Below are 126,982 nucleotides of genomic sequence, written 5' to 3'. Positions count from 1 at the left end.
CAGATGAGACTTAACTTTTCTACTAAATATTCGACATTATTCTGTTATGCCAAAACTCACTCTTCTGATTTAATTTTACTATCTTACCATTATTAGTATCCCTGAGCTGTGTTAGGTTCAGTTAGATTGTTAAGGTTTAGCTTAGTGATAGGATATTGTATTTTCAGATTGCTCATTAGGTTAGGCTTTTCACACTAACACAGCTGTAGATTGCTAGGAATTAGTTCTTAGGCCATGGTGATCTCTGTAGTCTATACTACAGAAAGGGAAAGTCGCCATCTCGGTTTATTACTGTCTATTTATGTTGATTATGTATGTAGGTTGTTAAGAATTTTGTTTAGAGTTTATGATGTTGTACTACTGATGTATGTTGCTTTATAATGTTATGTTTACTGTTGCTTATACCGTGTTTCTCCAAAAATAAGACAGTGTCTTATATTAATCTTTGCTCCCAAAGATGTACCATGTCTTATTTTCAGGGGATGTCTTATTTTCGGAGAAACAGGGTAATGTTATGTTTGCAATGCTATGCTTATTGTTGTTATAATGTTATGTTTATGACATTATATTTATGATATTATGATTATATTTATGTCATGCTTATTGATTCTGTTATTGTTGCCATGTTGATTGATAGCAATTGTACAATGTTACGATTACTGTTGTGGTTTATATCGTTGTGCCCTGGCCTGAGCCTTTCGGGGGAGGGCGGCATATAAATTAAATGTAATAATAATATTTTATTTTTATTTATCTTTTTATTTTTGGACCTGATTTTGTATTGAAACAAATGTTGCCTGACAGATACTTCTGAATATCAGTGGCAAAGAGACAAACGAGCCCCCCCCCCCCCCGCAGATTTCCCTCTTGGGGAGCACCTGACTGCTTTGAAAAAGATTGCTGAGCCAGAGAGTCCCACTTTGGCGTGATGAAACCAAACAATTTCTTCTTGTCAGGGTTATCAGTGAGCCCCACCACTGCTGGACTTCTGAAGGCAGAGCAGACCTGTTGGGGCCTTGGCCAAGTCTGGGTCTTTTGGAAACAAGTGAAGCAGCTCCTCGGTCCAGCAGAGACAGCCCCAAAGGGGGGGGGCATTGTGGTGTTAAGGAAGGGCAAGTCAGCTTCCACAGCCAAATTAGGGTTCACCCCTGCTTAGGAGTTTTTCAAGGCAAGAGACATTCAGAGGTGCTTTTGCCATTGCCTGCCTCTGCGTAGCAATCCAGGAATTCTTTGGGGCTGCTCGGCTTCTGATGTTTTATTTGATTATTTGACTGCTCCGCTGGGTTTGCATGGGCTTGGAGTGGTTTACATCATGATTCCTTTATCCAGTAAATTAATCAATCATACAATAGCATAGAAAGAGTAATTTCTCATGGCACCCAATCATGGCATATCTAGGGGCCAAGAGGAGACAGACAACCCAGGTACCACTTGCCTGGTCACTTGAGGGGCACATTTGTGCCCCCTGCCTCTCTCCCCCACACCCAACCCCCAGCTGAACTCACCCACTGCTGTTTGCCCCTCCCCTCCCCGCTCCACTTTGGGGGGGGGGGTGGCACAGTGATGCGGGGCAATTGGGGGAGTTCAGCTGGGGGAGGGGCCAGCCATGGCACCAGGGGCTTGCCCCAGGAGTTGTTTTGTGGCAGTATGCCACTGATGCCACGTAAAAAATTCAGCAAGGACAGGAGGAATCCCTTTCACTCATAAACAGTTCCTTAAACATTAAAGGAAAAGGAGAGGTGGGGGGAATGGAAGGGGCGCCAGCTAGCAGTGGATAGGTGCCCTCCCTGTCCTTAACCATAGGCCTGGCAGAACCACTCCCATCCTGTAGGGCAGTGGTGGCAAACCTTTGGCACTCCAGATGTTATGGACTACAATTCCCATCCATGGCCCCTTGGCCAGCGCCAGCGCTTTATGGGAACAATTATCATGGCCCATGCTGGAAGTGCTGCGTTGTTCTGCCACCACGGAGCTGATAGGATTGTAGTCCATAACATCTGGAGTGCCAAAGTTCTCCACCACGGCCAGGGCCTGAGGATGTAAGCCCAGCATGGCTGGCTTTGCTGGAGCCAGAGAAGGCTCCTACGGCTAGGTGAGGGTCGAGGACCACTTGGCGGGATAGCCTTCAGGCCAGGGCTCACCCGCTGTGCCCACCTGGACCACCCCTCCTACCCTTCCCTAGATTGGGCTGGCCTGGGCTAGTCAGGTTAGGATACCAAGAGCCTAACAGGAACATGCTCCACGTGACATTTCCAACAGTGGCAAAAGCGGCATCTGGATTTTTCAGGTTTAGAAAATCTTGGGCTCAACCTCTCTCCCCCCTCCCCCAGCAACCCACCATAAAGGGGGAAAAGGACACACATGTGATAAATAAAGAAATATTGCTTTTTCAATATATATCATTTAAGCATGAAATATGGATTTATATGTATTCCTATAACCTAGTATGTTAGAGGTAAATTGTATTTTCCTTTCTTGGCTAAATAGACAAATGTTAGGTCAAATGGGCAAAGAGTGGGGTGTGCAGAAAACATTAACCTCAGAAGCTAGCTTATCTAGAATATATATCTAAAACAGAAAACTAAGATGCACCTGTGAACTGGATAGCTCGCAAGACATGTTAACCACAACTTGTACTTATATGTGATAACATGTTCCTTTTTACTAGAAGTAGGGTAAAAAGCTTATGCAGCTGGGGAAAGGGTGGGGGTAAAAAGCGCTTCTAAGTGGGTGAAGGAAAAAGAACAAAGAAAACCTACAGACAGGTGACAGAGATGATAAGTGGGAGGTGTAAGACAATACTTGGAAGATAGCCAAGCATGGTATAGGAAATAGGTAAAAACGATGCTAAGAAATGTAATGGACCGTGTCTTAGCCTGTAAACCCTTGGCCCCCCTTAAGGGGAAGCTAAGGGGAGGGAAAACACCTATGCTTTAGAAGAGAATATATACCAGCAATGTGTGTCAGTTCGAGAAGTCCGGCTGCTCGCTGGTTCTGAACCTTTCCAAGATACTGGCTTCATCGGTGTGATCAACCTCTGTGTTGCTAAGCAACTAGCCATTCATGCCATCAAAGTCATCTCCACGCATACATGGTGGACCATGAGGCCCACTGTTCAAAAGGGAGACCTGTTGGTTCCAAAAAAGGCAGATTTGCACGAATGTCCTGCTCCCATCCACCTCCCTGCCCTCTTTAGAGCCCTCCCAGTCCAACACCCAACAGGGCCAGCCTAGTCTGTCTGAGCCATAGATTTATTTATTTTGCCACTGGAGTAGATGATGTCGTGGTGGCTAATTCATGTCGTGGTGGCTAATTCTGCATGGCTCATCACCACCATGGTGATGAGCCATGCAGCATTAGCCACCACGACATGAAAGCAACATCCTTGGAGTCAGAGCTTCCCATATTTTGCACAAAGTTTGCAGATGGTGGTGGTGAGTCCCCTTCAACATGTTGCAACCCTGCATGCAACCCTGCATTGCTACACTGCTAAGTTGGATCTCTGAGAAAGATGGGATATAAATTAGTAAAATAAAATAATAAATAAATCTCTTGGTTTCTATTCTTTTCCAGCATGCTAAAATCACAGATTTTTATTAAAAAATTGCAATGCTAAAAATAAAGCAGCTTGATGCTGAGCACAAGAGACCTTTAATTTTTCAGAGATGGAAAATGAGTTTTGTTTGCTGTTCCTCACTGTGGCTGAATTCAAGACTAACACTGATTACTGGCATGTTCAAAGGGTCAAAATTAGTCACATATATCGTCTAATGAGTCTTAAAGACTCTGTAAGATAGACCCATAGATGCGGGAAAGAATTTAGGAAGACTGGTTTGCCTGAGAGACCACCTGTGTGTTCATGATGGGGGGAAGCAAAATCTGAACCCTGGGAACCCAGTTTCTTTGCTGCTGTGTTAGTCCTGATCTGGTTCAGTAAAAATTAACCATTTTTGTTCCCTACTAAAGTAACAAGGACACTACCAGGCAAACAATAGCTCAACTGGTCCATCAAAAAGCGGGCCTCAGCTTCGAACCTCACACCAAGAACCACCACCTGGATTGTTCAACACTTAAGGGTCTTGATTAATAAAGATGGCGCACTTGCAGAGTCTAACAACACAGTTGGCAATTCCATTTTGCATGGGGGAAGGGGAGGGATGCTCTCCGATCAGAAGTTGTACCAGTGAAAGAGGGGCTTGGGTCTGCGGGCACACTGGGAATTCTGACAAGGCATGGTGGGTGCAGCATCAAAATGGCTGACACAGGAAGCAGAGCCAGCCACAAAAGGATGACTGCAGCTTAACTTCAGTAACAGAGGCCCCTTCCGCACACGCAAGGCCACCGCATTTTCAAACCTACTTTCACCAACCTTCGGTTTCTTCGCAAGCGGATTCCTTGCTTCTATTCCCATCACTCGGTAGCTTCTCTGAAGAGCACTGAAAGCAGTTTGAAAGTGCATTATTCTGCATGTGCGGAATGAGCCACAGTGTGGATCCTGGTGTGGTGGCGGCCGCTGCAGCCAAAGCAACGTTTTTTTAAAAATCTGTTCAGCCAATCAAATCTCCAGTAGAAGGTTTACTGGTTCCACCCACTTCCAAAAACTCTTGGCAGGAGCCAGAAAAGGTGTCAGCGGGCACCATGGGATCTCATGACCACCACATTGGGGATGCCCTGTGTAGAAGGTAACTTTCATTAGGTTGTTAAAGGTTTAGGCTGTGATTGAGGCCGCACCGGATCTTGTTCCAGCAGTTACCTGCAGGCCTGGCTGGCAATCTTCAGCAGGCTTATCACGTATGAAAGTTAATCAAGAACACCTGAAGATGCCAGCCAGAGATGCAGGCGAAACCTTTGGAACAAGATCCACCAGGCCACGGCCACACAGCCCGGAAAACCCACCAGAACCAGTTGAATCCAGCCGTGAAAGCCTTCAACAACACAGTAACTTTCATTGTTGCTGAAGAGGAAATAACCTCACATTTCTAAATTCTCTACAGTTGTACTCATTGTGGAATGCACTGCTAGCACTGGATTGATCTGTACTTAAAAGCTGAAAAAGAATATTCACAAATATTCAGCATGGGCTGAAGGTGTGAATATCAGTGGAAATGCGGATTTGCCCAATATTCTGTTTCTCACAGTGGCCCACCCAGCCAGGTTCTCCTGCACTTTGTCCTGCCCCAAGCAACTAGTAGTTAAATAAAGTTAGGCTACTTCTGTACAGGATGGTTCCATTTCCCCGTCCAGGGAAGTGCCACCCAGCCACATCAAATTAAAGATCCATCTAATTTGGCCTCCAATGGAGGCCAACCAGATGATTTGAGAGAGTGAGTGAGGGCATGACTGCTATTTAATGATAGACTGCACTGAAAATGGAGGCTCAGGTATTCTGAGAATGCAGGGGAGAATTTCAAGCAGCAAATGCATTTCTGATCTACCTGGTACACCAAAGGCATGAGGCTGCCAGATGCCTGGCAGAGCCCCGTCAGTCATGAGTGCCAAGCATGCACCTCCATGCATCAATGTGAGCCAATTGTCAGTTGTCATAAGAGCCAGACACTCTGTGCAAGCTCAAGAGCTCTTGTCCTTAGGTTATAAAAAGCTGGCTGAATGGGCTAAGAAGCCCTCCTCTCCAAAGGAACAGCAATAAGGTGGGGACAGCCCTGGACCTTTGGGGGTGAGTAGAGTTTGGGGAGGGGAGGGGTGCATTGCCCTGGGGGTCAATCCACCAAAGCAGTTATTTTCTCCAGGGGGACTGACCCCCAGAGTCAGATGTAATTCCGGGGGTCTCCAGGTGCTGCCTGGAGGTTGGCAGTCCTGGCGGGCGAGAAGGCCTGGCTCCCGAAGGCTGCAGCGGGACTGACGAAGGCACCCTCTGCACATGCCCCGAGGGCAGCTGTGGTGTAAAAGCCAGGCGGGGGGGGGGGTCTCTGTGCCCGCTGCGGCTGGAAGCGGGCGGGGGGCTTGCTCCAGCCCCTTCGCCGTGGTCGCCCTGCTCCGGTATTGCTCTCTATGGAAACCAGGGCGAGCCTCAGCCAACCCACCCACCCACCCACCCACGCAGGGCCCTCCCCTCTCTCCCCCCTCCCCTTCGCCTCTTTGTGTCGGAGGCGGCAAGCAGCGAAGGCGGGCAGGCACGCAGAGGCAGGCGCGCTGCCCCCGGCCCAGCGGCCCACCCAGCCCTTCGGACCTCGGGGGGCGCGCACGACGGACGGGCGGGCGGGCGGACGGGCAGCGCTGCCAGGCGCCTTTGTTGGGCAGGGCCCCCCTCTCTCCCCCTCCCCTCCCCTCCCCTCCCGCGCCGAGCCCAGCCCCAGCAGACCCCCGCCCCGCCCCTCGCGACAGGCGTGGCCGCTGCTGGCTCTGCAGATGCCGGGCAGGTGAGTGGGGGCCCCGCCGCCCTCCGGGCCCACCGAGCGGGACTTGGGGGGAGGGGGCTGCAAGGGAGGGGCGGGGGAATGGAGGACCCCCAAAGGCAGGCGGGCGGGCGGGCGGCCTCGGAGCCGCAGGGACACAGTGGTTGCTCCCTCCCTGGCGCCCAGTTGGGTCCCCGGCAGAGGCGAGAGGCTGCTCGGTCACGAGGAAGAGCACCCAGGCGCCTGCGGAACTCCCCGCGACAAGGCCGCGCCTTTTGGAAAGGAAGGGTGGCGCTGTAGTGATGGCTGTGTGCCAGGATAGCTAAGTAGGACCTGCAGGTCCAGAAGCAGTTTATCTCTGACCAGCGGTTGCTGGGACGTAACCAGAGGGCAAGGCCACTCTTGGGGTGCTCTGCTTCCAGAGATGGAATACCAACCGTAGGTGCCCACAGTCGTGGTCATAGATGAATGGAGCCTCCACACACAAGACAAGTCTACCTCTGATTATCTCCGGTACCAATGTGCAGCCTTGCTTGTGGGCTTTGGGGGATTTCTGAACCACACAGGGGTAGAGGCTGCCAGGTGGGGTCGTGGCGTGGGCCCTCCTTGTGTCGTCTAATCTGTGAGCTCACTGCATTATGCATTTTAAAACATCTAAGAGAATGAACATTGGTCACAGTGTGTAACAGACTCCCCTCTGTGATGTGCCTCTGAAGATGCTGGCCACACATGCAGGTGAAACGTTAGGAACAAGATCCACCAGACCACGGCCACGCAGCCCCCCGGAAAACCCACCATGACCAACTGGTCGTCTTTGTTTGCCTTTATAGCAAGGTCCCCACTGTTCCCATTTCACAGAGCAGAGACTCCATGGCTGAGCATCACATTTGGTGATCCAGGGTTCAGCCCTGGGAGAGCCCAGCAACACAGGGCTCTGTGGCACGCGCAGAGTGCAGTTGCCCTGCCACTGGTATCTGGAAACAAGCCATTCTTTGTGGAGTCTGTCTGGGGAGCTCAGCTACAGATCGGGGGTGCATCTTCAGACAGGTTTCAGCCCCAGTGCCTCCAGAGGTCCAGCGGGGGGTGTTGTGACTTCTCCCTCCTTGGAGATGTTTAAGCAGTGACTGGACAATTGTTGTTTCTCGGAAGCGGTGGGTCGTTCTGCCAGGTGCAGCGGGTTGGACTGCACAGTCTCTGCGCTGCCTGCAGCCTTTTGAGTCTACAATTCTCTCTTACCTAGTCCCTGTTTCTTGAAAACGGCCACTTGAATACAGGAGGTTAAAACCAGTTCATCACTTCCACCGGATGAACTGGTGTTTTGGTGTGTTTTTAAACCTCTGTTTGCCTCGAGACCCAGGGTCTTCATTTCTCTCTGTAAAGCCATCCTGGCCCTCAAAAGGTAGAAATGTAGAAATAAATGGAAATCCATAATGATCGGAATTGTGAAATTACACCGCATGGGGAAAGAATGCCGCTTCCCTCGAGCTCCCTTCTCCCCTGTGATGCTGGGACAGAGGGGGAAATCTCCGGATGAATCGGATGTCTTCGCACAATCCAGACCTCGTGGGGCTCACTGACTGCCACAAGGTGTAGTGAAGGGGTGAGGCCCTCTGGGAGGTCCCTGAAGAAAGGGCAGGATAAAATGGGGTAGCTGGTATATAAACAGTGATTGAGAGATTCTACTAATGGCCCATGCAGCTAAATGTAACCTCCGTGTTCAGGAGCAATCTACCTCTGCATCTTAGGTGTAAGACAGTGTGATGTAGTGGTTAAGAGTAGGTGCACTCTAATCTGGAGAACTGGGTTTGATTCCCCCTTCTGCCACTTGAGCTGTGGAGGCTTATCTGGTGAACCAGATTAGCCTGTGCACTCCAACACATGCCAGCTAGGTGGATCCTTGGGTTACTTCACAGTTCTTCGAGCTGCTGAAGCACCGCACCCACCTCACAGGGTGTTTGTTGGGGGGGGAAAGGGAAAGGAGATTGTAAGCCCCTTTGGATCTCCTTACAAGAGAGAAAGGGGGAATATAAATCCAAACTCCTCCTCCTCCTCCTCCTCTTCTTCAGTGGCATCTGGTTTGGGTGGCAGATTTTATGCACTATTGAAAAAAGGGGTGAAACCTTTCCAATGTCATGATAAGTATTGGTGACTGAAGTGGGAACAGGCTGTTTTCCTGCATTCTGTTTTCTCCCACAGGTAATTGGATTTAGGATGGAGAAAATCATTGGGGGGGGGGGACGGGGGAGTGAAGAAGGGGAAATGTTGATGGGGAAGGAATGACTGTGGGGAGAGGGAACAAAGGGGGCCCCATCCAGAGCTCCTGCTTCGGACGCCAGAGGTGTGAGGTCCCTCCCCCACCCCCAAATCCCTCTCTTCTGCCAGAGCTGACAAGGCATAGTGGATACTAATCAACCTTGGATGTTCCCCCTTGCGATAAAAAACTAAGTAGCACTTTGGTGTGATGTTCTTGTGAGTTTTAATTGAAACAGCCAGAGAGAAGTACGCCTGTGCGCAAAAGGGCGTGTTTATGGGTATGCACTTGGACTGTAATAGTAAAACTGATTTTGTCACTTGGGCTAAGGGGCCAATGATTATCTGGCCCCCTACTCATACCTGGGAGGCCCCTCTCTCTATCTGGATGTTTGGGAATAGTTCCTGTCACTCTCCTGGGATCCCCAAACCTTTGGTTGTTTTATAACTGCATGCATGGAGCAGGCCCCGGACCTGCTGCACCTGGATGCTCTTGATGCTACAAAATAAATTGTGACCAGTGGAAAGTTATTGTACTTTGGTAGGGTGTGGCAGTATTTGGAGGAAGGACCATGGAGGACAGTGGACAAGTCCCAGCTTTGTGAGCCAGAGGTCCTGCTTTCACACCCTGGTACCAGACGTGGTCTGAGCGGCCAGACATGTACTGTAGGTTTTTTGTTTGTTTTTTAACTGGATGATCACACTTTGAACTGAAATGGGGTTAGCTCAAAAAAGCCACATTGCTTCTCTTCAGATGTGAGCCCAGCAACTCCCAGCCACTCGTTTATGGGCCGAGCCTGGTTTGTTCCAGACGCTGCACATTGAACTGAGTTGCTGTTTTGGAAATGCACAGCTGCAGCTGGGAGCTAGTGTCTATTTCAAGGCGGTTCAGTGTGTGGGTGTGGGGGTTGTCAGGGGGCTAATTTCACTGGAAGGACTCAACACCTGGCTGAAAGAGAAGCAAAGCTTGACTCAGGTTCACTGCAGCAGATTTGGTTCCAGCAGAAGACAAACCCCTCGGGAGCTCGAGCTCTGGGAGCAAGGCGGGCTGGGGCCACCTGTCACACCATGAAAGCCCCGCTAGGTGAGCACCAGAGGAACTGACCTGAAGGAGCAGGCCGTGAAGAGCGGAGAGCTGGCCCACAGGCAGCCATTCCCGGTCAAGACCTGGGAGAGCTCCAGGACCAGCAGAAGTTGCACCAAGAAAACTCAAAGCCCCAAAGAGCCGCAAATATGGTCTCAGGTCTCCCAGGGTTCTTGCAGGAAACTCAATGGGGCGGTGCTCTACCTCTGAGCAGAGCGTTGTGGGGGCCACGAGGTGGGCTTGGTTCCTGCCGCCTGCCTTCTCCAGCTGAGAAGGGGCTGAACCTTGGGAGGCTGGTGGGGAGATTCTGGGTCTTCATCCCAAAGGCCTCCTGGGTGTGAGTTGGCTCACTCGCCTTTTTTGTCTTCCAAAGCTAAGCCATCCCCCCCCACACACCTCCCTCCCTCAAGACTCAATGGCTCATGAGATCAGAGTCGATGACAGCTCTGAGCAAACCGCCCCTCTTGACATCATCTGTTACTGCAGTGAATAATTGAGACTCAGGAAAGGTTCAAGAGCTTTATTGAACTGTGTCAGGACCTTAGCTGCAGAAAGCCAGAGCTGGTGCTTGAGCTTTTGTTGCAGGTATATACTACAAACATTGCCCATTCGGGTGACCCCCCCTCCCACCAAACAATAGCCTGCATAAGAAAAGGATAGTGTGAAGAAGAAGAAGAAGAAGAAGAAGAAGAAGAAGAAGAAGAAGAAGAAGAAGAAGAAGAAGAAGAAGAAGAAGAAGAAGAAGAAGAAGAAGAAGAAGAAGAAGAAGAAGAAGAAGAAGAAGAAGAAGAAGAAGAGTTTGGATTTATATCCCCCTTTTCTCTCCTGCAGGAGACTCAAAGGGGCTGACAATCTCCTTGCCCTTCCTCCCTCACAACAAACACCCTGTGAGGTGGGTGGGGCTGAGAGAGCTCCGAGAAGCTGTGACTCACCCAAGGTCACCCAGCTGGCGTGTGTGGGAGTGCACAGGCTAATCTGAATTCCCAGACAGCATTGTTATGTGTTCAGCCCAAGGACAATGATAGAGCTCACTCCCTTCTCCAAGAAATGGGGGAAGGAGTGAGGTGTGCATATTTCACTGGTTCCAAGCCCAGCCATAGAAAACAGAAAGGGACCTCAGGCCGCAGGTAACAGCAAGTGCAGGTGTGACCGTGGCTCCAGGCCTGACATCAGTGGGCTGACCACTGGGGAGTACGGAAGAGAGGGTTGCAATAGGACTACTCATTTTAGCCAAACAAGTCGCGGGAGGGAGGTGCCACCAGCCGTTTCTTCTGCGGCAAATGCCTCCGCCCTCTCTGGTTTTGGTCCTATTCCCCCACAGAACCTGAAGCAGGACCCTCCACCTCCACCCCTGACACCATGATTTCCACAAAGGAGAAGTCCAAAGCCCCCAAGGACAGCATGACACTCCTCCCCTGCTTCTACTTCGTGGAGGTGAGTCAAACAGGATTCCCCAACGCTGGCGCCCGAGGGTGCCTGCCGGTGCTTCCCTTGGCTCCCGCCAAGCGGTTGGGGAAGTGGGCGTGGCCCCTTTAAGGCAGGACTTGACATTGGTTGCCCTCATTGGAAAGCAAGGGTCGAAGAGGGCTGGCCAGCCTCTGGGCTTTCCTCAGCCAATGGGTGGTTCCATCCCTCTCCCTTCCCTGGAGGCATGAGGAGGGAGGCGTTCCATTTGGGTGCGCCTCCTGTGGCAGCCATCTTGAGGCAGCATTCACCACCCCCTCTCAAAGATGTCCACAGGGTCCAAAAGCTTGGGGTCATCTGAAGCGGAGAATCCGCAGAGTACAAAAGCTTGGGACAGGGTTAGCTGCTAAGTCACCCTTCATAACTCGACTCAGCCTTAGCTTCCAGCCTGGAGGCCCTGAGTTCAAATCCCAGGTGCCCAACACTTGTCTCCTCCTTGCACCTGTTTCTCTTTCAGTTGCCCATTGTGGCTTCCTCCATTGTAACCCTCTATTTCCTGGAGTTAACGGACCTCTTCAAGCCTGCCCAGGTGGGTTTCCAGTGCTATGACCGTGCTCTGTCCATGCCCTATGTGGAAACCAACGAGGAGATGATCCCATTGCTCATGCTCCTCAGCCTGGCGTTTGCGGCACCCGCAGCATCTGTGAGTAGTTGTGGGCTCCCCACGGGTGGAGGAAGATGCCCCAATCTGTCTCTTTCTGCTTTCTTAATGTTGTCGTTGCAAACAAATTCTGTCCTTCTGTTTTCTTCATGCATTTGTTGTTTTGATGGACAACGGTACAGTTTGGCCAGATCTCGTCAGGGTCGGTACTTGGATGGGAGACCACCAAGAAAGACCACCACCACCACCCCCTCTGCTCAGTTGCTTCCCTTGAAAACCCTGTGGGGCTGCCCTGAGTTTGCTGTGACTTGATATCCCTTTCCGTAGACACAGCGGGCTTTTTGGCCCAGGCAAGCCTAATCTTGCCAGATCTCAGAAGCTAAGCAGAGACAGCTGTGGTTAGTACTTGGGCAGCAGACTCCCAAGGAAGCCCACGGGCGTAGGGCAGAGGCAGATGGTGGCAAACTGCCTCTGTTCTCTCTTGCCTGTTAATCTCTTGACCCCTTTGGGCAACAATAAGTCAGCTGCAACTTGACAGGCATTTTCTACCAGCAGTGGTCTTCTTCTAAGCTCCCTGACATCTGAGAGTTTAATTTCCACATCCTTCAGGATGTATGGAAGAGCATTAGCTGCACCCCAGCTATTTAGCTGCTTGAAACCAGTGTGTGTGGTCGTCCACCTTTTCTCTCTGCCTGCTCCCTGTTTCTGTCTCCTCTCAAACCCTTCCCTCAGGACTTCTTGTCTCTCCTCCCTCCCTCTGGACTGCTTCTGACTTCCCTTTTCCCAGACGACCACCATCTCTTCTCAGTCCTATTCAGCTTCCCTTCTTAGTCCCCTATTTTTCTTCCTTCCTTCCCTTTGCCCGTCTGCCCACCTTATCCTGCTCTGACATCACAGCAGTTCCACTCCCCTTCTCCATGACATCACAGCAACTCATCCAATCTGTTATCAGAAAGGCTTCACTACAAATTTGCTCTGAAACAGCCTCTTGTTCATAAGACACGTGGCCCAAGAGAAGCAGGAGGAATGCGGGAGGTTTCACATTCAGGTCTTTTCAATCCCTCTCACACACAGATCATGGTGGGAGAAGGCCTCGTGTATTGCCTGCAGTCCCAGCTGAAAGGGCGCGCTGGGTCTGAAGGGAGCATCAATGCCGGTGGGTGCAATTTCAACTCCTTCTTGCGCAGGACGGTCAGGTTTGTGGGTAAGTTTGGTGGCCTCCCCCCCACCCCCGTCCAAGAGGTTGGGGGCCAGTGTGTGGGTGTGTGTGTTGAGTTTGCCATTGCCCCTCTGAGTCCTGGTGATCAGTGGTGTTTGTGGCGTCACACAAGGGACGCTGACGGCCTGCCCAATAATTTAGGAAACCAGGATTTGCTTCTTGCCCAAGTCCTCGTATAGACACGGAGGCAAGTCCTGTTTGGGGCTTGCCGGCAGCCGGGCAGGGGAGTCCCCTAGCAAGGCCAGGAGTGAGAACGGCGGCGAGGAGTGGAGCTGCCAGCCAGGTGGGGAAAAGCCATGTATGCTCAGAGGCTAGTCCTTCAACCAACCCCCTCCCCAGGGGCATTCTGTGCGAGCTCAACCAAAAAGAAAAATATCAGAACAAAACACTAGCAAAAAACCCCCAACAACAATCTATCTGATCAGAATCTGCATGATTGGCACAAAGAGAAAAACAGGAAATATTCAGGAAATTTTCAAGGAACGTGTTTGAAACGTTGAAACAAATATCCCCAACAACATGGGTGTGTGAACCAACTCAGCTTAATGAAGTGAATATCAGCTAATCAATTAACCAAATAAACACATAGAAACATACTTCAAACTTATAAAACATATTTTAATGTTAAACTTATAAATTTATAAAAATATAGATTACACTTACCTGTTGGATTTCTGACTGTATTTTGTAAGTTTAAAATATGTTTCTATGGATTTATTTATTTGGTTAGTTGATTAGCTGATATTGACTTCATTAAGCTGAATTGGTTCACACACCTCTGTTGTTGGGGATTGGCGTTATATTCGTTTCAATGTTTAATACATGTTCATTTAAAATTTCCTAAAAATCTCATGTTTTTCTCTTTGTGTCAATCATGCAGATTTTGATCAGATAGATTGTTCTTTTTTTGCTAACATTCTGCGCAAGCCTTGGCTGAAAGTAACTCCGCTCAACTCTTGTTGTAGGTGTCCACGTTTTTGGCCTCTGTGCCACAGCCCTGGTGACCGATGTGATCCAGCTGGCCACGGGCTACCATGCCCCCTTTTTCTTGACTGTCTGTAAGCCCAATTACACTCTTCTGGGAATCTCCTGTGAGGCCAACCCATACATCACTCAGGATATTTGCTCGGGCCAAGATCACCATGCCATCCTTTCTGCTAGGTAAGCTGAGATCTGCTACCGTACCACCCTTTCCCTCCAGACAGGAGTCCTGTGCCGTCTTCCTTTGAGGGACACCTCTCAAGTTTTGGTCCATTTCACTATGAGGAGGTTCTGTTTGAAACTGCCATGCTAGCAGGCCTCGGAAGACTTGCCATAGCCAAGGTGGCTGTAGTCTGTTGAGAGTTTAATTGTTGTGGCTAGAAACAGCCCCTTGATCTTCAGATGTTCCGGTTTTGGGCACATGTCTTAGGTACAGAGGCCAAGGGCTTGCAGACTATCTGGCAGGTGGAGAACTGGGATTGGTTGCAGCATTTCACAAACCCAGGTTTGCCCTGGGCCCCGAGGGACTTGGGAAGAATCAGCCTGGAAAAGGGGAGGTTGAGGGCATGAAGACCCTCTTGAAGTATTGGAAGGGTTGTCACTTAGAGGGGGTCTGGGAGCTGTTCCTGTTGCTGGCAGAGGATAAGACTCACAATAATTGGCATAAATTGTGGAGAGAAAGGTTCCGACTGGACATAAGGAAGAGTAAGAGTTGTTCAGCATCGGAATGGGCTGCCTGGTGTGTGTGCGTGTGCGTGTGCGTGTGCGTTGCTCCCCTTCACTGGCAGTCTTCAACGATTCTGCATGAAAACATGGGCCCCAAGTGGGTTTATATCTCTAGAGAGCCAGTGTGGCGTAATGGTTAAGAGCAGGTGCACTCTAATCTGGAGAACCAAGTTTGATTCCCTGCTCTGCCACTTGAGCTGTGGTGGCTTATCTGGTGAACCAGATTAGCCTGTGCACTCCAACACATGCCAGCTGAGTGACCCTGGGCTAGTCACAGTTCTCTCAGCGCTCTCTCAGCCCCACCCTCCTCACAGGGCACTTGTTATGGGGGCAGGGAAAGGGAAAGGAGACTGTAAACCCCTTTGAGTCTCCTGCAGGCAAGAAAGGGGGAATATAAATCCAATTCTTCTTCTATTGTTAGAATGTAGACAATTTAGGAAATGTCAGTTGAACAGAACAAGTAACAGGTGTGAGGAAGTGGATGGTGTTTGTTGGTTTTTGGCCATCAAGTTGCAGATGAGCCTAAAGGGCTTTGAAAGCCAGAGGCATTTTGCCATTGCCTGCCTCTGTGTAGTGACCCTGCTGGGCTCCTGTGGGGGTCTCCCATCCGAGTGCTAACCAGGACTGACCCTGTTTAACTTCCAATATCTGATGAGATCATGCTGGCCTGAGCTGTTCAGTCCAGGTGGGTGTTTAGACAGAGTGATTTTCAAGTCAGATGGTCGTAATAGGAAGGGCAGGAGGAGAGGAGAGGAAAGGAACAGGAAAGAAACAGGAAAAGGAGAAAAACTGAGATAAATGGATTTATCTTCAAAAGAAGAACGGTTTTGTAATTTTTAACTGAGATAAACAATTTAGATCAGGGGTGTCCAACTCTGGCACTTCAGATGTTTATGGACTACAATTCCCATCAAGCCCCTGCTGGCATGGCCAATTGGGGCTGATGGAAATTGTAGTCCGATTTAGATGAAACCAATCAAACTGTTCACAAAACTGTGCACATTTAAATCCAGCCTTATTAATTGATTGATCCCTCCCTGGTGCGCCTTGGCAATGGGAAATATCACAGAGCTGACAGAGTGAGGAAACTGGTCTTGTTGGAGCCAATTCTGGAGTTGAAATCCCCTGCAGTAAACCAGTTAGACCATGAATGAAGGGTTTAAAGATCTAAACGATCGTCTGTACATTTATGCCATATAGCTTCTATTCCAGTATTGTGGGGGGCTGGGGGAAAGTGGCATTAGCCACATATAGCCACCCCATGAGAATGTCATTTGCCAGGGAATGTTGCTCACAAGAAAAGCTGGGTATAATATTAACTGGCAATGAGGAATTTCTGCTCCCCTCTATTTGTACAAAGACAAATGAAGCTGCTAAATAATTATTTGCTATTTATTGCAAACGTCAGCATGTCTCTCTCCTGTGGTTTCCAAAGAAGGAGCGCTGAGGCCCTGTGCTGGCCTTCGGGCGAAGCAGGCCGGCTGCCACCAGGGGGACCACAGCCGATCTGCAGACTTCAAAAATGGAAGAAGTAGCCCCTCGGGAGGGGGCGCTCTGTGGCCTTGTGCCCCACTGAGGTCCCGCCCTTCCCCAAAACCCGCCCTCCCCAGGATCTACCCTTGAATCTCCAGGAATTCCCCAAGTTGCAGTTGGCAACCCTAGGTAGATCTCGAACACAGGAGAACAAATCTAATATCTCTTGTGCCATCTTTCTGCCCATGGCACAGGAGAGTCTCCTCCTCTTCAAACCCAGGTCACAGCTCTCCCCCACCCACCCCAGTTCACGGTTTCTCCGTGCACGCTATGGGTGATACTTGCGGTTTCCAGCTCTGGGTTGGGAAATAACAGGAGATTTTGGAGGGGTGGGGGTGAGATTTGGGGGTGGGAGGCACCTCAGCAGGACATAATGCCATAAAGTCCAGCCCCCAAAGCAGCTATTCCCCTCCCCCCAGGGGAAGTGATCTTTGTGGTCTGGAGGTCAATTGTAATCGTGGGAAATCTCCGGAGGAACTTAGAGGTTGGCACCCAGATTGGTCCTCCTTCACCCGAGAGTCACAAACTCTGCTGCAACAGACAAGAGGGCTTCTCCTTTTCTTTTTGGTACAGCCATTCCTTTGTTGTCATTTCAGGAAAACGTTCCCCTCCCAGCATGCCACGCTCTCTGCTTTCGCTGCTGTCTACGTTTCGGTGAGTTTTAACCACTCGGTTTGTTAAGACTTGTGGCTGGTTGCAGAGTTGGCCCAGCCAGAATTATAGAGCTAGGGGAGGTTGACTGTGGGCCTCCAACTGGGAGCCCTGGACGCTTCCAGTCCCATTTTTGGTCTCCATTTTGTTTTCTTTCTGCCCATGTGCCAAATGAAAACATGCAAGGGCCTACCTCACAGGGTTGTTCAGAGAACTGGCAGGATGTTGGCTTGTGAACAATTCTTACAACACAGAACGGGCCAGTGGCCAATATTTTGGCTAATCTATTTCCATGCACATAAACAGGCCACCCACCATTGACAAACGGGGAGAATTCTTCCTTCTGCCTCTCTTGCACCTTGTTTCTCCTGTCCCGTTTTCTCGCCCACCCTGTTCTCGCCTCCCACTTTCACTCCATCTGTCTCTCTCCTCTTCCCCACCCCACGCACTGTTTGCAGCGAGGTTTCCTTGCTGCAAGCACAGTCCAGCCCAAGATGTCCATGATGGTGAGCCACAGGGCCAGCAAGACCAGTAATAGGAGAGGCTGTAGCTCAGTGGCAGTGCAGAAAGTCCCAGGTTCAACCCCAACGCTTCTTCTTCCTAGCGTTGTCCCACTAATGCAGGGTCTGCTGTTCGGATTTTTAAATGCCACTTCTCTCAGTCGAGCGCGATGTCTGGTTGCAGGCCTGTAATTTTCAGATCCGCATTGACGGTATCTTGCCAACGTTGCTTTGGCCGCCCGTGTGGCCACATGGCCAATGACCTCAATGAGATAGGCGATGCTGGCGACCTGGTCCGGGGCTGCTCGTCGGACGTGGCCAAACCAGCACAGGAGCCTCTCTCTCATTTTTGCCTCGATGGGTGTGATGTCGAATTGTTTTCGGACCATGTCGTGGGTGATGTGGTCAAGGAGGGATACATCCAGTGTCCCACGAGTCATGCGTGTTTCCATTACATGCAGTTGTCTTTCAGCCACTTTCGTTACAGGCCAGCATTCTGACCCATAGAGCACTACTTGGTCTTGTAGATTTTCACTTCAGCTGTATAGGCACTTCCTTATCACAAAGAACACCAGTTCAATCCCCAACACCTCCAGTTGAAAAGATCAGGCAATGGATGATGCAAAAGACCTGAGAAGACCCTGAGCAGCTGCTGCCAGTCTGACCCTGAACCCTTCACAAAAATACCTCCTTCTTTCTAGATGTATTTCAACTCCATCATCTCGGACAGCACCAAGCTCCTCAAACCGATCCTGGTGTTCACCTTTGCTATTGCGGCCGGTGTCTGTGGCCTGACGCAGATTACCCAATACCGCAGCCACCCTATTGATGTTTATGTGGGTTTCCTGATAGGGTCCGGCATTGCGGCCTACCTGGTAAGTCCACGCATCTCCAAAACCTGTCGGCTGGAGGATGTGAGTGTTTTGTTGTTGCTACAAAGTCATTTTCTAACAAATCACGTTACTGGTCTCTCTTGCTCACTCCTGTCTGCTTTGAGTCCCAGGCAGCCGGGCGTCTTTCTCAGCACCGTGAGAGCCAGCATGGTGTAGTGGTTAAAAGCAGGTGCGCTCTAATCTGGAGAACCAGGTTTGATTCCCCTCTCTGTCACTTGAGCTGTGGTGAATCAGATTAGCTTGCGCACTCCAACACACACCACTTGAGTGACCTTGAGCTAGTCACAGCTCTTCGGAGCTCTCTCAGCCCCACCCACCTCACAAGGTGTTTGTTGGGGGTGGGGAAGGGAAAGGAGATTGTCAGCCCCTTGGAGTCTCCATACAGGAGAGAAGGGAGGGGGGGAGTATAAATCCAACTCTTCTTCTTCACCTGGTAGCTTTGAACTGAAGACCTTCATGTGCCCTGTCACTGGGCACATTTCTTCCCATCATGCTGTTACTGTTCTTTGCAATCGTGCTTTGCATCTAAATAGCTCTTGGTGCAACGTGAAGTCAGCCCAGGTAGCCCCGGCTAGGCCACTCTCATCATCTCGGAAGCTGAGCAGGGTGGGCCGTGGCCAATATCTGCATGGGAAGCCGCCAGAAATTCCAGGGTTACTGCGTAAAGGCAGGCAGTGGCAAACCACCTCTGCTGATCTGAGCCATGAAGTGGTTGGAGTTGGTTGTGACCCAAGGATGCACCAGTCTTTTGATCTTGCTGCAGTTCTTCGGGCACACCTACACAGTTGGCCAGTTTTGTATTGTAGACCAGTGACGGAAGCAGAGGTATTCCTTCGGTTTCCAGGTAAGTTCTGGGGCAGAGGCATGATTTGTACCAGAGACTTTCCAGATGGTTCTCTTTGCTGCTTCCAGTGCCTCTAAAAATGCTTATTTATTTAGTTAAAATATTTATATACTCGCTTTTCTCCTGGGGTTTTCATTGAGTTGTTAAAGGCCTTCGTAGTAGCGGGGAGCGGTTTTGGTAACTCAGATGTCATGGACTGTTTCCATCAGCCCCTGCCAGCATGGCCAATTGGCAGGGGCTGATGGGAATTGTAGTCCATAACATCTGGAGTGCCAAAGGTTCGCCACCACGGCTCTAGGGGGTGGCTGGGGATCTCCTGGGGTCGCAACTGATCTCCAGGCAACAAAGGTGATTTCACCTGGGGAGGATGGATTCTTTGCAGGGTGGGCTCTGTGGCCCCTGCTTGTGCTGAGGTCCCTGCAAACCCACCCCCTCTTCAGACTTGACTTCTCATGTCAAAGTATTTCTCAACCCAGAGCTGGCAGTCCTAAGTGAGGCTCAGGATTGGCATTTATTCATGGCACAAACATTCCCTGTTCATAGAAAACCAGTGTATCAGGGAAATGCTAGTTTAGAGCCCCTTCCCTTCCCTTGTTCATAAAGATTTGCCATCAGTGAGTCTTTGATGTGGAGAAGCATTCCGTCCTGCCATCTCCACTTGTGTCAGTAGAACCGTTGAGCCCTGGGCTGAATGTTAGAAGAAGAAGAGTTGGATTTATATCCCCCCTTTCTCTCCTGTAAGGAGATTCAAAAGGGCTTACAGACTCCTTTCCCTTCCCACCCCCCACAATAAACACCATGTGAGGTGGGTGGGGCTGCCAGAGCTCCGTAGAGCTGTGACTAGTCCAGGGGTCTGCAACATGCAGCTCTCCAGACGTTCATGGACTACAATTCCCATCAGCCTCTGTCAGCATGGCCAATTGACCCCTGGACTAGTCCAAGTTCACCCAGCTGGCATGTGTTGGGAGTGCACAAGCTAATCTGGTTCATCAGATAAGCCTCCACAGCTCAAATGGCAGAGCGGGGAATCAAACCCGGTTCTCCAGATTAGACTGCACCTGCTCTTAACCACTATGCCATTGCTGCTTACCCTCCTTCAGAAGAAGAAGTGAGTGAGAGGAGAGGGGAGGGGAGGGCGGTCGCTTCCCTTCTTGCCTGCAGGATTCTCAGATCCTTTTAGCCGCCAACGTCCACCTTTTCTTGCAGGCGTTCCATGCCGTTGGTAACTTCCAGGGACCGACAGAGAAGGCTCCTTCCAACCCCCCGGCCAAAGATGCCCTGAGAGCTCTCACGCAGCGTGGCCATGATTCCGTTTACCACCAGAACAAGTCCGCTAGCACAGATGAGCTCAACCCCCAGGGCCAGCTGGAGGGGATGAACCGGCAGGTGCAGAGGGAGAAGAACTCGCTGGGCAGCTTGAAACGGGCGAGCGTCGATGTGGATCTCTTGGCCCCGCGGAGCCCCATGGGGAAGGAGAACATGGTCACCTTCAGCAACACCCTGCCACGGGTCAACACGCCCTCCATGGATGACCCTGCTCGTCGCCACATGACCATTCATGTGCCCGTCGATGCCTCTCGCTCCAAACAGTTGATCACCGAATGGAAGCAGAAATCAGTGGAAGGACGTGGCATGACGCTGGCAGAGGAAGTGGCCAGGAGAGCCGGCTCTGACTGCATAGTTGGTGAAGAGGAGGACCACATCCCGCCCTCCTTGTACCCCACAGTCCAAGCCCGGACTGCCGAACGGGCCTCCATGGGCCCACGAGTTCTCATCCAGCCGAGGCCCGGGGCTTCCCAACTGGTGCACATCCCCGAGGAGAGTCAAGCCAATGCCGGGGCCAACATTTCTCCCAAAAGCAGCTCCGCCGTGAGGGCCAAATGGATGATGATGGCAGAAAAGGGGTCGGGGCAGCGGGTGGCCAACCCGCCACGCCTCATGCAGGTGATTGCCATGTCGAAGCAGCAGGGGATGGCGTCCGTGACCCCAAAACATTCAGAGACCTCCTCCTCTTCCACCAGTTCGGATTCTTCCCAGTACCGATCTCCGTCAGAAAGAGACAGCTCCAGTGTCGTCACCATCGATGCCCACGCCCCGCATCACCCCGTGGTTCACTTGTCGTCTGGGAACGGGCCTTGGGAATGGAAGGCTACCCAGAAAGCTCCTGATATCCAAGATGCTTACGAGCTCAATGAGATGAACAAGGATTATCGCAGCTTCCGGCCTGCCAAGAGTGCTGGGGTTTCTCCTGGCTCCTCTGTCAGTGACATAGAACAGGACGAGTCACGCTACGGGAGCGTGGCCACGATCAGCATCGCCTCAGGAGTGGGGGGGAGTGGCCCAGTCATGTCAGCAGAGGCCAGCCCTGCAGAGAACGTGATGAGCGCTGCCAGCCGGGAGTCAACCCTGCGGAGAAAGCCGACCACTTTGACAGTGGGAGAGAAGGAGGGCCAATCTGAGGAGACTGAAAATTACTACAAGAAGATTCAAGCCAACCGAAGGTTTAAGGAGTAATTCTTTCTGCTGAGCCTTCACTTATTCAGTTTGGGACTTTAAAAAAAAACATGTATTTAAGAGAGTGGGAATCTTTGAGACAAGATGTCAGTTTTCTGGGAAATGTAATCTGTGTGGTTCAACTGGATGCCGGTGCTGGTGAAAAAGTGGCGCTTCCAAGACCAGCCAGCTTTCTGGGATGACAACCTGGGAGCTGCTTCAGTAAAGTGTTTCAAGCCACAAGCTGGTTCTTCTTGTCTAGATTATCTTTCCTTAACTTCTTCTGGTCTGGAAATGAATAACAATTTCTCAAAGCAAATCAACTGGATTTTCCAGTAGATTTTTAAAAAGGTGCTCAAGGCAATTCAGGACAGCAGTAATTTATTCCAAATCAGGAACGGCTAGAACCAGCAATGGAGGGAGGGCAGGGTGGGAATTAAACAACACAGAAATAATCGAGGGTTCCTCCAGATTGTACTCCTGACTTTCATTTGCAGGAGCACAGAAAATGTCATTGCCATTTGAGGATAAGGATTTGGGTCATATGGGGGAAAAGGTGTAATGCGTCCCTGAGGGCTCCCTCCTCCACGGTGTTAAGAGGTGTCTTATTTTCTTGTAGATTAAATTGCAGGTGGGGAGGGAATCTGTAAATATCTGTGTTGTGGACAGAAGAGAGCAGAAGCCCTCCAACAGAGAGGGGAAAAGGCCCTTTTACGGAGGATTGAGGTTGAGTGGAGGGTTGACCTCTTTCTCCCTTAAAAGTGCAGGTTGCTGACACGTAAATCCTTATGTTGCCGAAACAGGCCAGAGGGAGTCCATCTTGTCCCACCTCCCTGTCTGTAAAAGTGAACCGGCCAGATGAGTCTGGGAAACCTCTCAAAGGCTGCAAAAAACAGACCTTTTCGTTTTGCAGAATGGGATCATCTTCCAGCAGCTGCAGGAAGGCCACACCTGGGACACTGAAGTCTTTGCCCTCCCAGATTCCCTGCTCAGGATTCCAGCTTCAGACGTTTCATCTGAATTTAATTCCTTGCTCTGAAATCCACCAGTGCTGTCGGAAGGACTGGGAACGTCCTTGGGATTTGGGGCTGGGGGTGTGTGGATTTGCAGGATGCTGCTGAGAACAGGGAATACATTCAGTGCTGGCTGAGTGTTCCTCCTCTGGCTGGACAGCTGCAGAACTTCAGCTTCCTCATGATGGGCTGGAGCGAAAAGCATCTCTAATGTTGCACCACCTAGAAGCCTGGGAATGCTGTGAGGGGAATGCTTTGTGAATGGCGTACGCTGGCCAACTCTTGTTTGGGGGAGGAGCCCGGGGGGCAGGGTTTGGTGAGGGGAGGGATACCCCTCCTCAAGGGGTCATTTCCTCCAGGGGAACGGAGCTCTGTAGTCTGTAGTTGCAATTCTTGGAGAACTCACCTGGAGGTTGGCTATCCTGGAGTGGGGTAAGTGTTGAGGCATGAGTATAGTTTGGGGGCAAAGGGAAGGAATGTATAGCCTTGCGGGATGATATAGGGTCTAACTGGGGCATCCACTGTTAGCATGAGAAGGGTTCGAATAATGAGGGGTGGGGGAGAGAATGGACCTAGAATGGACCCTTCGTCAAGGGTTTCTTCAAGCCTAATGTTGTCTAAATGTTAGCATGACCTTGAAGGTCAGAGAGCAGTTCCTGCTCTTTCTGGAAACCCCTCCCCCTCCCAAGTGCATGAGGAATAAGGTCCAGTTATTTTGCTTTATTTAGAAGAATGGATCCATTTAATTAACCGTGGGTGTGCTTAGATGGGATAGGACGAAAGTTGATGGGAGATTATTTTGCCCTTCATTCAGACATGAGAGTGACCAGATGTTTTTACTGTCTTGGGATGAGAGGAAGATGACTCTGTATACATTTGGAGGAGTGTAATCTCATTTTAAAAATGGCTGCCATGCCTCACAGTTGCTAGAAACATAGACTATGCAGACCAGGATGACCTGGTACCCTGGTTTTCTCTTGCATTCAGGTTGTGCCCAAGGATTCTGCCTGCCTTTCATGATAGGGATAAGAGGCCTGAATTAGGGTGGAGAATACGCAAAAAGAAGGGAGGTGCCTTCCAAAATGGTGGGTTACTGAGATAAAATGAAGACCCCGGTGGCTTTCTGGGTCTTCCTAGTAGCAGTGGCTGGGGGACCAGTTGTTATGTGGGATTGTTGGCATGAATTAAAGAGGCTTGGGGTGTTTGTCTAAATAGAAGGAATCTATAACTTTGTGGGGGTTCTGGGGAGTTTTCTTCCTGCTGAAAGCATGAAGGAGGTGGGCATGTAGAGGGGGAAGGGGGACACATGGTGAAGGGGGACACATGGTGGGTGGGGGAAAGGGCTTAAATGTCAGACATGGCTGGTGTTGATGAGGGGCTACCAACTCCAGGTTGTAAAATTCCTGGAGATTTGGGGGTGGAGTCTGTGGAGGGCAGAGTCTGAAGGAAAGGCCTCAATTTGCCCTCCAACCCATCATTTTCCTCCGTGGGAGCTGGGGTTCCTGGGGCCTCACCTGCGAGTCCACCCACATGACCCATTTTGCAATTGGCACTTGTAAGCAAACCACTGAATGGCTTCTCCATCTTCTGGGAATTTTTGGAATCCTTTAATTAAAGAAAATAAACCTGATTTCTCTGCTAACGTGTATGAGGTTTAAGGCAAGTGTCATTGATGAATCCAGGGGCACAGACATCATGGGGCCCAGGGGTGTGTGCTTTATTGCAGAATTTCAGTGGGCACAATGGAAGAGCGGTTATTTTTGCTGGGTCTTCAGCTCAGGTGTGGTTGGAGTATTCAACCAGGGTGTTTTTTTTAAGGGGAGTGGGGTGTAAAAGCAGGTAATTCTTCTGTGCTTTGGGACTGAACGGGTTAATCAGTCACTTACCTGAAGCAGAGACATGCCAACAAGGTATATGCCCAGTAGAAGCTGACTGGAGTGGTAAAGCCAGAATGCAAAAGCACACAGAGATGCAGCAGGCAGCCTCCCCTCCATGCATAAGATCTCCTGAGCCTTGTAGGAGCCTGACCTTCCTTCTCATGCCCTTCTGCTAGCACAGAGCTGGTAGGTCTCCTGCCCCAAGTCTGCAGGGATAACCATTTGGGAATTACCCCAACAGGAGTGCTTTGCAGACGCTCACCTGTGGTAACTACAGTCACAAATGTATTTAGCTGAATACCTTCATTATGTGAATTAAGACCCACAGGGGCACCCACGGATTGCCACCTCTGGTCCCATGCACTGAGTCTGGCCTAGCAGGCAGGCAATCCCACCCTGACTGAGCGAGCCACTTTTGCACACGCAGGGCCAGCCCAAGCTTGTGTGCGTGCCCCCCCCCCCCACACCCAACAGCAGTTGCATCTGTTTGTGATAATGTTGTCAGATGAGCCTCCAGCTGGGTTACATCAGCCTGGTGGATAATAAGGTGTCCTCATTGGTCGCTCCTCTCCCTTTCCTTCTGTTTCCATGGAGGCCAGAGACCTGCAGTGCTTTCTCCCTCTGATTTACTAATTCAAAGCTGCTAAGCTCTTAATATCGGCTGCTGTGCTCCCTTTTGCAGCCCAGGCCCAGCCGTCGATCTGCAAAGCCAATTAAATGGCCACTCCAAAAGGGGAGAATCTCTTTTGAAACCACTACTGGCAGGAGTGACTGACGCTCACACCTGGCCTGCATCCCTCTGTCCCGCCCCCGCCCCACCATTCTGCTGCAGGTCTCAGTTCTGCACCAAAGAACTGCTCCACAGGCTGACATTTCTGAAAACCAACCACAAGCCCCCAACACAAATCACAGGTTGTTCCTGGCAGGGGCAGATATAAAAACACAAAACCAGACAAAGGTAGATTCCACATGGGGCAAATATAACGGGTGTACAGTGCAACACAACCCATTTTGCAGCCATCCCGTCCCCACAATGAGTTCACCCCATTTTATTTCCCTCAACCTGGGATTTTCAAAAATCGCAAAACCAGCGAACCTTTGGCAAAGAAAGAGTGGATTCTGCTGTGTTCATTTCAAGCTCAACAATACCCTTCTAAGGAGAGAGCTCTCTTTTTTTTTCCAGTTCATTTTTTCATTTTCAGTTGCGTCTCCGTTACTCCTGAAAGGATTGGCATTTCTGGCCAGCTCTGATTCTGATTAGTTGTGTGCTCCAGAAAGGGTGGGGAGAGTTGACCCCCCCCCCCCACAAGCCCCATCAGGTTGGCGACTCACTTGGTCCTGTAGAGCAGGTTTTTTGTCCAATAGATGGAATCTGGGGACAGAAGGGAGAAGCAGGGACAGCGGATGGGCAGAATGTACTGGCTGCTCAGACTGCCCGCTGGGTGTTACAGCTGAGAAGGATCAAGCCATATATTTAGCCAAGGAACATCTGGGCTTGGGGATTAGCAGCAGGCAAGAGGAGCTTTTGCAGCACCAGTTGGCATTCTCCACCTGCCTGCTCCCCCGCCCCCCGCCTTTCAAACTTGGTATTGCAGCCTCCTCTCTTTCTGGCACAAGTCTGGCAATGTTGCTCCAAACATTCTGGAAAATTCTTCTGCCTTGGCATTTTCACTGGGGTTCCCAAAAGGATTGCAACAGGCGTGAAACTGCACACTTTCAAAACCTTGTTTCATTCTGGATAATAAGACATTACTGGATCTCAGCAAAGGCCCATCTGAGTTGAAACGGGCTGATGAGTGTGGAAGCACAAAAGCAGGTGATATAGCGGTGTGTGGGTTACAGTAACAGTACTGCATTGCGTGTGTGAAAAATAAAGTAACATGACGTGTTATTGTCTAATAAGATATATGGCTAGTGTGCTGCTGCAACTACCTCACAAGTATTTCGAGATGTTCACAAAGCAGGAAGCTTGAGGATCAACACACTGCATTTTGCAATTGTCAAGCATGGCAAATCCGACTGGTGACCTTGCTCCCGGTAAAATTCATGGCCTCAGAACAGATGGCATTTATTTTCTGTTTTAAATATTTCTATCTGATATTTCAGTAGAACTCTGATGTGTGCGCGCGTACGTACACACACACACACACACACACACACACACACACACACACACACACACACAAATGCAATAGAAATCAATGAAGTTTGAGAGGGGGTCAGTCCCCCCTGACCCCTGCCAATTTAGAACAGGACATGCTTCAACCAAAAGAGAACACCAAAAACTCTTTGATGGGTTTGGAAAATAAAGTTGCAGTTATACAAATTACAAAAATAGGTTACACAATCACACACATACCCACACAACAGCTGGAGAAGTTGTGTTGATGCTGACCAGTCAAAAGAGAAGCTCTTTGAGAAATGTTCTGTGTCTATTGTCGAATCACTAGTGTTGTGGTTTTTCTGGGTTGCATGGCCGTGTTCCAGTAGCATTTTCTCCTGACGTTTCGCCTGCATATGCGGCTGGCATTAGATGGCAGCCACAGATGCAGGCAAAACGTCAAGAGAAAATGCTACTGGAACACGGCCATACGATCCGGAAAACCCACAACACTCTGCTTGTTCTCTGTCTCATCCCAGGTATCTTGGGATTTTATACTCCCTTCCCTCCACCTTTCCCTTCCTGTCAGGGAGTTGTGCCTTGTAGGGCCATCTAGGTAGCCATTGTTTCAAGTCATGTGGTCTCACCGTGGTGGCCTTGACTCATGGTCTGGAGCTTTGTTGACACGTGTCTTCGCTCAGGATTGGGGATTGTCAGACACCCTCTGGCTTTTGCACTTCGAAGTGCTGGGGAGTGGGGATTGCTCTGGCCCAAGGGAAGGCCACGCGCTGCCTCCTTCCTGACAGATAGGAGGAGTACTGTTTCCGCTCTTGGGAACCAGTGTGTTGAGGGTGTCTTGTTGTGTGATGTGGAGGGCATGAAGAAGGGGACAGGGAGATGGGGTATAATGTATGATGCTTTGGCTCCTAATCTTTAGTTCTGACCACAGAAGTCTAAAGGCCTTTCCCTGATGCTGTTTCAAATGAAGAACACGAAGTCCAGGAGCACGGCACGGTTTCAGGTAGTGGGTTCAAGGCTGATTCTGTCCTCCAGCCTTCCAAGGTGTGTAAAATAAGTACTCAGCCTGCTGGGGGTAAGGTGTGGATGACCGGGGAGACAACGGCAAACCACACCCCACAACACACAGCCTGCCTGGTTGACGACATGCTGTGACATCATCCCAATCCCATGGGTCAGTAATGACTCGGTGCGCATTTACCTTTACCTTTCCCCCCTCCCCAGCAGGAGATCAAAACCATTCACATAACTCTCCTGACACATCTCACAAGCCTGTGAGGTAGATCAGGCTGAGCGTATAGCAGGCCTGAAGTAACCCAGCCAGCTTCCAAGGCAGAGGGGGGATTCAAACCAGGGTCTCTCCCAGATCCTAGTCCAGCACTGTAACCACTGCATGGCCCAGACCGCCCTGCCCGCCTCAGTTCTGTATCTACACGGCACCTTTTCCTTCTTAATGCAAAGAAGCACTCAGAATCCACCACCTGCTCCTCAGTGCAAAGCAGACCCACCACGCTCCTCCCACACACTCCAACAAGGTCTAACACTGTTCTGGTAGAAGCTGCTAAGGACATTTTAAACTCATCCGCTCCCCTCCAGAGATCACCAACAGAATGTAGAGCCCACCCACCCCACGTGGCAACTGCACGGCTGCTCACACCAGGCAAACCAAGTGCTGGGGCAGGAGTGACCAACCCCACTAAGAGCCCCTTTCAGACAGAAACAGGTAGGATCACACATCAGCAGCTTGTTAAGGGATCTGGGGAGGGGGCAGGATTGTGGGGTTGGGGTGGGTGGAACACTTGCAGTGTGGAAGGAGCCACATTAGGTGGCCCTGCGTGGGTCCCCTCTCAAGTTGCATTCCACGCAGGCCACACCACTGGCCAGTGTGTGCTAATTCGGAGGCATTCCTGCAAGGAACACAGGGCACAGGTCCCTACGCCCCCTCGGCCCCCAGTCCCATTTTCACAGCTCATTAAAGTGATGAATGGGCACATCTCTAGCTGCTGACCTCACTGTTGCCATAGTGACAGCCATCACTGCCTTAGGCAGCACCCCCTCCTCCCCATAGCTTCTCTTCAGAAGTGGGGCAGCCACCACTTGGGTGGGGAATGGCTGCCTCTGACCACGTGCAGGGCACATTTCCTTTCATTTGTAGGCTTACAGGCAAACTACCCACCTATAGCCCAAAGCAAGGATTGCTGTCAGATTGCTAACAGTCTTCCCCACATCCCTGAATGCTTCTCCCCCCCCACCCACCCACCCAAGTTCCTATGGCAACACAGCTCGTAAAGCTAAATGCATGGTCAAAACAGGAGGTTGGGGAGAAACAGAATCCTGCTTTTCCCACCGTTGCTAGAGTGATGCGGTGTCTACCCCCACCCCCAATTCTATAGCTGAATAGCTTAATTATTCCGGACAGACCATAATTAACAATTTACCACCATGCAAGGAAAGCAGGAAACCAGAGAGTGGGACATAGGATATTATCGAGTGTATTTTTTTAAAGGTGCCTCTTGTGGACTTTAAATCAGGGATGTCTACACACAAAAGCAAGAACACAATTGAACCCAAGTAGGCTGGCCGAGTGATTTAGACAACATGCCCACAAAACCGGCAATCTTTAGCAGAAGAGTCAGCTGGTATGGAGGCTAATATATGTCTTTCAGCTGGCGGGCAATAGCCAGGGGCCTCAGGCATTCCAAGTTCTTCCATTTATTGATGGCACAGTGAGGGCAGCAGGGTCATGTTTCTGCTGGACAACGGCCACAGCACAAGACACCACTAAATGGGGGTGGGGGGAGGGTTCACCCTGCCTGGATGCTGAATAGAATTAAATATGCATCAACAGAAGCCATTGCTACAAGAGAATTCCTAGGCAGATTGGATGGTGAGAAACTTGGGTGTGAGATTGCTTCTTCCAACAGGCAAGTCTGCTGCGTACCTTCCAAGTAACACAACACACCAATGGCAAATGGCCTTCCAGCCTCTATCTGCAATGTACATATGTCACACACCCAGGCCAACCAGATAATGTGTCTGAAACTGGACCAGGGCCTATGAAGGACACAGGAAGCTCGGGAGTCTGAGATGGCAGGCAAAGGATTTGTAATAACTTATGTATTTATTATTTGTTTGGATTTGATGGACAGCCCACCCCCCAAGGGCTTCATTTCCTCTCCCCACCCCCATTTTTCCAACTCCACAATCCTGCCCTTTCCCCCTCCCCAGATCCCTTAACAAGCCTGTTGCTGTCAGAAAGAGGTCCTTAGCAGGGCTGGCCACTTGGCTTGCCTGGAGGGGGCAGCCCTGCCTTGGCCACAGGGGGAGGGGGAAGAAAGCCTTGGGGAAAAGCTAAGCTATCCTTTATGTTTTAGCACCGGATTGACACCATGCCTGATTTTCCTCTCAGAAGGGGAAAGCTGAAGTTCCATGGTTTGCCAACTGTGTGTTGTATGGATACTCTTGTATGGATTGGTTTATTTTTTAGGGTTATTTATTTATTATTTATTATGGTTTCAGATGTTTTATCTTTGGTGGTCCAGAGCCCTTCGGGGGTGGGCAGCATAGCAAAACTAATAAATAAATAAATACTGGTTTTTCCCTCTGCACACTACTGGTGATCTGTGGAGGGGAAAGGGTGAGTTTAAAATGTCCTTAGCAGCTTCCATCTAGGATTCTGATAATTAAAATGAGAAAGGATCACCCACCATCTCACAAGCCCTACCCCCATCCCTCATGTTTAAGGACAGCAGCAGAACACACCTTATAAGGGAAATCCAATCCGCCGTTTTCCACCCTTTCCCTGAGGCAGCCATATGGGCAAGGTAGAATAAGGCCACTGTTATTGCAAGGGCTCACCTCACCCACTCAGGTTTCATTGCACACATTTTAAACCAATGTAGTTAGACCAGCATCTTCTGTATTTGAGATGCAAAGTTAAAAATACAACAACAACAGGGCCCCAGAAGAGGTCAAACCTCAGGGGAAGGGGCAGCTAGATCTTCTTCCTATTATTCTGTCATGAGATTCAAGGGGGGGGGGGGCAGGACACTGCTAGATGTTAGCACCAGAGCATATAGAACAATATTAGAACCATGTATTCTGATGGCATAGAATCAAGGCCTCAACCAGGGCATTCCCTGCCACTTTGGTTCCCAAAGTTCCCTCAAAGTCACAACACCCTCTCTCCTCCTCCCCCTGGGGCCCGGCTCCGCTGTACCGCTGCTGCCTCCTTTGGCCCAGGTCTCTGCTCACCCTTCCTACCCACAAGATCTTAAGAAGAGCACCATTCCTCTCCTGCCTGGCCACAGTATTGGCAGGAACCAGCTGTTACAAAGACCAAGACAGGCAATCAATCCACGGGCAGCAGGTCTACCTTTAGAGGAGAAGAGTCACAGAGTGTTACATAGCTAATGGGAAGATGTGTTATTCCATGGATTAGGGTAGAGTTTAGGAAAAGTCAGGGAATGCAGCAGAAAAGGGCTGGACAAAACATAGGGGTGACAGCCATTTGTGGGTCAAACCCTCTGGCACACAGTGGCTGAGGGAGGTTGCTTTGAAAATATTCTTGTGACACCCTCAAAATACGCTAGTGAGAAATGCGAAGAATCTGAAATGCAGCCCCACTCTCTCCAGGAAGATAAACGAAAAGTCAAAAAAGTTACACAAAATGGGAGGCAACTGGATTACATGGGGATGGAAAAGGAAGTCAAGCATAAATAAAAAGCACAATAAAAAAGATAGGAAAAACAGAAGCAAAGAATATAGAAGACATTTATTGAAAGCAAAAAGGAAGTTACAGACAGGCCCACCAACGGCTTTCTACAATCTGAACAAATCAAGAACTAAATGCTACAGAAAAAAGTACTAAGATTCATTATAAAATAGTTTTAATTTTCCATTCTTTCTTTCTTTTTTTTTTGCATTACATTCTTTTCATCCAGGCAATGAATTCTGGTGTTTTGCAATCAGCCCCCCCTCCTCCCCCAATACTGAACCTGTAATAGCTGGTTATCAAAATATACAATACATCCGTTTGCTGTAAAAACCTGGGTTCTGCTGCCCCCTCATGTCTTACAACAGGTATAAAAAATCATAAATATTTACACCTTTTTCTCATTACATTTACATGCAACACACAGGATCAAAGAAAGAAAAACCAATGAACACCCCCCTTCCCTTAATTTGCTGTGTGTGGGGGTCGACAGCAATACACTGTAATGTGCCTCTTGCAAACCCCTCATCTGCCTCCTGATGGAACGCAGGGATAAAATGTGTCAGCGAAGAGAGGCAACGTTCCAATAAGCCTGAGAACGGCCTCTACTGAGCAGACCCTGGGATCAAGCCTGACCAAAGTTCCGCTGACTTCTAAAAACACTGGGTAGCCATTTGTCTTCTGTTACACCTTTTTTTGGGGGGGGGGGGGGGGGAGGGAGGGGAACGAGTTACACAACCAATCCTCAGATGCTGACCTGGAAATGCAAATGGTTGATCGGGGTCCAACAAGCCAAGAAAAAAATCAGATGGTGGAAGTCTCGGCCATTTCAAGCAGACAAGCAGCCTTTCCACTGCTCTGGGCAGACTGCACACAAAGAGCAAGGAAAAGCGCCACGGGCACGCGTGTCCTTATGTGTCAGCTGCTGGTTACAGCCATGAAAATAAGAGGTCCACTATTGAAAGGCCAGTTTGAGATAAAGGTCTGCCATTCTCTTGGCTACCCGGGAGCAGGCAAGTGGTGCTGAACCAGTGATATGGAGCAGTCTTTCAAGAGCTCCAACAGGGTCAAATTAAGGCAAGGTGACGACTAGGAGATCTTCTGATGGTCCAAGCAGAAGCGTCTCCTTGAGGCTTCCCAGACCTGACCAAGGCAGCTAGGCAAGGCTGGCAACCCCTGCAGGACCCGTCTCCTGCTACATCACCAGCACGAGACTGGCCCTCTTTGGGCCAAGGAGGGACGGTTTCAGTTAGTGTTAAGACTCTTCAACCTCCCCTCAAAGCCCATGCATAAGTCAATGTCTCTTGTGAATTGTTGGTGCTGGTGGTGGTGAGGGTAACAACAGCAACTCAACACCAAAAGACTTAAAAAAAAACTTTGGTCCACATTTTGAAGAAACAGCCCTGATAAGAGTACAAAATTCTGGCTCTTCTAAAATCTCACACAAGTCAAGAGGGCAGAAATAAGGCAACTCTGGAATACATTGCAGAAGGCAGATCGGCACAAAAAGAGTTCAAGACAGGAGGTATTGTGAGATATGAACAGGAAGGGTAAGTTGCATTTCTCTTTAAATAGAGTAAATGAACTCAGGTTAATTAGAAGCCACCCTTAACATCTGGGTCATTTCCTTCTTTTGAAGTAACTGGTGTTTGCTACTTTTAAGTAATTATTTCTTCACCGTACAAGATTACTCCTCAGCCACGACTTTTATCTGGCTGAACTACTGCACTATTTTCAGATTAACATAACAAAAATATAAGACAGCATACAAGTTAAAAGAACAAGAGTAAGCAGATACATTTATACCATCTTAGCTATAAAAAAGTTAAGCTATTTCCTTTTTGCATATATATATGCATATATATGAACCCATTACAATATTTGGTCAACTGGAGATATTGCTAGGCAGAGAAAGACTGCTTTGTAAAAAAATTGTAATTAAAAAGATTTAAAAGAAAAAGCTGAGGTCACTAGCAGGAGAGCAGACAGGCTGGGCCTTTAAGGGTGAGCTCAGAAAGGAAGCAGCAGGCACCTGGAACCAACCTTTCGCAAGTCTGAGCCCAGAACTGATTATCTTAAATGCAGATCAATAATTCAGGCTCTTTAGGACAAGAAACGTTGGATACTCTTTGCTCTGTTTCTACAGTCAGGGAAAATTCTGCATTTCTAAACCAGCAAGTGGAACCCGATCAGGCTTACTGTGGCCAGAGGAATGGTGAACGGACAAGGAATCTTCCCTTTCCTATCCTGCCCTGCCTGAGCAAAGCAGCACTGCTGGCCACACATTTTTTTAATGCTGACTCCCGCTGGCCTCACAAAGGACTAAGGAAGTTAGTTCAAATGCTGCGCAGGTTAAGAATTTTTCTGGAGAGATGCTCAGCCGCTTAAGGAGGCGGAAGGCTGCCTGCCCGCCCCGCCCCTGTGCCAGGCAGTCTCTCAAGGATGATTCTGCCGTACTTTCAACTTTTACTAATGAACCTCCCAAAAGGAGCAAAAGGCTTCTAAGGCACAAGATCTTTGATCCAAGGCTTAGGGAGGCAGCAGTCAGCCCTAAGGAGGTCTCTGTGCTTGGGAGGGCTACAAAAGGAATCACAACTACACAGCTTGGGGTCTTCCAAGGCTTGGAGAAGAGAAGAGAAGAGAAGAGAAGAGAAGAGAAGAGAAGAGAAGAGAAGAGAAGAGAAGAGAAGAGAAGAGAAGAGAAAGGCAATGCTATGAAGCGGCTGTGGTTTCTGGGACTGGGCTCCATGAATGGTATTTCTCACTCTGGAGGGAGGGGAAGGAAGAGGGGATCGATCCCAGAGCAGTTGAAGAATGTAAACTCATATGCTTGTGGCCCTGCCCCCTCCGCCAAGACCCACATGCAGGAAAAGTCAGAGCAATGGGAATTCAGATTTATTTTTTTTAAAAAACCCAGTAAACTGCTTTCCTCTTTAAAAAAATAAAAATCTGTTGTCTCTTAAGGTCACTTCAGCTGCTTTTTTTTTCCTTTTTAAAGTGGCTTCTCGTTTTTCTGGAATGATGGAAGTTGTCTCGCTCCAAGCGGGCGCTGGGCCTTCAGGATGCCTGGCCGGAGCCCAAGGGAGGGGCTGTGGGGGGCTTCTGCCTGCAGTCCCACCCATCCTTTCTGCCCAACGCGCTTAAATGGTGGACTTGGAAAAGGAGACACGCAAGTGGTGGTTCTCACCCAGGTCATGGTTATGGAGGTCGATGAGAGACTGAATGGCTTCTTCCACAGACCCCATCTGGATCAGAGCCATCTTCCGGTCTTTCCTGCCAAGGGAACCACCATCAATGTTGGAAATCAGCATGGAAACTGAGCAGTAGTTGGTGATGGCCAGAGACCAAGCGGCTGTGGGGGGAAACTCTCACTCCGCAAAGAAAAGGTTGCAGGCTCTGGGAAAGGCCTTGCTCTGTCTGGGGAGCTGCCCCAGGAACCACAGGAAACACTGGGCAAAGAGACCAATGAGGTGCCCTCTATCGGCTTTCTGCATCTGATCTCTGGCCATGAAAGGCAAGGCACAAGTCATCATGACTGCACTGCCAGCCAAACCCACCTTGAACTGGCAACTGTAGCTGTTCTAATGCTTGAGACACCTTTACCTCCAGCTCTTGAAGACAGCAGCAAAAAGCATGGGCCATGCTTCTGTACGCACAGGAAAGCCTCCTGGAAGGGAGTCACTGCCAGCCAGCCAGCCAGCCATCTCCTTTAACAGCTAGGGAAGGTCTTTAATACTACCCCCCTCCCCAGTAGCTAAAAGGAATCCAACCCCAGACTTACAGGAAGAACTTGAAGGCTTTCACCATTCCTCCATTACTTGAGAATAGCATCTTGAGGTCATCTTCAGTAATTGAGGGTCTAGGAGAGAAAACACCTGTCAAGGTGAGGCTTGGCCCATCGCATACACAGGGGTGGGGCAGAAGAACAAACCTCCTCATGCATCCCTGACCATTCAGGAAGGACCAACAGAATGCAGAACTGGCCAGCTGGCAACTGCTAACTCAGCTTCTAGTATTTATTGGCCATGATTTGCCTGCCTTTTAAAAACATTTCTACTGCTTTTGTGGAATGACTAATACTCCAGGTTGGCCTGATCTCATCTGGTCTCAGAAGCTAAGCAGGGTTGGCCCCGGCCAGTAATTGGAAGGGACACCTCCAAGGAACACCCGGGGGTGGGGGTGGGGGGTGTGACGGCACAGCCAGGCAATAGCGAGCCACCTCTGAACGTTGTTTGCTTTGAAACCCTCCAGGCTTGCTGCAAGTCAGCTGCGACTTGCAGCATCAACCCGCCTCCAACCTATAGCATTCCTTGCTAGGAGCTGTTCCTTGGAGTGCTGATGTCCTGAAGGGGAAGGTGTCCATGCCGCAAAGGCAGACAATCATTATGCACGTGTGTCTGCCTGTTGCAGCTGGCACTTGTCTGCTCCATGCCTCACCCGTGTGTGGAGAAAGCAGCCCAACCCACGCCCCCGGGTTTAATCCCATCGAAGGCTGCCCTGAGCAACCAGGCCGGTCCTGCCTGCCCCCGCATGGCCCACACCAGGCACTTACGGGATATTGGAGAGGTGAAGGGTGGCGGAAGGAGGGAAGATATTCTGGAAGTTTTTGGAGCCCGGCTTCTTGAAGCGGTGAAGGGGAGAATTCCCGTAGTCCTTAGTTAACCCTTGGTCCTCCTGCCCTTCCCGGGGCAGCTGCACCGTCTGATGTTTTGACAGGGTGATGCGGATCGGCTTGCCGTGCAGCTTCTGACCATTGAGGTGACTCATGGCTGCCAAAAGTCGAGGAGGACACGTACAGAGCTGGTTGCAAAAACAGCACCCTCTGGCCCTTCTGCCCAACCCCAAGGCCGCTGCCCCAAACAGCACGCGCTCTTCCCACACCAAGGTTTACATCCGGGGGGGGGGGGGGGGCTTTCACTGAAGCTGCTAATACCAGCTCTAGCTGGGTCCCCTGACTGGGGGATTCTCAGAACCTGAAGGAAGACCCCGGGATCACAGGTGGCTATCGTGACCATCAGTCATGGCAGCAGTTTCTTACATTTACTTGGTATGGACCCCGCCAAGACCAAGCCAACTTTTTTTTTCCGGGTCATTTCCCAACCTGTGGCTCACACCTCTTTCTCTCCCCCTCTTGCTTTCCCATGCCCTGAACTCTCCAGCCTCCCTCCTCCTTCCAGCTATCACTGTAAAGATACTACTAGGTTGCCAGATTCCTGCCCCCATTATCGTTGTAAAGGCACAAACATGAACACTTGAAAAGGAGGGGGCAGAGAGAAAGAGTGATGAACAGGACGTGAGTGGCCCTAACACACGTTCAGAGGCTCTGCAGCCCACTTTTGAGTCCTGACCCGCAGGTTGGAAAACACAAATGACACCTCCTCCTTAAAGCACAAGGGAAAGGGAGGGTTCTAGGAACAAGAGGAGGAAGGCACAAACCTGATAACAATCCCTGTCAGTTAGCTAAGTGGAACCAAAGCAAAGCAACCCAACCTTAGGGGTGGGAACTGATCAAAGGATTGAGGGGGGGACTGGCCCCAGTACCTCTGCCCTGCCCTTCTGAACCTGAACCACAGGTAGAAGGATGGAAAGTTATGTGGCCCATTTTCTACAGGAAAGGTTTTTCTTGTGCTAAAAGCCCTGGCTATCAGAGACATGGAATCCTCAGTCTGTTGGCGCCCTGTGTCCAGTTTTAGCTGTGGGCTGCTTTTGATTCTACTCAGTACTATTTGTTATAAAATCCTGTATAACTTAAGCAATTTTACATTCTGAATTCTGTGTTTGGCCGATTCTTTTCAGCCTACTCAGATGTTCAATTTTATAGAAAGGCAGTACTTCCAAGCAAGTTCATATCAGGCTACTGTCAGTCCTGTAAAGAGAGATGGACAAAGCTACAAAGGGGGTGGGGGACCTTTCTCCCTTAACCACAGATGGCCAACCAAACCTATTCTTCACCAGTGTCATGAAATGCTTCGGTATTTGGGCTCAAAGGCTCACAGAGTTGGAGGAGACCACGAGGGCCATCAAGTCCAACCGCCTGCCATGTAGGAAGACACAAAGTACTCTTGTATTTTGCAATCAAAGCACTTCCAGTATTTTGGTAACCAATAACTTAGAATGGTTTGGTATAGCCAGTATCCTGGAACTCATATCTCAAATCAACTGTGGAGATCTATTTATTTATTTCAATTTATATCCCACCCTATCCCCACAGGGTAAAAGCCTGGGGCCCGTTTTCACAGACTTTGCCATCCATTTTTGGGTCAGGATTTGCCACAGGTTGGGGAAAGCTGGCCTAAACCAACCACCACTGGACACTGAAATGGGGAGACAAGCATTAGAAATGTTTATATTGCTTTCCAAGGGTGATGATTCTATGATACACACGAGACATTTACGCCCCCGTCACGTCCCCCACTGATTTCATCAGTACCATCTTTGGCCTTCTGCCAGGTCCCCTCCTGAATGTGGGATCGAGCGCAGAAAACTAATTCTGTGTTTTGCTGCTACTATGTATTAAATAATGTTAATGTTTATATGTTTATATTTTATTATTGTATATTGTATGTTGCCTTTTGGGCCTTATTTTTCACCGCTCAGAGCCCTTTGGGGGTTGGGCAGTATAGGAAAATTAACTAACTAACTAGCTAGCTAGCTAGCTACAACAACAACAGGTACTGTGGAAATACGGGTAACCAGCCACAACAAACAAAGTGCTCTAGGAGAGCTCTAGGAGAGCGATTCCACCCCAGTGTTCTGGCTGCTACAGAAAAGCTGTTGGCGGCAGCAGCGGGACTTGAAGCCCAGATCTTAATGGACCTACAGTGTAGGTCTACTCCTTAGAGGTGTACAAGGGTTGAGCCTTAAATTAAACAATGGTAGTTTCTCACAAAAGCTTACCCAGCTGGGACTGATTGCCATCTGCCATTTGGACCAAGGCATTCTCCTTCTTGTTAAACAAGATCTTCACTCTTTGCACATCACCATATACCCCTTGAGGAAGCGAAGGAAGGAAACAAAAGGGAGTCCTTTCAGGAAGAAATCCTGTATCTGCACACCAACTAATATGAAGACAATCACACCCTGATTTGCTCCCATATTCTATAGAGAGTTTGTTCCAGAGTCTAAGCTACTCAGGGTAAAATCCGAGAAGCAACAGAACAATTGAATAATCAGGGAATAGTTAAAAGCTGAGTAACTGTCCCCATGAGTCAAACCAAACCCTTTCACATGCTCTCTGTTCCTGACCCAACAGGCATGCAAAGCAATCAAAACCATGCACAATACATAAAAAAGGAAAATAATAAAGTAAACACTAAATGGCATATGGTATATAAACTTCTTTTAAAGCATTCAACAAAATCTGCCAAACTGCAAAAAACACAACCGCATCTTTTTTTTTGAAGTAAAATCTCAAAATGAAAAAAAGGTAATAAAAGTGTGAATGATAACGTACCGAAAAGAATAAAGAGGCATTGGGGTGTAACTCTCTTTAGAGAACAGCAGAGCAAGGCAGCGGAGGGACAGGGGAGAGGGAAGGAATCGAGGGAAGAGCGGAGGTCGCGCAAAATCGTCCACAACGGAGGAAGGGCAGAGTCCCCGCAGGAAATGGCGAAATTGGTTGATGGATGATGAAGTTTTCAAGATGGTTAATATTGAAGGGCAGGTTGGTTTCCGAAGAGCAGGAAGGTTTGGTTTTGTTTTTGTTTTGTTTTTTGGAGGGGGGTATTTTTTATTTTTTATTTTGTTTGTTTCAAGCAACAACAGGAAGCAGAAGTACCGTGCAGGTCAGTTGGCAAAGAAATTCCGGATCAGGGAGAAGGGAGAGAAAAAAAATAAAATATTCAGGGATGGGGAGGAGAGAAAAGAAAAAAGTAGCAAAAAAACATAGGTCAGTAAATACATAAAGAAAATATGTCGTGTTCCATCAGTAAAAGATTTATAGATTTTTTCTAAAAACGTACAACACTTTTTGTTTTACAGAAAAAACTAGTTAATAGGTTTTTAAACCTAGTGGAACACAACGATAAAAGGAGAGTACCTTATTTAAGATATAACTAAGAGGGAAGAGACAGCATTGCAACAGAGCAACTTGCCAGGGGTAACGAAAGACGGACATTCACAGAGCCTGGAGCACCTGAGAGAAGCAGCTTTGAGGACAGGCCCCCTAGATCAGTGGTCCCCAACCTTTGATATGGTGACCCAGAGGCCCAACTTTATTTGGTATGAGGGCCCACGTGGGAAAAAAACCAAGGATTTAAAACGTCACTGAAACTGCAAAAGTGTGGGGCCCGTTTTCAGACTTTGCAATCCATTTTTGGTTCAGGATTTGCCACAGGTTGGGAAAAGCTGGCCTAACCCAACCACCACTGGACACTCAAATGGGGAGACAAGCATCATATGTGCTGTATAAACACACAGAGAGGCTCAAGGCATTTCTCACAACTGTTCAAAGTGAATAACTGCAACCAGCTACTGGGTGAAGACTATCTGGTCAAGGCCACGGTTCTCAAACTGCACATGAAGAGCTCAGTTTGCAGCCTTTCCAGGCGCAACTTGGTCTCTATAGGGAAAGTATTTTCTGGTGCCATTAAGTCACATCCGACCCCTGGTGGGGTTTTCAAGGCAAGAGACTTCTGCCGCCACACACTTTTTGGCTTGAGTGGCCCATACAAAAAACTAAACGAAGCGAAGCTTCAGGCCAGCCCTGGACGATCCACGTCAGGGTCAGGGGTGTGTGTATATACCAGTCCAAAAATGGTTCAAAGTACAACTGAAGCAAAGTGCTACAAAAACCTCCACATAAACATCAAACCAGAGAGGTAGACATGTGTGGCAGAAAGCCACAATCACTGGTAGAAATGTTTAGAAGAGCTTGCAGTGCATAAGGCCAAACTGAATCTGGGCGATGACATGGGGGTGATTCCCAGCAGCACAGACCCGGCTTCCCATGCAGAAGATCAAAATCCATTTCTAACTGAAGCACCTCATATGCTGGGCAGGGAAAGGCTGTTCCCGAGACCCTGAAAAGCAGCTAACATTTCAGGTAGCCAGTTCTGTTCAGGTGTGCACTTCAGACGGGCCTCAGGCCAGGATGTTTCTGAAGCGTGAGTTGTAAGATGTTTGCACACAGACCTCATAAAACCAGGTGCTGTGGCCAAATCCACAGGCTACCCTGAATGTTTCTACAAGCAGTGGAGGTTTCCGGGAAGTCTTTCCTTGCTTCAGTCACCTGCCCACCTCCAACGTGGTGTGAATGGCCAGCACTGAGCAAGCTGCTGCGTCCCACCCACCCACTGAAAACTGAAATGGATTTGGGCAGGCACTACTCTGCAGGCTGGGAGAAGGTATGTGGAAGCCATCAATCAGCAGGGGAAGAGAGAGCCTCCTCCCCACCCAGTGGTCGCCTGACAAAAGTGTCAACATGCCTATCTCAGCCAGAAGAGAAACTGTGATAAGATATGGTGGGGGTGGGATGTGGGCAGCAGCAAAAACAGCTGTGTAAAGATCCTATATTAAGTGGTATTTTTAGGTTCCCGGGAAGCACAAAAAATGAAAAGCTGCCCACTGGGGCCCTCTGATTACTGCTAACTAGAGAGGGGATGCCCTGGGTTAAGGAGGTAGCTTTCACCTTCTCTACAGACAACTGAAGTTCACCTTGCACTCTGAGAACCAGGCCTTCGGAAAGTGCTTTAAATAGAAGTAGTATGTCTTATCAGAGTCAATGGGATTCCCCATAACCAATCCATCTGGTTCTTTTGTCAACACCCAAACTGGATCAAGGAGAACTCAAGACAAGAGGAATTTTGTTTTTAATCCAATGGCAACTCCTCAAATTTCTGGCCTCCAGGCATTTGGGACAGCAAGATGTTCTCAGTCCAACTACCAACTGGCCAAGCAAAGGACCTCAACAACTGATCTTTTTTTCATTCTGGCCAGCATTCAGCTGAATCCCCCTTTTGCAGCCCCACACCTTTCAAAACTGGCATCTCCAATATGGAGAAGGGGAGGAGTCCCTCTGGAGGAATGCTGTCTCTTCCATCGTTTGCATAGACAAGTTTCTACAACACTGATTACACAAGCAATGGAAATAATAATTTAAAAAAGAGTTGAGGAGTCTTGTTAGTTTGCAGCTTTACTAGAGGGATCAAAGTGTCCGGCCCACAAGAGAAGCCTGAAGGATGAAGTCAGGAGCTCATAAAAAACAAAGGCATGAAGTCAGCTGCTCAGCAATTCTCACTACTCTCCGCCACAGATCCCAGGCTTTGGCAGGGCACTCTCTCCAGAGCAGGTGGCCACACTGACTTGAAGGACAGCAGATCTTGGTTGGGCATAACTGGAGAAAAGGGTACTGAACTTAAGAGGCCCTGGAGCCCACCATTTTTGAAAGCACAGCTTTCCTGACTAGTGAATCTAGCACTAGGCATACTTTAATGTTGACGTCAGCAGTGGCGTAGTGGTTAAGAGCAGATGCATTCTAATCTGGAGGAACCGGGTTTGATTCCCCACTCTGCTGCCTGAGCTGTGGAGGCTTATTTGGTGAATTCAGATTAGCCTGTGCACTCCCACACATGCCAGCTGGGTGACCTTGGGCTAGTCACAGCTTTTCAGAGCTCTCTCAGCCCCACCCACCTCACAGGGTGTTTGTTGTGGGGGGAAGGGCAAGGAGATTGTAAGCCCCTTTGCGTCTCCTACAGGAGAGAAAGGGGGGATATAAATCCAAACTCTTCTTCTTTCCTTTTTATTTCTTTTTTAATGCAGCATCCTTTGGGGGGAAAACCTGGCCACGATCCCACCAAGAAACAGTTCAGCTTCCCAGAACTGCTTATTTTATTTCTTGGTGCCACAGGGAGCAAGCAAACAGACCTCTTCAGAAAGGAGGATGCTCTGCCCCCACCCCCACCCCCACCAGTACTAACAGGATACCTCCTTCTTACACCACCTAGATTTTCTCCCAAAGAGAAGGGATCAGACCCCTCCCACAGGTCACCATGTAGGAAAACTGATTGGAGAGTCTGACCTTTATGTACATTATAATGTATGAATACTTAGGCCAGGGGTTTCCAACTCCGGTGCCCCATGTGTTCATGGACTACAATTCCCATCAGCATGGCCAATTGGCCATGCTGGCAGGGACTGATGGGAATCGTAGTCCATGAACATCTGGGGCACCAGAGTTGGAAACCCCTGGCTTAGGACCATAAGACCTAATGCCACCCCCTCCCCCATACTGCTTTGGGACGCAGAGCTGCTCTTTAATGAGCATGAACATGCAAACCCTGGAGGCAATCTTTCTTTTCAAAGAGGTTTAAATGTGGAGCTGGGGGGCAGGGAGCCAGGAGCACTTCACATTAGCACAGCCTCCTTGGCCCAAAGAGGGAGCTGTTAAAACTGGTCGCCCCCATTTGTCTGTCTTCTTAGCAAAAAGGGGAGTCCTGGTTGCAAGGGACCTGACAACCCATTGGGCTCAATAATGCGCTGGGCGAATTATTGCATTGCTGGCAAAAAACTCATGTCCTGAAGAGAACAGTTATGATGGACAGAAAAAAGAACAGCAAGAGATTTTTAAAATGGTTAATTTCCTGTAATTGATAGCGGTTCTCTCATCCATGCTTCCTCTTTGAAGCCTCGGACTTAAACGAGGTCAGTAGAAATTCAGTTTCAAGTACAGGATATCATTTATTTTAAGGATCAGGGTTCCAAGCAATAGAAGAGGATCCACTGCAGGGTGAAACCTAGATGAGACGTAGGCTTTGTCCACCAGTCCAAATGCAGGACAAAACATATTCTGCAGACTCCGAAATTTGACATCCCTCGAACATGTAAAGGCAACCAAATATTTCAACTCAAAGGAAAAAAGTTAAAATGAAACTGAAAACAATTTAGAAATTAAGGAGCAGAAACAAGCCACACACAATTTTAAGGAATCTCATAAAGGATGGGAATGTGTCAATGCATGGCGGCAAAGGAAATGTACTCGCAAAAAAGTCACACAAAGCTAAGCTGGCATGGGGAGGGGGAACAAGGAGACCCAACGAAGAGGACAGGGTGGGCAACTGTCACTCCAAGGTCAAACACGACAACATGCTGAAGAACTAGCAGCTCCTACTATTACGGAGAGGACCCAAGTAGAGGCAAACCATAATGGCATGAAAGTGGGGTGAGGTTTCAAGGGGAAGTCTGGTTGGATTTGGGCTCTGGGGGATGAGACCAGGCCAGCGGGGAAACCAATCAAGTCAAACAAAGCTAAGCTGGCACGGGAAAGGGGAATAAGACCTTTACAGCCCTGGTGACCCACTCAGAACTAGACGGGGCTGCTGACCTGCTTTTCTGAGGATCCCATTTCAGACCTGCCTTTCAAGACAGGACAGGCTCAACTCTTAGGATGGCTTCAGCACAAACCTTGTTTTAAAAAGCGGTTCAGAAAAGTGAGAGCGGAAAGTCATCGGAAGGAAGCAAAAATGTGAGAGAAGTCGAACAGAAGAAATTACAACAAGGCTTCCACTAACCTCGGGGTTCAAATTGCTAACCAGCAGAACGGAGTTCCCTGCCCCGCTGAGGCCAGGAATAGCAATCCGTCCTGCGGCAGCGGCGGCAGCAGCTGCTGATGGGATGGCCAAAGGAGCAAGAGCTCCATGTACATTTGGAACTGAGAGGCCTGAAAAATCAAAACATATTAACCAGTGAAGAAATCAGCAGCAGGGTCTCTGCCAGCGTGGCGAACATTTGGACTTGCAGGTTGCTTAGAGCCCAGGAAAGGGATTCCTTTAGAGCCCCAGTCCTTTCTTGCAGCTCAGTCATAAAGAAGCCCCTCCAAGCCTGCCTTCAGGGCACTCAGTCACTCTCTGGTGGGGGGAGAGGGAAAAGGGTGATGGCATTTGACTCTCCTTGGGTGCTGGGCAAATGGAAAGGTACCTCTGAACACCTGGTTTTTAAATACATCTGCTCCACAGGCTTACATAAGCAAATCCATTCTAGGGGATGCAGGGAAAGGGGTGATAACACAAGCAGTGGTTCATCAGGTCTTCCTGCCAATGCATGCCAGAAGTGCCTCATTCTTGCATCATGCATATACCAAGTCATGACTATACACACTCCAGCCATTTCCACACATGCATTTGACATGGGGATCCTTCCAGCAAAGGCACCTCAGCTCCAGCGCCTATGCAGAAGAACGTTCCTGGAGATTCCTGAGTCAGTCAGTCCCTCTTTGGCGTGACCAGCCACAGAGTCAGAAGTGCGCACACGCCTTTCAATCCTTGCACATGCAAACACACACAACAGAAGGCTTTGCGGAAGCCACAATTGGCTCCTGTGTGCTCCTGTGGTGTATACAGGATAAGAGACGTGTGCATGCTGCTGCTGCTGCTGCTGCATCTATTAGTATGTGGCCCAGTAACAGGAACTCTTTAACTGCAACAAGTGGAACAACTTCTGGAAACTAAAGAATTCCATCCTACGTAGTCCAAGGAAGACTTGCGGACTCTGAACGGCAAACATTCTTGCCAGATGATGTTGCTGCACCAGAACCCCAGCCCCACTGACAGCAGCAGCCGCAGCAGCAGCCAGGAGAGGAGCAAATCCCAGAGCCTCCCCTGTGACCTATCACAGCACCCACGCTTTTGAGCCCCCCCCCCCCCACAAACTATGATGCTTCCAGCACACACAGGTGACTGCTATCTGACCTCACAATGAGTTTCACAAACCTACAAAATGGCTGTAGGCACGCAATGCCCCCCACACCAGAAACATACATGGGGAGACGTGAACCTCCCACTTCAGGCTACCAAGGGAAAGCATGCCAGAGTCATTCTGCTTTAGAGCAGCTTTCCAACTGTTCATGGACGAACTCAAGACAGGTATGGGTTTTGGATGGTCACTGGCTGGGAAGAAAGCCCAAGGGGTGCCTGGATAATACTGCATTTGAAACTGAGGAGTTTCCCAGGCAGTCTGTGATACAAACTTCAGAGTTTCAAAGGACCACTGGACCTGCCCATGGGAACACTTTGCACCCCAGTTACAATACTCCCTCCAGATTGGAGGGAGGGCGCTCAACTCGCCCAATGGGGAAGGAGAAGGAGAAGGAGAGTTAGCTGAGTGGCAAAGTCAGGAGCTTCTGGGAAAGGCAACATCAGGATGAAACAATACCTGCAGCTTGCGGAATTGCAAAAGCAGGAGGGAAGCCAGCCCCTGAATATGGAGAGGCAGAAATTATTCCTGGAGCACCTATGGGAAAAAGCAAAGAGGTGTTTTGCCATTAGATTCACAAACTTATCTGTAGATCAGCTGCCCTCCAGAACTGCAAATGCTGGGAACATCTGGATTGTCCCAGAGAGCATCTGAGCTCATTTCAAGGGAACCCTGGGGATCTATTCTTTGAATGGGAGTCAGTCCAACCCAACCTCTCCAGCTTCAAAAACAAATCTGCACCAGCTATGGGTTTATTTCACACTTGAGCTGAGCACTCTAGCAGCAGATGCAGCCAGTGCCGGCAAGAAAGTGAAGCTGTACCATCATGCATCTTTCTTTGCCACATATCTGCGGAAGTCAGTGGGGTGGCAGCAAAGAGAGAATCTGATGGAGAACTGTAATGTCTAACCAACATGCAAAAACAGGTGGCTCTAAAAGGACCTGGCAGAAAACTGCAGGGAAGAAAAGCGGTTGTGGCCAGCAAAAGGGAAAGCAGGACTCTGACATCGCTCTCCTCCCTGTTGCTGCCCTCCCCCGTCTCTACACTACCAAAAGGCCTCGTCATTGGAAAGCTCCAAAAACAATGCAGCAGAATTTTGTGAAACTGAGTGGGGCAAAGTTTTGCAAAGATTATTCTGTTTTCTGATTATGGATTTTGTATTTTTGGCATGCAAGTCTAGTGTCTGTCACTGGAAATGCAAGCAGCACAGACAACTTTGGTTTGGGACAAGGGAGCCCCAACTCATCCAATAAACAGTTTTGTAAAAAAATTGAGTTGCAGCACATGGAGCGTGTGTGTGAGGAACTGTTTTAACAAGAACGCCTGGAGGCACAATGCAAGCCCAAGGAGGGAAAATCATGTTTTGACTGTTGTATCTCTAAGCACAGCCTCGAAAGTCAGAAGAACACAGTGCGGGAACCTACACCGGTTTGCACAGTTCCTCGTAAGACAAGGGCACTGTTATTCTCACTGACACCCCTCACACTACAGGGTGGGGAAGGAGGAAGAGAGTGAAATCAAGAGACAGTGGATGGCTCCTGCTGAGGTGCCAACCCCACTTTCCAGGCTCACGGCACGCATTCTGGCTCCCACCCAAATCTCAGTGCCTTACCAAAGGCGGCTGCCATCGCCTGGTCGAGGGAGGGCTGGTTGTCCCCACTAGGCAGGTCCGGCCGTGTGTAGTCCCGGCTCTTGTCATTGTTGTACTTGACGTTGAGGCTGGTGAGCTTGGAAAAGTCAATGCGGAGTGTGCAACAGGCGTTGTAGATGTTCTGCCCATCCAGGGACTGCAGTGAGGATATGCAGACAGGGAAGTGAGTGACTAGGGCTCCCTGACACAGACCCAGAATGTCAGCATGACCCTCAGACTATGTAAGGGAGTGGCCGGTGTGTAGGGGGGGGGGGGAGTGTCTTGTGGGCTTTGTCAGACTGGCTGAGTGTTAGAAATCGATGTGTTTCCCTTCTGCTTTGTCTCTCTTCTGGGATTAAAGATACTGCAATGCCCTGGACTCAAGCGTCCGATTAATACATAAAGATCATAGTTCACACTGTGTTGTGAGGCTTATAACCCAAAGGGGGGTTCGCCGGCTGTACAGTGCAGAGGAACACCTGAGGCACCTTGGGAAGCCCATGCTCACTGCAGTGGCACAGAGCCCGGCCATGCTTCAATCTGTTCTTCTTGGTCTGTGCTAATGTTGTCTGCTCAGCTCAGAATTAAGAGGCAAAACGACATCAAATTGTTGTGGGTAGGGGTGGAGGAACAGGAACCAAAGAGTATAGCAACATCTGGAGTTCTTCCTGGGAGAAACGCAGGCTAGAACATAGCAAGGGAACCTGCAACACCACTCTCACCTCATACTCTCTCATGTTTACCCCTGTGGAAGGCAAGCTGCTGTAGTCTGAACTTGGCTTACAGAGCACGTGTTGCTCTGGTACACTGCGTGGCCCACGGATTCCCAGCATGGTCAGTTCAGACACCAAACAGGGATTTGGGCTTACTGTCACTCAGAGAACCCAAATTGTAGCTTGAGTGTACACATGTTCAACCATGGCTCTGAGCCTCATGCCCATTCTGCTGTCCCATCCTGCCAGGGTACTTTGGTATCTAGGCATGGTGGCCTTCTGGAGCCAGGAAAACTGCCACAAGGTTGGCTCAGTAGCATGGAGATCCCCTCCAATGTGGTTAGCCACTGAGCTAAAGAAAGTAGCCCTACTCAGAACACGTAATTATAGGCCTGACATCCAAGCTAATAATAATAATAGAACTGCAGCATCTATGGCACAAACCAGGAGCAGTGATCCCAGTGGTGATCGACACACTGGGTGCTGCCCCAAATCCCTGGAACAGCACTTGCAACAACTTAACAGCAATAAAATCCCTGTCTGCCAAATGCAGAAAGCTGCTCGAGTCGACTCTGGAAACATTTTACGCCAATAATCATGTCTCCTAAGTTCCAGGGTTGAACTTAAAGCAAAAAGAAGGCCAACACCAACTAGTGAGCTGGTGGTTGTGGTAAAATGTGTTTTTTGTTTTTGTCAGTAACAACAACACCACAACTTCCTGGGCCTCTGGGTGAGGCTCAAATTGTAATGAAAGGTCAACAATCAGCTAAAGATCTAGTAGCTGTGAAATCAATAATAATAATAATAATAATAATAATAATAATAATAATAATAATAATAATAATAATAATAATAATACACACAATGAATACTACAATAATCCTGACCTCAATGATTGTGGGAAAAAAAAGAAAGTGTGGACAGTTTACGTAAATTCCTGGTGACAGCAGGATTGGTTTTGATACTAAACCGGAAAAACTTACACGATAATGCAGGATTTCATGACTTGAACTCACAAAGACTCCGGCACAAACCAGCAAAGGTGGTCCCAGTGGTGGACGTGGCATTGTTCGCGCAGTGCCTAAAGATCTTGAACGGCACTTAAAAACAATTGGCGCTGACAAAATCACCATATGTCAGCTGCAAAAGGCCACCCTACTCGGCTCTGCACGCATTATTCGTCGATACATCACAATAGCCCTAGATAAAGTGTCCTGACGTGTGATGTGTTCGCCAAAATCCAGCATATTGATCTTGTTTGCTGTGTATAACTGTTTTGTTGTAACAACAACAACAACAACAACAACTAATGAATGCCAACAACCAGCTAAAGATCTGGCAGCTGTGAAATCTACAATAATAATAATAATAATGATGATGATAACAACAACACATTCTATGCAAATACCTCTAATATCCTAGATCCTTGGGAACAGATCATTGGATACTTACTGGGAAGGGTCTTTCTCCTGGAGGATAGGAAGCCAACCTGGATGGGTGATTTCATACCCCAATCACCGGGAGGCAGGATCTTGTAATTTGTCAACTTCCTGTATTGTTCTCCATTTTAGGTCAGTATATCAATTGACAAAGCCGCATAAACATGGAACCTTAAACAACATATAATTGTGCACAACACGCAACATTGGCATATAACTACCCTATAACTATATAACAAAAACTGTCCTCTGCTAAGGGAGGATCTGGTACTGAAGTTGTTAGTGTTCAGGTGGAGCAGTGTAGGAGCACGACTAGACAATATGCAGAGGGAGGGCCAAGATGGCTTCCTATCCTCCAGGAGAAAGACCCTTCCCGGTAAGTATCCAATGGTCCGTTCTCCTGGAGGCGGAAGCCATCTTGGGTGGGACCTCCTAAAGCAGGGTCCTCCAAATAGGGAGGGTTATGCATGATTGTCTAAAACAGTGGTGGCAAACCTATGGCACTCCAGATGGTCATGGACTACAATTCCCATCAGCCCCTGCCAGAATGACTAATTGGCCATGCTGACAGGGGCTGATGGGATTTGTAGTCCATGAACATTTGGAGTGCCCTAGGTTCGTCACCATGGGTCTAGAATGAGCTCAAACACCCTCCTACTGAATGCCGTCTCAGCGGCGGCCCATGAGTGCAGTTTATAGTGTCTAACAAATGACGATGGGGAAGACCATATAGCTGCTTTGCAGATGTCTTCCACCGAAAGTGTACTCCTAAAAGCTACATTGGTGGATGCACAGCGAATTGAGTGTGCTGTTATACCCTCCGGTATTGGAATATTTAGTGCCTTGTGGGCTTCTGTGATGCATGCCTTAAGAGTCGAGCTGATGGAAGCGACTGACATTTGCAGACTGATGTTAGGTGGAGACACATTAATGAAAAGACTGTCTGAACGACGATTACTCTCAGTTCTGATGGTAAAGGCTTTCAATGCTCTGCGAGCATCAAGATTGTGCCACAGTCTTTCCGTAGGATGTGATGGCTTCGGGCAAAAGTTTGGAATGACAATCTGTTGTCTCATGTGGAATTGTGAACAGGCCTTTGGCTTAAAAGTCGGGTCAGTACGCAGGACCACTCTGTCTGGATGGAATGTGCAAAAGTTTGGGTTAACAGACAAGGCCTGTAGCTTGGAGGCTCGTCTCGCTGAGGTGATCGCAATCAGAAATAACGTCTTCATACGCAACCACTTCAAGTGAATAGATTGTACGGGTTCAAATAGTGACTTCGTTAGCGCTGTTAAGATGGAATGAAGTCTCCATGATGGGAACCAATGGATGGTAGGAGGCTGCTTCTGACGAACACCACGAAGGAATCTAATGACATCCGGGTGTCTGAATGATGGGATTCCCCGGAAATCCGGCCAGATCGTGGACGGAGCCGCCATCTGTCTTCAGAGCATAGAGCTCCTGAGTCCGAGATCAAGACCATGTTGCAGAAATTCTAGGATTGAAGGTAAGGTTGGATTGGTGGGGTCCAGTTGTTTACGTTTGGCCCATCTAACGTAGGTTTTCCAGGAGGCATTATAGATTCAATTGTTTGCTGACCTCCTGGAAGCCACCAATGTGTCAATCACCTGGTCTGAGTAGCCCTTTCGCTTCAGTTTCTCCCTTTCAACTTCCATGCGGTCAAGTGAAACCACTCGGGTCGCTGGTGAGTTAAGCAACCTTGTACTAGAACCATGGTGGTGAACCTATGGCACTCCAGATGGGGGGGGGGGCACTAGGATTACTTCCGCTTGGCACTGGATGACTGCAGAGGAACTTTGGGATGATCGGGATCGGTGGAAAGGCGTACAGTAGCCCTTCTGGCCAAGGGGACGTAAGGGCATCCGTGGTGTATGCCCCCTGTTCGAGGTAGCGAGACATGAAGGTTGGGACCTACTAGTTGATCTCAGTGGCGAACAGGTCTATTGACAGGGTCCCGAACTTCTGAGCTATTATCTGGAAGACCTGTTAGTTGATCATCCACTTGGAATCTGCTACCTTTCTGCGACTCAACCAGTTGGCTTCCACGTTCAGGTTTCCCTTTATGTGTTCGGCGTGTAACGACTGAAGATTGGTTTCTGCCCAAAGGAGGATCTTGATCACCTCCTTGTGGAGCCGAGATGATCTCGACCCTCCTTGATGGTTTACGTATGCTTTCACTGCTATGTTGTCCGTCCTCAATAGGACGTGCTGGTATTGGATCAGACTCTTGAATCCTTGAAGTGCTAGGAAGATTGCTCTGACCTCTAAGATGTTGATCGGGAGAAGGGTCTTTTGTTGGGACCAGGTCCCCTGGACAGCGTGTCCCTCCAAGGTCGCTCCCCATCCCGACAGGCTGGCGTCTGTGAAAATCTGGGGACGACTGGAGTGAAGATACACCTTTCCCTGAGATAATTTTGGTCGTAACATCCACCATCTGAGTTCCATCTTGAGATGGTATGGGATGTATAGTGTGCAGTTGTGTTTCTGTACAATTGCTATCTGGAAAGGTTTTAGAAACCATTGTAATGGTCTTGTGTGTAGTCTCCCCCATTGGATCAGGTCGAAGGTCGACACAAAGAGTCCTAAGAGACTGGTCAGTTGGAGCAGTTGGCAGTTGTTGCTGCGAAGCACCACGGAGACTGTTCGTTGTATCCTGAGAATCTTGTCGTTGGGAAGATACAGGGAATTGTCCTTCGTAGATATTGTGGCTCCTAGATGTTCCAGACTGTATCTGGGGTCATAGAGCTTTTCTCTAAATTTATTACGAAGCCGTGTTCCTCCAGAGTGTGGATCACACGGTGAAGGTCCTGTGTCACCTGATGGTGTGAGGCCAAGCAAATTAGGACATCGTCCAAGTAGGGGTGCACATGCACCCCCTCTTGTCTCAGCTGAATGATTGGCGCCAGCAGGACCTTTATGAACACCCGTGGGGCTGTGGCAAGCCCGAACGGGAGCGCTCTGTACTGGAAGTGTTGCTGGTTGACTGCGAACTGCAAGTATTTCCTGTGCGTGGGATGAATGGGAATATGAAGATATGCTTTGGTGAGATCCAATGATGTTAATAGGTCTCCATTCCTCAGTGCTTCCGTGATAGTTCTGAGCGTCTCCATGCGGAACTTGTGTAGTTTTATGTGTCGGTTTATGTAGCGTAAGTTGAGGATGGAGCGCCAGTCCCCATTCTTCTTGGGGACGACAAAAAAGTGCAAATAGACTCCCGATCTCTTCTCTTCCTCTGGGACAGGTTCTATGGCCTTGATTGTAAGGAGGTGCTGAATAGCCTCAGCCATACGGGTTGACTTTTCTGAGTTCGTGATCGTGGTTGAAGAAAGCGGGGTCTTGGGATCTGGTCGAATTCCATCGTGTACCCTTGGGATGATTTCCCTCGTCCAGAGATCGACATATTCTCCCTGCCAATGGGCTTGGAAGGAGAGAAGACGACCTCCCACCGGAATATCCAGGCAGTCATGCTCTGGATTGTTTGTCTGAGCCGATGAATTTTCCACCTCTTCTGTAGGATGAAAGGAAGATCTACCCCGAAAGGATTGAGGGGTCTGCCAGGTTCTTCTGGAATCCCATGATGTTTTCCTACCATCTCTCGAGGGGCATGAGAAGCATGGTAGGGTCCTCTGTGACCGGAATGTGGTCTGTGATGAGCTTTGTAGGGGCGCAGTATGCCCAACTCTTGGAAGGGTCTTCCTCTAGGTCCTTACTGAATAACATCTCTCCATGGAAGGGAAATCTGGCAACCACAGTTTTAGAGTGTGGGTCGACCTGCCACGCTCTGAGCCAAGCGTTTCTTCGTGCCGTCACTGTAGCTGCCATGGCGCGAGCGGCAAAGGACATCGCATCGAAAGTGGAGTCCATCATAAATGCATTGGTTATCAGAATCTGTTCTAGACCTTCGCGTATGCCGATTAGTTCCGGGGGTAGTATATTCAGCAATCTTCTGATCCACACTACGGATGCTCGAGCAAAAATAGAAGTGGGAATGATGGCCTTGATGGTATTGGCTAACCACTCATGTGCCCGTCTTAGGACTGCATCATATCTCTTGTCTAAGGCATCTCTAGGGGAGCCTTCCCCTTCCCTGGACACAGCACCTCCAGACTGCAGGTTAACCACTGAGGTATCAACCAGAGGGATTCTTAATAATCTATTAAAGTAGTCTGGTGCCACGTAAAGTTTCTTTGCAAGGGCAGGTAGACCCCAACTGGAGCCTGGGTTGGTCCAATTCTTCTTGATCCTAGAGTCAAACATTTCAGGAATGGGGCAGAAGTAGGAACTTGAGTCTTCCTTAGGGAAATAGGTTTGGTTGCCTTTGGCTCTCCCTTTAATAGTTTGACTGCTGCATGGGTCAGAACCAGGTGGGTCCTGGGCATCTGCTGCATCCTGAAGGTCTAAATCAGTAATAGCCTTAGACAGGATAAAGGCCATATCTTCTAATTTAAAAAATCTGGATTGTTGCTCAGAAGATTCACTAGAGGGCCCCTCTGAGTCAGAAAATCGCTCCTGCTCTTCTGTCAGCTCTCCTTCACTAACTAAATCCTCTTCTAGGAAAGAAAGGGGGTCCCCATATGAATGCTCAATAGCAGCCATTTGCCTGTCAATAGGGGATCTGGATCTTGATCTATCCTGTTATTGGGAGGACTGGTCTACCCTCCTGCCATTTCCTCTAACTGACCCTTCTACTGCTGCCTGCACTGTTTTGGAAAGTAGACTGACGAAATCCTGAGGGGAAAATCCTTGCCAGCCCATAGCAATTCTCACACTAGATTCATCGTTGCACTGAGAAACCTCCCCTCCCTCGCTTCCACTAGTCATGGGACAATCTTGCCTGGGAGAAGGAAGGTCTGTCTGATCTATCTGCCTGCTTGCTGACTGGCTGGGATGGATGGAGGTTTGACTCGCCTGAGCAGTTGTCTGCTGTTCGGCTGGGTTACTTGCTGCCTGGATCGAGGGCGAGGTGCCTGAACTGTGGGGCTCCTGCTCGCTTCTGGTTGGTGTGAGCGAAACGACGGCAGCGCTGCGCTCAGGGGCGCCTTCCCAGCGATTCCCCGGCGTGCTCTTCTTAGTGCGCTACTGCTGCTGCTGCTCTTTGTCCCATCCCCGGTCAACCCGCCGGTTGCCTGGACGGGCTCCGACATCCCGCTCACGGCTACCCAAGCAGGAAAAAAACCTTTTGTGCTGCTCTTGTGTCTTCAGCCGCTGACCTGCTGAAGGCTTCCCTCTGAGGCAAAAAAAGAGCAGTCGGCCATCTTGGAGCCGAGATTTTGGCACCAAAAGACAAAAAACTACGACTCCCTGTGAATGTGGCAAACGCAGTACACACACACTACGGCCAACAACTGGGAAACACAAACCAACAGACAAAACACTTTCAGACAAACTAAGACAAACTACGATAAGGTAGACAACACAGGGAATTTCTGTACCACAAACACAAGGAGCAGCTAAAGGTCCTTGCTCTCCCTTTTGAGGCAGGAAAAATACTGACCTAAAATGGAGAACAAGGACAAGACAGGAAGTTGAAAAATTACAAGATCCTGACTCCCAGTGATTGGGGTATGAAATCACCCATCCAAGATGGCTTCCACCTCCAGGAGAAGGACTTGATATTCAGAGACGAATTCCATTGTGCTGTGTTGTTATGTACATATAAAAATAATACAGTACTGGCAACAACTTATCAATAAAATCACTTTCTGCCAAATGCAGAAAGCTGCTCTACTCAGCTCTGCAAACATTTTACACCGATACATCACGTCTATCTAAGTTCCAGGGCGGAACTCGAAGCAGATAGAAGGCCAACACCAACCAGTGATCTGGCGGTTGTGATACAATGTGTTTGTTGTTTTTGTCAGCAACAACAACAACAACAATAATAATAGGTTTGAAAATAGAACTTCAGTGTCAATGGCACAAACCAGCTGAGGTTGTCCCAGTGGTAATCGGAACGTTGGCCGCCATCCCGAAAACACTAGGGCAACACTTGAAACATCTTCGAATTGACAAAATTAACATCTGTCAGATTCAAAAGGCAGCCCTGCTGGGATCCACACGAATACTACGCCAATACATTATTAACTTCCTAGGCCTCTGGGTGAGGCTTGAATTGTAATGAAAGGCCAACAACCAGCTAAAGAACTGGCCGCTGTGAAATCAACCAATAATGATAGTTGGGATTTATTTCCCCCCTTTCTCTCCTGTAAGGAGACTCAAAGGACCTGACAATCTCCTTTCCCTCCCCCCATCCCCCAACAAACACCCTCTCTTAGGTGGGGCTGAGAGAGCTCAGAAGAACTGTGACTAGCCCAAGGTCACCCAGCTGGTGTGTGTTGGAGTACACAGGCTAATCTGAATTCTCCAGATAAGCCTCCACAGCTCAGGCAGCAGAGTGGGCAATCAAACCCAGTTCCTCCAGATTTGAGTAAACCTGCTCTTAACCGCTAAGCCACTGCTGCTCTCATAAGGGCTTCCCCTGTAGAATTTTCTTTGAATGAGGGTTACAAAATACTTCCACTGTGGTTGAAGCAGCCCTCTTCTGCCCTTTGCCATGTGGTTCCACCCTCAAGGCACTCACCAATTTGGCGTGCTGGGAGCTCATAGGGTCTGAATACTGTAAAAGGGCCTGGAACTGGTTGTTCTTGGTGAAAGTGATAATTTTCAGCACTGTACCAAACTTGGAGAAGATCTGCCAAAAGAAAAAAAGTTGAGATGTGATATATGACTACTTTGGAGGTGTTCTTAACAGCAAGGCATTATCCGGAGCAGGAAGGGGCCTCTGGCCTCTTGCACGCAAGCATCTTAAGTACCAACCAGCCACATCCCAACAATTCCCACCAGAAAGTGTGGAGCTAGCAAGGGCTGCTGGGTTTTGCAGCTGCTTGCAAGTGCTCAATTTGGCAGCCAGAGCAGGATGAGATACATCCCTCTGGCAGAGCACGAAGAGTTCCACACAAAGCAGCTTCTGCCGTGCTGTTGAATTAGACAGACCTCTTTTGCTGAGACTCGTCAAGACACGGGAGCCCCAAGCTCATTCGAGACGACCAATAGGCCTGGCCAACCCAAGGGAGACTGCTGACTGCCTCAATTTTCCTTTTCTGCGTTAAAACTCCTCCCTTGCTTTCCTCCTGGAAGCCTCTGCTGCTCAGAGCCCCTTGCGAGTCAAGCACTTAGCTGGCAGAGGTTTCTACAGTCAGGAGGGCCTCTCAGGGCAGTGAGGAGCCAGCTGCAAAGCAGTGCTGGGAGCAGCCATCGGCAGAACTCTCCTTGCCACGACAGGCCCAGCAGTGTGTGTGAGGAAGGGAGCAAAGCCATGCTCAGGTCATCCAGAACCAAAGACCACTTTTTTAGGTGACCGGTCTGTTGGCTGACCAACTGAGGCACACCGGGCCTAAATGACCGCCTCCCTGTATCCCCCCTCCCCAGCTCCCCACTTAGGGCAGCTGGGGGCGGGGCTCTGCGGTGGGCAGCTTAGACGGGTAGCTCAGGCAGGCACCATGGTGGCAGACCGGCCGGCTCCTACCCTCTAGGGGCCGGCCTGCTGCCGCGGCACCCACCCGGGCCGCTGAGCCCTGGCCCTCTGCCTTCTCTGCAGGCTGGCTGCAGGGAGACCGAGAGGGGGAGCAGGGCTCAGTAGTGGCTGACTCGGGTGGGAGCCGGCCTGTGGGTGTGGCGCACAACTCAGCCAGCGAGCGGCGCCCCGGCACAGGGGGAGCCGCTGGGGCCGCCCGGGTCACTGTGCCGCGGGAGAGGCCAGGCGCGGGGATCTGGCTGGCGCCTGGTGCCCCTCACGTAACGAAATGGCATATGCCTGGGGACATGGGATACCTCAGTGTTCAAGGCTTGCGCTGCAAGAGGTTTGAAATACAGTTTAACACACCACCTATTCACGTGCTTCAATTCTGCTTCCTACTACAAGGAGTTCACACACAGTTACCAGCATACACACTCTACTCCTGAATCCTTTTATACATGAAAGCTGTAACTGTGAAAAAAAGTATAGAAGACGAAACCAAGACAATGAAGAGGTTGGAGCATTCCCTATAAAGAAAGACCAACGAGGCAGGGGCTTTTCAACCTGGATGGCTAAAAGGAGGCACAACAAGAGGTTTCTAAATTATACATGGGGTGGAGAAAGTAAATTCTTTTGCCTTCTCTCCCATAATACTAGAAGTGGGGAGCATCCCCTGAAGTTGTTGGGAAAGAGGTTCTGCGCAGTCAGAAGGAAATCCTTTACTCATTGAGTAATTAAATTGTAAAATTCATTGCCGGTGGTAGAAGAAGAAGAGTTGGATTTATACCCCTCACCCTTTCTCTCCTAAAGGAGACTCAAAGGGGCTAACAATCTCCTTTCCCTCCCCCCCCACAACGAACACCCTGTGAGGGAGGGAGGTAGGGCTGAGAGAGCTCAGAAGAACTGTGATAATTGATGATGATGATGATTTATTTAACTTAATAAACCGCTCTCTCCCAAAGGGCTCAGAGCGGTGTGCAGACAATAAATACCAAAATACAAAAAACATTGAATAATATAATTAAAATACATACATCAATAAAAACAGTAGCAGCAATACAACCCACCCACAATTTGGTGGACGGCGTTCAGTGGATGACTAGCCCAAAGTCACCCAGCTGGCATGTGTAGGAGTGCATAGGTTAATCTGAATTCCACAGATAAGCCTCCACAGCTCAAGTGGCAAATCAAACCATGTTCCTCCAGATTAGAATGCACCCGCTCTTAACCGCTACGCCAGTGCTGCTATAGTGAGGGCCACTACAACAAAGAGATTTAAAGGGGGGCTGCATGGTGGAGAGATTCCTCGAAGAGAGGGCCATCGACTGCTACTACCGAAGATGACTAAAGGGAGCATCCATAGTTCGTGGCAGTCAACCTCTGAAACCCAGGCACGGGAGGCAGTATCAGGCAAGACCTCTGAGACAGGGTTGCAGGGCTCCTATAAACAGGATGCTGGGCTAGATGGACCACTGGTGTGCCTCAGCAGTGCTCTCATGTTCTTCAACAATTGCAGATCAAGCATATACTGATCTCTTTCATGAGGCAGGGGAACATCCTCATCTGGAAAGAACTCTGCAGTATTGGGGATGACATTTGCAGAGGCAGCAGGAAAAGGGACTGCGATTTAGGACCCAACAACACAGGCAAGAAGACGACACTACGGGTTTTAAATAAGTAAGGAAAGGGCTTCCCCATCACTAGCTTAACAGACCCAGCGTGGTCAACCCCTGCACCAAAGCCAGCTGTAGCCAGACATGTAGGGAGACAGGCACCAGAGACCCCATACAACCCACGACTTGCTATAAATGCTGAATCCACATGATAACATCCACTTAACTAGATGGTGGCAGTCTCTCACCTGATGCAGAACGTCCAGTGTCACCGGATAAAAAAGGTTCTCCACAATGATCCGCAGGACGGGGCTCTGGCCAGCCATGGCCATCCCAGCATCGACCACCGCAGCAGAGGCAGACAAGGCCAGGTTGCCGGAATGAACCGAGTTCACAGCCTGCAAAGCTGCCTGAGCGCGCTGGGGGGCCAAAGGGCATGGGGGGTTAGTACAGTGGATCCTGAACACACACACACACACATATAGATTTTCCACTGGGCTCCTGGTTTTCTTCAAACTCAAAGCAACAGCACACAGAAGAGCAAAGAGATGACTGCTGCTTTAATGGACCAATGTCTTGCCAGAGGAGGCATAGCTAGGGAAAACAGAGCCTGGTGCAAAATCTGAGTTTTGCGCCCCTCCACGACCAAAGGCTGCCCTCCCTCACTATGATCAAAAAACAACTTTTTGTACCAGGTCATCTCAAAGTCACCATGACGTTATAGAACATGCCCCAACTCACAAATCTGAACACACCCAGGGCTCCCTAGTTTAAATGATGCTGGTTTTTATTTGGTTTTTTTTTTTTTGGGGGGGGGGGGGAGAATCAGCATCACTTTTAGTGTTGTTTAGCCCAGATTCTCCTTTTAAATCCACCTTAAAGGGAGACTCTGGGCTCCCTTGTTTAAACAATACTGAAAGTGATGCGGGGGCGGGGGGAGATCCACCTCGAAACAGCATCATTTTCAATGTTGTTTAAACTAGGGAGCCCAGATTCGCCTTTTAAACCCCCCTTAAAGGGAGAATCCACCCTGAAACAGCATCACTTTCAATGTTATTTAGACTAGAGAGCTCAGATTCTCCTAGAGAACCCAGATTCTACTTTTAAATCCACCTTAAAGAGAGAATTTGGGCTCCCTAGTTTAAACAACATTAAAAGTAATGCTGTTTCAGGGAGGATCCCCTCCACCCCACCTCTCAAACAGCATCACTTTCAATATTGTTTAGACAAGGGAGCCCAGATTCACCCTTTAAATCCACTCAGTCAAGGGAAAATTTGAGGGTGCCTGTCAGGGGAACAATGTTTAAGTTAGCAGTACCAAAATTTCAGGCTATCTTCAGGAGACTCTCCTGATGATACCTCCCAGGTTTGGTAAAGTTTGATTCAGGGGGTCCAAAGTTATGGGCCCTCAAAAGGTAGCCCCATCTACTATTAGCTCCCATTGGAAACAATGGGGGATGGGGCACCTTCTTTGGGGGTCCATAACTTTGGACACCCTGAACCAAAAAGTGTCGCTTGACGATATTTTGAAATTTTGGTGCCACTACCCTAAAAACTGCGCCCCCTGCCTGCCAACAAAGTAAAAACACTAAAAATATCAACAATACATTTTTTGTATTGCTCTCTAGAATCTCAGGAAGAGAAAAGGATTTCCTGACCCATTGGAGATGCAAGGCTTGAACTGGTGTGCTCTGCCATTGAACCATTTCCCTCTTACCCATGAGTTTCTTGGGGCCATTACTGGGTCAGATCTAGCATGGCAATCTGTTCCTCCCTCCCCCACCACTTTGCTGGCTGGATTTTTCCTTAGAATTAGCATTCCTCTCTGCAACTAGTCTGAATTACCCACTGAGACCGTTCATTTCTCTCACTAACCAGTCTAAGCTGTGCTGCGGCTTCATTCCTAGGAGCACGAACAAGATCTCACCCATTCCCTCCGTAGCATTCCACACTCGCAAGTCAAAAAATCCCATATCTGAGTGGACCAGTGTATGTTTGCACAAAAGTCCTGGTGTCCACATTTGGTAACATCAGTGCCCTCCTGCAGGAGCCTGGAGAACAAGAAGGACTCGTGCCAAGCAAGCAACGCTCAGTAGAGAACCAAGCATAACTCACCGCCTGATTGGGAGAATTATCAGTCTTGAGCTCTTTGTGGTTGGAGAACTGGATGTAGATGGCCTGGCTCCGGAGAACTGGAGTGACAGTCGCGTAGTAGCTCACCATCGTGTTAGCGGCTTCTTCAGTGTTCATTTCTATGAAAGCCTAGTGGGGAACAATTTGTATCGGCTCAAGGAACTCCCAGCCCCCGTGCCAGACTGCAGAGGTCAGAACCAGAGGAGTGGAGCTTTTAAATTCCAACAGATACTGTGTGACTCACACAGCGCAGCAGACTCGAGCAATAGCACTGCCCCCCCCCCCATCATTTTGTGATGTACAACCGAAGAGATGCCTGCATCATCTGACAGCTGCCAGAGGGGACCATGCACCACACCCTGTTTTCAATGATCTCCTAGAGGCTCTACATTTTAAGCAGTACCTTCACTTCCAGTCTGTAAATCCCTTCTGCAGTTTACAGGAGGACACCCTATGTAGTTTCTCCCAAAGGAGTGAAGATACTCAGCTGAGTCTTTGCCAAGAACGTCCCACTGGATACCTACCATGAAGGGGTCTTCTACTGTATGGTAGGAGACCGTCCTGCTGGGTTATTCTCTACCATTGGTCAGAGAGGCAGGAAAGATGCTTTGGTCACTTCCTGTAATCAGGTTGCAGCCATTTTAGTCCCAGTATCTTGACTGGCCGAGTAACAGACTCACCACATGAAGAACAAACAACAGCAACGCAACCAAAACCATAACAGCCTGAACAAGACACAAGCTAAACATTCTAAAGAAGGGACCAAAGCCCAAATATATATATGACAGGCTCTAACGGAAACCAAGAAGCACATTTCCGGAAAGGAACAAGACCGAGGGAGGGTCAAGACGCTCTCCTACCATACAGTAGAACGACCCATTGGATACTCACCGTGAAGGGGTCTTCTCCTTGGTGGTCGCAGGCCATCTGGTTGGGTTGTTCGCTGCCCTGCGGCGAGTAGGCAGGAAAAGGCTCTTTGGTGACTTCCTGTCAGGTGTCCGTGGTGGTGCCGCCCCAGAATCTGACTAGCCGAGAGTAACAGTACACGGCAAACGTAACAAAAGTACAATATACAACACCACGGCCCAACATACCATGAAGGAAACGAATAATCCCGACGAAAAGTGGAATTCAAAGAGCCCAACAAAGAACAGGCTGAACTGTAAACGATAAAAAACTGTAAAAGCTGGATATTTAGAGAACACATTATCGGGTCAGCAAAATCCGGGTATTCCCAGATGAGCCATAATCACCAAGGAGGAAAGACCCCTTCAATGAGTATCCAATGGGTCGTTCTCCCTGGTGGTAGTGGCCATCTGGTTGGGAAACTTCCTAAGCAGCCCCCTGAGAAAAAGGGAGGGTTCGGTTACTCCCTCGATAATGTGTTCCAGTAGAATGGGCCTCCCAAAGGAAGCCTGCACGGCATCAATGGATGCCAGTCTATAATGTTTAACTAATGAAGAGGGTGGAGCCCCTGCTGGCCGCCCTACAAATCTGTTCAAGGGGAACGCGCTTTTAAGGAGAGCTGCATTGGCGGCCGTGCTCCTGGTGGAGTGGGCTGTAACTCCGGTCGGCATGGGGAATCCCCTGGCCTTATGGGCCTCAAGGATGCAGGCCTTAATAGTAGAGCTGATAGAAGCAGCCGCCACAGGTTCGGCCAATCTGGGCGGGCTGATGTTAGCAAGCAGAGCCTCCGATTTGCGGAGTTTGTTTAGTACGTATCAGAAAGGTCTTGAGAGAACGCCTCACATCCAGGTGATGCCAACGGCGCTCTCTGGGGTGTGTGGGATTCGGACAAAACTTTTTTTATTTTTATTTTTTGTCAGAACCACCTCCTGCTGCAAATGGAATTTAGATGCCACTTTAGGTCTAAAGCAGGGGAAAAAGCATAAATTTGGATTAGTTGACATGGCTCTAATCTCTAATACCCTTCCAGCGGAGGTTATGGCTACCAGGAACAAAAGCTTCATCCTAAGTCATTTTAAATGTATGTGCTCTAACAAGTGGGTTCAAAGGAGGGTTTGGTAAGGAGCGTCTAGCACCCCATGGAAGGAAACGCTCCCAGGTGGTGTAGGAAGCCGCGATGCTGCTGTACTGGCCGTGTTGGGATCGGTGAGAAACCCCTTTGAGAATTTTTAAGGTGTCTGGGTGCCTGGTGAACCGTCCCAGGTAGAACCGTTGCAGTAAATGGCAGCTACCTGACGCACTTTAGGGTGGAACTGGCTCAACCCTGACTCAGAAACCTGCTCTGCAGGAATTCCAATATGTACAGCAGGGAAGCTTTAACTCAGGGACCCTTCTTTTTTCTACGGCACCACCGCACTTTATAAGCCTTCCAGGAGGAGTCATAAATTCTGATTGGACTTTCTTCTAGCGAGCTAAAATAGCCTTTATGACCCTTTTAGGATAACCCCGCTTCTTAACAGTCTCCGCTCAAAAGCCAGGCGGCTAGTCTGAAGACCAGCCTTTCGGGCCGGGATGTAGTAGGGGCCCTGGGAGAGCAGGTCTGGCAGTTGGGTGGTAGAACCTAACGGTGGTGTGGACAGACAGCTGTTCTTAGTACTGAGTACCAGGACCTCTCCTGGAGCCAGTTCGAGCTCCCCAGTATGAGGATTTCCTCCTCGCTCCGACTCGCACAACGGTGGAAGTAGTTCAGAAAAACTTGGATCGGGGGAAAAACATAGAGGAACCCTGCGACCCAGGGAGCTGAGAGCGTGCATCGGTCGCTGTCGTCTGTGAATGGTGGTATCTGGTGAAGAATACGGCCTGATCTGAGCATTGAGGAGTGATGCAAAGAGGCGTTCCATGCGTCCCGCCATCCCGGGTCGTTCCTGGATGGTCTGGAAAACTGCTGGAGTTCAGCTTCCACTTGCTTGGAGCTGGAGATGCGTGGTCCGGGCTGAGCCAGTCGGCTTCCGTGGTTTAGTGAGCCTCCGAATCGTGTTAAACCGGCTTCAGCAGGGGATGCAAGATTCTGTTCCGCCCATGAGATCACACGCGAAAGCTTCTCTGTGTAGGGCAGAAAGCTGACCTGGAGCCTCCCTGATGATTGACATGGCACTTCCTTGGCCCGAGAGATGTTGTCGGCGTGAAGCACTTACGCGCTTCTGCAAGAATAAGTTGCTTGAATGATTACAGGGCCCATCATATTGCTCTGACCTACTAGAATGTTGATCGAAGCTGAGCCTGGCAGCTTGATCAGGAGCCCCTGAGCCAGGTGGTGGCTCAGTTTGGCACCCCAGCCGGACAGACTGGCATCCACAAGGATATGGATCTGTTAGCGAAGGGGCGAAAAAACTTACCTTTGTAGGAGGTTGAGGTGGGTGGTCCACCATTTTAGACACAAGGGGAGACGGACTGCTGTGGGGAGGCTCAATGATGCGCATCTGTCTTCAGGAATGATTTGCTTTGCATACCAAAAGGCCGTAGGAAAGGGCCTGTAGAGTGCCTGGCGTGGGTCTTGACCCTCATCTGTATGAGGTCCATTGCGACAGCAAAGCGGCTCCAGCAAGCTGGCAAGTTGTAGTAAGTTGGAAGATTTTGCCCGGCAGAAGTGCGCGTAAGACTGGTCTCTTGGATTTTCTGGACTTTTACCCAAGGTACAAAGGGAGTACAAATGGACATGTCTATCAATGCCCTCTAAGTAAGTTCCATCTGTTGGGAAGGGGCCATGGAACTCTTGCTCACGTGGATGACAAAATCCGATAAGACATTCAGTTGGACCCTTTCCACGCCTCTGGACAGCTCTGTATTTCCGGGATCAAGATCTGATGAAGAAGGTTGTCGAGATACGAATAGATATATACATCCCTTGACTGGGCGGAGCAGGAAATGATAGTGCACCGTATCAAGACTTTTCGTGGAAAACTCAGGGAGATGTCGCGCCATGTCCACTGGCAAGAGCTTATATGTACTTGGAAAATGGAGGTCTGCTCATCGCGGACCGAGGAAGCCGGCTGATGAGCCAGGTGTATGGGTACATGGAGGTATGCCACCTCCGTCCAGAACCAAAGGAGGTGATCATGTCCCCTCTCCTGATGGCCGCAACTGCGGATCTGATGGTTTCCATGCGTAAAACCTGAATTTGGCGCGAGAGATGACGCATTGACATGTCTTTAGCTGAGGATCGCCTCTGACATCCCTCCCCATTCTTTTTGGGGATTAGTGAAAAAGTGGGAGCACACCCCCATCCCTTTGGTTGGATATTTTGGTACCGGGTTCTATGGCTATTCTGATGGTAAGTAGTTGTTTGACAGCCAGCTTTAGTCTGTTGGCTTCGGGCCTCTCCTTGCCAATCGGGGGGATGAAGGAAAGGAGCCGAGCGCCGACTGGAACCCTGGCGCGAAGTCACGCATACTTGTTGTTATTGGTCCAGAGGCGCCGGTCCGAAATGGGTTTGCAGCTCTAGTTGGAGCTGCGTAAAATCATTAATGTCTTACAGAAGGACGACCGAGGCTGCCAGCCAGTCTGCTTTATATATTCCCGCGGATTGCGGGAAGGGGGCCACGAGAAATGATTTGAGGGGCAGGTTTTGCAGAAAAACCTGGGCCTGTCTCCTGACGGACCAGTGCGCATAAGCTTTCTATTTTATGGTCCTTGGTCTCCACTCAGGGTCTTATTTTAACTCTGGACCCAAATAGAGTCCCTCCTCAGTAAATCAAAATCCAGCCACCGCCTGTCTTAGATAGGGTGTCAGCCCTGCCAGGGGGCTTAAGGCCAGAGCAATCTTTCACGTGAGACTGGATGCCTCTAAGACATGGAGTCCTAGAGGAGACTAGGAGTGCGCATCTAGGGTGGCATCAGCTGGGAAGAGGGAGGTGGCCATGACTACCCTCTCCATCCCCTCTCTAATGCCTTGGCACCTCGGGTGGAAATGATGCCTAGCTGAAGGCGCTGGAGCCAAAGAATGGGAGCTGTGGGGATGGTGGCTGCCGGAACCAGGATTTTTTTGCTGCCATAGTCGCACCATCATGAACTCTGGGCGGGAGACCATGTTCCACCTTACGCATCAATGGGGTCTTTAACATCTCCTCTCATCCGTCTCCGAGGAAACCAGACCCCCTGAATGCAGTGAGGAGATGGGACAGATCACAACTAGAGTGGGGTTCTCTAATCATTCTCAAAAATTAGTCTGGAGCTAGAGTAAAGCTACTTGTAGACTGGAGGGAAACCCTCTGTTTGGAAGCGGGGGGTGACTCCATTCATTCTTTCTGAACTGTGGGCAAAAGATCTCTGGGAGCGGAAAATGAGTAGCCCTGATCCTCCTAAGGAAAGATGTAGGAGATCCCTTTAGGGCAGCCCTTAGTGGGCTCTGGACGTGGCAGGAGCATTGGGATCGCCTCGCCTCCTCAGAGACCCTCCCAGTTCCAAAGTTTCGACATTGTTTCTTGGCCTACAAAGCGGTGTGGGATAATTGTTCCACCGTGAATTAATCTGTGGCTCTGGTCTGCCTGAACTGGTAGTGAAGCACTCTCCCCTCAGAAATGCTGTCTGGAGTCCAGGTCTACCTCCCCTTCTACTCAAGTACTTGCATCATAATCAAAGCAATCTGATTCTCCTGCAGGACCCTGGAAGGGGATCTGCGTCTGCTTGTCTGAGGGGAGGCACGCAGCATTTGCTAAATGCTCCACTAGCCGACTGGTCTATGGAGCCCCTGTAGTAAAGTGAGACCAGTTGCTGCGGGGAGAAGCGCGCTTCCAGTCTGGAAGAGCAGAGATATGTTCCCAAGCGCCGCCTCCCCCGTCATGGCACTCCCGCTTGACTCGACCTGCAGCGAAGTTTCCTCAGACAGCTCTAACAAGAGCTGGGTGGGGAAAAGGCCTCGTGGAAGCAGCAGACATCAAAGGCGGCGGAGGCAGAGGGCGATGCCTCTGGGCGCTGTTTCCCTGAACGGTGCGCCGCCGACGATCCGGCTCTCCCCTGTCCGCTGGTCGCAGTCGCATCCGCCCGCTTCCCCGTCCTTGTAGAAGGGCTCCCTGGCGGAGTGCTGGGCTGTCTTCCCTCTTGCGCTACGACACAAGGCCTTGGGCGAGCGAAATTTACGCCCAGCCCCACGGCTGTTGCGCCCAAGAGTTTCTCCCTGAAGAGTCTCCTCACTATCAGCCCAGGCGGCTGTGTGTGTGGAGAGACTGGACTCTAGTGGTTTCTACCGCGATAGGTAGAAAGGACTCCCTTGGCGGAGAAAAATGGCGCCGACGCCGCAAGCTCTTCCTTCCCTCAAGCCAAGAAAAAAAGGCGGGAACACAAGGGGAAGGAAAGAGGCTCAGTCAGCACGCAGAACAAAAGGAGTCGGAAAAAAGCGCATCAAACGTTACATTACACTGCACACAAGGGAATCACAAAAAACAACAACACAGGGAAGAAAGGTAGCTTTGTGAAATCCAGCCTAGGAGCCTGTGGATAGTGCTGCCTACTCTGACCGAGGCAGGAAGATACTGGGGCGGCACCACCACGGACACCTGACAGGAAGTCACCAAAGAGCCTTTTCCTGCCTACTCGCCGCAGGGCAGCGAACAACCCAACCAGATGGCCTGCTACCACCAGGGAGAAGACCCCTTCACAGTAGGTATCCAATGGGTCGTTGAACTGGCTCGAATGGGGACCTAGTCAGGGCATCCAGGACCGCATGTAGCCTCCACGATGGGAAACGATGGGCTACCAGGGCCTGGGACTGTTGAACCCCCTTGAGAAATCGCAGGATATCAGGGTGCCTGCTCAAGGGACACCCTTGTATCTCGGGGACTACGGTGGCTAATGCCGCCAGGTGGCGAAGTAGGGTGGAGCTCCGCAGCCCAATGGTAAATCCCTCCTGCAGGAAATCCAGAATGGAGAGCAGAGCAGGAGACTTGGGGTCCAGTTGTTTTCTCCTACACCACCTAACAAAAGCCTTCCATGAGAAGTTATAAATCCCTATGGTAGACTGCCTCCTGGCTGCTAAGATGGTATCCACCACCCTCTTAGAGTACCCCTTCCCCCTCAAACCCCTCCACGTGGTCAGTCTGAGCCAACCGGGATCGGGGTGTATGAGAGGGCCCTGGGACAGGAGGTCTGGGACTGATGGAAGGTGGAAGGGGGGGACTTATGGAGAGTTCCTGTAGTACCGAGTATCTTCTGGGCCAATTTGGAGCCACCAGGATCACCTCCCTCCCTTCCATCTGGAGCTGCTGGAGCAGCTTCTGAAAAAAAGGCAAAGGTGGAAAAGCATACAGAAGTCCATCCGGTCACGGTGCGACAAGAGCATCTACTGCCGCCGTCTGGGGATGCTGGAATCTCGTATAGAAAGTTGTGAGCTAAGCATTCACGGGTAACACAAATAGGTCGACCGCTGGTAGGCCAAATCTGCCCACAATCTCCCAGAAGATCTGCGATTTGAGCTTCCATTCTGCATTGCAGACCTTGGACCTGCTGAGCCAATCCGCCCACGTGTTCAGATGCCCTCTGATGTGCTCTGCTCTGAGGGAAGCTAGGTTGGTCTCTGCCCAGGTCAGTATCCTGAGAAACCCATGGTACCTGTTGTACCAGTTGCACATCCTTGGTGGCCCAAACTTCCAACCTCAACCTGATCAACAGGTCGTCGAGATGGGGTGGATGTAGACCCCAGACTGCAAAGGAAGGCGATCGGCGCTACGAGGACCTTCGTGAAAACCCTGGGCGCTGTTGCCAGACCAAACGGAAGAGCTACATATTGGAAGTGTTGGTCCCCGAGGGCAAAGCGCAGGAAGCGATGGTGAGCTGGATTTATTGGGATGTGTAAGTACACTTCCGCTAGGTCCAGGGAGGTGAGGAAGTCGCCTTGCTGTATTGCTGCCATCGTGGACTGGAGGGTCTCCATTCGGAAACGAAAACGGCGGAGGTGGCGATTCACATGACGCAGATTGAGAATTGCTCGGGCATCCCCATTCTTCTTGGGGACTATGAAAAAAAAAGGGAGTATACTCCCTTCCTCACTTCCTCCGGAGGGACTGGTACTATGGCCGAGAGAAGATGCTCCACTGCCTGGGTGATTCTGTCCCTCCTGACCGGGTTGGTACCGATGAGGGAGGGAAGGAACCTGTCCCTTGGCAAAAACCGGAATTCTAGAGAATAGCCCAAGGAGACAACCTCCTGGATCCAATGACTGGAGTGGGGTTCTGTCCAGTGGTGGGAAAAGAACAGAAGACGCCCCCCGATCGGAATGTCCATAACGTCATGCTTTGTTGGTGTTGCTGGTGGACTCAGGTAAAGAAGACTTGTTGAATCGCTGCTGCCCACGAAAGGACTGACGCTTCTGAAAGTTTCCTGGAGTCTGCCACTCCTGTCTCCTCGAGTCACAGGTGGTCCGAAAGGAGGAACGAAATGATCGAAAGGCAGGCCGGGGGGCTTGTCTGACCTGACATAACGTGGCAAAACCTTCCCCTTGTCCTTGGTGGTAACCAGGATCTTGCCTAACTCAGGCCCAAAAGGGATCCCTCCCTGGAAGTCATAGCTAGCGGCTACCGTCTTGGAGTGGACATCTCCCTGCCATGGCTTTAACCAGAGAAGGCATCGCGCCACTGAGGACGCTGCCATAATGTGGGAAGTAGTGAGGAAGGCATCTAGGTTAGAGTCTGCAAGGAAGGATGCCGCCATAAGGACCCTCTCTGTCCCCTCCCTGATTCCCTGATCCTCGGGGGGGCGGGGCGGGGGATGATGGCCAAAAGGAATTTCAGCCACACTATGGTGGCTCTGGCCACTGTAGCAGATGGGGCAAGGATCCTAGCAGCCATGGCCATGCCTTCGTGTACCTTGCGGAGGCTGTGGTCTGCCTTCCTATCTAATGAGTCCTTTAAGTTTCCTTCTCCATCTCTATAGACTAGGCCCCTAGAATGCTGGGCAGACACCGGGCCATCTACAAGGGTTTTTTTTTTACCATTCTATTTACGTGGTCAGGGACCAGGTACAACTTCCTAAAAACTGGTGGAAAACTCCTATTGGCAGCAGGATCAACTCACTGCTTTTTAAATTTACGCTCAAAGGACTTGGGTAAAGGAAAACATTTTGAGGTCTCCTCTTGCACAGGGAAGATGGAAGCACTTCCCCTAGGACAGCCCTTAATGGGCTTGGAAGCCCCTGAGGAACACAGGTCCACTACTTCCTCAGAGTCATGCAACTCCAAAGCTGCAATGGTTTTGGTGAGGAGGAGGGAAACCTGCTCTGTTTTTAAAAGCCTCTGGCTCTGATCAGGCGCTTCTGGGGGCATTTCCTCGGGGTTTGAGAAATGATCCGAAAATTCCAGCTCCCCCTCATTAAATTCACTGCCCTCAGACTGGTAGGGAGGGTCCTGCCAGTCCCTGCCCCCTCTCCTGGCTCTGGGGGAACGAGATCTGCGGCCTCTGCGAACAGGAGGGGGCAGGGGGAAGGGCAGATGAATCTGCCTGGCAACCTCATCCCTGATGGAAGATTGTAGGAGCGCCACCAACTGCTGAGGAGAACAAGCGCTGCAATCCAGTGTGCTGGAGCCCGCCAAAACTCCTTCCCCCTCCCCACTCCCTCCGGCTTGTCTGACCAGGAGGGAAGACGTGGTCCTGGCTGGAGCCGCACTAGACTCGAGCGGGAGAGGCGAAGGACCTGGGACACTGCTGCAACCGTCATGCTGGCCCTGCTCACGGTGCTATCGGACCTTGTGGCTGCGGCCGCACCTCTCCTCTCTTAGCACTTCCTGACGCCCCGTACTGGGGCCGGCTGAGCGCGCACGCGCGCTCAAATGCGTGCCTGTCTGGCGACGGGAAAGAAGTCCACTGGCGGTACCTCCGGCCACCATGGGACCTTACCACGCATTCTTCTCTCCCAGCCGAGTGGCTGCATGGGGGAGAACGGAAGAGCCGGGCAGCTGCCCTGGTATTCTCTGCTGCGGAACAGCAAAATGTCTCCCGCTGAGGGGAAAATGGCTTCTGCCTGGGCAGCAGAAGCCATTGGGCGGGAAAAAATCGACCTGTGGGGGAAAAAACACTAAATCCACTTTCCACACACACAACGGATGGGGGAAAATGTGGGGAAAAACCGGCACTGACAAAAAACGCAAAGAACACTGATGCTAATACACACACTAATCACACACTCACACAAACAACTATTGAAGAGCCTGAAGCTGCACTCTCTGACAAGGCAGGAAAGATACTGGGACAAAAATGGCCGCAACCTGACTACAGGAAGTGACCAAAGCATCTTTCCTGCCTCTCTGACCAATGGTAAAGAATAACCCAGCAAGACGGTCTCCACCATCCAGTAGAACAAAGGCATGCACCATCCATGCACCGTGTATCAGGTGAGGGTAGTTTGCAGAAGGAGAATTTCCAAATGCCAGCACACGCTTAATAGTTTGCAATAGCAGTTCCGCCCAGTTTTGCCTGCAAAAGCATGTTTGGCTATCTGAGAATGACCCATTGGTTACTTACTGTGAAGGGGTCTTCTGCTGGATGCTGGAGACCGCCTTGCTGGGTATTCTCCACCTTCAGTCAGAGAGGCAGGAAAGATGCTTTGGTCACTTCCTGTAGTCAGGTTGCGGCCATTTTAAGCCTCAGTATCTTGACCAGCCGAGGAACAGACTCACGACACACAGAACAACAATGGCAACACAACCAAACCATAACAGCCTGAACAAGTCTCAAGCAAACAAGGTAAGGAAGGGCCCAAAGCCCAAAAACGTAGAACAGGCTCTAACAGTAATAACGAGGAGCACATTACCGGATAAGAGCTAGACCAAGGGAGGGTCAAGGCGGTCTCCAGCATCCAGCAGAAGACCCCTTCACGGTAAGTAACCAATGGGTTGTTCTACTGGATGTTGGAGACTGCCTTGTTGGGAACTCCCAAAGCAGTTGCCCTGTAGGGTGGCTCCAGTTAATCTCTGATAATGTGCTCCAGGACCCTCCTACCAAAGGAGGCCTGAACTGCATCTAATGAGGCCAATTTATAGTGCCTCACAAATGAAGAGGGGGAGGCCCAGGTTGTGGCCCTACAGATTTGTTCCAGGGACACCTGCTTGAATAACGCTGCATTCGCCGAAGCACTCCGAGTGGAGTGCGCTATGATCCCGGTAGGTACTGGGAGATTGTTGGCCTTATGGGCCTCAATTATGCAAGCCCTGATGTTAGAGCTAATGGCTGCCGAGGACATGGGCTCTCCTACTCTGGAAGGAGCTATGTTAATGAAGAGAGACTCCGTTTTTCTGATCTCCTCGGTTCGGATAATGAAGGCCTTAAGCAACCTCCGGACATCTAGATGGTGCCACAGACGATCCCTAGGATGTGAAGGGTTAGGACAGAAGTTCGGCAGGATTACCTCCTGCTTTAGATGGAACCCGGTGGCTACCTTGGGTCTAAAGGTGGGGTCAAGCTTCAGCACCACCCTATCAGGAAAGAGCTGACATAAGTTGGCATTGACTGACATAGCCCGCATCTCTGAGACCTGCCTGGCCAAGGTGATGGCTGCTAAGAATAGTAATTTCATCCAGAGCCACCTAAGATATATGGACTGCACTGGCTCAAATGGGGACTTTGTCAGTGCATCCAGTACGGCATGGAGCCACCAGGATGGAAAGCGATGGGCTACCGGGCCCTGTGACTGCTGCACCCCTTTAATAAACTGCAGAATATCTGGGTGCCTAGTCAACGGGACCCCCTGTACCTCAGGGACAACTGTAACTAAGGCCGCCAGCAGGCGGCGAAGGGTAGCACTACGCAGCCCAGAGGTGAACCCATCCTGCAGAAACTCCAGGATGGACGGCAAGGAAGGCGACTCGGGGTCCAGGTGTTTCCTCCTGCACCACCTAACAAAGGCTTTCCAGGAGGAATTGTAAATCCCTATAGTGGATTGCCTCCTAGCTGCCAGTATGGTATCTACCACCCTCCTAGAGTACCCCTTCTTTCTCAGGGCCCTCCGCTCAAGTGCCACACAGTCAACCTGAGCCAACCGGGATCGGGGTGTAGGAGTGGACCCCATGGACGTAGGTAAGGGGGGGTTTCCTCGGGTTTGAACCCCCCACATTCATGTCCGAAGCTCCGCCCACCTGTTTGTGGGTTTTTAAAACATGTTAGTGCTTTTTTGGTTTTTAGCCCGCAGGGGGCGCATTGTTTGGGCTAGCACAGGGGTGGGCAACTATGGCCCTCCAGATGTTCGTGGACTACAATTCCCATCAGCCCCTGCCAGCATGGCCAATTGGCTATTCTGGCAGGGGCTGATGGGAATTGTAGTCCACGGACATCTGGAGGGCCATAGTTGCCCACCCCTGGGCTAGCAGCACCAAACTTTCAGGGATTGTTTGGGGGACTCTCCCGATGATACTACCCGGGTATGGTGACGTTTGGTTCGGGGGTCCAAAGTTATGGACTCCCAAAAGGGGTGCCCCCATCCTCCATTGTTTCCAATGGGAGCTAATAGAAGATGGGGGGCTACACCTTTGAGGGTCCATAACTTTGGACCCCCTGGACCAAACTTCACCAAACCTGGGATGTTTTATCAGGAGAGTCTCCTATTGATACCACCCAGGTTTTGTGAAGTTTGGTCCAGGGAGTCCAAAGCTATGGACTCTCAAAGGGGGTGCCCCCATCCCCCATTGTTTCCAATGGGAGCTAATAGGAGATGGGGCTACACCTTTAAGGGTCCATAACTTTGGACCCCCTGAACCAAACTTCACCAAACCTGGGTGGTGTCATTAGGAGAGATTCCTAAAGATACCCTGAAAGTTTGGTGCTTCTAGCTTAACCATTGCACCCCTGACAGCAGGCACCCCCAAATTTCCCCAGATTCTCCTTTTAAATCCACCCCCTTCGGCATGGATTTAAAGGGAGAATCTGAGGTCCTCAGTTTAGAAGAAGAAGAAGAGTTTGGATTTATATCCCCCCTTCCTCTCCTGTAGGAGACTCAAAGGAGCTTACAGTCTCCTTGCCCTTCCTCCCTCACAACAAACACCCTGTGAGGTGGGTGGGGCTGAGAGAGCTCCGAAAAACTGTGACTAGCCCAAGGTCACCCAGCTGGCGTGTGTGGGAGTGCACAGGCTAATCTGAATTCCCCAGATAAGCCTCCACAGCTCAAGTGGCAGAGCAGGGAATCAAACCCAGTTCCTCCAGATTAGAATGCACCTGCTCTTAACCACTACGCCACATTGAAAGTGATGCTGTTTCAGGGTGGGGGATAATCCACCCCAAAACAGCATCACTTCAATGTTGTTTAACTAGGGATCCCAGATTCTCCCTTTAAAGCGGATTGAAAAGGAGAATTTGGGCTCTCTAGTTTAAACACTATTGGAAGTGATGCTGTTTGGGGGTGGATTCCAGCATCACAGCGGCTGCCCGGGGGTGGGGTGGGGGGCGCAAAACTCAGATTTTGCACCAGGCTCAATTTTCCCTCTATGCCTCTGCCCAGAGGGGAGGGGCAGGGGAGGGGAGTTTGCCATCCCCGACCTCGGAGAGCTGACTTGGGGGCGTGGCCATGCCCTCGGGGCGGGTGGGGGTGTGGCCCCACCCCCGAACCCCCCCATAAAAAATCTATACCTACGTCCCTGGTGGACACTGTGAGAGGAGGTAGGCAGAAGGGAGGACTGATAGAAAGTTCATGTAGAACCGAATACCTGTCAGGAGGCCTAAAAGAGAGGGATTGCTTTTGCTGCATTTCATTGTTTCACTGTTGGGAGGGGGTTAAAGGGTTACTGCTGTCTTAACTGTATTTTCTAGCTGCTCTGGGAAGTCTACACATCGCAGGTGTCTTCAAGGTCACTGCCTGCGCTTCCCCCTTGCTATCTCCGTGCATTCTCTGTGGAGCCCTCGTTCCCAAGGAGGGGGGTGAGGTGGCCGAAGTGTTATATGAGTTGTGTGTGTTGGAATTTGCCATTCTCAGCTTTGCTTCGCAGACTCATCTAAAATAAAGCTTCTGCTCTACAGCACGAGTTTGTCTTTTATTGGGGGTTCTGACAATACCAGGATCTTCTGGGCCAATCTGGAGCCACTAGGATCATGACCCCTCCTTCCGTCTGTAGCTGCCGAAGCAGTCTCTGTAATAGAGGCAAAGGCAGAAAGGCATACAGAAGGCCCTCTGGCCACAGAGCAACCAGAGCATCCCTTCCCTTGCCTGTGGGTGGTGAAACCTCGAGTAGAAGACTGGAAGCTGGTTGTTCAGGGAGAATGCGAATAGGTCGACCACTGGTATCCCGAATCTGTCCACTATCTTCCGGAAAATCTGCGGTTTTAGCTTCACTCTGCATTGGAGACCTTGGACCTGCTGAGCCAGTTGGTTTCCATGTTCATGCACCCCCGGATGTGTTCTGCTCTCAGAGACGCTAGGTTGGCCTCAACCTAGGTGAGTATTTTGAAGGCCTCCTGTGGAGGTTGGTTGACCTCAGTCCCCCCTGATGGTTGATATAGCACATGGCCGACACATTGTCGGTGTGAACAACCACGTGCCTCTGGAGGATGTGAGTTCTGAAAGCCTTGAGGGCCAGCATGATCACCCTGACCTCCAGAATGTTGATCGGAAGACCTGAATGTGATTGAGTCCAAGTGCCCTGGACAAAGCGTCGACGCAGGGTAGCTCCCCAGCCTCCTGCCTGGCGTCCAAAAAGGGATGTACCTGGTGTTGAGGCACAAAGACTTTCCCTTTGACAAGGTTGCTCGGAATTGTCCACCATCTCAAGCTGAGTCGTACCGACGGGGTCAAGGACATGGAGAGGCCTGGCGTGGACCCTGCTCCACTGGATCAGATCTATGGTTGACAGCAGAAGTCCCAGAAGGTTTGCCAGCTGGAGAAGCATGGAAGTTCTGGCTGCCAGAAACATGAAGCAAATTTGTCGAATCTTCTGAGCCTTGTGATCTGGCATGAAGAGGGTGCAGATTGCAGAATCGATAAGCGCTCCCAGGTGTTTCATCCTCTATGTTGGCTTGGTGGAACTCTTCTGTAGGTTGACAATAAACCTGTGTTCCGACAGCACCTGCTGGACTAAGTTCACGTCTCTGGCAGACTGCACCTCCGACCTTGACCTGATCAGCAGGTCATCGAGATAGGGGTGGATGTGAATCCCCTGGCTGCGTAGGGAAGCAATCGGTGCCACTAGCACCTTTATGAAAACCCTGGGGGCCGTTGCCAGCCCAAACGGAAGAGCTACATACTGGAAATGCTGGTCGCCCAAGATAAGCGGAGGAAGCGATGGTGCGCTGGATTTATGGGGATATGGAGGTACGCCTCCGCTAAATCCAGAGAAGTGAGGAAGTTGCCTTGTTGGATCGCCGCCACAATGGACCGGAGAGTCTCGATTTGAAAGCGAAACTGACGAAGAAACCGATTCACATGTCGCAGGTTGAGGATTGCCCGGACATCCCCATTCTTTTTGGGAACCACAAAGAAGTGTAAGTAGACTCCCATCCTGACTTCCTCTGGGGGGGGGGGGGACCGGTACTATGGCCCTGATGGATAGGAGGTGATTCATTTTATTTATTTATTTATTTTCGATCTTGGCTTGATCGATCTTGGCCCTCCTGTCTGGGTTGGCACTGATGGGGGAGGGGAAGTACCTGTCTCCTGGAAAGAAACGGAATTCCAGAGAGTAGCCATAAGAGACTACCTCCTGGATCCAGCAATCGGAGTGGGGCTCTGTCCAAAGATGAGAGAAGAACCGAAGCCGCCCTCCGATAGGAACGTCCATGGCATCATGCCTTACTGGAGTTGGTAGTGGACTCAGAATGACTGGACTTGCTGAATCGCTGCTACTGCCCCCGAAAGGACTGGCGTTTTCTGAAGTTTCCAGGGGTCTGCCACTCCGGCTTCCTAGACTCTCGGTTGGCCCGAAAGGAGGAGTGAAAGGACTTAAAGGCAGACCTAGGGGTGAACCTGGGTTTGTCAGACCTAACAAATCGTGGGAGGACCTTTCCCTTCTCCTTGGTGGTGACTAAGATCTTTTCTAGTTCTGACCCGAAAAGGATCCCACCCTCAAAGTCATAACCGGCAACCACCATCTTTGAGTGGGAATCCGCCTGCCATGGCTTTAACCAAATCAAGCGTTGCGCCACTTGGGACGCTGCCATAATACGGGAAGTGGTCAGGAAGGCATCTAGGGTGGAATCGGCAAGGAAGGAGACTGCCATGAAAACCCTTTCTACCCCTTCCCTGATTCTCGGGCGGGATAATGGCCATCAGGTGTTTCAGCCACTCAATGGTGGCTCTGGCCACTGTGGCAGATGGGGCCAGGATCCTAGCAGCCAGCCCCCTCGTGCACCTTGCAGAGACTATGAGCGGCCTTCCTATCCAGTGAATCCTTCAGGGATCCCTCCCCGTCCCTGTAAACTAGACCCCCCGAATGAAGGGCAGACACTGGCCCATCCACCAAGGGAGTTTTTACCAATCTGTTTAAATGCTCAGGCGCTAGGTACAATTTCCTAAAAACTGGAGGAAAACTCCTGTTGGCTGAAGAGCTTGCCACTGCTTTCTAAACTTTCGTTCAAAGGACTGGGGTAAGGGAAAAAACTTTGGGGACTCCTCTTCCAGTGGAAAAATGGCAGCGCTACCCCTAGGGCACCCCTTAATGAGCTTGGGAGCCCCATTACCAGAAGGGTCAATTGCCTCCTCAGAGTCCCGGAGTTCCAAGGCTGCGATAGTTTTGGCCAGCAGAAGGGAAACCTGTTCAACCTTAAAAAGCCTTTGGCTTTGTTCAGTGGTCTCAAGGGGAACTTCTTCTGGATCGGAAAAATGATCAGAGACATCCAGCTCCCCCTCACTAAGATTGCTACTCTCAGATTGGTCTGAGGAGTCTTGCCAGTCTCTGCCTCCTCTCCTTTGTCTGGGAGAATGAGACCTGGAGATGGCTCTGCGGGCGAGGAGGGGGGATGGAAGCTTGCAAACACCTATCAACTTCCTTGCCAATGGAGGCGTGCAGAAGCGCCACCAACTGCTGAGATGAGCAATTGATCCAATCTAAAGAGCTGGCTCCCGCCAAAACATTCTCCCCCTCCCTCCAGTTTGTCTGACCTGGAGGGAAGAGCTCACTCCTGTTGGCTCAGCACTGGCCTGAGGCGCCAAAGAGGGGCCTGGCTGCAACGCCTGGGACTCTGCCGCAGCTGAGAGGCATCCGCGAAGCTCCTGCTGGAAGTGATCTCTGCGCCGGCTGCGACCGCGCGCGTGCTCCTCCAACTGATGCTCCGTGCTTGGGCCGGCCAAGCGTGCACACCGCGCCACTCACCTGTCTGGCGAGGAGGAAGGGGTCCGCGGGCGGATCCTCCGGCCACCACGGGTCTTCCCAGAGCGCCCATCCTTGTTAGCCGAGTGGCTCTGCAGGAGGGAACGAAAACGACGAGAGGCAGCCCTCGTGTTCTCAGCCGCGGAGCGGCAGAATGTCTCCCTCTGGGGAGAAAATGGCGCCCGAGCAGCAGATGCCATGGCGGGAAACCTAAAAGTACAAGTAACTCACACCCAGCACCATGTACCAGACACACTAAGGTCGGGGAAGATGTGAGAACAACAGAACAGTGATACAAATCGACGGACAAATAAGCACAGTCACTCAAACACATAAACACACAACTACTGCTGACGAGCCTGCCGAAGAAGCTGCACTCCCTGTCGAGGCAGAAAAGATACTGAGGCTTAAAATGGCCGCAACCTGACTACAGGAAGTGACCAAAGCATGTTTCCTGCCTCTCTGACTGAAGAATACCCAGCAAGGCAGTCTCCAAAATCCAGTAGAATTTCAGTTCTTGGTTAAGAAGGCCAAGAACTGGAGCAGAGGATGGCCCAGAACAGAAGTCACAAGGCCTGCTTAAAAGATAAGGAAGGAAAAAGGCTAGCACTTAATGTAATTGGTATTATGTTATTTAGGTTTTATTTCTAAACAGCTTTCAATCAGACTAGCTGATTTAAAGGGTGTCTGAAAAGGCCTGATGTTCAACAGGGCAACCTAAAGAACGAGCAAAGTACCTGGTTCTTTCCTTTCAGCATCAGTAGGTTTGTGACCTTGCCAAAGGGCAAACCCAAGGAAATGACTTCCGCTTCAGTTACATCACTGGGCAGTTTGCGGATGTGGATGACTCGCGATGGGACTCCTGAGCTCCGATTATCCCCTTTGAATTTTTTGCTGTCATTTCCATTGGCTGAAAAGAGATTGGATGGCCATGGGTTAAACTTCTACCACAGCCCCATCCCACTTGGCACTCCCCAACCGCATATGAGCATACACCCAAGTTCACACTCGGTCGCACAGTGTTGCTTCCCAGGTCCTGGTTTATTCTTCCATCTTTACAAACACAAGAACAGCAGCCAAGCTTTGAGGCAGCGCTTCCTCCTCCCAGCTGATATCCAGGCGCCCCCGGTAGACTCACTGGCATTCAAACCAAAGTCAATACTGCCAACTGCTCCAACAAAGTCTATTTATGAACTCTGAACACCACGGAGGCCCGGAACAGCCAAACCCCGCCCTTCTGTACCCACACAAGCACCAACCAGAAGGGGGAGGGGGAAGACAAGTACCTCCACCCACCCACCCACCCCCAATTTAAATGCAGATTTCAGACTTCTCTTATTAAATTTCCTGCTTTGCCCAGCTTGCAACTTTGCTGAAGTAATGCAACCTGGGCAGCCAATTTAGGAGGACCACACCCAGCCTGAACTCAGGCCAGCAAATTACACAACCACCACAATCAAAGTCAAGAGACTTCGGCGCACTTCCACATTTCCCCATTATTTTACCCACAGAAAAGACTTTCATCAAGAACAACTGGGGTTGGTAGGGGTGTGTGTGCGTAGGTGTGTGTTCTTTTCAGAAATATGGCACATGCTATATTTCCAGAGACGCTGTGACCTGGAATGTAAAGGCCAATTTGAATTTCAACCTCCTGCAATGCAATCAGTACTTTCATAAGTCTTGACAGATGCCAGAGTTGTTTGTGGCCAAGAACTCTGGAATTAGTTTTAGGACCAGTCCATATGAAAGCAAAACAGGGAACAAGACTGAAACGGCACCCCTTTTGTGCAGTGGCTTCTTCCCCGAGCTACAGGAGACTCAGTGAGCAGCTATCTGCGTGTCTTTTAGACAGTGGGAACAAGCCATGTAGTGTGAGCCATGCCGCAGAGCAGCAGAGACCATAACCATAGGGGATGCAATGTCCAGCTGGTTGGTAATTTCTTGTGCCGTCCACACACGGGGTTTTCAAGACAAGAAATGTTTGGGGGTGGTTTGCCATTGCCTCCCTTCACATCACAACTCTGGTGTTCCCTGGACGTTGCCAATCCAAATACTTAGCAGAGTTGTCCCTGCTTAGCTTCTGAGATCTGGCTTTCCTGGGAAATTCGAGGTCAGGGCAGGTAAGCAGTAGAGATTGCCAAGTAGCACCCTGCTCTAGGCTGCTACTGCACCAATGGCTAACCACACACTTTCCCACCTTGTATCCCCTTCAGCAAGCTCCACGATTTGCAGCTCACATAGACAGACAAAGCTACAGCAATAAAGGACAGGCAATTTCTCCAAAATCGCTTGTGGCTTATCCTAGGCTGCCAAACTCTTCACTACTTCTGGGAAGCACTTGGGTTGCGGCAGTGTTCTGCTAAAGGCACCACTGGATACCAGGAATGCACACCTGCCATTCAAGGGTACCAATTGCTAGGAAGATGCTCCAAGCCAGATAGCCAAACAATCCATTTTCAAAAGCTGTTTATTCACTCAGCAAATCCCACAAGCCTATTCAGTCTCAGGAGTGCTCCCTTCAGTGGTCCAACTGGGAGACATGCTTGCAGCCGCTTGTCCTTTACCCCGGCCTGCTTGTCTAAGCTGTGCTGTATGCTTGGTTAGCATGAGCAGTTAGAAGTCGAGGCAAAGGTGGGAGCTCTGCTCACCAACCCACTCCCAACAAGACAAGGCAGCAGCAAGCGCCTCCTCTTGCCAAGTCAACTGGAACAAGCACGCAAATAGGTCTTGGGGGTATGAGCTCATCTTCAGTGTAAAATGCTCAACTCTTTGGGGCTGGCAAGTTTACCTGCAGAAGCAGAGTTGCTGCTCATGATAAAGGGTCCGTTAGTGACACAAGTAGAGAAAAGCTCGTCAGATCCCCGCTGGAAGAGAAACAGAAAAGGGAAAAAAGGTAAGTTGACAGCATGTTGCTACATTCTACTCAGATACTGTGAGAACGAAAGGACAATCCAGAACTGAAGTGGCAGAGGAAACAAGCAGAAGGGGAGGGAAAGCAGGAAGAGTGTATGCATTTTGTTCACTACCACTCCTCCATTTGCCTGCATGAAATAGCTCAGAATTACAATCAAAGGTGCAGAGCCCCCCAACAGTGCCCACAACCAAGGGTAGACTTCCCCCCTTAGAAGAAAGAGGGACTGCATTGAAACCTTCCATGGACACTAGGCATGAGAAAGGAAGAATGCTGGGAGGCACTGGCCCAAATTTTATGCAGCTGCTCCATACACTAATTCTTCTGAAGCCGCTGCCATTTGGGGACCAAATGGCTAATAAGTCAATTTCAGAAGCATTGTCAGAACCTCTTTCTGAGCAGGCCAACATCTTCTGTCCATCCCAAACACGTTATATCCCATCTGGCATTTTTAAGTTTCTCAAAACCCAAAGGGAACCTCCCTTCACAAATTCCTCTTTTTAGCAGACACCTAAGATTTTGAGCGAAAGCTCAAAGCAGCATGAGAATGCGCCAAAGGTGTACATCATAAATAGGTACACTAGTCTGACAGCCAAGGTTGGCCACAGTGAACAAATCCCCGGCAGCAAACCATAGCCTGCTTTTGAATCAAGCATAGAACGACCTGAAGGAGTTTGGCTTCCTGCAAGTTTACCAACGTCATGCACAGTGGTCTGTCACTACCTGTTTACTGCACCTATAGCTATAAGAAGACAGCAAGCAGCAGATCTGGCAATAGTCCACAAGTCTCCTTTCAAGGACTATTTTCAAAGACAGCTCAATCCCTTCCTCACTTCCACACAGAGAAACAGCCACCATTTCCTTCTTGCCAAGGAATTCAAAGAAAAGCAACAACGTGGCCCCAATGTGTTTTAGGACAGGAAAAGTGCTATGGCCGAGGTTAACAGGGCGCTGCTGTCATTTGGAAAGAAAGACACAGATCTGCAGCTGATTTTGAGTTTTCACTGGGCTGCCATTGAACATTTCTGCTAATGAAGGACTAATATTTTACAGAGATGCCAGTGTGGTGTAGTGGTTAAGAGCAGGTGCACTCTAATCTGGAGAACGAGGTTTGATTCCCTGCTCTGCCACTTGAACTGTGGAGGCTTATCTGGGGAACCAGATTAGTTTGTGCACTCCAAGACATGCCAGCTGGGTGACCTTGGGCTAGTCACAGTTCTTTGGAACTCTTTAAGCCCCTCCCACCTCACAAGGTGTTTGTTGTGAGGGGGGGAATGGAAAGGAGATTGTAAATCCCTCTGAGTCTCCTTACAGGAGAGAAAGGGAGGATATAAATTCAAACTCCTCCTCTTCACCAACCAACATTTCTTTTACCTGCCCCCATTTTAGTTCTATTAATTTTATTTCACCTTTCTCCCCAATGAGGATCAAAATTAGCACCCATCATTCTCCTCTCCTCCATTTTATCCTCATAACAACCCTGTGAGGTAGACTAAGTTGAGAGGGTGACCTGCACAAGGTTACCCAGCAAGCTTTCATAAGAGTGGGGGGATTTCAACCCAGCTGTTCCACAACCTAGTGTGACTGTTTTAACTATCACACAACACTGACTCCTAGCTTTCCTACCTTCCCTCTCTCTGTGGGAAGTCTGGCCACATGGAATAGGCCATGAAGTGGCAAGTGCTCATGTGAACTGTTTGCAGTGGCACACTTGCCAGTCTCCAGGGTGAAGTCCGAGGCAGGTCATGTACAGAGGTCAGCTGAAATGCCACAGGTAATTCGTGGGCATCAATTTGTCTCCACCACTGTGTCTGGGTAAGCAGAGCAAACTGTATGGGAGCAATTTGCCCAGCAATTTCTGCTGAATACGGCCCCACTGAGTCTTCTCTTCAGGGTAGGAAGAATGGCAAGAGGATGGATTGGGAAGCCAAAATAGCTTGGAAGAGCATGGCCCCTCCCCCTGCCTTTACTAATAGAAGTAAAAGCTTGAAGTCTGGCAATAATGATGTGGTTGCCAAGCAACGTTAATAATGGCCACCAAGATCTCATAGGGCACCAATTTCTTGAAGGTACAGACTATGCTTCTATTTTTAAACACCCCTCTTTAATTTGATATATTTGTTTGTTTTTAGAGATTTTTCTGGGGCCTTTTTCAAGTTTGTAGAAAGAGATGTCCTCTGTGTTCATGGTTCCAACCTCTGGATTTAAACATTCCCAGACAGGATCGCATTGAGAGCTACAGTATATTGATAATTCTTATATATAATGGGGATCCATACAGTATATTTTCCAGGCTATGTTTTACTGGCATTTACTGACATCCAGGCTATGTTTTACTGACTGCATGAATCATTTTAGCAACAGTTAATAAACTATAATGCCTTTGATAATACATTTGGTTGGATCTAATGCAAGATCACAGATCTTACTGCCCCATCTCCTTTGCAACTCCAGAAAAGTTTGTTCCTGGGGTGGTGAACTCATGCCCCTCAGAGGGCTGCAGAGAGGAGGCTGAAGGGGACGGTAGGCAGGGCTTTGCCAGCAAACAGTGAGTTCATCCCTTCAACTCCACCCATCTCTCCATTTTAGCCTCTTTATTTTATTTTATGTTTCCATTCATATCCTGCCCTCCCCAACGGGGCTCCCCAAGAGCGGCAAACAACAAACCGTAAAAACAAGTTTCAATCATAAAACCAATAAAACAGTAAAACAACCACAGATGGCGCTACCTGGTCCTGCAAATTTTCCTGGGGGGAAGCAACAAATTGCTGAAGCCAACTCACACATCAAGAGTTCAGTGTTTTCAATGGTATACTTAGCTACATTTCCAAGCAGCTATCCAATCATTTGTCCAAATGAACTGCTTATTTAGTATGATATCTGTTTTCCAATTTCAACCCTTATTCTTCCCTACCTTGCAAATGGCAAAAATTAAGTTGTGTGTAAGGTTAGCACAGGGTACAACAGTTTATCACTGTTTTCTAAATTCTATACTTGTGCTTTTATTGTTTTATTCTTGCTAAAACTACAATAGGGTTTGGTATGAAAGTAAGTTATGTTCCCAAAAAAGGGAGGGGAAGTTACCCAGGCCTTCAAGATTTCTGGAAATTTTACATCTCTACTCAAGCTGCAGTACGACCAAATTCTCATACCACAATTCAAAGGGGGACGGGAGATAGAAAGGCAGCCAGGGATGCCACGGCAAAGAGGTATTTGGCGGCACAGACACCAGGGGAGGGGGGAGGAAGAGAAACTCCTTCCTCCCCGGGGAAGCCCACAGGTGAACATGACTCACACCACTCTTTTTTGCAGCATAAGTCTGTGCTGCTCAAGGAGGGCATTCCCAGCTGAAAGTCTGCCCCCAGGAACATCCCCTTCTTGTCAGCACAGGAGCAACAGCATTGAAGAACACTTCCTGGTTCCTGCGCCACAGCATCCTGTCACCAAGGTAAATCCTTCTGCGCCAGTGTCGATGCCACTTTGCATGGTGCCGGTGGCGCAATCCTCCTGGCACTTCCAATGCAGCTTCAGCCCCACCCCCAACTGCAGCTTTATACCTACTAGCCTTCAAAGTTGTCCTTCAGCACATCCGTAGGTGACTCCACCGGCCTTCAACAATGCTGAGTACATGTGCAGGTGACTCCTTTTTATTGCAAGGCTGTAGCGTTTAGCTCAGGGGTCCCCAAACTTTTTAAACAGGGGGCCAGTTCACGCATGGCCAGAGATCTGTGCCGGGGCCGGATCAGTGCATGCCCGCTGGGAGCATCCATCCGCCCTCGACTCCGCCTCGGTCGAGGCTCCCCACCCCGCTGTCCCTTCCAATCCAGCCCTGAAGCTCCGCCGCCTTTCTCCCCCCTTTGCCACATTGGTACGGTCCCCTCCGGCCGCTTGGAATGAGCAGCGAGTCGCCCGCGCTTGAGGCTGTTTGTAAACCTGGGGAAAAGGAGATAGAGAAGGGGGAGATCCGCTTCTGCCCAGCGGGCCGGATAAATGTCTTCCGGGGGCCTGATTTGGCCTCCGGGCCGTAGTTTGGGGACCCCTGGTTTAGCTTGATGCATTAGCCATTTGCTGGGCTGCCTCAGCCTCCCTAAGCCAGTTTTGACAAATCAATTGCAACAGAATAGTTCAGCAGTGAGTGGCCCCACTGAACCCTGTTCACCACTGAAGGGATGTAATCACATGTATATACCAAGAGATGAAGATCTGTTCAACTGATAAAGATGCCAACCTGAGAAAACAAAGGAAAAAAGTAGGGGGGGAACCCTGCCCCCACAACTGTTTTCCTATTGGGGTCTTAAAATAGTCTTCTGTAAAGTATTTTCCAATTGGGAATGAATTAGTGAAATACATTTAAGACAAGGTCTGACTTGCTCAAAATGCATAGCATCAGTCTTTATATAATTAAAAACAATCCACAGTATTAGATAGTGTACACAAATGATCTTATATTGTAACAGCAAAGTCAGCCAAATCTAAAAATACATAAATCTGGTGACTGAAGCTGTGAACAGGCAAGTCAGATCTTTCTACAAAACTGAAAAATGCCCTGGTTTGCAGAAAAATCTGAAATCTTAAAAAAAAAAACAATCCCAAAATGAAAAAAGAAACAGCTGTAATAATGGCTTCTCTCAGTGGCTGTCGCTGAGCAACCAGAGAAAAAGCCAGGGGGCAGGGAGTAGGGTCCTTTCCAAGGAAGCTTTGGCTTTTGAGGGAGGACTCACTGGGGCCAGGCCTGGCTAGGTGGGCAGGGTTTGGGAAGGGAGAGGCCTCAGCCAGATGTAATGCCATGAACTCCACCCTCTAAAGCAGTCATTTTTCTCCAGGTGGGTCATCTCTTCTTTGTCTGGTGTTTAATTGTAATTTTGGGAGATTTCCCAATTTATATGGCTGAGGTACTTATTACTGTTCAACAGCAGCCATCCAATGAAAGCCAGAGTGGTGTAATCAGAGCTTCAGAAGAGGGTCTGGGAGACCCATGTTCGAATCCCCATGTTGCTGTGGAAGTGTTGAACCCATTGTCTGATATTGGGCTGCCTAGCTGGGAGGGGGACATGCCTGGAGTTGCTTTTGTTTTTGCAGGTGCGCTGCTATCTAACGGTCCGGCCTTGAGTGTCTGCTGCTGGGATGGGCCTCATGTCTGGATCCAGCTGTGCTGTTGTGTTTCCATGTGGGGGTGGGGAGCCTGGGACATATTATCAATTGCTTGGTGTGTTTTTTCTCAGAGTCGTCTTCTTTACTGTACCCTGAAGTCTACCAATAAAATCCTCTGTTGAAACAGAGCATTTACTGGGTTCTGGTCCAGGAAGTCTGACAATCACTAGGTGATTTTGGACCAATCACACTTTCAAACTAACCTACATCACAGAGTTGCTGTGCAAATAAAAAGGAAAATAATAATTTATTTATTTATTTTATTTTATTAAACTTATAGGGCACGCCTTCATCCCCCTCAAGGGCTCAAGGCGTTTTTTCCAACTATGGCTGTTAAGCATAGTGACAGCAATCAACAAATAATATAAAATAAATACTAAAATCATTAAAACCTAAGAACTAAGCAGCAGTTTACTACAGAACTATAGGTTAAGCAACACAGTTCATAAATTAATTAAGACAGGCGCCCCGCCGAAGGCCATTAAAAGAAGAAAAAGGGGAGGAAGTAAGTAGGGCCTGGGATGGAATTTATAAGTAAGACAGGCCCAGCTTTAATAGAATGGAACGGCAGTCTCAGTTCTTGGATTTCAATTCCAGTGTCGATAGGGGCAGTAGATCCACGGCCGACCTCAAAGCCCGTGGAAAAGCTCCGGCTCTGTGCAGGCCCTGCGGAACTCATTAACAGGTCCCGCAGAGGGGCCTTCGCATTACAGGAGTGTAAGGCATTCCATCAGGCGGGGCCAGAGCCGCAGCTGCCTCTTGGCCCGGGTTGAGGCCAGCCCGTATCATTGCAGGACCACGGGGGTCCAGCCAGTAGATCTGCTTCATTGCCGAAGCCGCAGCTGCACCTATGTGGGACATAAAGGGGTGATCGCGTCCCGCAGGGTATGTGGGCCCCATGCCACGTAAGGCCTTAAAGCGTTAAAACCAGCACCTTGGAAAACGCATCCGAACTCCACCGGAAGCCAGTGCAGACGCGCACCAGCACAGGGGTGATATGATCTGAATAACCACCACCACGAAAGTTAGAAGCCGTGCCGCGGCTTGCATTCTGACTCAGCCTTCAGCTTCACGGATCAGTCGCGAAGGGAAGGCCCGCTGCAGAGCGAAGTTAAGCAATAATCATAGCTTCTCCCCGAGGTGACCGTCGCATGGATCACAGTGGCCAGGTCGGACTGGGAGAGATAGGGAGCCAGCCGCCGTGCATAGTTGCATAGGCTCCTATGGTGGAGAAAGGTGGGCTATAAATGAAGGAAATAATCAATACAGCAGAAGATGGGATGCAGACAAAAGGTAGGCTGGTGAATGGCTGAAAAGAACAGACAGACTGGAAAGAGGATATTGGTGATGCCAAGGTAAGGGAAACAGGAAATAGGGTGAGGAGGAGGCAAGAAGGGAAATGAGGTGCTGCCTCATACACCTAAAAGTTCCCTAACATGACAATGGGTCTGGCCTAGTGGATAGCGACACAATTTTTCTAGGCAGAGGCTGTTTGGGTGGGAGAAGCTTAAGAAAGAGGGGCAGGTAGACAGGTTGGCTGCTGGGTGGGAAGGAGGTAGTATTGCCAACTCCAGGTTAGGAAATCACTAGATATTTGGGGGTGGAGTCTGCAGAGGAAAGGCAGAAGATAAGCAGGGTTGGCCCTGGAGAGTACTTGGATGGTAGATATCCAGAGAAGACCAGGGTTGTTAAACAGAGGCAGGAAATGCCAAACTGCCTCTCAACCTTGAAAACCCTAGGGTTGCCCTAAGTAGACTTTTTGTTTTGGGGATGGGGGGTGGGGGAGAGAAGCTAAGTAAGCAGTAAGCCAGTTCTTTCTGTTTGGAGATACCTACGTGGCCAAGACAAGTTTTGCTCTGCTGTTGGGTCTGTGGTCCACCTCTGCAAGCTCAGGAGGCCAGCAAGCCCTCCTTGTGCCCTAGCTAAAATGCGGCCTCCAGACAAAACAAATGGAAGATCCCGCCGACTGTGGTATTTGGCTTTCAGGACTATCTCAGTGTAATCAAACAGGTGTTCATTCACCAAAGCACACGCAGGAAACGAGTCTATGGCTCAGGGAGCATGTACAAAAAAATTGAGAGTACAAAAAAACAACGTATCCCTGCTTTTAACCCACCCCCACCCTCAAGCCCTAATACTGTGCTGGTGTATGCTAAGTCCAGAAAAATTCAGCTTAAAGCCAGCTGCTGAAGCTTTGATGTAGATGCAAATCCAGACATGATGTGAAACAGGGAATAAGTTGCCTTCCTCACAGAAAAGGCAGTTCAAGAAGGCATCTAGAGGTAATTTTGTTGACAAACAATTTGAGGCATCAAGGACCCTCCTGTTGATTTGTCTGCTAAATAACAAGTAAGCATTTCATCAACTTCCCACTGAGCCTTCTCACTCAAGAAAGTTTCAATTGGTTGTCTTCAACTTTCTCAGCCAACACTCAGGTGAAAACAGTTCCAGCACTAAGACCCTGCTGGGCAAATGTCTCACTGGCCCGTTATTTGTAGGCCCCTGGACTTGGATGGGCGCTGAAGAAGATTCTGCACCAGTTCTGCCATGAAACATGGAGAAATATACTTTGTATGTTGATGGAGACACAATAATCCCATCAGCAGGACTTGCAGATGTTTTCCAACATTCCTTTCCCCTCAAGTCTCCCTCAAATCCAGCCCCCCTCTCTCCATTTTTTTTTTGCAGCAGCATCTTCTGGAAGCATCTCTGACCAACCAAAGGTTGACGTATTACCTTAAAGGTTGCTGATCCCCAAAACAAACAGCAGCACTTGTGAATTTCCAATTATAATTCTGGAAAAAAGAATGCCTCATGCAAAAGCATTTACAGGCAAGCAAGACCCTCTAGAGGTGGAGGGAGCACAACAGAGCCAGAAAAGTCTGAAGCACTTAATTACCCATGAAACGAGGGGTCCCTCAGTTGTGCACGGGGTCAATTGCTGGGAACCAGAACTTTTCCAAACACTGATCAGGCAGAGCCCACTGGAGTTGGCAAGAACCACGGGACTAATATGCCTCTACTATTCAGCAGGAAGGAATGTCTTTAGTTTTCAAGTTATTCTGCATCCAGGCCCATGACAGGATTAGCAGGCAGTCCATAAGGATCCATAATTCACTGATGTCCCCCAGCGTGCACCCCACTAAAATGAGTGGGAGTCAAGGAAAACCATCCTTTACCTGAGTTTTATGTTTCCATATGAGCTTTTGGAGAAGTGTCTTCTGAAGAATTGTGGAATGAAAATTTTTTCAAGTGCTATATTTTTCCATGGAAACTTTTCAGCCCTATATGTAAATATAGTCTGTGTAGGAAGTTGTCAGGTCTGCTGGACTGTGGATCAATCATTTCAGACAAGCTAAATGTGGACTATGAAATATGGACAACGCTTGTACTTGGCCCAAGCTTGTATGTGGTTCATTTGCCTTCTTTTGCTAATATTATTTAAATTTAGTAACATTAAATATTTAAATTATTTAAAATCTTCCCATTTATTATTGTTTTGGAAAACCCACAACCTTGCTTCTGAACAATGTTAAGAGATTTAATATTTAATAGCAGCCAAGATTATTTGTTCCACTTTCACTGGCCAAAAAAATCTGGGACAGACCTCTGAAGAGTATTCCCAGGTAAACATCCTCTGACTGCTAAAGCAAGATGGATTCACCAGATAAAGGAGCACTGCAATAAATGCAGGTAACCTTGAAACCTCAACCAGCTCCAATCTAATTCAAGGGGTCCCAGCAAAATCCCAGGGTATTTTGCCAGGAGCTTCCAGAAGCATGTTCAGCACCCTCCAGGGTTACTTGGCAGAGGTCATGGTAAGTATGGTCATGGTCTAAGAAACCCAGGATCCCCCCCCCCCCAAGAGAATAAATAGAAGCCTTTTTCTCAACTGCAGGTGGTCGGTATGACTAATGGTTTTAACAAAATCAGAAAAGATGATCCCTCTTTACTGCTGACTTCTGTGGTTATCTGGCACCAGATTTCCAAAAAGCCAGACATGGGCTTATGAACAGAGTGGTTGTGAACCTCTTTACGTCAGCCTGGTGTCTCTTTCCTAGGCAATCTAATAAAAATCTCAGATTTGTTACACTGCTCTAGTTAGCCGAAATGCCCCCCTTCAGAGTGCTCAAGGGTGAAACGCCACCTTCCGTCCACCATCCCAGCTGTTACTGTTCAAGAAGCCATTCTTGGCTTTCCCCCATACTGCCTCAAGTGAGCTAAGCGGGCCAAACGTCAGAACCCTTGCTGGTTTAACACCCCACAGAGGTAGGACTGTGCAATCCATTTGGGCAATGAAAAGAGCAAGAGACCTTTCCCATTTTGTCCATGCCTAAAGAGGAAAACGGGACAAAATCCAGCTCTGACCTCTTCTGCAGCTCCCATCCAAACTACTTCCATCTGCCCCCCGGATCTAAGGGGAGTAGCTATTGTGGAACAGCTTGGAATTCCTGAGCTCAAACCAGGCAAAGCAACACAGTCATTCTTGTCTGATAGGGTATGTGCTCCACCACCCAAGCAAACTGCTGGTTTAGTTTACAAGGATGGCACTTTTGACAAAATTCCAGAAAGTGAAAAGTCACACAGCAAACCCAAGACCCTTAGCCAAAGTTGTAAGTTCAGCTGCAAAAATGGGCAGCAGAATCTTCAGGCCAATTCTGGATACAGTCTGCACATCAAGTTTAGTAAACAACTTCCAGACTCGGATTAAAGCAGTCAACAGTCCCACTAGAAACAGTGCTGCTGTTTCTAAACAAGGCAAAACAGTAATTGAGAAGGAAACTCTGCTTCACACACAGCATTAGGGAACTCTCCTCTTCCCACAGCAGGTTCCATAGACTGCTATTATTTTTATTTACAGTCCATTATGCAGGAGGGATTTTATAGGGTACACAATCACAGAGTTGTAAGAGACCACAAGGGTTCTCCAGTCCAAGCCCCTGCAATACAAGAAGACACAATCAAAGCACTCCTCTCAGATGGCCAACCAGCCTCTCTTTAAAAACTCCAAAGAAGGAGACTCCACCACACTCCAAGGAGGTGTATTTCACTGTCCGACAGCTCTTACTGTTGGGGAGTTCTTCCTAATGTTTAGGTGGAATATCTTCCTGTACCTTGAATCCATTACTCCTGGTCCTAGTCTCTGGAGCTGCAGAAAACAAGTTTGCACCCTCTTCAACATGACATCCCTTCAAATATTTAAGCATCACTATCATGTCACCCCTTTTCTCCAGACTAAACATACCCAGCTGCCCCAAGTCTTGCCTCGTAGGGCATGGATTCCAGACATTTGACCATTTTGGTCGCCCACCTCTGGATCCATTCCAGCTTGTCAATATCTTTCCAGAATTGCAACACCCAGAACTGGACACAATATTCAAGGTGAGGTCCGAGCAATGCAGATTAGTTTGGCATGAGTTGTTTTTGAGAAACCCATGTTGACTTTTTAGTGATCATGGCATTCCCTTCTAAATGCTTACAGACTGTTTAATGAGCTGCTCTAGAACCTTTCCTGGTATTGATGTCAGGCTGACTTGGCAGTAACTGTTTGGGTTCTCTTTTTTTCCCCTTTTTGAAAAAGAGGATAACATTAGCCCTCCTCCAGTCTGCTGGGACATCTCCTGTTTTCCAGAAGTTCTCAAATACTATAGCAGCTGGTTCTGAGGTTACTTCTGCCAGAGCTTTTAACACCCTGGGATGTAGTTCATCAGGCCCTGGAGATTTGAATTCATCTAAAGTAGCCAGGTGTTCCTGTACTACCTCTTTATTTATTCAGTGCGGAATTTCTGTTCCATTTCCCTCTGGTTAAGCATTGTTTTCCTTTTGGGAAAAGACTAAAGAAAGTATTGAGTAGTTCTGCCTTTTAAGAACATAAGAAAGAGCCTGCTGGATCAGACCAGAGTCCATCTAGTCCAGCACTCTGCTACTCGCAGTGGCCCACCAGGTGCCTTTGGGAGCTCACATGCAGGATGAGAAAGCAATGGTCTTCTGCTGCTGCTGCTTGTCAGGATCCCGAGCACCTGGTCTGCTAAGGCATTTGCAATCTCAGATCAAGGAGGATCAAGATTAGTAGCCATAGATCGACTTCTCCTCCATAAATCTGTCCAAGCCCCTTTTAAAGCTATCCAGGTGAGTGGCCATCACCACCTCCTGTGGAGGCATGAAGAAATGTTTTCTTTTATTAGTCCTAATTCTCCCCCCCACCCCCCAGCATTTTCAATGTATGCCCCCTGGTTTTAGTATTTGAGAGAGAAAAATTTCTCTCTGTCAACATTTTCTATCCCAGGCATAATTTTATAGACTTCAATCATATCCCCCCTCAGACGTCTCCTCTCCAAACTAAAGAGTACCAAACGCTGCAGCAGGAAGGTGCTCCAATCCTTCAATCATCCTCGTTGCCCTTCTCTGCACTTTTTCTATCTCTTCGATATCCTTTTTGAGATGTGGCGACCAGAACTGAACACAGTACTCCAAGTCTTACGCGTTGTAATCATCGGCTTTATATAAGGGCATGACAATCCTTGCAGTTTTATTATCAACTCCTTTCCTAATTATCCCCAGCATAGAGTTTGCCTTTTTCACAACTGCCATGCATTGAGTTGACATTCCCATGGAACTATCAACTAAGACGCTCAAATCCCTTTCCTGGTCTGTGACTGATAGCACTGACCCTTGTAGCGTGTATGTGAAGTTTGGATTTTTTGCCCCTATGTGCATCACTTTGCATTTTGCTACATTGAACTGCACTTGCCATTTCCTAGCCCAATCACCTAATGTATTAAGGTCCGCTTGGAGCTCTTTGCAATCCTTTGCGGTTCTCACCACACTTAATAATTTGGTATCATCTGCAAACTTGGCACCACGCTACCCACCCCTACTTCCAGGTCATTTATGAATAAGTTAAAGAGCACTGGTCCCAAAACGGATCCTAGGGGGGAAACCACTCCCTACATCTCTCCATTTTGAGAACTTACATTTATACCCACCCTTTGTTTCCTGTTCCTCAACCAGTTTTTAATCCATAGGAGGACTTCCCCTTTTATTCCTTCATTGCTGAGTTTTCTCAACAGTCTCTGGTGAGGAACTTTGTCAAAAGCCTTTTGGAAATAATTAAAGATAAAATTATAAAACATATAGAAAAGCAAGACCTGCTGAAAAAGAGTCAGCATGGCTTTTGCAGAGGCAAATCATGTCTTACAAACTTTCTTTGAGGGTGTAAACAGGCCTGTGGATAAGGGGGAACCAGTGGACATTGTCTACTTGGATTTCCAAAAGGCTTTTGACAAAGTTCCTCACCAGAGACCAGGGAGAAAACTCATCAAGGAATAAGAGGGGAAGTCCTCCTATGGATTAAAAACTGGTTGAGAAACAGGAAGCAAAGAGTGGGTATAAATGGGAAATTCTCACAATGGAGAGATGTAAGGAGTGGTGTCCCCCAAGGATCCGTTTTGGGACCAGTGCTCTTTAACCTATTCATAAATGACCTGGAAGTAGGGGTGGGTAGCGTGGTGGCCAAGTTTGCGGATGATACCAAATTATGTAGTGTGTAGTGGAGAACCAAGTAAAGGATTGCTGAAGAGAAACTCAAAAGCGGACCTTGATAAATGGGTGAGTGCCAGGCGCTAAGAAATGGCAAATGCAGTCTCTAATGTAGCAAAATGCAAAATTGATGATGCACATAGGGGCAAAAAATCCAGAAACTTCACATATGAGCTACAGGGATCAGTGCTATCAGTCACAGACCAGGAAGTGATTTTGGCATCTTAGTTGATAGCTCCATGGGAATGTCAACTCAATGCACATGGCAGCTATGAAAAGGCAAACTCTATGCTGGGAGATAATTATAGGAAAAGGAATTGAGAATAAAACTGCAAAGTATTGTCATGCCCTTACATAGCAGTGGTACAGCTTAACCCGCGACCTGGAGTACCTCGTGTTCAGTTCTGGTTGCGCCACATCTCAAAAAGGATATTGAAGAGATAGAAAAAAAGGGCAGAAAAGGCCAACGAGGATGATTGAGGGACTGGAGCACCTTCCTTATGAGGAGAGGCTGCAGCGTTTGGGACTCTTTAGTTTGGAGAGGAGATATGATTGAAGTCTATAAAATTATGCATGGGGTAGAAAATGTTGACAGAGAGAAATTTTTCTCTCTTTCTCACAATACTAGAACCAGGGGGCATTCATTGAAAATGCTGGGGGGAAGAATTAGGACTAATAAAAGGAAACATTTCTTCACGCAACACACGATTGGTGTTTGGAATATGCTGCCACAGGAGGTGGTGATGGCCACTAACCTGGATAGCTTTAAAGGGGGCCTGGACAGATTTATGGAGGAAAAGTCGATTTATGGCTACCAATCTTGATCCTCTTTGATTTGAGGTTGCAAATGCCTTAACAGTCCAGGTGCTCGGGGCAACAGCCACAGAAAGCCATTGCTTTCTCATCCTGCATGTGAGTTCCCAATGGCACCTGGTAGGCCACTGCGAGTAGCAGAGAGCTGGACTAGATGGATTCTGGTCTGATCCAGCTGGCTTGTTCTTATGTTTTTAAATCCAAGTAGACAATGTCCACTGGTTCCCCCTTATCCACATGCCTGTTTACACCCTCAAAGAACTCTAGTATGTTTGTAAGACAGGACTTGCCTCTGCAAAAGCCATACTGATTCTTCCTCAGCAGGTCTTGCTTTTCTACATGTTTAATAATTTTATCTTTAATGATAAAGTTGCATATTAATGTGAGAACATCTGCGGGCTGGTAGCAGAGTTCTTTGGAATACAGGTGAAAGATCACAATCTGGGCCAGGGGATTTGGTAGCATTTAGTTTATCAATGGCTTCCAGAACTTCTTCCTTGTCTACCACTATCTTCTCTAGTTCCTCGGATTCACCTCCCAAGAAGCTTGGTTCAGGTGCAGGAATTTTCCTCACCTCCTCTTGGGTGAAGACAGATGCAAAGATTTCATTCAGCTTCTCTGCAATCTCCCTGTCATCTTTTAGCACACCTTTTGTTCCTTCATCATCTAACAGGCCTACCGCTTCCCTAGCTGGCTTCCTGCTTTTGATGTACTTGAAGAACTGTTTGTTGCTAGTCTTGATGTTCGCAGCCATGCGTTCCTCATAATCCTTTTTTGCCTCCCTTACAGCTAACTTGCTTCTCTTTTGCCACCATTTGTGTTCTCTCTGGTATTCTTCATCAGTTGTTGGACTTCCATTTTCTAAAATACATCTTTTTTTCCTAATAATTTCCACAACCTCCCTTGTTAACCATGGTGGCTTTCTTTTGGACTGGGCGCTGCCTTTCCTAACCTGCGGAACACACTCCAGCTGAGCTTTTAAAACTGTGTTTTTAAATAACCTCCAAGCATCCTGGACAGTTTTGACTCTCTTGATTTTCCCTTTCAGCTTCCTGCGCACTATCCCCCTCATCTTTGAGAAATTTCCCTTTCTGAAGGCAAATGTAACTACATTAGTAGTTGTCACTTGTTCACATGCAGAGATACTGAATCCGACAGCATTGTGGTCGCTGTTCCCTATTGGCTCAACAACACTGACTTCCCGCACCAGGTCCTGGGTCCCACATAGAATTAGATCTAGGATCACCTCTCCCCTGGTTGGTTCTACAACCATCTGCTTTAAGCCACAGTCATTTAGCATATCCAGGAATGTTCTCTCCTTATTATGACCTGAACATGCATTTTTCCAGTTTGTATGGGGATAGTTAAAATCGCCCATTACCACGACATTTTTGTTTTTGTTGGCCTCTCTAATTTCTTTTTCCATCTCAGAATCCTCTTGTGCGCTTTGGTCAGGGGGACGATAATATATTCCTAATGTTAAACTATGCTTCACCCCTGGTATTGATATCCACAGTGCTTCTGTAGTGTGGGGGGGGGGGGGGGTGGGGGGGGGGGGGGGTGGGGGGGGGGGGGGGTGGGGGGGGGGGGGGGTGGGGGGGGGGGGGGGTGGGGGGGGGGGGGGGTGGGGGGGGGGGGGGGTGGGGGGGGGGGGGGGTGGGGGGGGGGGGGGGTGGGGGGGGGGGGGGGTGGGGGGGGGGGGGGGTGGGGGGGGGGGGGGGTGGGGGGGGGGGGGGGTGGGGGGGGGGGGGGGTGGGGGGGGGGGGGGGTGGGGGGGGGGGGGGGTGGGGGGGGGGGGGGGTGGGGGGGGGGGGGGGTGGGGGGGGGGGGGGGTGGGGGGGGGGGGGGGTGGGGGGGGGGGGGGGTGGGGGGGGGGGGGGGTGGGGGGGGGGGGGGGTGGGGGGGGGGGGGGGTGGGGGGGGGGGGGGGTGGGGGGGGGGGGGGGTGGGGGGGGGGGGGGGTGGGGGGGGGGGGGGGTGGGGGGGGGGGGGGGTGGGGGGGGGGGGGGGTGGGGGGGGGGGGGGGTGGGGGGGGGGGGGGGTGGGGGGGGGGGGGGGTGGGGGGGGGGGGGGGTGGGGGGGGGGGGGGGTGGGGGGGGGGGGGGGTGGGGGGGGGGGGGGGTGGGGGGGGGGGGGGGTGGGGGGGGGGGGGGGTGGGGGGGGGGGGGGGTGGGGGGGGGGGGGGGTGGGGGGGGGGGGGGGTGGGGGGGGGGGGGGGTGGGGGGGGGGGGGGGTGGGGGGGGGGGGGGGTGGGGGGGGGGGGGGGTGGGGGGGGGGGGGGGTGGGGGGGGGGGGGGGTGGGGGGGGGGGGGGGTGGGGGGGGGGGGGGGTGGGGGGGGGGGGGGGTGGGGGGGGGGGGGGGTGGGGGGGGGGGGGGGTGGGGGGGGGGGGGGGTGGGGGGGGGGGGGGGTGGGGGGGGGGGGGGGTGGGGGGGGGGGGGGGTGGGGGGGGGGGGGGGTGGGGGGGGGGGGGGGTGGGGGGGGGGGGGGGTGGGGGGGGGGGGGGGTGGGGGGGGGGGGGGGTGGGGGGGGGGGGGGGTGGGGGGGGGGGGGGGTGGGGGGGGGGGGGGGTGGGGGGGGGGGGGGGTGGGGGGGGGGGGGGGTGGGGGGGGGGGGGGGTGGGGGGGGGGGGGGGTGGGGGGGGGGGGGGGTGGGGGGGGGGGGGGGTGGGGGGGGGGGGGGGTGGGGGGGGGGGGGGGTGGGGGGGGGGGGGGGTGGGGGGGGGGGGGGGTGGGGGGGGGGGGGGGTGGGGGGGGGGGGGGGTGGGGGGGGGGGGGGGTGGGGGGGGGGGGGGGTGGGGGGGGGGGGGGGTGGGGGGGGGGGGGGGTGGGGGGGGGGGGGGGTGGGGGGGGGGGGGGGTGGGGGGGGGGGGGGGTGGGGGGGGGGGGGGGTGGGGGGGGGGGGGGGTGGGGGGGGGGGGGGGTGGGGGGGGGGGGGGGTGGGGGGGGGGGGGGGTGGGGGGGGGGGGGGGTGGGGGGGGGGGGGGGTGGGGGGGGGGGGGGGTGGGGGGGGGGGGGGGTGGGGGGGGGGGGGGGTGGGGGGGGGGGGGGGTGGGGGGGGGGGGGGGTGGGGGGGGGGGGGGGTGGGGGGGGGGGGGGGTGGGGGGGGGGGGGGGTGGGGGGGGGGGGGGGTGGGGGGGGGGGGGGGTGGGGGGGGGGGGGGGTGGGGGGGGGGGGGGGTGGGGGGGGGGGGGGGTGGGGGGGGGGGGGGGTGGGGGGGGGGGGGGGTGGGGGGGGGGGGGGGTGGGGGGGGGGGGGGGTGGGGGGGGGGGGGGGTGGGGGGGGGGGGGGGTGGGGGGGGGGGGGGGTGGGGGGGGGGGGGGGTGGGGGGGGGGGGGGGTGGGGGGGGGGGGGGGTGGGGGGGGGGGGGGGTGGGGGGGGGGGGGGGTGGGGGGGGGGGGGGGTGGGGGGGGGGGGGGGTGGGGGGGGGGGGGGGTGGGGGGGGGGGGGGGTGGGGGGGGGGGGGGGTGGGGGGGGGGGGGGGTGGGGGGGGGGGGGGGTGGGGGGGGGGGGGGGTGGGGGGGGGGGGGGGTGGGGGGGGGGGGGGGTGGGGGGGGGGGGGGGTGGGGGGGGGGGGGGGTGGGGGGGGGGGGGGGTGGGGGGGGGGGGGGGTGGGGGGGGGGGGGGGTGGGGGGGGGGGGGGGTGGGGGGGGGGGGGGGTGGGGGGGGGGGGGGGTGGGGGGGGGGGGGGGTGGGGGGGGGGGGGGGTGGGGGGGGGGGGGGGTGGGGGGGGGGGGGGGTGGGGGGGGGGGGGGGTGGGGGGGGGGGGGGGTGGGGGGGGGGGGGGGTGGGGGGGGGGGGGGGTGGGGGGGGGGGGGGGTGGGGGGGGGGGGGGGTGGGGGGGGGGGGGGGTGGGGGGGGGGGGGGGTGGGGGGGGGGGGGGGTGGGGGGGGGGGGGGGTGGGGGGGGGGGGGGGTGGGGGGGGGGGGGGGTGGGGGGGGGGGGGGGTGGGGGGGGGGGGGGGTGGGGGGGGGGGGGGGTGGGGGGGGGGGGGGGTGGGGGGGGGGGGGGGTGGGGGGGGGGGGGGGTGGGGGGGGGGGGGGGTGGGGGGGGGGGGGGGTGGGGGGGGGGGGGGGTGGGGGGGGGGGGGGGTGGGGGGGGGGGGGGGTGGGGGGGGGGGGGGGTGGGGGGGGGGGGGGGTGGGGGGGGGGGGGGGTGGGGGGGGGGGGGGGTGGGGGGGGGGGGGGGTGGGGGGGGGGGGGGGTGGGGGGGGGGGGGGGTGGGGGGGGGGGGGGGTGGGGGGGGGGGGGGGTGGGGGGGGGGGGGGGTGGGGGGGGGGGGGGGTGGGGGGGGGGGGGGGTGGGGGGGGGGGGGGGTGGGGGGGGGGGGGGGTGGGGGGGGGGGGGGGTGGGGGGGGGGGGGGGTGGGGGGGGGGGGGGGTGGGGGGGGGGGGGGGTGGGGGGGGGGGGGGGTGGGGGGGGGGGGGGGTGGGGGGGGGGGGGGGTGGGGGGGGGGGGGGGTGGGGGGGGGGGGGGGTGGGGGGGGGGGGGGGTGGGGGGGGGGGGGGGTGGGGGGGGGGGGGGGTGGGGGGGGGGGGGGGTGGGGGGGGGGGGGGGTGGGGGGGGGGGGGGGTGGGGGGGGGGGGGGGTGGGGGGGGGGGGGGGTGGGGGGGGGGGGGGGTGGGGGGGGGGGGGGGTGGGGGGGGGGGGGGGTGGGGGGGGGGGGGGGTGGGGGGGGGGGGGGGTGGGGGGGGGGGGGGGTGGGGGGGGGGGGGGGTGGGGGGGGGGGGGGGTGGGGGGGGGGGGGGGTGGGGGGGGGGGGGGGTGGGGGGGGGGGGGGGTGGGGGGGGGGGGGGGTGGGGGGGGGGGGGGGTGGGGGGGGGGGGGGGTGGGGGGGGGGGGGGGTGGGGGGGGGGGGGGGTGGGGGGGGGGGGGGGTGGGGGGGGGGGGGGGTGGGGGGGGGGGGGGGTGGGGGGGGGGGGGGGTGGGGGGGGGGGGGGGTGGGGGGGGGGGGGGGTGGGGGGGGGGGGGGGTGGGGGGGGGGGGGGGTGGGGGGGGGGGGGGGTGGGGGGGGGGGGGGGTGGGGGGGGGGGGGGGTGGGGGGGGGGGGGGGTGGGGGGGGGGGGGGGTGGGGGGGGGGGGGGGTGGGGGGGGGGGGGGGTGGGGGGGGGGGGGGGTGGGGGGGGGGGGGGGTGGGGGGGGGGGGGGGTGGGGGGGGGGGGGGGTGGGGGGGGGGGGGGGTGGGGGGGGGGGGGGGTGGGGGGGGGGGGGGGTGGGGGGGGGGGGGGGTGGGGGGGGGGGGGGGTGGGGGGGGGGGGGGGTGGGGGGGGGGGGGGGTGGGGGGGGGGGGGGGTGGGGGGGGGGGGGGGTGGGGGGGGGGGGGGGTGGGGGGGGGGGGGGGTGGGGGGGGGGGGGGGTGGGGGGGGGGGGGGGTGGGGGGGGGGGGGGGTGGGGGGGGGGGGGGGTGGGGGGGGGGGGGGGTGGGGGGGGGGGGGGGTGGGGGGGGGGGGGGGTGGGGGGGGGGGGGGGTGGGGGGGGGGGGGGGTGGGGGGGGGGGGGGGTGGGGGGGGGGGGGGGTGGGGGGGGGGGGGGGTGGGGGGGGGGGGGGGTGGGGGGGGGGGGGGGTGGGGGGGGGGGGGGGTGGGGGGGGGGGGGGGTGGGGGGGGGGGGGGGTGGGGGGGGGGGGGGGTGGGGGGGGGGGGGGGTGGGGGGGGGGGGGGGTGGGGGGGGGGGGGGGTGGGGGGGGGGGGGGGTGGGGGGGGGGGGGGGTGGGGGGGGGGGGGGGTGGGGGGGGGGGGGGGTGGGGGGGGGGGGGGGTGGGGGGGGGGGGGGGTGGGGGGGGGGGGGGGTGGGGGGGGGGGGGGGTGGGGGGGGGGGGGGGTGGGGGGGGGGGGGGGTGGGGGGGGGGGGGGGTGGGGGGGGGGGGGGGTGGGGGGGGGGGGGGGTGGGGGGGGGGGGGGGTGGGGGGGGGGGGGGGTGGGGGGGGGGGGGGGTGGGGGGGGGGGGGGGTGGGGGGGGGGGGGGGTGGGGGGGGGGGGGGGTGGGGGGGGGGGGGGGTGGGGGGGGGGGGGGGTGGGGGGGGGGGGGGGTGGGGGGGGGGGGGGGTGGGGGGGGGGGGGGGTGGGGGGGGGGGGGGGTGGGGGGGGGGGGGGGTGGGGGGGGGGGGGGGTGGGGGGGGGGGGGGGTGGGGGGGGGGGGGGGTGGGGGGGGGGGGGGGTGGGGGGGGGGGGGGGTGGGGGGGGGGGGGGGTGGGGGGGGGGGGGGGTGGGGGGGGGGGGGGGTGGGGGGGGGGGGGGGTGGGGGGGGGGGGGGGGGGGGGGGGGGGGGGGTGGGGGGGGGGGGGGGTGGGGGGGGGGGGGAGTGGGGGGGGGGTGGGGTGGGGGGGGGGGGGGGTGGGGGGGGGGGGGGGTTGGGGGGGCGGGGGGTGGGGGGGGGGGGGGGGTGTGGGGGGGTGCGGCGAGCGGGGGGGTGGACGGGGGGGGGGGGGGGGGGGCGTGGGCGGTGGGGGGGGGGGGGGGTGGGGGGGGGGGGGGGGGGGGGGGGGGGGGGGGGGGGGGGGGGGGGGGGGGGGGGGGGGGGGGGGGGGGGGGGGGGGGGGTGGGGTAGGGGCTGATGGGAATTGTAGTTCCTGAACATCTGGAGAGCGGCAGGTTCCCTACCCCTGGGCTAAAGCTTACAGAACAAAAGTTCATGTTTTATAGTACTTCCAAGATGAAAAAGGAATTTGAAAATGGTACAGTTTTTCAAATCTGAAGGCTATATGTTAGGGACTCCAAACCCCAAATTGGACTATCCACATTTCTCTCCCGCCCCTCTTCCCACGATACGATTCTTAACAGCAGAAGTATACTTAGATACAGTTTTGGATGACAACAGCAATTTCTGAGAAAACTCTTTCTATAGCTTACCTGTCAAGTACCCTATATACTTTGGGAAGCGAAAGAGTTTGCACAGATCCTTCAAAATTGGAAGTGTCTGAGAACACAACCAGACCACGTCCACATCCAATACCATCCCTTATGGCAGGGGAAGACTAGTTACAGTGGATTTTAGGAAAAGTTCACCCACCGTTACCAATCATCTCCTTGAGGAAACCCAGAACTGTTCCCACCCCAGCACCTACCCATACATTTAAAAGCAGTTTGTTTTAGCAAGAACTGAATGGCCTGCAGGAAACATATATCAAATACTGATCAATTAAAGAAGGAGAAATATGCCTACCTTTGTACCAACTGTTGTATCTTGGACAATGCTGTAAAGGAATGAAAAGGATGACCAGGTTAGGTAGGTTTGCACACGTATTCACAACGATTTACAGAAAGGAAAATAAAGGCAGAACAGTGTAGACTCCATCTTGTGAGTCAGGGCGATGTTAAACTTTTATGTGTACCGGACTGGTGGTGGAGGCCCCAAGAAACAGCAAGTAACGAAGAAATTTCCCTTTCCAGATTTTGGCCTTTTAAAGCAGAAGGTAATGAAGGTCCCAACGGCCAGTGCTCTTTCTTGCATGCTATACACCCAGCATTTCATCTACATCCAAGTTAGAGGGCCCATGCAGACACACCAGAGTTGATAAAAACTGCCACCGGCCACACACACTTACAGCTGCTTCAGAAGAGCTAAATGCTCCTTAATTTTATTTTAGTAACACTGCATGGAAGAGAAAACATCTGACTTAGTTAGCTCTCATGTGTGTACCCATCTTGTCCAGGACCTTGGAAATGACTGTAAACTTTAACAACCCAATCTCTCGGCTGCTATTAAACCTGCCTTTTGGGGCAAACAGCCAGGAATTCTCTTGAAAACTCATTTCTAGTAACTCTGCACTTTGAGTTTGTACTAAACACTTTGGCATACCTAAAAAATTGGCTGCTCCGTATACCCACAAACATGAATCGGTTTCAGTTTAGCGATCCACCTTGGAAGTAGCAGCCACACCTCAGTTTCATGGCCATTCTCTGCTGCATCACTTTAATTCAGGGGTCCCCAAACTTTTTAAACAGGGGGCCAGTTCACTGTCCCTCAGACTGTTGGAGGGCCGGACTAAAAAAAACTATGAACAAATTCCTATGCACAAATGATTGTAAAATGTTTGATTTCACCTTTCAGCCTTTCTGTCATGGTCTATTTTTAGAACAGTGACCAAAGTATGTCAAGTACAGGGTGGGCTCCAAATATTGTTGGGGAGGCTGTGGAATACCTTCCCCTGTAAAAAAAAGCAGAACTTTCCCAATGAAACATTCCATCTAACCCAGGATCAGGTATCTTCCTGGGTTCTTTCCTCCCTAACATCCAGCGAGCGATTCACCAGCCTGGCTGATGCCAATGGGAGTGAGGCGGAACAGAAAGCCTGAGAGCAACACATGGAGTAGCCGAGAGGGAAGGGCGGGGCAGGCGTTGCCACATGTAAGGTTTCCAACTCTGGGTCAGAAAATGCATGGAGATTTGGGGGTGCCATCATGTAACTGCAATCAACGGCCGTTGGGGCCAGTTCCTCCTCTCCCTCGAGCCCCCACTGCACATGAATGGAGCCATCGCTGCCATGCCTGGCAGGCCGGATAAATGCCTTCAGGGGGCCACATTTGGCCCCCGGGCCGTAGTTTGGGGACCCCTGCTTTAATTACTTGCTGGTTCACAATCAGGCAAAGCAACAGGAGGCAGCTTTGGGTTGGTTTAAAACTTGATTTATTTGGTATTTGTGGCTACTTCTCTCACCTACCAAGCCAACAAAACAATTTAGACACTTATACCCTCTCTTCTATCCAACAGGAACCCAAAGGAGCAAATGTACCTTCGCTGGCACATGTTTTATCCTCTCAACCCGCAATAGCAGAAGTAAGGGTTAGATGGAGCATGAGTAGTTGGTCTTGGTGCCCAGCAAGCTTCTGTAACAGAGTGTGAATTAGAATCCAGGTCTCCCAGACTGGCACTGACCACTACATTCATGCACTCTCACATACTGCCTAGTTGCCAGCAACTGATAAACATTGAAGTCTTAGATCCACCACGGATTTCCATGGACAGACAGAAGGCCATGTTTGCCAATCCTCCCTCAAACTGCAGACCTCATAGCCCTCCCTCATAATGCCTAGGGACAGGGGGTGCCCTCTAGTCATGCCCCCATGTGACCAGGAAGACCGCAAGGCAGCAGGAAGTCCTGCTGCCTTGTCGTCTTCTGGTGCCCTCGGCCGCACCCATGTCATCATCGACATGGGCGGGGCCAAGAAAAACAGAGGGGCCTCGAGCCCCTCCTCTCTCCTGGCAACCAGCAGTCCCTTCTGCCCTCCCCTCTGGAAGGCTCCATGCTGGAAGGCTCCATGCTGGGGCCTTTGCTTTTATAAGCTCAGGGTGGTCCCTCCCCTCTGGATGTGTGACCCCACCCCTCGGGGGCATGGCCTCACCCCCCCAAGATTATAAAAGCAAAGACCCCAGCACAGAGCCTTCCAGTTGCTTTTGTCCTCCCCAGCCAGGAGGGGGTGGGGCCCACCCTAGGTGTAGCGTGGGGGGCGCCCAGAGAACGGATGTCTCTGGGTGCTGCTCTTGGGGCTCCACTTGTTCCCCAGGAGCAGCATTTTGGTAGGAGGAGAACTTGAAAAAGTCGCACTTTGCGGATGGAAGCTCTGTTGGAACATTTTTGCTGGACCCAACCACATTCTGGAGACTGCTTGTCTAGCACTGCACTTGCAATCCTTGCTAATGTTGTGAAACAATCATGAGAAGTGGACCATCCCCCCACGTCTATGGAAACAAGCACAGCCCAATCCTGCTTAGGGTGGCCTGCCCAAACTAGGCCCTCTCTTTGGTTTACCACAGTTTGAATCCCTGTTCTGCAGAACAGACCCAGTAGTTTCATACAGAACTCCAAATACCGACCAGTCACGACAGAAAACAACATCTGCCATTTTGATAAACTCTGCATCAAGGCCTACAATAAACCATCTTTGTAAACAGTTTCATCTCTTATCCAAGTGTTCGTCATTGCCCCTGTGCCTCCCGTGCAGGATTTTCAGGGAAGCCAGGCAGCATCTATACTTATATCAAAAATTTCCTTACAACCAATGGTCTGTTCCTTCCATCCTCCAAAACAATTTCTGCCATGTCATTACAGCTCAGTGGTTCACAGCAACTGCTCAATCTGCCTTAGCAGTAGCCAGACAGTTTTAAGTCACTTTTGCTGCTTCAAAACCATTGCTAAAAAAAACTCAATGAGAGAACACAGAATTTTTACAATCCCACTGGTGTTCACAATTGCCAGCAGAGACAGATGGGTTTTGTTGAGATCCTGAATGCTGGCTCTAACGAACTAATTAAACCCATCTGCTCATCAGCAGAGACGTCCAACTAAGGGATGTTTTACATAGCCACTTCACTGTCCAAATTATATAAGGGTTAAAAACGTATGCTGGGGAACAGAACACCATTTTATTCCTCTTATAATCAGTAGAAGGAAACTCCCAAGGCCACTTGAAATTCAAGAGCTCTCACAGTTTCCCCTGTGAGCAATGACTTCTCCTTCCTGTTTCTTTCAAGAGACCTCACACAAGAAACATTTCAGGCAAACTGATTTGGGACAACCATTTTGAAACAATCCAGGAAAACATCAGCTCTGGAGTGCTTCAGTAGTGTGTCTGAATCTGTTAGGGAGATGTAGTTTTAGAAACTATTTTCTAAAACCATCTTGCTGTTTAGAGTTAATCAAAAACTCCCAAATATTATATAAAGATAACAAAGCTCCTGACAAACAACCCTGTCTGCCAACTGCCAGTTACAGCTACTCAGTAAGACGGCCTCAAGTGGAAGAGGCTGCATGCCACCGCCGGACAGGGGAGCCAGCATAATTTACATAAGACCCAGATGCAAAGTCAGATGTCTCATGGTAATGAATTATTCAGTCTAGTTATCATTTGCCTTAAGGACAATTGCTGTGTCAGACTTCTACAGAGGAAATATCTTAGTCTGCAGCAGTTCAGATCAACAGGATAACACGCACATTTCCACAAGACAAATTATCAATTACAACTACTGAACTAAAACAAAAGTTCCAGCAGATTCAGCGTCAAGAATGTCTTCACCATTTAAATGTTATGATTGTGCTCAATGTTATGGCAGAACCAATGTTTCGAGAACTAGTGATAAAAGACTTTGGTCAGAAACAGTATCTTGAATTATGAGGGTTTTTGAAAAACAAAAATGAGCAGTCTCATAGAACTGTGTGCTCAAAAACCAGGCAGCAATCAGGAGCCTGACAAGGACCTAGTTATGCCATTCTTAATAAAACCAACAATTGCAAAGAACTCAAGACAGCCTTGTTAAAAGTCCTTCAAGGTGGTATAGTCCAACCTGCCTTCCCCCACCACCACCAGTTCAGGAAATACAAAGCTAGTGAAAGCTCAACAGATGGCTGTCTAACCTCTGGCTTGAACACTGCCAGCAAGGGGCACTGAATATCTGCTTAGCCATACTATTTGCTGACTGCTATGCACCTTACACCCAGGGGTGCACAAGGATCACAAAGTCATGTGTTTAGATTGGCGACAGTTTCAAGCAGTCCAACATTACAAAATGAGAAGGTCAAAAGATACCCACCTCATTAAGCAGGGAGATTAAAAGGAAAGCTGACTGAGTAAGTCCCACCAGGGCTGCAACAGCTGCAGGCAGCCCCTGGAATTTTAACTGTGGAACTGGAGGCTTGGCACTTAACCGTCTCAGCATAGGGCTGGAGTCTAAAAAGGCTCGATGCTGGTACCCAGGGACAGAAAACCTATTTTCCAGCTTCACACTGCAGGTTCATAAAATGGGGATGGGGTGACAATTTCAAAAGAGAAACTTAAGTCATCCATAAAACGATAGCCCAGCAACCCTCTGCAAACTGACCAGTTTATTGTGACAGAAGCTCATCAGAGACCAAACACTTACTTCCACACCAAGCCACCTCATGATACTCTTGTGAAGGATTCGAAGTGGGATGTGCTCAGAGCATTTTGGACATCGCCACGATCTTTTGCCACTCTTTCTTTGCCCTCAAAGTCACCTTAAGGAGGATTCTGTGTGCTCACCACACCCAAGTAACAAGCCTGCACTGATCGGAGCCTGCGTTCTAATGCACAGCATGGGAGGAAATATTTTCTCCAAGTGCATCAGAAGGAGTGGCAGTGCAGCAGACAGCCCTGCCATCCCCCCAGCATTTCTACCATCCACAGGAGAGAAAGGCCAAGTGTTTTTCTGGACAAACAGAAAGTTGAAGGAGGAAGAGTCTGGGCTGAGGCAAGACACACACAAGTAAAACAGCCAGGATCAGGCAGGCAGCCCTGCACTGCTTCAAGGGGCTGGACCAAAAGAAGTGAGAAATAAATTAGGTATAAAGAAGAAGAATACTGGCTGAGAGTTCAACATGTATCCTGCAAATTCGAGCAAAATGTACTAACCCTCTCTCCCACAGATATCCCATGTTAGTCTGCTGGATACTGAATCAGACCTGGGTCTGCCCACTCCGGTGGAAGTTTTCAGACAAAGCCTTTCAGTCTAAATAAAAACAGCATTCAACAAGAGACACTCTACATGGGCTATGCTTCAAGATTTCCCCCTCACTGGTCACTCAGGATGACACTACACACTTAGAAGTATTAAGGACTCCCCTTCCCTTATAAAGAAAACGTTCATTTTTGAAACAGGTTAAAATGCACCCCCAAAAGGCCAACTAATGAAGTATAAACAGCCTCCCCCCATAAATAGATAGAAAAGTGGTCCCCATCTCCAAGGGCAGGGTTGGGGGGAGGGGAGGGACATGATGCTGCACAGCCTCGGGCCACGAAAGTGAGCAAAACAAAACTGATTTTTCTTCACATTTCTAGAGGCTGGGAAAAGCCACTAGTGAATTAATAGGGAAACACACCAACTTATTCCCAGGAAAAGGAAGCACCTGAAGTACTATTCACCCCCTCCCCTCATCAGTCCAGATACTTGGAGAAGGGGGGTTATGGCATCTTCTCCTAAAGACCTGTTGGCATTCATGACATGGTATCTATGTTTAAATATCTGAAGGGATGCCATGTCGAAGAGGGAGCAAGTTGGTTTTCTGCTGCTCCAGAGACTAGAACCAAGAGTCACGGGTTCAAGGGGCAGGAAACGAGATTCCACCTAAACATTAGGAAGGACTTCCTGACAGTCAGGGCTGTTCAACTGCCTCGGATAGTTGTGGAGTCTCCTTCTTTGGAGGTTTTGAAAGAGGCTGGATGAATATATGTCAGGAGTGCTTTGATGGCAGGGGGTTGGACTTGATGACCCTCGGGGGCCTCTTCCAACTCTGATTCTAAGGCTGTCAGGAGCTAACCGAGCCCCTCCACCACACGATGCGCAGGAGAAGGGCGGCCAACGGACTTTGCGCAAGCGCACCTCAACTCCGCCCGGTTCCTGTTCCCATCTTTAGCCGGCCCTCCCTTCCTCCCGCGTGACGCGGAGAGAAACATAGGAAGGGAGGACCGTATTTCACTTTCCTCCTCCACAATTTCCCTTTTCTCTAAGGGTGAGGATGAGAGTGGGCGTGGCCAGCAGGAGGGCGGCCCCGGCAAACACCTCGGGCGGAAAGCAGAAGAAAAGATGGGGCAGGGAGGGAAGAGCCAGAGGAGCGCATGCCCAGTCCAGGTGGGGCTCAGAACTTTGAAGAGCGGTTGGAGGCAGGCGGGGGAGGGGAACAGGGAGCGCGCGCGCCCCAGAACGTGCAGGAGAGGGAAGCGAGCGCGCGTGCGCAGTCCAGGTGAGCGGAACGGGAGCGCGCGTGCGCGCTGCTAGAACGTGGGGGGAGGGCGCTCGCCCGCGGCCAAACGAGTGGGCGCGCAGTTCAGAGGATCCCGAGGAGAGAGCGTGAGGCGCGTCCGCGAGGGATGGGAATGGGCCGCGTGCGCGCTCTCCTCGGCCCGTGAGGAAGGGGCTGAAACCCCCCCGCCCCCCGACTCAGGGGCCGAACTGGAAAAATTGTAAAAGAAAGACCCGAGGCCCTGCCCCCCCGCCCCCCCCCCCGATGAAGGAAAACCGCGGCTTCTCTTTCGCCCATGACGGGAGAAGCGCCACGGGGCGCCTCTTCAGGGGAACGGGACTCCGGCGGGGGCTCCTCACGCCGAGCCCAGAGGAGCCTCGCTTTGCGCCCGCCAGGAGACCCATCTCCCCTTGAGGCCAAGGCGGCGCCCGGCGCTCGATGCTCCTCACCCGTCCATGGCACACGAAGACGACCCGAAGGGAACGGAGTGGAGGCGCCGGAATAGCAGGAGCGAACCCAACGGCTACGTGTTATATAGACTCACAAAATGGCGGCGCGGGCTGGCCACGCCTCCCGGTCCACTCGGCGGCAAAGCGCCATTGGCTGCTGGCTGCGTCGCACTGACGAGGCGGCCTGGAAAGTCTCTCGGCGACACGGGACCCTCCTGGCCTAGGACGTAGGACCGGGTTCCATTGGCCGGACGTGGGGGAAATTGGGAGGAACCAGATCCCAGCGCGTGGCGCTATTGGACAAAGGTCATGTGGGGCGCTTCTTGCGATGGCTGCCAGTGAAGGAAAAATCAGCCATCTTAAAGATGGGACGGTGTTTTGATGGGGGCGAGTGGTGGTTGTGTGCCGCCATTTTGAATGAGGGCTTTCGTGTCCTTTATGGGTTGGAGCCAGGGAAGCGGCGGTCATCTTAGATGTGGGCAAACGCATCTGAGTGTTACAGTGACTGGGCGGAGAAGCCGAGGGACTACATGACCCGTTGCCAACCCCCAGCCGGCCCCTGAATAATTCAACTTTACTTTTATTGGCATTTGGGGCAAAAAAAAATCGGTTCAAATATGATAAAGTCTTCAGGTGAAAACTTCAAAAGAGATTCAAAACAAGTATACCCTAGGCCAGATGAGAATACTCAGGAAACGCTACATTTTGCTATAAGCTGGAGCAATATGGCTGCTAAAAAATTTGCCACTGTTGTAAATGAGTCTTTGTCTCTCAGAAGAAGTTTTATTAATTTATCTTCTTTTAGGCATTTGAGGCTCTTCTCATTAATGCATTGTCCAAGGGGTAAAGGGCTGATCCGGCCAGAAGATAGCAGCCCACCAGAGCATCCAAAAGAGATTGGGCAACCTAATAAGGAACCTTGCCAGGAAGAGGAGGCAACAGAAGTATCATCTGCATCAGTCAATTCAGAATGGGCTACATGTTGCCCAAAGTCAGAAGAAGTGAAACTGGACAGTGAACATAAAATTCCCAATCAAGCAAAAATAGTTGAAGCATCTCATGAACAAGAGAATTCTTCTTACTTTCCAGGAACTAGTTTAACTAAAGAACCAGGAAGCAAGGCTGAGGTTGTTGCCGGAAGTGAATGTGGTAGTGTTTGTAATTGAGCAACAAGGCAGGTATTGCAGCCAAATAAGCATAATTGCTGCTAGAATGGTAACCGTCAGTCTCCTCCACTTGTGCATTTGTTGAAGATTCCTGGATATCTCCGGGCGCTAAATCCAATTTCCAGACAGCATCTTTAAAGCATGGACTGTGTGAACTCAGACCCCTCAGAAGTCCCTCCCAAACCTCCCCTGTCCCAGGCCCAATCCCCAAATCTCCAGGAACGTCTAGGCCTGGGGTTGGCAACTCTCCAATTTACCCTAGGGTTTGTTTGGATGGAAATGGGTGATTTTTGTAGATTGCAGCAGATTGGGAGGGGGGACGTTTACGGCTGCAGTGTTGGGGGAGAGACCTGACACTCTGCAGTCATCTTGAGAACTGGCAATATCATAGCCACATCATGTGCTGGCAATTAGAGGTACTTTGGATTCTAAATTCATTTGGAGATTTAGGGGAAGTGGGGGCATCCTTCCTCACAGGAAAAGGTTTTGCTCTTTATGTCAGTTGCCTAATTTTAAGAAATTCATGTTTTCTTTCCATAAACGGCACATGAATGAAAGGATTTGTTTCATCATCAATTTAATTTGTACCCCGCCCTATCCCCGAAGGGACTAACAACATAAATAAAATACGTTATAACATTATGACTAAAATGACTAAAATAGTCAAATTTCAGATGGTGACTTAACACTACAAACCTAACAATATACTAATAGTTGTTAGCAGCAGCACTATTTTAATGCACAACAACATACATCAAACTAGATCTAGACTATCAAATACATTAACAGCAAAAACAGTATATTAACAGCATAGTCATCAGCATATCGGAACATCAATATATAGGCAATACCAAATAGTAATATATCAATACATTCACAACATATGTTTCCAATGTATCAATACATACTACATAACATTAACATTATCAATACATGATTCCATAAAATTAACAGTAATACTTAACTCTATAACATTAACAATAAAACAAAAGCTACAACCTACTAAGACTACTCTACAACTATAACTGCTGCACAAAACAACCTACTAGTACTACCTGATTACTCCAAAGGGGTTGGCTATGTCCATCTAACTTACACTCCTAACAATGAAAAGGAAAAAGCTAACTACATTCCCTAACCATGTATACATATAAGGGGAAAGCTAACTAGCTGACAAAATACAAAAGGCTCCTAGTAGCCCACACTCCTAACTAGCTACATTAAGCAGCGGCAAAAAAGAGCAGTAGTGCAAAAGCTCAGGAACGAATAAGGCCAATGTCTCCTTTCCCTCGACCAGTCTACTGGGGGGCTTCTGCCACCAACCCACATTGCTTAGTCCATAGCCACTGGTCTGTTGCGAGTCGCAATGATCATCCGTGCAAAGACTAAAAGCCAGTTCTTGCCCACAGGCAGCACAGGCCAGTTCAGCAGGATCCATGTCTGCTCTTCTTAGAAGTCTTAGTCTGCCACTGCGGGGAAATCTCTGCCACCGATTCCCCGCCATTTGACTCCTGGCTACTCAGTGTAGTAAGATAGTCCTACCACCCACTTGTACCTGTCCTCTCCACAATGACTCTTTGCTGTGCTGTCCTCTGCCACCGACTCTCCCCCGTCCAACTCACCGAGAAAACCACTGCCATCGGATCCTTGCACCCGCCGCCCTTGCAACTTGATCCCCACCATTCAATCCACGGGGGGGGGGGGGGCTCCTGCCACCAGCCTCCCCCCAGCTGGTTCCCCGATCGAAATTGGGGCTCTTTACCAGTCTTGGTCTCTTGGCAACAGCACAGCGGCTCGACAAAACCTGACACACTGGAAGCAGAAGTCTGGGCTACCAATGCATATCCAATGTTTGCTAGCAATGACCATAGCACCTGGTCACATGACCCCCTGGTGGCCTGGGGCTGGATGAACAACAGCCTGCATTGACTGCTGTGCTATTAGGGGTTGGACATTCCCATGATCCCTAGGGGCAGTTATGAGAATAAGAATGCCCTTCCATATGTGTGTGTAGGTTTAGTTCAAAAAGGTCTCCAGCAGGGGCAAAATGGGTTCCAGACAAAAGACAATTGGCATCTGGGAGGGCTGATGCAAACACTAAACTCGCCATTCCTCCTGACAGCCTTAATGGAATGCAAGCTGTGGAATAATGGGCTCCTGCCAGAAGCTACTAATCTCATTAGGACTGATGTCATCTGTACCCTCTGACAAACACCCACTGAATAGAGCTATAATGTACCCAGGCAACAGAGAAGACCATCAGTATTTTACCTCACCTTGAAACTGTATCCTCAGACATTGGTTTCACACACAGCTGCTTCATGTGTTTTTTTGGTTTAAGACCAGAGACTACCATTCGGAGGTCCCTGGGAATACTCACCAAAAATCTCATCAAACATATTGTTCTCCTGAGGTATTTTCATCTCTGTTGCCTCAGGAAGTGTGTCACCCTTTGAAGTTAGGTAGCAAACTCCCGTGTGTGGGGGGTTGTATCCAGTGTGGTATAGTGGTGAAGAGTGGTGGACTCAAACCAGGAGAACCAGATTCGTTTCTCCACTCCTACATTACGCTGGGTGACCTTGGGCTAGTCACAGTTCTCTGAGAACTCTCTCAGCCATACCTACCTCATTAGGTTGTGTTGTTGGAAGAGGCTGGGAAGGAGTTTGTAAGCCACTTTTAGACTCCATACCGAACAGAACTGTAAATCCAAACTCTTCTTTTCTTTTTGCCACATATCTGATGTCGCCCTCCTATCAGGTCAATATGCACTGGCTGCTCTATCTTTTGGGCAGGTAACATATCACGTGAACCAACTCCCTCGATCCATACATTACTTCCATAGGCTCTGTATGTGTGAGATACCCCACTGTGGCTGGGAAAGAGCGTGAGTAATGCTTCCTGGGATGGCCTGTCAGCTGATGGTCGCAGCACAGGCGTAGCTACCATGGGGACATCCGGGGACAAGCGCCCCGGGCGCCACCTTGTGGTGGGCGGAAAAATTGCAGGTTCGTTTGAAGCTTTCTGTATTTTTTACTGTTTTTTTCCAATTTTGGTCTGCAGGAGGCACAGTTTTTAGGCTAGTGGCACCAAAATTTCAGGCTATCGTCAGGTGACTCTCCTGATGATATCAGCCAAGTTTGGTGAAGTTTGGTTCAGGAGGTCCAAAGTTATGGACCCCCCCAAAGGGGAGTGACCCCAGCCTCCCTCCATTGTTTTAATGGGAGCTAATAGCAGATGGGAGCATTTATCATTTTGAGGGTCCACTAACTTTGGACCCTCTGAGATCAAACTTCCACTAAAGCTAGGTGGTAATCATAAGGATGAAATCCTACTTCTGATACCACCAAGGTTTGAGTGACGAAGAAGGTTGGTTCAGGGGGTCCAAAGTTATGGACCCCCAAAAGGAGTGCTCCATCCCCATTGTTTCCAATGGGAGCCCCAATAGTAGATGGGGCTACCCTTTTTGAGAAGGTCCATAACTTTGGACTCCCTGAACCAAACTTCACTTTTAAACCTAGATTGGGTATAGCTATCCAGGATAGTCTCCTAAAAGATAGCCTAAAATTGCTGGTACTGTTATCTTAAACATTGCTCTCTCGTGACAAGCACCCTCAAATTTTCCCCAGATTCTCCTTTAAAATCCACCCCTTTTGGAGTGGATTTAAAGGGAGAATCTAGACTCCCTCGATTAAAAAAAACATTGAAAGTATTGTTGAAGGCTTTCACAGCCAACCAGAATTCAACTGATTGTTGTGGGTTTTACAGGCTGTGTGGCCATGGTCTGAGTAGATCTTGTTCCTAACGTTTCCACCTGCCTCTGTGGCTGGCATGCTTCAGGAGGAGTGTATCACAGGGAGAAGTCTGTTATAAGAGGAAGTCTGGACACAGAGTGTATAACAGACTTCTCTCATGCTGATACACCTCTGAGAGATACCAGCCACTCTGTGAACTCACACCTCTAGTAATTACCAGCCACCAAGATCTACCAGACCACAGCGGGGATGCAGCTTAGAAAACCCACAACAACCAACTTTGACAATGGTGCTGTTTGGGGTGGATGGGTGGGAAATCTACCCTGAAACAGCATCACTTTCAATGTTGTTTAAACTAGAGAGCCCAGAGTCTCTCTTTAAGGTGAATTTAAAAGGAGAATCTGGGCTCTCTGGTTTAAACAACATTAAAAGTGATGCTGTTTCAGGGTGCATTCCCCCCCTTCAAAAATAGCATCACTTTCAATGTTGTTTAAACTAGGGAGCACTGGGTGTGTTCAGATTCATGTGTTGGGGCATGTTCTATAATGTGATGGTGTTTGGTCATGGTGGGGAAGGGGGAGGGGCGCTGCCCATATGCTGGGGGGGGGGGGCGCAAAACTCAGATTTTGTCCCGGGCTCAATTTTCCCTAGCTACGCCACTGGGTCGCAGCAGTTGTGGTAGAAGGTGGCCTATTCCACTTTCACCATGTGCTTAGCTGTGTTGTCAACAGAGCAAGGCCTTGCACCCCCAGGGCCCACTGAACTACCAACAAGATGTCAAGAGAGAGACTCCATTTTGTTGCTTTAAGCCCTTGTAAAAATCCCTTTTCTTCCTCAAGAAAGTTACAGAAAGCAAGTGTTTCCTAATTGGGAATGTGCGTGCTGTTTTTCAGAGGTCATTGTTTGTTAGAAGTATGTGGTCATCTTCATTAATTTTGTAAGCCATCAACTAAGGGGATAACTGGATACATTTTGATTCAGGAAGGAGGGGTGAATCTGTTCTTCATCATATCAAGATAGACTCTGATTGGATTACATCAATGATCACTTGGCATGGCCAGCTAAAACCGTAAATTAGTTCTATCAGTGTTAGTTTATTTATTTATCAAATTTCTTGATTGTCCCTCCCAAACTGGCTCTGGGTGATTTACAATAGGAATAAAACAAGAAAAGCTGACTCGAGAATGATAACCCATAATTTAAAATGGAGTACAGCGCCTACTTCCACTAACTAAAATTAGATAAATTCAGTTAAGTTAAACTCTAATTAAAATTCATGTTGTTACTTTCCTCTTTCTGTGTTCTGCTTTGCTGTTACCCTGCCTGACAAGTTTTTGGAACTTCGCGCATGCATGGAATATATCTGGTACCTTTGGCTTGCAAGTATTTTGCCTGGTATGTAGACTTTAGCTTTTGTTGTTTTGTATTTGTGTCTGAATTGTACTTTTTTAATGTGTTCACTGTTATGTTTTTTTAAACCTGTGTCTTTAATAAAAATTTTAAAAATTCATTTGTATCTGAATTGTACCTTGATTTCTGTGTTCATTGTTATGTTTTTTAAGCATGTGTCTTTCTTTAATAAAAATTTTTAAAATTTGTTTGGTGTTTAAAGGCCCTTTCCGCACGGGCAGTATATGGCGCCCTGGGAACGGCAAAAAGCCGTCCCCAGGGAGCCATTCACTGGTGCAGCACGCTTTGCAGCGATGCCGCCTAAGCACTGCCCGACTATAAGCCTTGAAGCTTCGCCGTTTACCGACCTCGTTCGGAAGGCGAGGTTCCGGAAAAAGCGGCGGCTTGAAAAGCCACTGCCATGCGAATGGCAGCGGCTCCAAGGCGCTCTCCCCCCCTTCCACCCTTCACTTACCTTGTCTCCGGCCGTCTGGCGCGTTGCCAAGGCCTGGGGACACGCCCCGCTGCCCTGCGACGCTGGGCATGTCCCCAGGCCTCGGTGATGTGCCGGACAGCCGGAGACAACTGGGCAATGGCGCTCCGCGGCGACGTCTTCCTGGCTGTTTCTGGAATGCACTGACCCAACCCCCATCGACGCAGTGCGGAAACGGCTGAAGTTTTGGTTCAGGGCCCACAGCTTGGCACTGTTACCACCCCAAAGGCTGGGTCAGGTCTTTGACATGATGGCAGTTCACTCAATAATAAGAGTGCAGTGAACACAAGATCACATGTAGTGCACAGTTTGTTATTATGCTAGATGAGGAATGCAAGGTAGGGCAGAGAATCAGATCGAAAGACTTGAGCCATGGAAATGGAGCCCGGCTTGAAGCTGAAAGGTGTGGAAGTTGCTTCGGATACAAGCAGCTGTTCAGATGGTGAAGAGGAAGAAAATTTTATTTGCTTCTCTGAGAATGCTATTGAGTCCTTTGAATCCAGTTGATCCAGAACGGAACAGAGGCTTGGAATGTTGTCAGAGTAGAGCTGAAAAGACCTACTGGGGATGCCAACTACACCAGGGGATGGTGAAAAAATATTCATGAATAACCAGCAAGCTATGCTGAATTTGCTAGCAATTTTTTTACTCTTTTTGAAACAGCATGTTCCAGATTCTGCCTATTTCCAAATTCTGTGGGCACAGATTTCTGGAGAGCTCACCCAGAGAGGAAACAGAAATTATCAGACTTTTAAACCGCTTGCCCTTTGGGAAGACCAAAAACCAGTTGCGGCAGGAGTTGCACAAGGCTTCCCCAAAGCATAAAAAGACTATGCCAGATTTTATGTCCAGGATACGGAGAACTACTGATTTATGGATGAGTGCAGCCGGAGCAGACGCTCTGTCACCGAACTGCCAGAGAGCAGTTCTGCCAAGCACTTCCAGAAGGAGCGGGTGAGCTAGTCCAGGCTAGGAATTCTAGAGGCTTGAATGAAATGGCAGAGCAAGTGATGGCCTTAAAGATTAGAGAGAGAAAACTCCCCAGCAAACCTAGTGGGAGAAAACTGGTCATCGGTAGACCGCATAGGGCATCTGAAAGATCACTTAACAAGACCACCCATCCAGGTCAGTGTAAACAGTTTCCCCAGAAAGGTGACAAGCCTACCGCCAGTTCAGCTCCAATGCCTGTGTGTTTTTACTGCAAAGAGCCAGAAAGGCTGTAAGAACTTCAAGCTAAAGGCACTGCCAAAGTCTACCGCCAGTTCAGCTCCAATGTCTGTGTGTTTTTACTGCAAAGAGCCAGAAAGGCTGTAAGAACTTCAAGCTAAAGGCACTGCCAAAGTCCAGCTTTATGCAGGAGAGACCGGTCTGCAGCATCAGACTGAATCTTGGGAGACAGAGAATTCCAGTTTGGATGTTTCCAGAGCAGACATTGTTCGTCAGCCTGTCAGTCTGCAATGGCCAGGCCCAGCACATGCAACAGCCAGAAGGAAGAATGGAGCCAGTGGAGAAGACCAGCTAGAAGAGTGTCAGGCCACGCCATCCTTGGCCTGCCAGAGAGCACGTACACAGCCCAGCACCAGCCCAGCACCAGCTGGGCTCGCTATCTCCTTGCCCCAAGGCCACGGGGCCTCTGCCTTTTGTTTCGCATGTAACTACTTCTAATCTTTCTTTCACAGGGAGTAACTCACCTATTCTCAAAAGAATGTCACTGTATCACTGTCCTTTCTCACGGTGATATTGGGGGAATGCAAAGGTGGGGGCTTAATGGGTTGAATCAAACTGTAACCTTAAAGTATATATTGGGGCCAGGGAGTTTGAATCTCAGATTCAGCTTGACACAGTTCTAATAAAACTCTTGGACCTTTCTTGAGACTTGTTATTGACTGGAGTACCAGACCCTTACAAAGAGCCTGCTCAAGTCAAGAAGTCAAGAAGAAATTTATTAGTTATTTAAATTGTTAAGTTTATGAGTGATTATAATGTAGATTATATATTAGTGTATAAGAAAAGGAAGTGAAATTAGTAATAACTGATATGTTAGTTTATAAGGTTATGTGTTTAAACATGTTAGTATTCTATAGGTTGTAGTGACAACTCAAATTGGTTAGACATGTATTGGAACCATGGTTTCCATTTTTCTGCATATTCTTTGTATGGTTTTCCCCTTAATTGATTAGCTTGTCTGTCCATTGTTGCGTAATATGCAACCTTCATTTCCCATTCTTCTATTGTTGGTATGTGTTCAGTTTTCCAATGTCTAAACAAAACAATTCTTGCTGCTACTGTCATATATGAAAATAAATGATTATGTTCTTGCAATTTTCCAGGCTCGTACATTACCGGGTCCATCAGGTAAGTTCAAGATGTCTTTTTAAATTGTATTTTCAAAATATTAATATTTTTTCATACAACATAATCCAGTATTTTTTTACCTCTTTACAAGACCACCACATGTGATAAAACGACCCTGTGTCCATTCTGCATTTCCAGCAAAATGGTGAGTATCCTTTCTGACTCTTTGCCAATATTGCAGGTGTTATATATGTTCAATTTTTTTGCAGGTGTTATATATGTTCAATTTTTTCAATTTTTTTGCAGGTGTTATATATGTTCAATTTTTTTTCCATATGTCTGTGTTCGGTGATAGTTTATAAACATTTTATGTTATCAATGCATTTATTGATGGTTGTTCTGCGATATTATGTTTATTGATGTTATTATTATGTTATTGTGCACCGCCCTGAGCCTTTTGGGGGAGGGCAGTATATAAATGAAATATACCATACCAGATTGTCCTTTGTACCTATGAGGAAAATTAAGGTTCACCCATTTGAATCTCAAATTGTTTTCATGGATCTTATTCAGATCCACATGGCAAGCAATGGGTTTAATGACCAGTATTCTATTTTGGTGACCACTGTGACTATGAGTTTGTGACTGGGTGTGATTTGTTGTCTAAATGTGAGCAAACGAATACTGTAAAAACGCACTGTCAGAGTGACAAGGCTTGGCCTGAAGGGGGCAAGGGTCCTCCCTGGCTATTTTTGATCCCCAGCCTCCCTGGCTATTTTTGATCCCCAGCCTGAAATGGAAGTACCTGCGATCTCTCAGCAACTTAAGGCCAATTAAAATGTCCAACTTTGGCTGAAATCAGAGATAAAGTCAGAATCTCCTCTGAAGTACTGTCCCGTAGCCACTCTGTAAGATTCATGTGGGAAGATGGACTGCTATACAACAAGCGTTTGACAAAAGGCAAATCTGATGAATGGGAGCTAAAAAAAACAATTGGTAGTAGTGCTACACTGTAGGGAAGAAGTCTTAAATATAGATCATAGCATGCCTTATCAGGTCATTTGGGGATTTAAGGGGATTTAACAAAGAAGAAAAAGACGACGAGCTGCAGCTACCATCAAATAGCTGGGAGGTTTTTGCGCAGGTTGTTGGCTGTTGTATGCTTCAGGATGAGTTTGGAGGTAGAATATATTTGTTTGCTTTGCATTTGCATTTGTCAGTCGCTCACCTGCCTCTTCAGTTTAAAGTATCTGATCAACCACAGACACTTGGAAAGAAGGCATTTCCTTGTTCCTTAACACATGAGAAAATTCTGAATCAGTCAGTCATTTTCCATTGTTTCATTTCATTTTGAAAAACTGCTGGTACAAAACAAGTATTTTTTTCTTTCCATGCCTGTGGAAAATTTTGTTTTAAAAGATTAAGAGTGGAAAGGAAAAAGAAGGGTGGGTCGCAGTGCTGTGTGCAGTTGAACCCAGCAACAATGCAAAAGATGGAGCACTGAGCTGTAGAATATGGTGATTCCGGTTTCTGAAAGTAAGCTGGTGCTGGAGAAATTCAAAAAGCTGCTCTCTTACTTTAGACAACTTTAGCTTGCTGATTTTGGGAGGGGGGGTAATGATGTTTCCCCCCCTTCCCCAAGCTTTCAATGTGTGAGCTAGGCATACAGTGAGTCTCATCCCATAAACATAGAGCTGATTGCACTTTCCACAACCTCTGGCAACTTTCTAGCAGGTGTGTCAAACCAATGGCCATTCCCTCTCCTTTGTTTTCAGCAAGTGGAGCTTGGAGTTAACAACTTCTGGACCAGTGAATTTCCATTTAACCATCACAGTAAAGAGCTGGCCCACTTGCAGACCTCTCCTCTTCCAGGGCTCAGACCCTTCGCAAGCTACCTAAGACAATTTCTGTTGCCCAGGTCTTGTTTGTCATGACCCTGTGATGTCTTAGCCTGGGTCCTGCCATATTTCTGGTTTGGTTTATTAGTTTATTAGATTTGTATACCCCCCTACCCCCGAAGTGCTCAAGGCTGTGAAAAACAGCTGCAGGATAATATCAACAATAATCATAACATTCAATAGTAACCAACAAAGCATAACATCAATAAACAGGAAGTGCATAACATGGCATGAATAAATAAACAACATAGTGTTTTAACCCAACATTCTAGCTATAATACATACAGCTTTCTGAAATGTGATTTATAATAGTACAGCATCAACATAATACACTATGTTGTATCACTGCATTCCATAACATTGCATAATAACAATAATAATAATAACAATAATAATAAAATAACATCACCAATTATAAACAACAATACTCATATAATAACATTCCTAGCAGCCTAAGAACAATAATTATTATGGGGATTTTGCTATTGCTGCTTTCTTTATTCTGGGGGTGGTGGAATGGGTTAATTGCTTTCTAAGTGACTATCAACTGTCTTCTGTATGATGTTATACTGTACCAGGTGCTGTTCAAGGTCAGTGCCTGGCCATCTCTTCTGTTATCTTTTTCACAGTTCTGTTATCTTTTTCACAGTTTCTTTTGGGCGCACTTCTGTCTTCTGTTATCTTTTTCACAGTTTCTTTTGGGTGTGCTATCAGTATGATCTCCTCGGAGACCCAGCCGGGAGGTGCGTCTGCGACAATGGGCGCCCTAATCCTGAGGACTTATCGGGAGCTTCGGATTCAGCCTCTGAACCAACAGAGGGGCCCCGGACACTGCTTGGAGGTGCAACAGGCGGAGAAGCCCCTACCCCAGGTGGATTTTTTGACTCTATCAACCAGTTCATGACTGCCCTGTTAGACGGCTCACAGGGAGTCACCATGCGGCGGTGGTGGGGTCTGGACTATTGAGATTCACAGCCTTCGGGTTTTGGCAGTGCAACGTGGGTACCACACCTTTGGCTGGAAATAGGTTGTTGCCCGGCCACCCATCGGAAGGGGCTAATTAGTCGGAAGCTGAAGCTTGGCAGATACTCCAGGCATCGGAGGAGGCCTGGGATTCAGAGCGTGAAGAGTATAGTCGGGCTCTGCACCATATGGAACGAGATATGGAACACCAGCGAGCTGCCCTTGTCCAGGCACGCCAAGTAGCCCCAGCCCAGCCTGCACCAGCACCGGCACCAGCTCAGCCTGCTCAACCAGCACCAGACCCAGTTCCAGCATCTGTGCCAGCTCAGTCTGTCCGACCCGGACCCGTGCTGGCCCTGGTTCCAGTACCAGGCCACCTGCCTCCTCAGCTGGCTCCAGGAGGGGGCCCCCTGCTGCCAGCTGCACCTGTTCCATTACCAGTCCCACCCCTGATGCCGCCATTCATGCCACCAGGATGGGGCGCTCCGGGAGGTGTGTTGCCGAACTTTGCACCTTATGGAGTAGCTCCCCCTCCGTTCATACCTAGGGTCCGGCTGACTACTCATTTTGATGGGACTCAGGACTTGCTCCCGGCTTTCCTGGTTCAGGTCAATGCCCACATGTTGCAATATGGACGGCAGTACCTGAACGATTTTGAACGTGTTTGTGAGATTGGGTCAATGCTGGATGGCCCTGCAGCCAACTGGTACGTGAGACTCTTCCAACGTCAGGCTGCAGAGCTGCGCAACTTACAGGACTTTATGATGGTCCTACATCATCATTTCGAGAGCCTGTTTGTGGGCGAGCAAGCTAAACAGGAACTCATGGAGATGCGGCAAGGCAAGACCCCATTTGCAGAGTTTGTGGAAAACTTCCGCACCGTGGCCAGTAAGATCCAGGATTGGGATGATCCTGTGAAAATTTTCGCTTTCAAGAAAGCCCTACACCCGGACTTGATAAACTGGGCTTTTGTTAGGGATAGCCCTCAGACCCTGATGGATTGTACTCACGGGAACTGCGGATACCCGAATGTGTGAGGCAGCCACATTGGGAGTTCAGGTTGGGCGGTCCCCAATAGCTCAACCACGCCGGGGGTGGGGTGCTCCTAGTCCTAAACCTACCCACCCTGCTCCTCCGAAGCGCCAGATCTCGGTGGAAGAGAATGCCTGCCGCCTGAATCTCTGCCTGTATTGAGGCGGGAAGGGCCATATTGCTGCGATTTGTCCCGCCAAGCGCACCCCCACTCCAGCCACTTCTACTCCGGTGGCCAAGCCGGCCAAACCGCCGCCAAAAGGGGGCGCCCATGCAGCGGTTCCACACATTGATGGTCGATCCCGTGTGAACCTCCCAAGCCAGAGCGGGTGAGTGAAGCTATAATTCTGCCTCTTGTTCTTACTAACGGGCCCGGCTGCCCGAAGCTAGTGGTCCAGGTAGATACCGGCTATTCCCACTGTTTAATACATCCCCACTTAGTAGATGCACTTGGCCTGCAGCCTGTCCTGTTGAAAGAGACCATTCGGTTTGATCAAATGGATGGCAGTCCGATGGGCAGCAGTGCCATCACCTCTTGCACCCCAAAGATTCTGACTAACTGTGAGGGACGTTGGGAACGTCGTAGTTTCATTATTGCCCCCATATCTCAATACCCGGTAATACTAGGACTATCTTGGCTTGTGGATCATGACCCGTTGGTGAAATGGTCTCAACGTGTTTTGACGTTTACCAAGCTGCCTTGTGGGGACCATATGAGCCCTGATCCCCCCGAACACTTGTTGCACCCATCAGAGGGGCTTGCTTGCTCTCTGTCCCAAGCTCCTGTTAACCCTGAGATTCCCTCGCCGTACCGGGACCTATGGCAAGTTTTTGAAGAGACTGAGTGTAACTCTTTGCCACCCCATCATGATACTGACTGTAAAATTGAATTGGTCCCTGGTACGAAGCTGCCCAAGGGACGGTTGTATCCCATGAGTCCTGCTGAGGATGCAGGCATTCCTGGATAAGAATTTAGCTCACAAATTCATTTGGAAGGCACGCAGCAGTTTTGTGCCCCCGGTTCTGTTTGTAAAAAAGAAAGACGGTTCCCTGCAGCTTTGCACAGACTACAGGGGTTTGAACGCAGTATCTGCCTCTAATAAATATCTGCTACCCCTAATCAAGGACTTACTTGCGAATTTTGGCTCTGGTCGCATTTTTACCAAGTTGGACTTACGCAAAGCCTATTACCGGGTGCGAATGGCTGAGGGGCATGAACATTTGACTGCTTTTAATACTCGTTATGGGCAATATGAGTATTTAATTATGTCTTTTGGACTCTCTGGAGCTCCCGCCGTGTTTCAGAGTCTGGTCAACGGGATCCTAGATGACTTGTTATTTAAAGGGGTGGTCGTTTATTTGGATGATGTTTTGATTTACTCCAGTGATGAGAAGTCTCATATTGCTTTGGTTCACGAAGTGTTGTCCCATTTGTTAGCAAACTCCCTATTTGTGAAGCTTTCCAAATGTGAATTTCATAAGCCACAGCTGGATTTTTTAGGTTACCGCATTTCTGCCGCTGGTTTGGAAATAGACCCCGCCCAAGTGACTGATGTAATGGCATGGCCCCCTCCTCAGACTCTTAAGCAGTTCCAGTCTTTTCTGGGCTTTGCCAATTTCTACCATGACTTTATCCCTCACTTTTCTTCCTTGGCTCTTCCTTTGACTGATCTTTTAGGTACCAAGGAGAAAGGTCCCACTGCTTCCCGCCCTGCTGCTCCATTGGTTTGGAGTTCTGCTTGCCAGACTGCTTTTGATTCTCTGAAAGCAGCTTTCACTTCAGACCCTGTTCTCGCCCACCCTGACCCCCCTTTGCCATTTGTGGTGTATGTTGATGCTTCGGACAAGGCCTTAGGGGCTGCCCTCCTTCAACGGGGTTCGGATGGTCGTCTCCACCCCTGTGGTTATCTCTCCCGCAATTTTTTAAGTGCTGAACTTAATTGGACTGTTGGTGATAAATAAACCTGTGCTATCAAGGTCACTCCACTATGTGGAGACACTTCTTAGAGGGAGCGGAGCACCCCTTTGAGGTTTGGACTGCTCATAAAAACCTGGCTGCACTCTGCTCCCCGGACCGGCTTTCTGCTAAACAAAACCGCTGGGCAGACTTTTTTGCATGCTTTTGTTTCACGTTTCATTTTTTTCCTGGGCAAGGCCAACCATTTAGCGGACGCCCTTTCCTGCTTGCCAGAGGGGGAGGAGCGCAAGGTAGTTCCTCTGCTTTCCTGCACTATTCTTTCCCCCACCCACTTGGGCTTGGCCGTTACTCAGTTGCAGGCGAAGGCAGAGCCCCCGCCATCAGTGTCTCCTCCCGGACACCTTCTCTCCGCCTTCTTGGAGGCGGGAAAGTCCTCTGTGCCTCCTACGGAGGGAGGCGATGGTTTGATTCTACGTGACGGCGTTTGGTATCATGGCTCGCTGTTGTATGTGCCGCCCCATCTGTGTTCTCAAATCCTCCACCAGGGGCACAATTCCAAGTCAGCCGGCCACGTTGGCTTTGTAAAAACTTTGCATTTGCTTCATAGACAATTTTGGTGGAAAACCATGCGTAAGGATATCGAGGCTTATATCAAGGCCTGTCCTGTCTGTGCTATGGCAAAATCAGTTCCGGGCAGGCCCCATGGATTATTGCAGGACATTGCACTGCCCAGTGGGCCCTGGCAGGTTATCTCCATGGATTTTATTACGGATTTGCCATTGAGTCATGGCAAAACGGTGATCTGGACTGTAGTTGATCTGTTTGCTATGCAGGCCCATTTCTTTCCTTGTACCTCCATTTCCACTGCTCAGAAACTGGCTGAACTGTTTATGCTGCATATTTACAGGTTGCATTCTGCCCCCAAGAAAATAATTACAGATAGGGGCTCGCAATTTGTATCCCGTTTTTGGAGGGCATTTATGAAGTTGTTGGGCATTGAACAAGGGTTGTCTTCGGCCTACCACCCCCAATCTGATGGAGAGTCTGAGAGGTCCAATCAGACTTTGGAGCAGTACCTAAGGTGTTATGTAAACTATCAGCAGGATAACTGGGTTGATCTGTTGCCCTTTGCGAAATATGCTTACTATAACTCGGTTCATAGTAGTACGGAGTAAGACTCCTTTTGAGGTGGTTCATGGCCGTTCAGCTCCCTCTCTGCCCATGCTTCAGCTGGGGGACGTCCCTGAACCTGGGGTTAAGGAATGGATGCAATCCATTGCTGATCAATGGCCTCCTGTCTTGAAAGCACTTCAGGAGGCTAGAGACTCGTACAAGCAACAGGCCAATAACCACAGACGCAACTTTCCCCTAGTGGTGGGAGATATGGTGTACGTCTCCACCAAAAATCTCCGGGACATTCATCGGCCCTCAAAACTGAGTGCAAAATATATTGGACCCTTTAAGATTGTCAGGGTGATAAACAAAGTGACTGCTGAACTGGAATTACCCAATGCATTGCATAAAATACACCCTGTTTCATTGCAGCTTACTGAAGAAGACGTGTTCCCCGGATGTCTGGCATCCAGAGAAGAAGATTCCTCCTACGGTCCTGATTAATGGAACTAGACATTATGAACTTTCTTGATTCACGCATCTATCGAGACTGCTTGCAGTATTTGGTCTCTTGGAAAGGTTGTTTACCTGGGCAAAATCAGTGGATATTTTGCTGAGAATGTTAAAGCCCCCCACCTCGTTAAAGCTTTTCATCACAACTGCCCAAGCAAGCCAGGGGGAGGACCCTAGAGGGAGCGGAATGTCAGGAGGCCTGTTATTATGGGGATTTTGCTGTTGCTGCTTTCTTTATGCTGGGGGTGGTGGAATGGGTTAATTGCTTTCTAACTGACTATCAACTGTCTTCTGTACAATGTTATACTGTACCAGGTGCTGTTCAAGGTCAGTGCCTGGCCATCTCTTCTGTTATCTTTTTCACAGTTCCTTTTGAGCGTGCTTTCCCAGGATGGGGGCGGGGGGTGCAAGCTACTTTAACTACTGGGTTTTGCACAGGCAAACCTCAGTTCTGGCATGACCAGAGAAGATCCTCAATACTCAATAAACTACTGTTCTTATACACGAGTTTGTTTCAGATTTTGGGATTCTGACAGATTTCTATCTATCAAGTGCAACAAGAACGTGAACAGAATCTACTTGAATAAATATAAGTTTTACTTCTTGTAATTTACTTCTCAGGAGGATTAATTTACTGCATATTCCCATGACTGAACATAACTCTGGTATATTAAATGAATATATCCAATGGGTTCCACCCCCCAAAGTCTCCAGTATGGCATATTAAATTGAATTAGTGTTGGTATATGCAAGTGTCTGTCACAATCCAGTTACTAAAGGGTTAACTGTATATAAACCAGTTGCTGAGGTCACTGTTTTATGACCTGCTCTATTGATTGGCTATTGGTCAGTCAGTCAGACCTTGGTTACATGCTTGTGGTCACAAAACCCGAGGTTATAAAGTTAACTCTGTTTCTTTGTTTGAGCACACACTATAGCTGTCAGGCCTGCACCATTCTAGGCCTGGCAGTTTACACGTCCACACCCCAGCCACAGATGGCCCAACCATTATCATCGCTCAAGGCTATGGAGGCCTCCCCCTGCTTCAAAGTAACTAGTTCAATAGAGCTTAGCTGTCCACCCTTACCTATCGTCCTGAAGGAGTGAACTGTCTGCACAAAAATATTGTTGTTTCCACTGTCCTTTCACATGCTGATATTATGGGAATGCGAGGGTGGGGTGACTCCAGGGGTGGAACTAAACTGTAAAGGTATATACCAGCGGTCAGAGAGCCAAACACCCAGTTTCAGCTATCTGAGCCTGGGAATGACACAGTTCCAATAAAGCTCTTGAAAACCTTCCTGAGTCTTGTTGATGGCTGGAGTAACAGACCCTTACAATAGCACACTTATTCTGAGCCACCAGTCTAGTTAGCAAATTAGCTGCAAGATGTAGTCTTCTACTGTAAATATGTTACCGCAGTGAGGGCAGCAATAAAATTGAAGCCACAAAATTCAAATTGAAAATAAAATAAAGTTTTGTTCTGTAAAGAGTGAAGTCAGCAGCAGCCCGGTGAGCACCAGACACGGTGCACGGCCAAGCCTGGCAAAAGCGCCCTGAACACAGAAAAATTATTACAGTAAATTTTAGAAGTTACATCATAGACTGAATTATTCAATAATAATACAGAGCCATCAAGGGCCATTAAGTTTCTTCTTACGAGACATCCAGGTCTTATCTTTGGTGAGGAAACACCTCTGGATAGTTGTCCTTGTGATAATGCAGATGTTTGCCTGCTGGCTCTTATGCATATTCACCTTGATGTTCCACCCTGTATCTGGCTGTTAATGCTTTGTTTCAAAACTTACACATTTTGGGAGAGACTTTTAGTATAATTAGATGATTAAGTTATTCTTTAGTGATTTTTCCCAAACTAGGAGGAAGTTACTTAACATAAATTCTGTCATCGGCTGTTGGCTTTTCCTGGGTGTGTGTGACAATTGCTCGGGGCTATGTCAAAATGCACAAGGGGTTTGCTTGATTCATTAACTGTCTGCATCCTGTTTCTCTGGGTCCACCTTTAGCATAATCTAATCTTTTGCCAGCTTGTGACTTAGACTGTGGTTTCAGGGAGTAAAACATTTTACAGCAGCAAGGGAAACTTTACAGAAAACCAGAATAAAACCTAAATTCTACTAACATTATATATCTATCAAGACTATATTAAAAACAAAAAGTATTAATATCTGTCCCTCTGGCTGGGTAACAGAGCAGAATAGCTTGCTATTGTTTTATCTCTATGTAACCCTTTCCTTTTAATCTAGTAAAGTATATTTTTATACAAAAGCAACTCAGCATCCCTGCATATCTTTATTTGCCATTGCGCATCTCTGCTGCTTAATCTCTTTGAATGTATATCTTTAAAAACCCTTCAATAAGCAATAATAACCAAAAGCTGGCAACCCTACAGTTGTCAGTTTTCCAGTCCTGCCTCTCTCTGTACATCCCAGTGTCTCCAAAACTCTAGATAGCTGCATCAAAATTTGTAAGGACAATCAGAGAAAGAATAGTAGTGAATACGATTCACACCCTTGTGCATCCTTTTCTTTCTAATATTTTGCCAACTGGCAATTTAAAGTTGTTTTGGTGTTTTCTTTCCGTATCATTGTGACTTTCCTGTCTTCTCTGTTCCTTTAGACTTTTTTTCTGATTACTCAT

At 50.4% G+C, this 126,982-nt stretch overlaps 3 protein-coding genes across 8 annotated transcripts; 2 read left to right on the top strand and 1 right to left on the bottom strand.

The window, feature by feature from the left end:
* The first annotated feature begins 6,080 nt into the window (after window positions 1–6,080).
* On the top strand, window positions 6,081–24,251 carry PLPPR3 (phospholipid phosphatase related 3). The gene is made up of 8 exons (XM_048496402.1): window positions 6,081–6,377; window positions 11,009–11,121; window positions 11,609–11,794; window positions 12,827–12,956; window positions 13,937–14,132; window positions 16,808–16,865; window positions 18,064–18,237; window positions 20,306–24,251. Exons 2-8 carry the CDS (start codon window positions 11,047–11,049, stop codon window positions 21,611–21,613), a joined length of 2,127 nt encoding a protein of 708 aa, XP_048352359.1. The 5' UTR covers window positions 6,081–6,377; window positions 11,009–11,046; the 3' UTR covers window positions 21,614–24,251.
* A 7,105-nt stretch (window positions 24,252–31,356) lies between these two features.
* On the bottom strand, window positions 31,357–107,924 carry PTBP1 (polypyrimidine tract binding protein 1). 3 transcript variants are annotated; one of them, XM_048496980.1, is made up of 15 exons: window positions 107,793–107,924; window positions 100,812–100,842; window positions 80,029–80,104; window positions 77,978–78,150; window positions 60,050–60,196; window positions 58,183–58,353; window positions 55,386–55,496; window positions 46,615–46,789; window positions 45,461–45,538; window positions 43,822–43,970; window positions 38,769–38,802; window positions 38,213–38,305; window positions 35,868–36,084; window positions 35,097–35,174; window positions 31,357–34,588 (listed from the first exon to the last, which is right to left on the bottom strand). In XM_048496980.1, exons 1-15 carry the CDS (start codon window positions 107,798–107,800, stop codon window positions 34,456–34,458), a joined length of 1,674 nt encoding a protein of 557 aa, XP_048352937.1. In that variant the 5' UTR covers window positions 107,801–107,924; the 3' UTR covers window positions 31,357–34,455. The 3 variants fall into 3 exon arrangements, with proteins under 3 accessions (XP_048352937.1, XP_048352936.1, XP_048352938.1); XM_048496979.1 differs by lacking the exon at window positions 107,793–107,924 and adding an exon at window positions 106,016–106,053; XM_048496981.1 differs by lacking the exon at window positions 80,029–80,104 and having other exon boundaries at window positions 107,793–107,871.
* On the top strand, window positions 107,124–124,746 carry LOC125432887 (WAS/WASL-interacting protein family member 3-like). Of its 4 annotated transcripts, XM_048496985.1 has the most exons (6): window positions 107,247–107,343; window positions 114,042–114,105; window positions 116,923–116,947; window positions 117,039–117,092; window positions 119,478–121,109; window positions 124,244–124,746. In XM_048496985.1, exon 5 carries the CDS (start codon window positions 119,937–119,939, stop codon window positions 120,783–120,785), a length of 849 nt encoding a protein of 282 aa, XP_048352942.1. In that variant the 5' UTR covers window positions 107,247–107,343; window positions 114,042–114,105; window positions 116,923–116,947; window positions 117,039–117,092; window positions 119,478–119,936; the 3' UTR covers window positions 120,786–121,109; window positions 124,244–124,746. The 4 variants fall into 4 exon arrangements, with proteins under 4 accessions (XP_048352943.1, XP_048352942.1, XP_048352940.1 ...); XM_048496986.1 differs by lacking the exons at window positions 107,247–107,343; window positions 114,042–114,105 and adding an exon at window positions 107,124–107,231; XM_048496983.1 differs by lacking the exon at window positions 114,042–114,105.
* The last annotated feature ends 2,236 nt before the right edge of the window (window positions 124,747–126,982 follow it).

This window comes from Sphaerodactylus townsendi, linkage group LG05, assembly GCF_021028975.2.
Source record: "Sphaerodactylus townsendi isolate TG3544 linkage group LG05, MPM_Stown_v2.3, whole genome shotgun sequence".
Lineage (NCBI taxonomy): Eukaryota > Metazoa > Chordata > Lepidosauria > Squamata > Sphaerodactylidae > Sphaerodactylus > Sphaerodactylus townsendi.
The sequence above is the reverse complement of the archived record's forward strand: the minus strand, read 5'-3'. Positions and strand labels throughout refer to the sequence as shown.

What these genes read in the sequence shown, in the direction of transcription:
- PTBP1 (XM_048496979.1), bottom strand. Translation starts at nt 106,038, where the DNA reads ATGGGATATCTGTGGGAGAGAGG. An exon ending in CAGCAACTCTGCTTCTGCAG is followed by an intron (nt 78,151 to 80,028) that starts GTAAACTTGCCA and finishes ATCTCTTTTCAG; the next exon opens with CCAATGGAAATGACAGCAAA. An exon ending in TGGCAATCAGTCCCAGCTGG is followed by an intron (nt 36,085 to 38,212) that starts GTAAGCTTTTGT and finishes GACTTTTGGCAG; the next exon opens with CCATGAGTCACCTCAATGGT.
- LOC125432887 (XM_048496986.1), top strand. Translation starts at nt 119,937, where the DNA reads ATGGAACGAGATATGGAACACCAGCGAGCTGCCCTTGTCCAGGCACGC.
- PLPPR3 (XM_048496402.1), top strand. Translation starts at nt 11,047, where the DNA reads ATGATTTCCACAAAGGAGAAGTCCAAAGCCCCCAAGGACAGCATGACA. An exon ending in CCTGCTTCTACTTCGTGGAG is followed by an intron (nt 11,122 to 11,608) that starts GTGAGTCAAACA and finishes TTTCTCTTTCAG; the next exon opens with TTGCCCATTGTGGCTTCCTC. An exon ending in CCGGCATTGCGGCCTACCTG is followed by an intron (nt 18,238 to 20,305) that starts GTAAGTCCACGC and finishes CTTTTCTTGCAG; the next exon opens with GCGTTCCATGCCGTTGGTAA.